Source organism: Mastigoproctus giganteus, chromosome 14, assembly GCF_048544385.1.
Source record: "Mastigoproctus giganteus isolate SK-2022 chromosome 14, ASM4854438v1, whole genome shotgun sequence".
Taxonomy (NCBI): domain Eukaryota; kingdom Metazoa; phylum Arthropoda; class Arachnida; order Uropygi; family Thelyphonidae; genus Mastigoproctus; species Mastigoproctus giganteus.
Genome location: NC_143588.1, coordinates 90178739 through 90322917, shown reverse-complemented (window position 1 = coordinate 90322917; position 144179 = coordinate 90178739). Strand labels below are relative to the sequence as shown.

The 144179-nt window shown below is 37.2% G+C and overlaps 3 protein-coding genes across 3 annotated transcripts in view; 1 reads left to right on the top strand and 2 right to left on the bottom strand.

Moving 5' to 3' along the window:
- Positions 1-49149, bottom strand: part of LOC150075339 (protein N-lysine methyltransferase METTL21D-like) — a 54056-nt gene extending 4907 nt beyond the window's left edge. Inside the window, exons 1-3 of the mRNA XM_090388453.1 lie at positions 48829-49149; positions 18511-18691; positions 17919-18032 (exon numbers count right to left, since the gene is read on the bottom strand). Coding sequence (XP_090244579.1) covers positions 17919-18032; positions 18511-18691; positions 48829-49079 — 546 coding nt within the window. The 5' untranslated portion in view covers positions 49080-49149. The remainder of the gene's footprint in view (positions 1-17918; positions 18033-18510; positions 18692-48828) is intronic.
- Positions 49150-52096: 2947 nt separating this feature from the next.
- LOC150075338 (transcriptional regulator ZNF706-like) lies at positions 52097-52540 on the top strand. Its single transcript, XM_090388646.1, has one exon. The coding sequence runs from the start codon at positions 52105-52107 to the stop codon at positions 52327-52329; it is 225 nt and encodes a 74-aa protein (XP_090244772.1). The 5' UTR covers positions 52097-52104; the 3' UTR covers positions 52330-52540.
- A 17589-nt stretch (positions 52541-70129) lies between these two features.
- LOC150075337 (uncharacterized) lies at positions 70130-143919 on the bottom strand. The gene is made up of 3 exons (XM_090388282.1): positions 143274-143919; positions 98765-99162; positions 70130-70935 (listed from the first exon to the last, which is right to left on the bottom strand). Exons 1-3 carry the CDS (start codon positions 143648-143650, stop codon positions 70322-70324), a joined length of 1389 nt encoding a protein of 462 aa, XP_090244408.1. The 5' UTR covers positions 143651-143919; the 3' UTR covers positions 70130-70321.
- Between the last annotated feature and the right edge of the window lie 260 nt (positions 143920-144179).

Genomic DNA, 144179 nt, shown 5'->3' with positions numbered 1-144179 from the left:
AAATTTGGTTCCGTGGGTTTGAAGTTGGACAGTAAATGGATGTTGGCTGGTGGCAGCACGTGTTCAGACTGTTTTGAAAGAGACAGCAGGAATTATAGAAGCCAATTCAGAAGAACAGTGCCCATGGAAGTATCTGTAGAAGAGGCATGCAGCAGAAACAGTACGTCTATGAGAAAGCGAGTGGAGAGACTCTGTTAGAGATGAATCATTAATTAACCTAACTGCCCTCTTCTGAATGGAATCAAGAAGCCTGAGAGAGGTTTTGGGGGCACCACCCCAGATGTGGGAACAATATTCCATGGCAGGGCGGATTTGCGATTTATACAGAGTGAACAGCCGTTTGGAAGAAAAGTAACACTGAGAGCGAAAGAGAAAACCAAGTTTTTTAGATGCAGAGGAAGCAATATTTGTAATGTGCTTGTGCCAAGAGAGATTAGAAGTCAGGGTAATCCCAAAAGAGATATATCATTTTGCCTAGAAATCGGAGTGTCACTAAAGATAAGAATAGGAGCAGAAGAATCCTTTTTGCGAGATATAAGACAAGACTGAGTTTTAGAAGGGTTGAAATCAACTAAGTTGTCTTTGCCCCACTAGAGAATTACCTGAAGATCGGCATTTAAGGAATTGGTAGCAGATTTTCGAGACGTTGAAGCTGATTGAGCTGGACAAGGATAGGATTTCCAGTCAATGGAAGAAGGTCATTAACATACAAGAGGAAAAGAGTGGGGGAAAGAACTGAACCTTGGGGGACACCGGCATTAGTGGAGAAGTTAGAAGACACAGAGCCATCTACCATCACCCTCAGTGAGCGATCAGAGAAAACTGAATAACCAATTACTAAAAACAGTTGGCAAACCATAACATGGAAGCTTGTTTAGAAGACCTTTATGCCAAACACGATCAAAAGCCTTGAGATGTCAAGAGCAACTACTTGTTTTCACCGAAACTTTCCATTGAATTAGTCCATAAATGGGTGACATAAGTCAGAATATCACCAGTGGATCGACACTGACGGAATCCATACTGGCGATCGTTGATCAGACGGAAGGTTTCTAGGTAGTTTAAGAGTTGGCGGTTAATTGATTTCTCCATTACTTTAGAAAGAGTAGAAGTAATTGCAATGGGACGATAACTGGATGGGAGGGATTTGCCACCCTTTTTAGGAACTGGCTGGATATGAGATAATTTCCAAGCAGAAGGAAAAACGCCTTTGGAATAAGAAAGTGAAAAAAGGCAGCAAAGCATAGGAGTAAGTTCAGGAGCACAGGTTTTGAGAACAAGTGGAGAAATACCATCAGGACCTGGAGCTTTCTTAGCATCAAGATTCGTCAAAATCCTTCTGACATCCTTTTGATGAAAGACCACAGGAGGCATTGAATGGAGCGTGTTGGGAATGGTAGGAGGTGTTTTACCAAGATCATTAATATATGAGTTGGAAGAAAAATGGGATGCTAGCAGGTCAGCTTTATCCTTAGCTGAAGTGACAACAGAACCGTCTGGTTTGGACAGAGGTGGGAGCAGAGATGGGCAAAAGTTGCGGCCAATAGTTTTGGCAATAGACCAGAATGCTCGGCTACCATTTGGGCAAGAAGCAAGTTTTCTACTCTTAGCCTGTTCAAACTGGACTGATTAATAACTGCTTTACAACTGTTGGACTGATTAATAACTGCTTTACAACTGTTGTTGTCTGGACTGATTAATAACTGCTTTACAACTGTTGCGAGCTTTGGTGTAGGCAGAAAATGAAACTGAAGAATTAGAAACAAGCCAATTACGATATGCAACATTCTTCTCTTGAACAGCCTTAGCACATTTATTGGAAAACCAAGGTTTAGATAAAGGACGAGATTTTAAAGTGAAGTGTGGGATAAAGGATTCCATTCCTGCAAGAATAATTTCACTGACACGATCTGAGCAAACGTTGACATCAGAAGTTTTGAAACAGTAATCCGACCAAGGAAAAGAAGTCTCGCAGGTCATCCCATTTTGCATTCTTGTAATGCCAAACAACACAAGGTTGGGAATAGCCATGAGATAAAGTTTCCATTGGAGAAGAGACAATCACCAAGTTGTGATCTGAAGTGCCTAAAGGACCTCTCACTTCGACCGTGTACTTAGAAGGGTTGTTTGTGAGAAAAAGATCAAGCGTATTGGCTGTATGATTAGGATTGTCCGGTATTCTTGTAGGTAAATGAACAATCTGTGCTAGGTCATTAGTAATTGCAAAAGCCTCAGCATCTCGACATGCTGGGTCGGTGTGACTAGAAAACGGAAGCCAGCTGGAGTTGTGAACATTAAAATCACCAAGGAAAATTACCTCACTGTTAGGAAAGTTGGACTGGAGAAAGTCAAGTTGCAAAGAGAGGAAGTCAAAGAGCTCCAAGTGATTAGTGGAGTTGGGAGAACGGTAGAGATAGCAGATGAATTTGACACAATGAGGTAGAGAAATTTTAAGCCAGAGAAGATCAAAGAGAGGAGATTCCAAATTGCCAAGTCTCTGACAGGAAATATCAGAATGGACATATGCACAAGTACCACCTTTGAGGCAAAAGGAATCATACAGCAAATAATTTGGGCATCTGAGATGAACAGTAGTTGAATCAACCGATAACTGTCAGAAAAAGTACATGGGGTTTGGCAGATTGCAAGTGGAAATGAACATCGTTGAGATTAGAATTGAGACCATGTATATTTGTGAAATGAATTACGAAGTGCTTGGGAGGTTTAGATCTTTTTGCAGATAAGCTTGCTCTATTAGTTTGACAATTCATGGTGTATTCAATAGTAAGAATAAGTGGGTGGGACATGCTGTATGAAGTAATGAAATTTTTGAATATGGCGTACAAGTGGTAAGAATATACACAGATCCTTGACATAACGTGGCCTCGACAATGCTCCCCGCATACACACTACTCAGACTCCCTCCAGTCACTATCTGGCAGAGTAGAGGTAGCAAGATTATACACTAGCTGATCCGGAAGCCTCCTAGAGAGTTACCAATAGGTTCGGTCCAGTGTACTAACTAGCGGCCGGCCTGCGAACACCGTTTTAGAGCTGTACCCAAATGTAATGTAAGTAATATTTGATCTCGCCACGACGTTCACCATAACCTCAAAAGTCATCAATCATACTGCATGATGGAAGAGATAGGGATGGGTTGACCGGAACTTAGATCTAGAGACTAAACATGGGTTCCACCACTTCAAGCCTCCAATAAGCAAAGTGGTGGTATTTCACCGGTTGATGAGAGTCATCTACCACCTAGTACTGCCTGGTAACATAGAGGGGCGGCGTTCCTCCATGTGGTGTGGGCGCCACACCTCGACCCCTGCTTACATTGGTTCACACCTGGTTGGTCACCCACCATGTACTTGTGCATGGAGGTTATACCCAGGATTACTAACAGTCCCACCATCGTGAAGGTGCAAGCAGAGGATTTGGCTGTCACAGACCGTCCGGACTTCGCCGAAATTGGGTCCACTTGACTTGAGTGTCACCCGAATATCAGTTCCATGAGCGTTTTAGACTCCCAGGTAGCAAGTACAGCTTGTCTGGCATATCTGTGACAACCTCAAGGACCAATATACCTGATATACAGTGAATAAAGCCAGACAAACACCACTGGGGAGTCACAAGACAGCCAATACTCGTGTTTTGTGAGAGATATGATAAACTGTCCTTAGGACTTAATAACAATTAGTTGCCTCATCCATATCAGGTACATGTATGAATAGACATCAAACATGCGCTTTCCAACAATTGAAGAGTTAACCTGTCTCGTCAAATGCTTAGATGCTTAACGGACCCCAAACAGTATTTTTAGTTGATACAATGCATAAAACCCTGTACTTTATTCACAATTTTCATTTTTGCAATACTCTTTCACAATGAAAACTTTCTGCTGTGTACTAGACCACCATAATGTTTGGGATTAAAATGGCAGTTCCAAAGTTGCCACTCTAGTCATTGGTCACTTGACTGATACAGAATATTGTTATGCATAACAATATGTATTAAATATTGTTATGTATGCAGTGTTGGCATTCGAGGTGAGCGGATGTGCTTAGTCAGGGCTCCTCAGTTAAGTGGTTTACTTTTGGATAGTGCTTTTAAATATTTGATTTATTTAGATATTGTTGGATTATTTTGTTATAGGTTTTCCTGTAACAGTTTGATTTTAATAATATTATAGATATAATTTTTTAAAGTTAACTTTCATTGATATTTATTTAATTTTATAATGGTAGTTACAAGATCTGCCTTAAACACGTCACAGGGTAGCGCGACTCACACAGAAATAGCCGATTTACGGGTGAGTCATGATTTAATCCATTGTGGAACCTGTGGAATGTTTTCCAAGGTCGACCTGGTGACTAATCCTACCTCACCTGGGGATTCTTTTCTTTGTGATCGATGTAAGGAGTGCACCGATCTTAAATTACAATTTGGTGCCCTGATGGAACAATTTGAGTCCCTGAAAAAAACAGGTGCTTGCCCTCGAAAATAATGCATCTGGGAGTTCGTCAGGGACTCAAGACTCCAGCAATCTACCAAGTGATGCACACCCGATTCGAGCCTCAAAACAGAAAAACAAAGTGCAAACTACTCTGGTTAAAAAGGACATTGTTTTATTAGGAGACTCCATTGTCAGGGAAACGGGGAATATTTTTTTGTAATAAGGATAGGTGGAGTAGAACCAGGGTATGTCTGCCGGGAGCAACTATTGATGATGTCACCAACAGACTGTCAGATTTTAAAGGGGGAAAAGAGAATATTATTATTCATGTGGGGACTAATGATATTAAACGTACACGATCTGACGATTTGTTGGAAAAATACAGGACCATGCTGAGGAAATGCCGCGAGATAGGCCATAATGTCTATGTGTCTGCAATTCTGCCCAGACACGATAGGAGGGATTATATGTTAAGAGCCTTGTGGATTAACTCAAGACTTGAAGGAATCTGCAAGGCTTTAGGGGGGAAATTTCTATCAACATGGCCCACACTTGTAGGTAGAAGGAATTTGTTTTGTAGAGACGGGATACACTTAAACAAAGGTGGTGCAAAAGTTTTTGCCAGTATTATTGAGGATACCTTAAAGGTTCAGGGAAACTGCTAGCTACAGGAGATGTGGGTAATACTGACACGCATTTATCTGATAATATTGGTCAAAGTAACTCTTGCACATACCTTAAGAGTTCTTATCTGCTACCCCAACTAGACGTATTATCTAGATGTTCTGGGGGCAGAAATGTTTCACGTGAGCGGGTAGCTAATATCAGAGAAGAGAGCCTAAAAAACTTCAAGGGTTGTGTTAGGGTTGTTAAATATACAATAACTGTAAATCTTAATTGTTTATACAGTAACGTTAGAAGTGTCGTCAATAAAATGAGCGAATTCAAACTGCTGGTTAAAACAAGTAACGCGGACATAATAGGGCTTACAGAGACGTGGTGCCACCCAGAAATTGGGGATGATGAGTTTAAGTACGGCTTGTATAATGTATTTAGGAAGGATAGGGTAGATAGAAGGGGTGGTGGGGTAATGCTTCTTATCAGAAGCAGCCTGAGTGCGACGATAGCTTTCCCGGATTCAGACATTTCACATGCTAGTATAGAGTCTGTATGGTGTGAGATAGTTGGAAACAAAGGTATAATGCGAGTAGGAGTAATCTATAGACCAGGTGATTGTGAAGATTATGACAAAAGCCTCTACATGCAAATGGAATGGGCAAGTAAGCATCAATGTCTTAACAAAATTTTTAAATCAACTAGATGACTGTTATTTGTATCAACATGTCAGTCTTTCTATACAGGGAAAGTACTAGAGAAAAGAATATCCTAGACCTCATCATCACACATGAATCAGATGACATAACAGGGCTGACAGTAGAGGAACCAGTAGCAGGAAGTGATCACGGAGTTCTACGGTGGATGATGACGAGAGAGGTAGCAGAAGTAAAAGGCAAAGGAATGGGTTTTAATTTCAGAAAAGGAAATTACGATGCCTTAAGGTACTACATGGCCTCTATTAACTGGGTAGATATCGTGCAGAAAATGAATACATTTGCACTGTGGTACGCTTTTAAAACATTAATCAGATGCCTTGAATGTGTATATACCATTAAAAAAATAAAGGTGGCATGGAAAGGTTACAGAGCAATAAAAAGTACTGAAGCCTATAACAGCTACAAGGTGATGTGTAATAGAGCCACAGAAAAGGTTCGACAGGCAAAGGCAGTTTATGAGAAATCACTAGCAAACAGAGCAAAGAGGGGGGATAAAGAATTCTTCACATATATAAATGCCAAGAAGAGCAGGACAAACCAGATTGGACCTTTACGTAAGGGAAAGGGGATAGTATTAAATACACCAGCTGCCGTTGCAGATGAACTCAACAGTTATTTTGCATCGATATTTACAAATGATAAACCTTTTGTGGCAATGGGAAATTGTGGGAGGGAAGTTAAAAAATATGTAATTAATGATATTGAAATTTCGCAAGATTATTTAATGAAAAAACTTTCGCGCCTACAGACCAGTAAGGCTCCCGGAGTTGATGGAATATACCCTATAATCTTAAGGGAGGCGGCAAGCGAGTGCATTGAACCATTGAGGCTAATTATGCGCGCATAACTAGACTCTGGGGCAATTCCCTTGGATTGGAAAAGTGCAAATGTACCTCCCATACATAAGGGTGGCTCTAAAAGTGAAGTTGGAAATTATCGACCTGTCAGTCTGACTTCAGTAGTAGGGAAAATCATGGAGGCAATGATCAGGGGTGGAATTCAGGATCATTTGGATCGAATTGAAATTCTCAAGGATACTCAGCATGGTTTTGTAAAGGGAAAATCATGTTTAACAAATCTGGTTCGCTATTTCGAAAGGGTCACTCACGAGCTGGATTTAGGGAATAATTTCGACACTGTTTATTTAGATTTCAGCAAAGCTTTTGACTCAGTCCCACATGAGCGGTTGCTTTATAAGCTGGAACAGGTTGGAATCACTGGAAAAATCCTTAGATGGATAGAAGGATGGCTTCAGGGCAGGAGGCAGAGGGTTGTGATAAATGGCTATTCCTCAGACTGGGTTGATGTTAGAAGTGGGGTTCCCCAAGGATCAGTATTAGGACCACTGTTGTTTTTAATTTTCATAAACGACATTGATGAAGGGATAGAGGGCGTTATGTCTAAATTTGCAGATGATGTTAAAATTTGTAGAGTAGTTAATGATCACTGTCAAGCTGAGCTTCTTCAGAGAGACCTAGATAGACTTCAGGAATGGTCAGAAAAATGGCAGCTATACTTTAATCCAACAAAGTGTAAGGTATTATACCTGGGAAACAGTAATCCCAAAATAACTTATTCACTTGGTGGAGTTCAACTAAACCCAGTACTGGAGGAAAGGGACTTGGGTGTTACGATACAGTCAGACATGAAATTCTCTGAGCATTGTAAACAGGTTGCAAGGAAGGCCCATGGTGTCCTATCGATTATCTATCGAACTTTTGCAAGTACAGATAGGGACGTGATAATCCCATTATATAAGGCTTATGTTAGACCACACTTGGAATACTGTGTTCAAGTATGGAGACCGCACCTAAAGAAAGACATCGAGCTTCTTGAAAGGGTGCAAAGATGGGTAACTCGCCTGGTGAGATTGGCAAAAGGGTGTCCTTATGAAGAAAGACTTCGAATATGTGGGTTGCAGAGTTTGGAAACTAGACACCTTAGAGGAGATTTGATTGAGTTGTTTAAGGCTCAGAGGCATCAGTAAAATGAATGAGGACGAAATTTTCAAGATTATAAATGATGCTAGAACTAGGGGACATAAATTCAAGTTACGGGGGGAAATGTTTAGATTGGACTGCAGGAAGTTTTATTTTAGCCAGTGAGTTATAAATTACTGGAATAAGTTGCCTTCGTGGGTGGTAGAGGCCGACAGTTTGGGGAAATTCAAAGATCATCTGGATAGTACCTTCGGGTAAGGGAAGCGCATAGGATGATAGGTTTAATTTCCTTTTTTTTTTATTAATTATTATTATTTATTATTTTTTTGTTTTTATCATTGTTTTGTTCGGATTTTTTTTTTTTTTTTTTTTTGGCTGGTGCAGCATAAGCCATAGGCTTTCTTGCACCATGCGGCCATTACTAATACTAATACTAATAATACTTTTATAAAAGTATAGCAAAAAATATACATTGGTTGTCTGAAAATCATTCATAATTGGTTTTCATTTCCACTTATATTAAAATTATTTGAATTAAGATTTTAGTAGAAAATTTTCAAAAGTGGCAGTTTCCTGAACCTTCATTACATGATCAAGAGTAAAGCAATAAAGAAAAATATTACAAGGCATCCCCAATGAAAAGTGCCATAGATGTTATTGAAGAGAAGTTATTGGGGGGGGGGGGGGAGTATCATCTAATGCTACTTTTTTTTTTAAAAAATTTATTGTTTTTATACTCTGATATGGCCCCAAGGTGGAGAGAGAAGTTTACAGCTTCATTGCAACTGGTTTTGGAAGCCAATATATAGCATCATAGCTAATAGTGGGTCGTACACTTTTTATGTAAGCATACAGGCTTAATCTTGCAATGTGCATATTTGCATCTACATAGGAATATCATATGGTAAATTTTGCTTAGTATCCATAAGGAAGTGCTCCCATACAGACATCGTAACTTATCTACCTTGGAAATAAATATGCTTGACATACAAGGTGCTACCCAAAAGTTCCCAAAATGTATTTATAAAATAAATTAGACTTACCTGGGTCTTATTTGCCGCTGTCACCTTCGAAGTAGTCACCCTAGAGAGTGTAAACACTGATCCCAGTGGTTCTCCCATGATTTGAATGTATCCTGAAAGTCCTTCTTCGTCACAGTGTTCAGCACTGCTTGTGATTCGGTTTGGATATCCTCTAAGCTGTCAAATATTCGACCCTTCAGTTTGATTTTCATTCTTGGGAAGAGGAAGAAGTCACAGGGCGCTAAGTCTGGCGAATAAGGGGGGGGGGATGATTGTCATGTTGTTTAATGCCAAAAACTGCACCACAGTGAGAGATGTGTGGGCCGGCGCTTTGTCATGATAAAGGACCCAGTTCTTTGTGCGCCACTTCTCTGAACATTTCCTCTTGAGGGCTTCCCTTAACCACCTCTTAACGATCTGGCCAGGAGGGATGAATTCCTTATGGATAATCCCGCCAATGTCCAAAAAACAGATTAGCATGGACTTCACATTGCTCCTCACTTGTCAAGCTTTCTCCGGTCAGGGCAAAGATGGGCTCTTCCACTGGGATGATTGTTGCTTGGTTTCTGGGTCATATCCATATACCCAACCCTTGTCACCAGTGACGACCGTAGAAAGGAAGTTTTGATCACTCCTGGCCTGTTCTTGAAGATCTCTGCTAACTCTTCCATGCGATGCTGCTTTTGGTCTTCACTCAGTAACCGTGGCATGAACTTGGCCGCAATCCTTCTCATGTTCAATTTGTCTGAAAAAATCCACTGACACGTGCCATACGATAGTCCTAAAATGCCATAGATGGTCTGCCTGTGGGGCCTTCACAGATTGCCACCCAAACTTTTGCAATATTTTCCGGGGTGGTGATCAATGATGAATGCCCAGAGTAACTGTCGTCGTCAACCGACATTTGACTGTTTCTAAAATGGTTAAACCAGTAGCAGGTCTGCGTCTGGCCTAAAGCATTGTCACAAAAAGCTTGTTTCAACTTCTTATGGGTTTCTGCTGCTGTATCGTTAAGAAGGAAACAAACTTGATGCAAGCACATTGCTCCTCACATCAACCACAAACTACGTGAAACACACCGTCAAAGAACTGTGCATAAATATTCAAGACTCTATCCAACCCGATGCCACGTGGCACACTGATTCACAAAGAATGCATGCAGTGTTACTTAGCATCACAAGTCCATACTAGACACAGTTCCTCAACATCAAATTTCGGTAGCACCTTGTATATACAGGGTGATTCACTACCAGTGCGACAAACTTGCAGGACGTGTAGGGGGCACAAAGATGAATTGGAATCACATAGCATTGCAGGGTCCGAAATGCTTTCGTCATGCGGTAGAGGACGTTGAACAGGAGGTCGCGTGAACAGCGATCCCGCTGGAAGTCAGCATTTGCGAACCAGTTCAGGAGGCAGTAGGATAGACGAGTATTCAAATGTTGAACTGGCCGACATGCACCTTGCGTATGGAGCTGCGGACTGTAACGGGCACGCCGCTCTGCACTTGTACCAGGAACGTTTCCCGCACAGGCATGCTCCTCGTCATACGATTTTCACACGTGTACACAGAAGGTTACGTGAGACTGGTTGTTTCACGAGAGGTACCATGAATCGAGAGAGAACGACGAGAACGCCAGACAATGAGGAGAATGTCCTACGTCTTGCAGAAGGCAATCCGAGTACGAGTACTCGAGCAATAGGCCAACGATTGGGTATTTCCCAATCCATTGTATGGAGGATACTGTCAACAAACCAAATGAGTTCATACCATCTGCAACGCGTCCAATCATTGGAGCCTGCGCATTATCCACTCTGGAGGACTTTTGCTACTTGGTTTCTTCAACAGAAACGGTTCGCAAATGCTGACTTCCAGCGGGATTGCTGTCCACGTGACCTCCCGTTCAACGTCCTCTACCGCATGACGAAGGCATTTCAGACCCTACAATGCTATGTGATTCCGATTTGTCTTTGTGCCCCCTACACCTCCTGCAAGTTTGTCGCACTGGTAGTGAATCACCCTGTATAAAAAAACTAGTTCCATCATGCTCATATAAATTTATCTTATTTAGATCCAACACAGCTGAGTGGTCAAGCATGAGAATGTAGCAGCAGCAGCACATGCATTTGAGTGGACTGTGGTTCAAATCTGAATTACTGCTAAAATATGATTTATTAACTATCGTATTCATTATCAAAATGATTAATTGTCAATTCTTCTTCCATAGTTGTCATGAACTCTCAACTTCACCTTTAGGTGAATGAAGGGTAAGAAGGGGCATCCAGACATTTACAAATACATCAACTGAAAACAACACAAGATCCTTATAAGACCTTGCACCCATATAAGTTCAATACAGTTCAAGAATTGTTGCCCTCTGATCCAGAAGTCCATCTGAATTTCACCCAACTGGGTATTGCCCAACTTAATTATGACTAACAATGGCCAGATTTCCTTTTTTTTATGGTCCAACACAGCCAACTTTAATCTTCATGGTGCTATTAATATGCATAACGTGTGAAGAAAAATTATGAGACAGGACAACTCGCATGCAATATTTGAAAAATCATTACATAGTAACTGTATGGCAGTGCTTCCCAAACTTTTTTTAGTCACAAAACACTTACAAAACACAAGTTTAGTGAGAGCCAAAGAACTGTTTGCTAATATTTTATTACATACGACGTACTGTGCATCAGGAGCATCTTTATTTCCAACACATGTAAAGCTGAAATTCAAATAACTGTCATCATACTTTTGTTTTGGTCTTTTATTAGTTGGTTCGTGTTTTTTTCCTTCAGATTTTTAGGGAACAAAAGGCTGTGATTGTTCATCCTCACTTTGAAGTGTGACAATATTGTGTTCATTTTCATCGATCACAGTTGCTTCTCATTTTAAAGTTCCTTATTTTCAACCACAAATGTTTCAACCATGGTCATATATTTTAATAATAATATTTTGAAATACTAATAATTATCAAAAAAATTTATACACGTGAGTTTAGTTATGATTCAAATTGAGGAAAGACAGATGTAGGATAGATGTGAGGAAATTTGCCTTTAGCCAGCGGGTGGCTGGTTGGTGGAACAGACTTCCATCCCTTGTCGTGGAGGTTGATAGCCTGAATAAGTTTAAGGCTCAGCTGGACAGGTATTTCAAACAAACAGAGGGGTGAAGTAGTTATTTTTTTTTTTTTTTTTTTTTTTTTGGCTGATGCTGCATAAGCTTGCTTTCTTGCATCAAATGCCTCTACTAATGCTAATGATATCCGTTCGCTTCCTCCTCTCCTTCAACCCGTATATTTCTCTATGCAAAGCCCGCCAAAATAAAGTGTTCCGCAGTCTATTTGATTAATAGTCTATGCCAGTATATTAATAACTGAAAAAAAAAATTATGTTATAAATTATAATGATACAAAAGTGGTGTATGCTACAAATAGGCAAAATTTCTGCTACTGCATTGAAATATCACCCTACAATCCTATAATACTGTACTAAAGGGGTAAATGCAGCCCAATTCTAGGGATTGAAAGCACACATGACAGTTGTTTAAATAGAAGTTTTACTTCCAAGCTGATGAGAAGTCATTAGCTTTGAATCAGTTGTCCAGGCAGTATCTCAGATATTTAGATGTATAGCAAATTCACCTGTTCAGGTGATCTATACAACTGAAAATGATATTAGCAATTTAGATAAGCTAATGGATAAAACTATTTGTTTAACAGAATTTGAACATAAACCCAAGAATGAACACCAAGTACTCGGCCTCAGTCTTTTGAGGCTCTTAAATGATCCCTATCCTCAATTTTCAATTGATTCTCATGATCGAAAATTAAATGTTAAAGCATACAAAGTTTATTTGAAAAGGAAGCATGTGTTTGGCAAAGTGAAGACAACAATGCTGGCAATCAATTTTTGGAATTAGTTAACTAGATTGTCACTGGGTGGTCTGACTTGAAAATCTTGCAGTTGACATTTAGCTGTTGCTTCATTTACTTCAAATTCTTATGCATACTTCAACAATGTAATACATTAGCTTCATCTAATTATTCCCAGTGTTTTCATGCCAAAGTATTTTAAACTTTGCATCTCTCAAACTGTTTAAAATATACAAAACACAGTATCATTACTTGGACCAGGATAATTGGTATACTCTCTGCAATATATCATGATGATCTGGTTTGAAGTAAACCAGGTCAACATGCTACAAGTGAACCAACTGGTTCACAACCTAGATGGAGCAAACTCCATAAACTGCATTAAAAGATTTGTGTGAAAATGGTGAAATATTTTTAATGACACGATAAAAATTTGGTGGGAAGTTTGTCTACTGTATGTAATCTGCTATATCATAGGTTATCTGGTGTATCAAAGGCCAAAGATGGGTCTTGATCATATTAAAAATAGTGTTTTTTTCAGTCACGTATGAGTATCACTTGGTTTGTTTGTTTGTTTTTTGTTATTTGGTTTTTAGGAGCATTAGCAACTAAGGCCATATTGCTCTGGGAATATGCAGTGGCCATTCCCTGACCTTTCCGCATCCTCCGTATTTGGTGGTGACGGGCTCGAACCCCGGTCTAATCAAGAAGCGTGTGAGTATCACTTGGTGCCCCAATACTTCATAACATGATGCAGATATTCACTGAGACCTGCACTGATGGAAAGCATCTTATCTCTGCCATTCTTTTAGAGTTGGATAAATTCTCATCACTGTTCTGAGATTAAAAACAAAAATAAAAAAAATTCCTATTTTATATATTATTTTGTTAATCCCAAAAAAATTATGAGAATTTATTTTACTCTAACAGAATGACAAAAATACAGATTCTTCATTAATGCAGGTCTCAATGGATATCAAAATTATATTATCAAAAATACTGGGATATACACTGAGTGATCATTGAATTATGACCATCCCTATGAAAACTGAATGGCGACCCATTGACCACATGAGGTATGAGAGTGCGGAGTTAGTCGACCTACGTAGCATAGATAAGGTGTCAGTGGTTCAGTGGGTAGTAAAATTCTGAGCGTGATGGGTAAAAGGAAGATTTATTGGACTTTGATAAAGGACAGATTGTGGGTGCTCGATGAGCTGGTGCCTCAATTTCCCAAACGGCTGAACTGGTGGGGTGTTTGAGAGCTACCATAGTTAAAGCGTACCAGGACTGGCATCAAAATGGTCAAACAACGACCAGACGGCAAAAGTGCAAAGGTCAGTGAAAGGGTGATGTTAGAGGTGAACACCAGGGCCAACGACTCATACATGCGCACTGTTGAAGCGTTGACTACCCAATACAACATGGGCCAACCTGCAACAATATTTGGCATGACCATGCATTGCATGCTCGCACGTATGGGCTATACCAGCAGACAACCCCCACGGCATCCTCTCCTAACCAAGGTTCATCTTCGTAAAAGACTCGCCTGGTGCAAAGAGCATGCAAGTTGGACGTTAGAAGACTGGAAGAAGGTGTGCTGGTTGGATGATCACACTATTTACTCCACACTGTGGATTGATCGTGTACGGATTTGGCGTCAACAACTTGAGGCTCTTGATCCGTCATGCATGGTATCAAAAGTGCAGGCCAGTGGCAGCAGTTGTATGGTGTGGAGCATGTTTCAATGGCAGGAACTTGGATCCCTGGTGCATGTGGAACAACACATCACTGGTCTCCACTATCATCAACTGCTGCCGACTGTGTACACCCTGCTATATTACACTTTTTCCTGAATGGCAATGGCTCGATGACAATGCATCAAGCCATTGGGCACTTGTTGTAGGAATGGTTTGAGGAACACAATTCTGACTTCCAATATATCAATTGGCTTCCGAAATCCCCGATATCAATCCCATAGAGCACTTGTGGGACACTATGGAAAGGCATATCTCAGGCATCTGGATACACCAATCACCTCCATACCTGCATTGCTAGCCGCATTACACACAGCTTGGTTGGCCATACTCCCGAACACTTCCGACATCTTGTTGAATCAATGCCGCGTCGGATTGCTGCTGTACTGAGGGCAAAAGGAAGACCTACAAAGTATTAGGTAGGTGGTCATAATTCAGTGATCACTCAGTGTATAAGTCATATTATATGAATTATAATTCATATAAGTAACTAAAAAACTTATATAAGTAATTAAAAAACACAGAGATATTCATATAAATGGCTAAAAACACAATTTTAATATAATGAACCCATCTTTTGCCTTTGGCACAGCAAATAGCCTATATGATAAACTTTCCAAATTTCTAGCAAGTTTCAGTAAAAATATTTCATGATTCCACACAACAAATCTTTTAACATAGCTTATGAAGTTTCACTTTCTCAAGACTGAACCATTCACTTAGCGTGGTAACGTTGTCTTCTTCAAACTCTGCCATCATGCTTTTTTAATAGGGAGCACTGTCCTAACAAAATGTGCCTATCCCTTCGCTGTAAAATTCTATCAGTGCAGGAAGTGAACACCCTGCCTAAAATATCATGGCTGAACAATGCATTCATTGTAGCACAAAATTTAGTGGTCCAATACTACAAATAGCATTCCTACACCCCCATTATAATCCACAGTTGGGAAATTCAATCAACACGAAAGCACATACCTGTCAACTTTTAGTAAATCGAAAAATGGAAAGACTAATTTAATTATTATTTATTTTTTTTTAAATATAGATTCGGCTTCAGGACTGTCTGAATGGCTTTCCAGACTTCTTCCAAAGTAATGGTAATTAATGCATGCCACAAACTGCAGAAGGAAAATTACACATAATCTAAGAAATGCAATAACTACCATTTTAAAGTTCTTTGCTTCATTTATATGTTATTGTTATCATTTTTTTTTTTCATTCTGTTTAATTCTGTTCTGTTACATAGTACAGACTAAAATAAAATACAAGTTTCAAAACCTGGCTGAAACTGACAAGCCAATTTCAATAATTAACGACCAAGTGCAGCCATATATATCACTTAATAATTTCAAAATAGCATTAGCATTAGTAGAGGCATTTGATGCAAGAAAGCAAGCTTATGCAGCATCAGCCAAAAAAATTAAAGTAAAATAAATAAATAAAAAATAACCACTTCCACTTCACCCCTCTGTTCGTTCGAAATACCTGTCCAGCCGAGCCTTAAACTTATTTAGGCTATCAACTTCCACGACAAGGGATGGAAGTCTGTTCCACCTACCAACCACCCGCTGGCTAAAGGCAAATTTCCGCACATCTATCCTACATCTGTCTTTCCTCAATTTGAATTTATGCCCTCTCAGGTGATTATTCTGAGCAAGAGGAAGAATCCCATCAGCATTGAGCATGCTCAAACCATTCAAGGCTTTGTACACCTCTATCAGATCACCTCGCTGGTGTCTAGTCTCCAGACACTGTAATTCGCAAAACTTTAGCCTTTCTTCGTAAGAGTACCCCTTTGTTCCATTCACTAATCTTGTTGCCCTTAACTCAATCTTATTTCACAAACTAATTCTTTATGCATATTACCCGGGAAGACAAACTGGGAAACTGCATTTTGGATGCTACCGAAATCATTAAGAATAGACCTGAAATTATAAGACATGCCATGGAATCATGGATTTATCACACTGATTGATGCACTCAACAAACTAGAGGTCACTTTGTACAGCTGCTTTACATGTTTTCCTTTTAGAGGGTTATTTCAGTTTCTTTTCATATTTTGTAATTTATGATTAATATTCTGTAAATAAAGACTTCTGAAACATATGTTTACATAGGAACTTTTTTCTTATTTTTAGCTGTAGAGTATGTTCCTAGATTTGTTTTCAACAAATTTGAAACACTGTAAACATAAAGGTACCATATTGTACAGCTACAGTCGCCACAGTGACTAGTCCTTTATGCATTTAGTTTCTCTACAATTGGTCTTTAAATAACTTCAAATGCATGACAAAAAAAAAAAAAAAAAAAAAAAAAACAATACAACACCAACCTTACAATTATATCCATTTTACAGATGTAGTCAAGTAGCTTTGCAAAACTCCAGGCTATTCAAATGTATTTCTTATTAAATCCTTGTCTGTTTGTACCCACAGTCCATGTTTTCTTTCAACAAGCCATATGTAGAGAAAATAGAAGGAAGTTTCATGAACTATGATAAATGACCTGAAGTACCTGAAATTTGATTGCATTAATGGTGTCATACATTTCCTGAAATATTAAACTATTAACATACTTTCCTATACTTTCTAATTCAAGCCCACTGAAATGTTTCACTAGCCCATTCAGATTAGATACCTTCTCCAACCATTCCCCAAATGATATCCTACATCATTTCATATGCTGATTATGTAAAAATTTGGTCACAGCTCTTTGGGAAGGCCAGCTGTAACAAAAATAATTAATGAAATGTAAATTTCTTGGATTCATTCAATCTGTGCATATCAAAGCATTTCTGCCTTTACTATCATGCTCACTCCTAACAAAATAACTTGTATGCAGTTATTTACCCATTAACATGTTTTACTTTCACCAATTTTTCAAGAAAGACAGGAAACCTTCCATTAGCAAATATTTGCTAATGGAAAGTTTTGGCAAAACTGCCTTGGACTTAGGACATCTTATTGCATACAACAGTTGCAATATAGAAGAACCATAATATACTAAAACTAAAAAAAAAAAAAATAAATAAATAAAAATAAATTATCTTCAAAATTATGCTTTAAAGAATTAAACTTCCTTTAATCAAAGACATGTAAACATAGTGACAAATGGGCCTGGAGTACTGGGGTCCATAGTTTAATGATTTTTCAAATAGATATTTACAGTATACCCAGTATAAAATAAAATATAAGTATAAATACAGTAGCTTTCGGAACACGCGTCCCTTTATCAACTGACAAATTTGAATACATTACAAGCAAAGTGTGGCACGTTACTCATGCGTCATTGTTGTAGCACGGACGTGTGCTGCCTTACGCCAGTGATCATCCATCAAAAAAACGGTTGTCTCTAGGATGGGATGTATACGCATGCCTTTCTGGCGATTTAATGCCTTAGGGTTGTTTATTATGTTTAGTGACTCTAGCCATAGGCGGTGGCGAAAGTGTCACGCGTGGTCCACTATCTCAAAGTCGCGCTTGGGGTCAAGATCGTGGTTGGTAGCCCAAAAATGTCTTGAAAGATATTTACCTCTTTATAGTAAATACAGTCAGAAACAAGTAACAAGTTAACCTTGGGAAAATTAACATGATCTTGTCCCCAACGTAATAATTTATACTTATATTTTATTTTATACTGGGTATACTGTAAATATCTATTTGAAAAATCATTAAACATGTAAACATACTTTCCTTATAATATCCTTCAAATATCTTTAAAAGTCAATATTTAAAAACTACATGACATAATTTGTTTCAAATTTTGGAAATTTCTATTTTATAACAGTATTCAAAACATATAAAAACTATTAAAAAAAAAAAATTTAATGACTTGTTCAAAATACATCATCAGTTTTTACAGATTAATGTTTTAAAATAATATACAAATAATCAGTGAAACTGATAGAATATTCAAAATTTCTTAATTATCATATGAAAGGGAAAGTTTCCCAAATGAAATTATGGAAAAACTAATATTGGTAACTGAAATCCTTTGCACATAAATAAAGAAAAAATGTATACAATGTATTCTCACTTTGTTTTCAGAAAATGTAATTTTTTTCCTAATTATATTTTTTTAAAATTATCATGCAACAGGGAATGATGACTTGAAAGATATTTACCTCTTTATAGTAAATACAGTCAGAAACAAGTAACAAGTTAACCTTGGGAAAATTAACATGATCTTGTCCCCAACGTAATGTTCTAGCTTCCATTGATCCACGAAGTATATGTTTGTTGGATCTGATGTTTAGTTCCAACAGTGGCACAAATGCTGGGAGATCAGTCAATATGACATCACCGCTAATTCATGAAAATGAGAATATGTCGGTTAGCATTGAGTTCTGTCATTATAAAACTTAATGCATTTGTCCTCTCTCTCTCAAACAAACAAATTCTTTTGCTTGCTCTAGATTAGTGTTTTCCTAAAGAGTTCTCCATAATTATGAATATTACAAATAAATGAAGTACACTTAAACCCTAGTCTTTTTTAGAAAGAAGGAAGCATATATTCCTACAAAGTCAAAATGGCTTCAAAATAAAGTAACTAAAACTCTGCATTTTCTTTAACTCTACCCCATCCCTTTTAGGGATGGAATGCAGTTTGGAAAACACTACACTAGAGACTAAAAAAATAAGTAAATATTTAACTCAAGTCAATTCACAAAAAAAAAAAAAAAAAAAAACACATAAAAGAAGGTACATTCAAATAAATAAAAACATAAAATAGTAAAAATAGCATAAAATCAAATAAGGATTTTTTTAATAATGCAATTACAGATAATTAGATTTTTTCAGTTCATTTTTCTACATATTTTACCAATTATAAAAATTCTGCACATTGTCCATATAAGTGTACTCTAAAGCAGTGTTTCCCAACCCTTTTCAAGTCATGACCCTCTTTTATAATAACCAAGTAACCTGCAACCCCCTCCACATTTGCATAAAAAGGCATTTTTAATAGGATAAAGAAAACACATTCAAAATAGATTTTTCAGAATATAATTCTAACCTAATAATTAATGCGATAGTTGTACTTGCATCTGGGCAACCAGCTTCAAAATTCGCTAATTGGCGAACTTAAGTTTGCACCAGTTTTCATTAGATGGCCCATCGCGGACGTTATTGAATTACATCATTGCAAACATGGCAGCGTCAGCAAAACATACGGGGTGATCTTCAACTGCAAATAAAGGTGAGAGCAACTCACCTTTATTCGACGGTCCGTATTCAAGTCTGTTATTCACACATCAAGACACTGATTAAAAATGAAATTTGATATTGAATTTTGCATCAAAGTGAATATTTTTTTCAGTTTACTATTTGTAACACAGAATTTTATTCTAATGATAACACTTCATTTGTATATTTTATTTTTATGGAGTGAATCAAGGTCCGCTGCGGCGGAAATTTAAAAAAATATTAAAGGCCCACCATAGCAAATAATTAAAATAATATAAAATGTTTAATATGTATGAACACGGAGGGCTTTTAATATTTTTTAAGTATCTGCGGTGGACCTTAAGTCACTTCCTTTCATTTATAAAAAAATCAGTGTTACAACCACTAGTCAAATATTGCACTGGAGCCATATGCTATATTGAAATAAATAAGTATTGAAAACCTTCATGGTAAGAGTTCCTATAAAAATAATTGCAACTAAAAATAAACGTGGCGACCTCCCAGAAAACACTTTGCAACCCCAAAGGGGTAACCCGGGCTTAAAAGATCATTTCAAGAAAGACCTAGGTTCATAAAATAACTTTTATATCAAACCCTTAAAAAAAAAAATTTCATCCTGTGGTCTGTCTGTCATCCAGACATTAAAACTACATAAATACTCAATAATGATAATTAAAAGTATATTCTATTATTCTGCAAATGACTAACTTTCCTCAAAAAATTGCTTTTACCTCCCTTGTGGGATCATACCTATTATGCCTTAATAGGTATGATCATACCTATAATGCCTTATTGAGCAGTTCAAAAAACTAAGAACCAGGGATAGGCAAGCAGGGCAGCTGCCTAGGATGTAGAACTTAGGTGTGGCTCATATTTACACAGGAGTCACAGGCAGGAGCTTATATACTAAGGAGCATTAAAGTATATACTAAGTATATACTTAGTATAAAGTATATAGTATAAAGTATATACTTATAAAGTATAAAGTATATACTTTATACTTTATAAGTATAAAGTATATACTTTATAGTATATACTTTATATAGTATAAAGTATATACTTATATACTAAGGAGCTTATATACTAAGGAGCATACTTTGGGGCATTAAAGTGCAAGATCACCCAAATCTGTTTATTTTTCTATTTATCTAATCATTTTTAGATGTAAAAGTCAGCTGCTGTGACTGTAAATTTTACTTAATGCACATAATAACTGGGAATAGTGCATATGTTTACTATTATTATTGTATTAGCATATCATATAGTGTTTCTACAGTAGTAGTGTAGTATTCAGGTATAGTGATTCAGTAATTTAAAAATTTTTAAGTGAAATTATGCCTCAAACTATAGCAGAAAAGCATATGCTCTACACCAGTGAGGTTGCCTGGGGGAGGAAGAGACTGCCAAAGGCATTTCTATAAATCAGGGCCTTGTTGTATGCACTGTGTATAGTATATATGCATACCTGACTGTAGCTGGATATAATACCACAAAAGATGCCTTTATGTATGTTAGATTCAGAAAGAGCAAGGAAATTAAACAGAAATTTAGTGCTTGTTAACCAAATTTGAATGTTTAAAGGGTCACTGCCCTTGAAGAAATTAAATCAGAGGGCTTAACTAACTAAATAAGTGTAGAACGAGAGTAGCCTGTGTGGACGCACATTTTTGCCACTCCTGGAACAGAGAAGTTTTTTCTGATTTATTTTCTGTTTTATTAGCTTAAATTGGCATATTAACTTATTTTCTAGAGTAGCTTAATATTCCTATTTAGTATTCCTATTCCTATGTAGGTATTACTTAGTATCGGAAAGGGTATCAAATCCACGTGTTTACCGTTCGTATTTGCCGCCATTGTTATGCGATACAAAATATCTCGAAATAGATAGCATAAGCTTAATATAGTATAGTACATAATATTGTCAATTAATCAGATAATTAATCTTGTTAAACTTCATTGTCAATTAAATTGTACTTTTAACTATACATATAACGACTTGGGTTACGTAACATTAATAATTAGCAAAAAATAAATAATTAATACTTAACTTAATACAGAAGTTATATAAAGGGATTTCGTAGATAACACTCGATACTGAAACATAAATATAGCGTTATAACTGTGTTGGGATATAAGTTTAGGGTTTTAATTTTGTACTGAAATTGAAGTTTTATTGAAATTAAATCAAAATCATGACTCAGACCAGAGCAGCAAAGCAAAAGGCTCAAGCTAATGGGAGTGCTGTGGCTCAGGGGAGAACTGGGGGAGGCAGTTGCCCTCTGAATCACAGCCTATTAAAATGCACTACTTGCTTGATGTTTGTGGAGCAGTCGGGTACGGGACATGATACTGCCATGGGGGATGTCTTTGTGTGTGTGCGATGCAAGGAGTGTAAGGAAATCAGGCGACAACTCAGCTTTGTTATAGGCCTATACGAAAGCTTGAAGGACAGGGTGGATTGCCCTTGAAGGATTAAAAGTGAGGGGCCCATCAAGCTCTCAGCTGCCCACACCAATGCCAGAGCTTACACTTGGTCATCACGCGACACAACGGCAGCCCCCAAGGCAGAATGCGCTGGTCCCAAAGGAACTAGTAGTTGTTGGTGACTCTATTGTCAGGGAAACGGGAAACATGCTTTGTAAAACGGATAGGTGGAACAGGACCAGGGTATGTCTGCCAGGGGCAAAGGTTGATGACGTTGTAGAGCGGATATCATCTTTTAAGAGCACAAAAGGTGATATAGTTGTACATGTTGGCACTAACGATATTAAGAGTAGGAGACCGGCGGAATTACTTAACAAGTACAGGTCACTGTTGAAAAAAAGCCGTGAATTAGGGTTGAATTTGAAAGTGTCTGCAATTCGGCCCAGACACGATAGGAGGGAGAATATGATGAGAGCCCTGTCGATCAATTCGGCCCTAGAAAGATTGTGCAAGGCTCAAGGGGTAGAATTTTTTTCAGCCTGGTCTGTACTTGTTAACAGGAGAGACTGCTTCTACAGGGATGGGATACACTTAAATAGAAAGGGTGCAAGAATGTTTGCTGATGCTATCGAGGCAGTGTTAGGTGGCTCGGAAAACTGCTAGATTGGGGGGGATACAAGGACTAATAGATTAACAGTAGCCACTGGCAGAGGTGAAAGTGATTCTTGCACTGCTTCTATTGGAATGAGCCACAGCCTGGAAAATAAGATGCAGGATATTTCAGAGACTGCTGGGAATCATTGGGGTACAAGTAAACACATGGGTTGTGTTAGGGTAGCTAAGAAAAAGAACAGGTGCATGTATACTTGCATGTACACCAATGCTAGGAGTTTAGTAAATAAATTTGATGAATTTGAGGTATTGCTCAAAACATCAAAGGTAGATATTGTGGGGATTTCAGAGACGTGGTGTCACACAGATATAAGGAATGCAGAACTGGAATTTGCAGAGTACAATGTCTACAGAAAGGATAGAAAGGGAGGAGGGGTTATGCTATTAGTTAAGAAATACATAAAATCCAAGGAAGTGAAGCCAGTCGACATTGCTGGACAGTGCAGTGTCGAATCAGTTTGGTGTGACATAAGCATTGGGAGATCAAAATTGAGAGTAGGAGTGTGCTATAGGCCTAATGACTCTGATGAGTATAATAATAAACTGTACAGAGAAATAGAGTGGGCCAGTAAATCAGAGAGTCTTATAATGGGAGATTTTAATTTCCCAGATATTGACTGGAATTTGGGGGCTGGGCACTCACACACTAGCAAGGCTTTTGTGGATTTATTGGATGATTGTTTTCTACATCAGCATGTTCGGGAGGCAACTAGAGGGAGTAATGCTTTTGATTTGATTATCAGTAGTGTTTCTTCATGCTTTAAGAATCTGCAAGTAAATGAACCACTAGGTGGTAGTGATCACAGTGTGCTGAAGTGGGATTTACTCAAAGAGGTAACTACCATTAGGGGTAAAGGGAAGGGTTATTGCTTTCGTAAAGGCGACTACGATGGACTGAGACAGTATTTAAATTCTATACAGTGGGACCAACTGATGATGTTACCAACAGCAAATTCAAAATGGGAAGCATTCAAAGAACTTATCTTGGAAGCTACTAGGCTTTACATACCAACTAAGAAATATTGTTCAAGGTTTAGGCCTAAGTGGATGTCAGATGAACTAATGAGACATATGGCAGAGAAGAAAAATGCATGGGATACATACAAATTAACACGTGACACAGAAGCCTATGATAGATACAAGTTGATCTGTAACCAAGTTACAAAGGAGGTTAGACAGGCGAAGGCAGATTACGAGAAATCTTTGGCAAGGGATGCAAAGAAAAACAGCAAAGAGTTCTTTACTTATGTAAACTCTAGAAGGAAGGGGATGAATCAGATTGGTCCACTTGATATCGATGGGTCAACTGCTAATGATCCTGCTCAGGTAGCTAACAAACTAAATGAATATTTTGCATCGACATTCACACATGAGGAGTTATTCAGCGAGGGGAATGCCAGAGGTGTATTGAACTCTGGCAGTAAGCTAGAGAATCTTGTAATAACTGAGAGTAAAGTGGAGGAGAAATTGTTGAAGATAAATACAAGAAAGGCACCTGGGGTGGATGGGATCTATCCAGTTATATTAAAGGAGGCAGCAAAGGAAGTAAGCAAACCCTTAGCCATAATTATGAGAGCTTCCTTGGACTCAGGGGAAGTATCCACAGACTGGAGATGTGCAAATGTGACTCCAATTCACAAAGGAGGATCAAAGGGCGACACAAGTAATTATAGACCTGTTAGTTCAACTTCTGTTCCAGGAAAATTAATGGAGGCACTGGTTAAAGAAGCACTGCAGGATCATCTAGACAAGACTTCAGTTATAGCTCAGACATAGCATGGTTTTGTTAAGGGGAAGTCTTGCCTGATCAATTTGATTGGATACTATGATGCAGTCACAAAAGAACTGGATGCAGGGAATAACTTTGATATTATATACTTGGATCTTAGAAAGGCTTTTGATACTGTTGCACATGGAAGACCGCTGCACAAATTGGAGCAGTGTGGCATTGGAGGCTAATTGCTGCTATGGATAAAGGGGTGGTTCAGGGGGAGAAGCCAGAGAGTGGTAATCAATGAGCACTGCTCATCGTGGACTAATGTTATTAGTGGAGTCCCTCAGGGTTCAGTATTGGGTCCATCATTGTTTTCTGTATTTATAAATGATATTGATGATGGTATATCAAGCTTAATGTCCAAGTTTGCAGACGATACGAAGGTTGGCAGGGTTGTCAAGGACATTACTGATACTATGCTACTGCAACAGGATCTGGAAAGGTTGAGCAGATGGGCTGAGAGGTGGCAAATAAAGTTTAACATTGACAAATGTAAAGTACTACATATGGGAAACAGCAACCCCAGAGCAACGTACCAACTCTGTGGTACTACACTGACAGTGGTAGAGAATGAAAGGGACCTGGGAGTGGTTGTGCAGGCAGATATGAAGTTTTCTGAGTAGTGCAGACGGGCTGCAGAGTAGCTCATGGTGTATTGTCGATGATATATAGGAATTTTTCTAGCAGGGATAAGGAGGTGATTATTCCCTTGTATAAGGCAATGGTCAGGCCACACCTAGAGTACTGTATACAGGTCTGGAGGCCTCATTTCAAGAAGGATATAGAGATGCTGGAACGAGTACAGAGAAGGGCAACAAGATTAGTGAATGGAACAAAGGGGTGCTCTTACGAAGAAAGGCTTAAGTTTTGCAAATTTCAGTGTCTGGAGACTAGGCACCAGCGAGGTGATCTGGTAGAGGTGTATAAAGCCTTGAATGGTTTGAGCATGCTCAATGCTGATGGGATTCTTCCTCTTGCTCAGAATAATCACCTGAGAGGGCATAAATTTAAATTGAGGAAAGATGGATGTAGGATAGACGTGAGGAAATTTGCCTTTAGCCAGCGGGTGGTTGGTTCGTGGAACAGACTTCCATCCCTTGTCGTGGAAGTTGATAGCCTAAATAAGTTTAAGGCTCAGCTGGACAGGTATTTCGAACGAACAGAGGGGTGAAGTGGAAGTGGTTATTTTTTATTTATTTATTTTTTTTTTTTTTGGCTGATGCTGCATAAGCTTGCTTTCTTGCATCAAATGCCCACCTTAACATTAAACCCTAACCTCAAACACCTGGCTGCACAGTGAGTTCACCATGGAGCACAATGTATGACTATTATCAGGGAAGAGGGGAATATTTTATGCAATAATGATAGATGGAATAGAACCAGGGTGTCTACCATGAGCAAAGGTTTGTGATACTGAAGAACAATTACCATCTTTTAAGGACAGAAATTAAGATATTTTATGTATGATGGTTGTTAATGATAAGCATAGGCATTCTGAGACAACAATTGTATTCATAATTTATTGTGCTGTAAACTTTTCTTACCCAATGGTCGTGTCAGAGTATAAACAAGATTTTTTTTTTTTTTTTTAAAGTCAGATGACATGTGATGCAAAACAGCAAACTTATATAGCATTAGCCAAAAAAAAAATTTTCACACATCCATTCACTCTAAACATTTGTCCAGTTGCACCTTGAATTTATTTAAGCTATAAACTTCCACAATAACAGATGGAAGTTTGTTCCAGCAATCAACTACTCACTGGATAAAGGCAAATTTCTACACATCTATTCTTTGCTCAATTTGAATTTATGCCCACTCCGGTTTGTAATCTGAGCAAGAAGAAGAAACCCATCAGAATTGGACCTGATCAACCCATTCAAGGCCTTATACACCTCAATCAGATCACCTCACAGGTGCCTAGTCTACAGACACTGCAATTTGCAGACTTAAGCCTTTCTTGGTAAAACCACTCCCTTCGTTCCCCTCACCAATCTTCATGCCCTTCTCTGAACTTGCTCAAGCAACTCTACATCCATCCTAAAATGAGGCTTGTTTGTTTGTTTGTTATTTGGTTTTTAGGAGCATTAGCAACTAAGGCCATATTGCTCCGGGGATATGCGGTGGTCATTCCCTGACCTTTCCGCATCCTCTGTATTTGGTGGTCACGGGCTCGAACCCCAGTCTGATCAAGAAGCATGTGCTATGCACTGCTGCTCCTGCCCACCTGGCTATGGAGGCACCCTAAAATGAGGCCTCCAAAGCTGTACGAGTACTCAAGGCGTGGCCTGACCATTGCCTTATACAAAGGGATAATCACCTTTTTTTCCCTATTAGCAAGATTTGTGTATATTATTGACAATACCCCATGACCTGCTCTGACAGCCTGTCTGCACTGCTCAGAAAGCTTCATATATGACTGAAAAATTATTCTCCTCCAAGGTCTTTTTCATTCTCCACTACCCTAACTGTAGTTCCAACAGCTGGTACATTTCTCCGGAGTTACTTCTACCTATATGCAGTACTAGGCATTTGTCAATGTTAAACTTCGGTTACCACTTCTCAACCCATCTACCCAACTTTTCTAGATTCTGTCGCAGTAGCACACTTCCATTACTATCATTAACAACCTGGCCAACCTTTGCATCATCTGCATAATTGGACATTAAGTCTGATATACCTTCATCAATATCATTGATAAATATAAAAAACAACAGTGGGCCCAACACCAGGGTTTGCCCTGGGGCAGTGGTGTCCAACCTTTTCCCATACGGGGGCCGTATTCAAAGTAAGATTTGTTTTGTGGGCAGCACAGAGTGTTACGAGAAAAAATCGTGTCACATTTTCTATATCTTGTTACTCGTAAAAGGAAGTTTCTATTTTCATATTACCATTTTTTTCTTTTCAAGCTATATATAAAAAAATGCAAATTCCCAGCACTTTTATGTGCAACAAATCTGTCAATGATTTATTTTTCAGATTTTATTAAAATTATAAAAATATGACTTATTTTTGTTTGTTTTTTTTAAATACTTTACTTTTGTTTCTGTTTGAAATGCTTCACTTTTGTTTAAAAAAAAAAAAAACTTTACTTTTGCTTTTAAATGTTCATTTTAGAAAATTTACAACCTGAAAAGGATCACTGCTTTTCAATATTAAGGTGAATAAATAAATATAATGATAAACCTAAAATTGAAATATTCGAAAATTTTATTAAGTACAATACAAAATAACATTTACTGGACAAAACTTAACATTTAATGAGCTGATTGAAAAACCCTTCAAAAACCCTTCCCTTTACTCCTGATGGTAGTTATATTATTATTATAATTAGCCATATGGTGCAAGGAAGCCTGAGGCTTTTGCTGCACCAGCCAAAAAAAAAAAAAAAAATTTCTGAGTTAACCCTGAGAGTTTTTTTTTTGGTTTTTTTTTTTTTTTTTTTTAGGAGCATTAGCAACTAAGGCCATATTGCTCCGGGGATATGCGGTGGTCATTCCCTGACCTTTCCGCATCCTCCGTATTTGGTGGTGACGGGCTCGAACCCCGGTCTAATCAAGAAGCGTGTGCTACGCACTGCTGCTCCTTCCCACCTGGCTACGGAGGCACCCTTAACCCTGAGAGAGAGAGAGTCAGAAATAGAAGGGAATCACCAAGAAAGAGAAGAACGATGATATCCAGCTCAGGACCCAGGGTGTACCAAGCCCATATTCACCAGATATGAGCCCCTGGGGGTAATCTTTAAGTAAATTCCACATCAGTACATTGTGTTCATTGCCACCTAGTGGTTCCTTTATCTGAAAGTTCTTAATGCACAAATAATAAGTACAAATTAATGCTGACGAGAAAGCTGCAAATCTGGGGTGAATTTTGAAAGTCTGGAATTTTGCCATGATAGGGAGTTTATGATGAGTTACCAATCTTACGCAAGACTCATAATGCAGATTTTCCTCATCGTGGCCAGTGCTTGTTAAAAGGAGAGACTGTTCTTAAGATATGGGATACACCTGAATAGAAGAGGTGTAAAGATATTTGGTGGTACTTCTGAGGAATTTGAGGCTACTGAGTTAGGTATATCAGGAAACTATCAGTTTGGGGTTGGGGGGATAGACAGACTATAAATTTAATGACAGCCATAAGCAGAGATGTAATTGATTCTTGTACTTCTTCATGCTCCTATTGTGACATGCAATAGCATGAAAAGTAGGATGTGGGATTACAAGACTGCTCAGGATCCACGGATCCACGCGGGGCTAGCGATTACATGGGCCTGTAAGAGGTACTAAAAGCACAAAAGGCACACATTTACAGCCACTCCACAACTTACGTAAGGGTTGCATTGCACAGAACTCTACATAAGTCGGAATTTCCCCCATGCTTGTGCAGCATTCGCAACTATGCTCACTGAATTGATTGAATCAAAAAAGAAATGTTCGACAAACATGTAAATAGCATCATCTATTGTATTTATTCAATTTTTTATCTCATGTGCAGGAAAAATTACAAAATCGTGCAATTTAAAAATTTTAAAATGATAAAATTACAAAAAAAAAGAGACAGGCATTATGTCAGTAAGTTTTAACTCTCGAGCATTGTTGCCAGAATCAACGTCTTCAGCTGATAAGTATGCTGCTGCAAAGGTTGAGGGCTGTGGAGATTTAGAAGGGGTCAGTCGCTCAACCTTACAAAAGAACATATTAATGGATGACTGGACAGTGGCTTTTTTTCTTTTCATCGTAGATTTCTTTGTAGCAAGCAAGCATATCATTCACCCCTCTGTTAACTTTTAAGAATTGTTCGCTGTCAGGATCCATCTTCTCAAACCTTGCCATTGCCAATGCAATTTCATGAAATGCCATTGCCATCTCTCTCTACTGATGAAGCGTCTTGGCTCATTTGGTTCATCTGGAGCTTCATCAGCATTTTCTTCTTTCACTACTGCTGCCTGCAAGTCAATAAGTTCTTTGTTAGATAATTCCTTCTCTTCTTCCTCTATTAACTCCTCATCTTTGTCATCAACCCCCAACTGAAGTAGCTCTGAAACCTTTACAACTTTATCTGTAACCTTGGTCCTTGAGGTTGTCACAGACATTTCTCAGATATGCCAGACAAGCTGTACTTGCTAGCTAGAAGTCTAAAACGCTGATGGAACTGATATTAAAGTGACACTCAAGTCAAGTGGACCCAATTTCGGCAAAGTCCGGATGGTCTGTGACAGCCAAATCCTCTTGGGTAATCCTGGGTACAACCCCCATGCGCAAGCACACTGTGGGTGACCACCCAGGTGTGAACCAATGTAAGCAGGGGTCGAGGTGTGGTGTCCACACCACATGGAGGAATGCCGCCCTCTGTGTTACCAGGCAATACTAGGTGGTAGATGACTCTCATCAAGCGGTGCAATACCAACACTTTGCTAATTGGAGGCTTGAAGTGGTGGAACCCATGTTTAGTCTCCAGAGCAAAGTTCCGGTCAGCCCTTCCCCATCTCTTCCTCATACAGTATGACTGATGACTTTTGAGGTTATGGTGGAAATTTGCCTTTAGCCAGCGGGTGGTTAATTGCTAGGACAAACTTCCAACTGTTGTTGTAGAAGTTGATAAGTTAAATAAATTTAAGCAGGAACTGGACAAACATTTAGAGGGAATGGTTGTGTGATTTTTTTTTTGGCTGGTGCTGCATAAGCTCACATGCTTGCTTTCTTGCATCATATGCCACTATTACTACTACCACATCATGGCGAGATCTAATCTTCTTACATTTTGAGGATACAGCTCTAAAACAGTGTTCGCAGGCCGGCTGCAAGTTAGTACACTGGACCAAACCTATTGGTAACTCTTTTGGAGGCTTCCGGATCAGCTAGTGTATAATCTTGCTACCTCTACTCTGCCAGACAGTGACTGGAGGGAGTCCGAGTAGTGTGTATGCGGAGGGCATTATCGAGGCCATGTTATGTCAAGGATCTGGGTATATTCTTACCATGTGTATGCTATATCCAAAAATTTCATTACTTCATACAGCACTTTTTCTTACCATTGAATACACCATGAATTGTCAAACTAATAGAGTAAGCTTATCTGTGAAAAGATCTAAACCTCCCAAAAACTTCCTAGTTCATTTCGCAAATATAAGTGGTCTCAATTCTAATCTCAACGATGTCCACTTCCATTTGCAGTCTGCCAAACCCCATGTACTTTTTCTGACAAAATCTCAGTTATCGGTTGATCCAACTACTGCTCATCTCACTTGCCCAAATTATTCGCTGTATGATTCTCAAAGGTGGTATTTTGTGCATATGTCCGTTCCGATATTCCCTGTCAGAGACTTGGTAATTTGGAATCCCCTCTTTTCAATCTTCTCTGGATTAAAATCTCTACTTCATTGTGTCAAATTCATCTGTTGTCTCTACTGTTCTCCCAACTCCACTAATAACTTGGAGCTCTTCAATTTCCTCTCTTTGCAACTTGACTTTCTCCAGTCCAACTTTCCTAACAGTGAGGTAATTTTCCTTGGTGATTTTAATGTTCACACCTCCAGCTGGCTTCCGTTTTCTAGTCACACGTTTTCTAGTCTCCCAACTCCACTAATCACTTGGAGCTCTTCAATTTCCTCTCTTTGCAACTTGACTTTCTCCAGTCCAACTTTCCTAACAGTGAGGTAATTTTCCTTGGTGATTTTAATGTTCACACCTCCAGCTGGCTTCCGTTTTCTAGTCATTAGTAATTGCAAAAGCCTCAGCATCTCAACCAGCTGGTTGAGATGCTGAGGCTTTTGCAATTACTAATGACCTTGCACAGATTGTTCATTTACCTACAAGAATACCAGACAATCCTAATCATACAGCCAACAACGCTTGATCTTTTTCTCACAAACAACCCTTCTAAGTACATGGTCGAAGTGAGTGGCACCTCAGATTACAACTTAGTGATTGTCTCTTCTCCAATGGAGCCTTTATCTCATGGCTATTCCCAACCTCCTGTTGTTTGGCATTAAAAGAATGCAAAATGGGATGACCTGTGAAATTTCTTTTCTTCTTTTCCTTCGTCGGACTACTGTTTCAAAACTTCTAATGTCAATGTTTGCACAGATTGTGTCAGTAAAATTATTCTATAAGAATGGAATCCTTTATCCCACACTCCACTTTAAAATTTCGTCCTTTATCTAAACCTTGGTTTTCCAATAAATGTGCTAAGGTCGTTTATTGCAAAACCAAGGAGAAGAACATTGCATATCGTAATTGGCTTGTTTCCAATTCTTCAGTTTCATATTCTGCCTACACCAAAGCTCGCAACAATTGTAAAGCAGTTATTAATCAGTCCAAACTAGATTGTGAACAGGATAAGAGTAGAAAACTTGCTTCTTGCCCTAATGGTAGCCGAGCATTCTGGTCTCTTGCCAAAGCTATTGGCCGCAACTTATGCCCATCTCTGCTCCCACCTGTCAAAACCAGATGGTTCTATTGTCGCTTCAGCCAAGGGCAAAGCTGACCTGCTAGCATCCCATTTTTCTTCCAACTCATGTATTAATGATGTTGATAAACCACCTCCCACCATTCCCAACATGCTCTATTCAATGCCTCCTGTGGTCTTCCGTCAAAAGGATGTCAGAAGGATTTTGACCAATCTTGATGCTAAGAAAGCTCCAGGTCCTGATGGTATTTCTCCACTTGTTCTCAAAACCTGTGCACCTGAATTTACTCCTGTTCTTTTCTGCCTTTTGTCACTTTCTTATTCCAAAGGTGTTTTTCCTTCTGCTTGGAAATTTGCTCATATCCAGCCAGTTCCTAAAAAGGGTGACAAATTGCTCCCATCCAATTATTATAGTCCCACTGCAATTACTTCTACTCTTCCTAAAGTAATGAAGAAATCAATTAACTGCCAACTCTTAAACTACCTCGAAACCTTCCATCTGACCAACGATCGCCAGTATGGATTCCGTCAGTGTCGATCCACTGGTGATATTCTGGCTTATGTTACCCATTTCTGGACAAATTCAATGGAAAAGTTCGGTGAAACACAAGCAGTTGCTCTTGATATCTTTAAGGCTTTTGATCGTATTTAGCATAAAGGTCTTCTAAAGAAGCTTCTATCTTATGGTTTCCCAACTGTTTTTTGTAATTGGTTATCCAGTTTTCTCTCTGATTGCTCACTGTCTTCAAACATCTCCACTAATGCTTGTGTCGCCCAAGGTTCAGTTCTTTCCCCCCACTCTTTTCCTCTTGTATATTAATGACTTTCTTCCATTGACTGGAAATCCTATCCATAGTTTTGCCGATGATAGCACATTGCATTCCACTTTCCATTTTGAGAAACCTTGCCCTGCTCAATCAGCTTCAACTTCTCGAATATCCGCTACCAATTCCTTAAATGCCGATCTCCAGGTAATTCTCTAGTGGGGCAAAGACAACTTAGCTGATTTCAATCCTTCTAAAACTCAGTCTTGTCTTATATCTCACAAAAAAGGATTCTTTTGCTCCTATGCTTATCTTTGGTGACACTCCAGTTTCTAGGCTAAATAATATCTCTCTTTTGGGGGATTACCCTGACTTCTAATCTCTCTTGGCACAAGCACATTACAAATATTGCTTCCTCTGCATCTAAAAAACTTGGTTTTCTCTTTCGCTCTCAGCATTACTTTTCTTCCAAACAGCTGTTCACTCTGTACAAATCTCAAATTCGCCCTACCATGGAATATTGTTCCCACATCTGGGGCGGTGCCCCCAAAACCTCTCTCAGGCTTCTAGATTCCATTCAGAAAAGGGCACTTAGGTTAATTAATGACTCCTCTCTAACAGAGTCTCTCCACTCGCTGTCTCATAGATGTACTGTTTCTGCTGCATGCCTTTTCTACAGATACGTCCATGGGCACTGTTCTTCTGAATTGGCTTCTATAATTCCCACTCTCTTTCAAAACAGTCCGAACACGTGCCGCCACTAGCCAACATCTATTTACCGTCCAACTTCAAACTCACAGAACCAACTTTTCATCTTCCTCGTTTATTCATTCAATTGCCGTTTTCTGGAACAACCTTCCTTCATACATATTTCCTGAAAATTACAGCCTACAGAAGTTGAATTCTAATGTCACACAAATACCTTCTTTCGTCTTCTCAACCTCCAACCCAAGAATGGGACCAAGTACTATAGGTTCTAATACCTCTCGTGTTTGGGGTTAGCATTAGCAAAGGCACATGATGCAAGAAAGCAAGCTTATATAGCATCAGCCAAAAAAAAAAAAAAAAAAAAAAAACCATTATTTCACCCATCCATTTGCTCCAAATGTTTGTCAAGTTCTGCCTTGAATCTATTTAAGCTATCAACTTCTAAAATGACAGATGGAAGTTTGTTTCAGCAATCAATCACCCGCTGGCTAAAGGCAAACTTCTGCACATCTATCCTACAACCAACCTTCCTCAATTTGAATTTATGCCCTCTCAGGCAATTATTCTGAGCAAGAGGAAGAATCCCATCCACATTAAGCATGCTCAAACCATTCAAGGCTTTATACACCTCAATCAGATCACCTCGCAGGTACCTAGTCTCCAGACACTGTAACTTGCAAAACTTAAGCCTTTCTTCATAAGAGCAACCCTTTGTTCCATTCACTAATCTTGTTGCCCTTCTCTGTACTCGTTCCATAAAAAATTTTCATAAAAAAAAATATATATATATATGATAAATGTATGATTTATGCAAGATATGATTCATATATGACACTATGACTGAGTCACCAGATGTGTTGCAACAAGTCAAAACTCACTGCTAAGTCACAATTTTCCAAACTTCAGTCCCCCATACTTTTTGATTACACCTTGTATGTATATATGTATGTACCCTATTTGGTAGATTTATTTTATTTATTTATTTATTTATTTATTTATATATAATATCTTATATAAGTTTTATATTATATGTGATATACTTCCATCATGCTTTGTGTTCCAATCCAAATTTACTGTTTTTATTGTTATTATGTAAAATAATTTTGCTATAAAAATTCTATCCAGTCACTAATTGGGACTCAAAAATGACAATGAATTGCCCTGTTAACCACATTCAAAATTTATAAGAAATTAAAACTGATTCTGGAATAACAAAACTGGTACAGACAAGCTATTCATTTTGATTGGCGTTATTTTGTCCATTTATGACCGGGGTTCGAGCCCGTGACCACCAAATAAGGAGGATGTGGAAAGGTCAGGAAATGACCACCGCATGTTCCCTGAGCAATATGGTCTTAGTTGCTAATGCTCCTAAAAACCAAAATAGTGACTGGATAGAATTTTCAAAGCTCCCTTGTTTATAACCAGCAGAGAAATGTCCATGTAAGATGAATGAGATTATTAAATTAGTTATTAGATTAATATGTACACAGGCATAAAACACTCTCGTATCCAACAGCCCTTACAACATTAGTTAGCAAAAAATGACGAACTCACCTAGAATGCAGCTGCATAATCTATTTAATCTCATGCTAAATTAGTCAGAATCTAATGTATAAATTTTCCTAAATTAAAGTGTGTTATACATGTGTATAATGGCTAATTGATTTTCAATAGCATTAATGTTAAATATTGTTAACTAATTTGATAAAATTATAAATTGCTGATAGGATTATCTTATTATTATATGTATGGGATACACACACATAACACATGTGTGCATATATGTGTGTAATATATGTAATATTGTATTAGTAAAGTGGCTGCCTCTATCCAAGTAACTAGACAAAGACAAATAACTTGAGGTTAGAAGATGAATACAATCAAAATAGGCACTTGAAGGATAGGGATGATTATTAAAAAGAAATTGTACTTAAGCCATAAATATTTCACTTTGAGCAGTTTCAAATTCTACAATTAGGTGCAACAGAATTCCCTTGTTACACAAAACAATTATGGTTTTGTGTAACAAGGGAATGAAGTACAGTCGCTTTTTTAGAAAACATACAGGAAGAATCCAGTATATGGTAGCAAAATAGTCTCAATTTTATTCAAAAAGTGATCCCAAATTTAAATAAAAAAGAAAAACACAAAAGAAAAGTTTTAAAAAGTTTGAAACAAAATACAGATATTGTTATTGTAATGGCTGATCAAGACACAAAACAGTAATCATGGATCAAGTGGATTACAATAATAAGGCTCTGGAATTACCCAGAAATAATAATACATAAAAAACTAACCAGTGAAATCGTTCTGGAATCCAAAGTAAATTCTTTGTTAATTGAATAGTTCAAAATAAGAAAATTGAGAAAAACTTACTGGAAATTACATGCTTCCAGATGCCGGTTAGCAGAGTTTTATGAATTAACAAAAGTGCATAAATCGAATAATCCTTTTTGTCCAATTATTCCCACATACAACTATCTAAATATATAGCTAATATTATTAAACCCTTGGTGGATAAATCCATCAGTTCAAGTGTGAAATTTATCTGAATCATTAGGGAATTAAACATTTATAAGGAATAAATATTAGTATTATTTGATGTGATGTCATTACATATTTACACGCATTATGTACTATGTAAAATCAGCATTGGAAAAAGACATTGGATTCCATGAAAGAACAAACTTAATATTACTGACATCTGTAAAGCCATAAACTTATGTCTTAACGCCACCTTTTTTGTCATTACTACTACTACCATGTATAAACATGTATGCAGGTTGACCATGGAGTCACCAGTTAGCATCCACTTGGCTAACTTAGTTACGGAAAAATTAAAGAAAGGAATAAGTGTTCAAAGTGAGGGGCATCCACATTCCTTCATTGAAACACCTCTTGATTTGCCATAATTTCCAGAAAACAAAAAGATTATCTTAAGTATCAGAACCAACTCTTCTTTATAAAATTTACTTTAAAAACAAAAGTGAGCAGCCCTATCACTTTTGGATATTACAATACGTAGGAATAATCGGACTATATATACCACTGTATATAGAAATGTGTGCCAGTTAACTGAAAGAGACTATTCTACCTGTCATGCACCAGCACACAAGGGTAGTACAGAGTGAGCTTTAATGACCAGAGCCTGGCTGCACTGCAGTAGAAGGGAGGATAAATAACAAGAAATTAATAAGACGTTCCAAAGTCTGAGTGTGTAGTTTCCCAGAATGAGTCTCTGACAGATGTGAAATTATGGCCAATCAAGAGGATGAATACAGACAACACCCTCCAAATGATACGTAGCTTCCATCCAATTCTATGCAAGGATGTATCAGAAAATTGCCAAGATCCTTAGAAGTATAATATCCAATGTAGACAGATACCTGGTAAAAAATTACAAGCGATTTTCTCTCCAATTAAATTCCCCACACGTAAAATGTTTACAAATGGAGTGCTTTATAAAATCATATGTTCTGAATGTGATGCAAGATCAAAAGATGTCTCAAAGATTAACTAGCCAACCACGAAGATGCTATTCATAATACGGACTTTGGTTCTACTATTGCTAACTATGTATGGCAACAGGTACACTATATAAACCCCCTAGAAGCAGGTATCATCAGATAGAGGACCACTCACCTTGACTACGGTCAAGGTGAGTGGTCCTCTAGGTACCTTAGATCACAACTTGGTGATGGTCTCTTCTTCAATGGAGCCTTTCTCTCATAGTCATTCCCAATCTCGTGTTATATAGCATTACAAGAATGCAAAATGGGATGATCTGTGAGATTTCTTTTCTTCTTTCCCTTGGTCGGATTACTGTTTCAAAACTTCTAATGTCAATGTTTTCTCAGGTTGTGTCAGGTACACCATATAAACATAAGGGATGGAATCCTTTATTCCACACTTCACCTTAAAATCTCATTCTTTATCTAAACCTTGGTTTTCAAATAAATATGCTAAGGCTGTTCATCAAGAGAAGAATGCTGAATATAGCAATTGGCAAGCAGTTATTAATCAGTCCAAACTAGATTTCGAACAAGCAAAGAATAGATAGAAAACTTGCTTCTTGTCCAAATGGTAGCCGAGCATTCTGGTCTCTTGCCAAAGCTATTGTCTGCAACTTTTGCCCATCTCTGCTCCCACCTCTGTCAAAACCAGATGGTTCTATTGCCACTTCAGTCAAGGGTAAAGCTGACCTGCTAGTATCCCATTTTTCTTCCAACTCGTGCATTAATAATTTTGGTAAATCACCTACCACCATTCCCAGCATGCTGCATTCAATGCCTCCTGTGGTCTTCCGTCAAAAGGATGTCAGAAGGATTTTGATGAATCTTGATGCCAAGAAAGCTCTTAGTCGTGATGGTATTTCTCCACTTGTTCTCAAAACCTGTGCTCCTGAATTTACTCCTATTCTGTGTCACCTTTTTTCACTTTCTTATTCCAAAGGTGTTTTTTCCTTCCTCTTGGAAATTTGCTCATATCCAGCCAGTTCCAAAAAAGGGTGACAAATCCCTCCCATCCAATTATTGTCCCATTGCAATTACTTCTACTCTTTCTAAAGTAATGAAGAAATCAATTAATCGCCAACTTTTCTAGAACCTTCCATCTGATCAACGATCACCAGTATGGATTCAGTCACTACCGATCCACTGGTGATATTCTGGCTTATATAAGCCATCTATGGACAAATTCAATGGAAAGGTTTGGCGAAACTCAAGCAGTTCTCTTGACATTTCAAAGGTTTTTGATCGTGTTTCACATAAAGGTCTTCTAAATAAGCTTCCATCTTAGTCTCCCAAATGTTTTTTTTATAACTGGGTATCCAATTTTCTCTCGCATCCAACATCACTCGCTTGGTGCGAGTGATGGTAGATGGCTCTCTGTCTTCTAACTTCTCAACTAATGCTGGTGTTTCCCCAAGGTTCAGTTCTTTCTCCCACTCTTTTCCTCTTGTATATTAATGACCTTCTTCCATTGACCAGAAATCTTATCCATAGTTTTGCTGATGATAGTACATTGCATTCCACCTTAATTTTGAGAAACCTTGCCTGCTCAAATAGTTTCAACCTCAAATATCCACTACCAATTCTTTAAATGCTGATCTCCAGGTAATTCTCCATTGGGGCAAAGATACTTAGTTGATTTGAATCCTTCTAAAACTCAGTCCTGTCTTATATCTTGTAAAAAAAAAATTCTTCCGATCCTATGGTTATCTTCAATGACCCTCCGATTTCTAGGCAAGATCATATCTCTCTATTGGGGATTACCCTGACTTCTAATCTCTCCTGGCATAAGCACATTATAAATATTGCTTCCTTTGCATCTAAAAAATTTGGTTTTCTCTTTTGCTCTCGGCATTACTTTTCTTCCAAACAGCTGTTCATTCTGTACAAAACACAAATCTGCCCTACCATGGAATATTGTTCCCACATCTGGGGTGATGCCCCCAAAACCTCTCTCAGGCTTCTAGATTCCATTCAAAAAAGGGCAATTAGGCTAATTAATGATTCATCTCTAACAGAGTCTCTCCACTCTCTGTCTCACAGATGCTCTGTTTCTTCTGCTGCATGCCTTTTCTAATTCCTGCTCTCTCTCTTTCAAAGCAATCGGAACACATGCCACAACCAGTCAACATCCTTTTACTATCCAACTTCAAACTCACAGAATGAACTTTTCTTCTTCCTCATTTATTCATTCAGCTTCCATTTTCTGGAACAACCTTCCTTCATCTGTATTTCCTGAAAATTACAATCTACAGAAGTTCAAGTCTTATGTCAACAAATATCATCTTTCACCTTCTCATCCTCCAACCCATGCATGGTACTAAGTACTAAATACCTCTCTTGTTTGGGGGTTTCATAAAAAAACAACAACAACAATGTTGGCTAGATGCTATGCACATCAAATGAGAGAAGCAGAGAGAAAATTAATTAACAGAGATAGCAGTACTTGCATTCATCTGACTTGAATCATTATTACTGTGACATGAAAACATTCAATGGAAAGAGGGGAGGTATAGCAACGAACAAATACATGAAGTGCTTGAATATTATAATAACCATCATGTGGCATTACACAGTTCACATGGCAACCACGTAACTCTGTACTGGTACTAGAGGAACACTATAATTATTTAAACACTTGCCAAACATGAAGCAAGAAGACAATGTTTAACTGATGAAAGCTTCCATGTATGCCTAGGTGGTAGATGACTCTTGTCAACCAGTGCAATACCACCACTTTGCTTATTGGAGGCTTGAAGTGGTGAAACCCATGTTTAGTCTCTAGAGCAAATCTTCCGGCATCCCCCCCCCCATACTTCTTCAACCCATGCGTGGTACTAAGTACTATAGGTTTTGATACTTTTAGTGTCTGGGGTTTTCATAAAAAAATATATATATATTTTGACACAGTGGATTTCAACCCTTAATTGTAAATATCACTTTTATTTTATTAATACAACTTTCATCATACAGGGTCTACAATTTTAATATTTATATTTTGTCATTTTGCACTTATATTAGTGAATAAATGTATTTCCACAGAGTGTGGTCAGCACCTAATACAATTAGAATGTTAAGTTATTTCAGTTGGTACCACCAAAAAAATTTCCTTAAGCACTACCGTTGCCTGCAAAATTAATAATTGCAAAAAAATATATTCAACAGTGGATTCATGCTTCATGTTTTTGCATATTTCTCTAACATGTAAAATCATGTTCTGTGTAAAAATCATATAGGAATAATTACCCCTTCCCCAAGATTCATTTGTGCATATTTATTTCATATCTTAAATAAATCACAAAAGCATATTCACTTGATGGAAGTTTAAATTCTTCATAGAAATGCACAAGAATTATCTTATTGACTGGAAACAAAGATGAATGCCTAGATCTCTGGAAAAATGCAGTCAACTAGTTAAAAAGATAGACTGTTGCCCAGATGTAATATGCATATATATAGATAGTATTCCTTTTAAAAGATGGATACATTCTCAGAAAGTATAACTTAGCCTGAAATTACTTAAATCAAACTATGAGGTGTGGCAATAACGTTCCCAGACCAGTGCAATAAAAAGAACACAAAGCAAAGGAGCTCAAAAATGGTTTTATTTTTATTCAAAGTAATCATCACCTGATTGAATGTAGTTATTACAACATTCTAAAAGTTTCTGAAGAGAGTCAGTGAAGGCATTTAAAGAGATTATATTCTGTTTGGCACTTACATTTTCTTTATGTCCTCAACATCTTGAAATCGATTCCACCTTTGGAAAGAGGAAGATGTCCGCTTGTGCTAGACTGGGAAAATAGGGTGGATGGTTGATCTGTGTAATATGTTTCTTTGTCTTCCCAACAAGCTAGATAATCTTGTAATAACTGAAAGTAAAGTGGAGGAGAAATTGTTGAATATAAACACAAGAAAGACACCTGGGGTGGATGGGATCTATCCAATTATATTAAAGGAGGCAGCAAAGGAAGTAAGCAAACCCTTAGCCATAATTATGAGAGCTTCCTTGGACTCAGGTGAGGTACCCATAGGTTGGAGATGTGCAAATGTGACCCCAATTCACAAAGGAGAATCAAAGGCTGACACAAGTAATTATAGACCTGTGAGTTTAACTTCTGTTCCAGGAAAATTAATGGAGGCACTAGTTAAAGAAGCACTGCAAGATCATCTAGACAAGACTTCAGTTATAGCTCGGACACAGCATGGTTTTGTTAAGGGAAAGTCTTGCCTGACCAATTTGATTGGATACTATGATACAATCACAAAAGAACTGGATGCAGGGAATAACTTTGATATTATATACTTGGATCTTAGAAAGGCTTTTGATACTGTTGCACATGGAAGACTACTGCACAAATTGGAGCAGTGTAGCATTGGAGGCAAATTGCTGCTATGGATAAAGGGGTGGTTGAGGGGAAGAAGACAGAGAGTGGTAATCAATGGACACTGCTCATCGTGGGCTAATGTTACTAGTGGAGTCCCACAGGGTTCAGTGTTGGGTCCATTATTGTTTTCTATATTTATAAATGATATTGATGATGGTATATCGAGCTTAATGTCCATGTTTGCAGATGATACAAAGGTTGGCAGGGTTGTTAATGACACTACTGACGCTATGCTGCTGCAACAGGATCAGGAAAGGTTGAGCAGATGGGCTGAGAGGTGGCAAATGAAGTTTAACATTGACAAATGTAAAGTACTACATATGGGAAACAGCAACCCCAGAGCAACGTATCAAATCTGTGGTACTACACTGACAGTGGTAGAGTATGAAAAGGACCTGGGGGTAATTGTGCAGGCAGATATGAAGTTCCCTGAACAGTGCAGATGGGCTGCAAGAGTAGCACATGGTGTCTTGTCAATGATATACAGGAATATTTTTTTTAGCAGAGATAAGGAGGTGATTATTCCCTTGTATGAGGCAATGGTCAGGCCACACCTTGAGTACTGTATACAGGTCTGGAGGCCTCATTTCAAGAAGGAGTAGAGCTGCTGGAACGAGTACAGAGAAGGGCAACAAGATTAGTGAATGGAACAAAGAGTTGCTCTTAAGAAGAAAGGCTTAATTTTTGCAAAAATTACAGTGTCTGGAGACTAGGCACCGGCGAGGTGATCTGATAGAGGTGTATAAAGCCTTAAATGGTTTGAGCATGCTCAATGCTGATGGGATTCTTCCTCTTGCTCAGAATAATCACCTGAGAGGGCATAAATTCAAATTGAGGAAAGACAGATGTAGGATAGATGTGCGGAAATTTGCCTTTAGCCAGCGGGTAGTTGGTCGGTGGAACAGACTTCCATCCCTTGTTGTAGAAGTTGATAGCCTATATAAATTTAAGGCTCAGCTGGACATGTATTTCGAAAGAATGGAGAGGTGAAGTGGAAGTGTTTTTTTTTTTTTTTTTTTTTTGGCTGATACTGCATAAGCTTGCTTTCTTGCATCATATGCCTCTACTAATGCTAAAGTGTAGAACGGGCAAAGGCATTTTTGTGCAACAAGTACCAAATACTTTTCTCTCAAAATTGTGACCCCACTGGGAAATGTGCTTCAACCGTCTTTGAAGCACCTGGACACAGAATGCAGCATTGATTCCCTTCCCCTTCAGGTACAAATTCCTTGTGAATCACTCCCTGTTTGTCAAAAAAACACGATCAGCATCATCTTGATCCTGGACTTCTTTGAAAATTTTTTTGCCCTCAGTGATGACTTTGAAATTCACTTCATGCTCTGACACTTCTCTGGGCTATACTGAAACACCCAACATTCATCTCCAGTGACAATACAGCCAAAGAAATTAGGATTCTTGAAAAGGCTGGATGACGTCTTTGCATGACGATGCTCTTCACTGCTTCTGCTCATCCTCATGGATGAGCAGAAGCAACAAACTTTGCACAGACCTTCCTTTTACCTAAATCTTCATTCAGAATTTGACAAATCATCTCCTTATTCATATCCAACTCATCAGCCATCATTCTGAGGGTCAAACAATGATCTGTTACCACAGTTTCCTGGAACTTTTGCAACTCTGTCCTCATTTTGAGAGGTTGGTGGATGTCCACTTGGGTCATGACAAACATCCTCACCTGTCCTTGAACCAATTATACCATTTGAACTCACTGGTACGACTTAACACTTTATCACCATAAACAGTTTTTAACATTTCTGTTGCAAATTTTCCCAGTTCAAAGCAAAATTTTATATTTGTTTTCGTTTCTCCATTGCAAAATCATGACATAGAATGTCAACACCATTAACAAAACTGGCAACCTGTAAGACTACTGGGCAATCTCTGTACCACCACCTGTTGAAGGAAGTTTGAACTACAACATAGTACTTCTGTTTTTTTGTTGTTTTCTGAACTCATCAACCATGTCTGTAACAGCATTAGTCCAAAAGCTTTAATGCTACACCTCATATTTTTCCATTGAAATAATTAGCAAAAACAGAGGATGTGAGATGCCACCCACTTATAATCTGAAATTCTGCCAATTCATGCCAAACATGTAACAAGAAAATTCCATGAAATCAAAGGACACTATCCTCATATTAACTTGGACAGGACTCGAAATTTTGTCACAGACCATTCTTTTTCTATACCATTACCTGTGCTAATGCTCACCTTGCCAACTGACTTTGGTATTAGAAGTGGCAAATGATGTAAAGAAACAAGCTTAAACAGTATCAAAAAAAAAAAAAATCCACCCAACTTATCTGTCCATTGCCTCTAATAATTTAGATGTCTTCCTTAAATTTATGTAATTTATGTACTCACTTCCACACTTTCACTCTCTGGCTGAGTCAATCCTTCAACCATCCTTTTCAATTTATGTTCCCTCATGTTTATTGTTTGAGAAAGAGTAAGAGTGCCATCAGCATTTAGTGTACTCAATCCATTTTAAAGCCTTAAACATTTCAATTAGGTCTTGCTGCACAAAAAAAAAAGTCCTTCACAGTAAGAGTATCTTTTGTGTCTGATTAATATTGTTGCTCTTCTCTACACCTGTTCCAACAAATCCACATCCTTCTTAAAATTAAGGTTTCCTGCATGCAGTACTCAAGATGTTGTCTAACCACTGCCTTATACAATAGGATAATCACCTCCTTGTCCTTGCTGGCAAAATTCTTGTATATCATTGACAGAATCCCATGAGCTGTCTTAGCAGCCTCTCTACACTACTCAGAGAACTTCATGCCAGCCTGTACAATTACTCTGTGTCTTTTTCATTCTCCACCAACTTGAGTGTGGTACCACCTAACTGGTAAATTATCCTTGGATTATTGCGGTCCATATATAGTACCTTTCATTTATCAATTTTAAACTTCAAATGCCACTTTTCTTTTCACTTTAACAGTGAATATGCATTTGGCAGCAAAACATAACTCAAATGTTAACAGCTGGACCCTGCATATTAGCTATATGCCTAGGTGTATTACCCATGTGATGAGCAGTTTTGTGGTCCCAACTTTTCTTCATACAGTAATCCTTAATGAAACAATATGAAGTTTTCCAATCCAGGTTCTCAAATAAAAAGTATAAAAAATCATAAAAAAATTATAATTTGCAATTCACAAGATTAAATTTCAAGATAAGAGATGCCAGAAGGAAGTTTATTTATTATATAACACCAATAGGGATGGTCAACTTGTACTTGTGAAAGAAAAACTGAAAATCAGTGACCAACCCTGAACTATGGCAAAGCAACATAGTCTAAAAAGTTTAATGTTATTGTTGGGACTTTGCCCTTTCTTTAACCTATCAATCTATATAATATTCAAAAATTAATTCAGTTAAAAATGCTTAAAATTTAAGAAACTGTGTTACTCTCGTGTTTGTAGTCAAGAATATGAAACTGCATTTCCACATATTCATTCATTCATTTTGTTCAGTATTTGGGCATATCTTATTTACTTTTGTGAACTATGATTGTTGTGTTTAATTTATTTTCCTAATCTGTTGTGTTATTTGTTAATTATGACATTTATTTCTATTGTTTAACTCACTCACTGATGAAGCAAGATAAAAATGTGTGCACTTGTTCAGTGTTATTAGTTAAGTCATGAATTTGATGATGGGTTGTTTCTCTGTGTGCATGGTTGATTATAATACATTGCACTGTTAATATGTAGATGACAGTGCTTTTTTTCCTACATAATTATTTATCCCAATGTGATACACTCCAAAGACCACAACAAATTAGCCCAAATAAATATTTTCCTTCATTTCAAAATGAAGGAAACAACACAGTCTCTTAAGACTGTGTTGTGTGTTATCATCTGCTTATAACAATACTGTTGCTGAAGAATTCTGAAACATTTCTAAATTTCTTGAAAATAAAAAGAATTATGGTGAACATTCTGTACACATTTTTTTTTTTTTTTGGTTATTTTATTTTTTTTTTTTTAGGAGCATTAGCAACTAAGGCCATATTGCTCCAGGGATATGCAGTGGTCATTCCCTGACCTTTCCGCATCCTCTGTATTTGGTTGCCGTGGGCTCGAACCCCTGTCTAATCAAGAAGTGTGTGCTACGCACTTCCACTCCTGCCCACCTGGCTATGGAGGTGCCTTCTGTACACATGATTGATTACATAAACATATACAGGGTGATTCACCAGTGCGACAAACTTGCAGGAGGTGTAGGGGGCACAAAGACGAATCGGAATCACATAGCATTGCAGGGTCCGAAATGCCTTCGTCATGCAGTAGAGGACGCTGAACAGGAGGTCGTGTGAACAGCGATCCCGCTGGAAGTCAGCATTTGCGAACCGGTTCCCGAGGCAGTAGGATGGACAAGTATTCAAACGTTGAACTGGCCGACATGCACCTCGCGTATGGAGCTGCGGACTGTAACGGGCGCGCCGCTCTGCACTTGTACCAAGAATGTTTCCCGCACAGGCGTGCTCCTCATCATATGATTTTAATTGTATGATGAGAAGGTTACGTGAGACTGGTTGTTTCACGAGAGGTACCATGAATCGAGAGCGAACGACGAGGACGCCAAACAATGAGATGTCCTACGTCTTGCAGAAGGCAATCCGAGTACGAGTACTCGAGCGATAGGCCAACGATTGGGTATTTCCCAATCCACTGTATGGAGGATACTGTCAACAAAAACCAAATGAGTTCATATCCATTCTAGGAGAATCTACATCCTCCCTAAAGTGAGGCCGCCAGACCTGCCTAACCATGGCCTCATACAAAAGGATAATCACCACCTATACCTGCTAGAAAAGTTTCTATATATCATTTCGTGTCTGTTCAGAATTTCGTGTCTGATTGCACAATTACCCCCAAGGTCTTTTTCATTATCCACTACCGAGTGTAGCACCACACAGTTGATGTCACTCTGGGGTTACTGACTCATGTGCAGTATCTTGCGGCACCTCCGTAGCCAAGTGGGCAGGAGAAGCAGTGTGTAACACATGCGTCTTGATTAGACTGGAGTTCGAGCCCGTGACCACCAAATACGGAAGATGCGGAAAGGTCAGGGAATGACCATCGCATATCCCCGAAGAAATATGGCCTTAGTTGCTAATGCTCCTTAAAAAAAAAACAGCAGTACCTTGCATTTGTTAATGTTAAACCTCAATTGCTATTTCTCAGCCCATCAACCCCATTTTTCTAGATCTTGTTGCAGTAGCTCACCCTGATGACTGTCGTTAACCACCCTGCAAACATAATCTAAAGATAATACTTAATATCAAATTTCATGTGCACATAATGAATTTGTTGTATTCAACGTCACACGTAAACAGACTAAAATCATTTTCTAAGATACTATAACATTAAAATTATTTCAAATATATACTTATATATATGCACAATTAGACTAGACAAAGACAGTAGCAAATTTAAAATTGAGAAAGGAGTTCGACAAGGAGACAATATCTTTGAAGTTATTTACTGCTGCCCTTGAGGAAGCTTTCAGAAGATTAGACTGGTCGCAGAAAGGTATCAACTTGAATGGAAAGTACCTAAACCATTTATGATTTGCAGATGATATTGTGATCATAAACCACAATTCCGAAGAATTAGAGGAAAACCTTATTCAGTTATGCAGTTAGTAAGGATTTCGTTCTAATGATGAATATGGCTAAAACAAAAGCAATGATGAACAAGTATGCCACAGAAAGGGATATAATTGTTGAAGGAGTAGAAATTGAAAAGGTGGATTCATATTTTTTTTTTTTTTTTTTTTTTGGTAGTTGTTGGCGCATCGGCCTCTGTGGCCATATTGCACCTCCCAAGGTTTTTTTGCAGTACTTTGATCCAAGCCCGAGGCGGGAATCGAACCCGCGACCTTTGGGTTGCCGGGCAGGTATTTTACCCACTCGGCTAGCCCGGTCGGCCATGGATTCATATATTTATCTTGGACAAGTCATTAGCTGTAACAATGATAAATGGCTAGAAGTGAAGAGAATAATAAATTTCAAATGTATATCATCACGGCTGGATTTAAAATTGTTATGGCCCTAAGCTATAACATATATTAGGCCCTTCTCTCTTACAGTTAACATGTGAAAATATTAAGAAAGGAATTTTTAAGATGGACAAAGGCCCCTTGTAATGTGAGGCCTTAGGCTGTAGCTTGTTTAGCTTATAAATAAATCCAGCCCAGGATATCATTCAGGAAATATAGTCACATACTGAGGAACAATATCCCAATTTGAACCAAGGTATACTCGCCACCATGATTTATGGAAGTGAAACTTAGGGAATTCACCAAAAGAATGGAAGAGAAGCTGAAAAGTATACAGCGAAGAATGGAACAAATTATATTAGGAATCAGACTTTCAGATAAGAAGAGAAACACATGGATTAGGCAGCAAATACAAGTAAAGGACATTCTTATCAAAACTAAAGAACTGAAATGGACTTGGGCAGGACATATAGCTCGAAGACATGATGACAGATGGACTAAGAAAATAACAGAATGGTACCCAAGAGGAGCTAAAAGAAAACCTGGAAGACAACAACGGAGATGGATAGATCAAATTCAGGAGTTCAAGGGTAGTAAATGGATGGCCACTGCACAAAACAGAAGGTACTGGAAAGCTGCTGGAGAGGATGAAGAGCCGTCGTGCCTGTAAGCAATTCAAAGGATGGCGTTGGAATCAATAAATAATTTAATAATAATAATATGGTAAGTTTCACATAAATTATCCATAATCCTATATAGTTATATTGTATTACTGAAAATTAAATTATATTTGTTATAAGCAGAAACACTCCTATAAGATATTAAAATCAAGTCAAAGTCGCAAATCGGAGGTTCTAAGATAATCTCACGCCATCTGCACAATTTGTTAACATTATTACTGGCACTCTACAACTATTTACAGTAAATTAATTGCTTAGATCATACTTTTTAAAACACATTAAGCATAATGTTCAGTTAATTTACAAGTTAGTGCATTTGCATCATTTCTGTACTTAGCCAACTGCATAAGTAGTTATAAATTGGCATCAATAAGTATATCTCATATTGTGAATACCTTCACAACGAGTTGGCATGGTATTGCACTACCTCGAATAAGTAACGTTTCACAATTGGAGAAGACTTGTTACTTATTCTCAGCGGATACCATACGGCACCGTTTCGGAGCTTATTGGGTCCTCGTCAGTGTATCGGCAGGTACCGTGGTGTTACCTATCCCTTGTTACTTATTCCCAGCAACACTGAGAATAAGTAACAATAGTCTTCTCCTATGGTGAAGCGTTACTTATTCGAGGTAGTGCAATACCATGGCAACTCGTTGTGAAGGTATTCACAATATGAGATATACTTAATGATGCCAATTTATAACAATTTTTAACTACTTATGCAGTTGGCTATGTACAGAAATGATGCAAATGACTAACTTGTACATTAGTTAAAACTATTTACGTAACCTGAGGCTTTAGCCCTAAACTATACCGTAAGCATAATGTTTAGGTAACTCAATCTATCTGTTAATGTGGCACAAATAATAAGTTATTAAATAAAGTTAACAAACCCAATGCAAGCAGCTGTAAGTCCAACAACACCGGTCCCTGATCCAATATCTATAACTTGTTTCCCTCGTAATATTGTATGTTCCGGTGAATTCCTATTGATTTTGTCTAAATACTTGGCTAATACAAGTCCAGCATCCCATACAACGCAGCCTACATCGCCTTCATCACACTGGTTAATTTTAAGAGTTACATCTCTACTTTCTAATTCTATTTCTCTTACAAACGTTGCTGAAACATCTGCATCATCCATTACTGCACAAAACGTAAGCCTCGATTACAATATACGCTGCTGACACATGCTACAAACCGAAATGTTGAAAGCGAAGGCGTCGTTCATCAGTTTCAATTAAACAAACAAATATTCACATAACTTCCCATAAAAAAAAAAAAAAACATTATCTATTAGAATCGACTGACATCTCCCAAAATTAATGCATCAATATTTAAAATTTTATATTCTATAACAGAAACCTATAACTAAATAAAAACCTAACTGTTTTTGTCAGAAGAGTCAATCGAACCGCTGGAAAGCTGCCTTAAGTGCCATCAATACCAAGATAGCTCTAAACTGAACATCAGGGTTTCAGTCCCATCACAGGGACTCGATAAAAACGAACCCTAAGAAAAGTCCTTAGTGTGTCACTAGAAACGGGAATGAGGGTCGTAAGGAGTACTAATCCCAGATTATCATACCAACTGTTTGGCACCACATTCAGGGTAGTAGAGAATGAAAAATTCCTTGGAGAGGTGGGGTAATTGTGCAATCAGATATAAAGGTCTCTGAGCAATGCAGACCCGGATAGCTCATGCGATTTCGTGAATGATACAGATGAACTTTTAGCAGGGATACGGAAGTGGTTATCTTATTGTACATACAACTAGTGGTCAGGCTGTATGTTGTGTACTGCATACAGATTTGGAGGTCTCGTTTTAGGAAGGATGTAGATTGCTGGAACTGATGCAGAAAAGGGTAGCGAGATTGATGAACGGAACAAAATGGTGCTCTTACCAAGAAAGGGTAAAATCTGCAAATTGCAGAATAAGTACTTGTGACGTGGTTGATTGAGATGTTTAAGGCTTTGAATGGATTGAGCAGGCTCGATGTTGGTGGCATTTTTCCTCTTGATCAATCTACACACTTAAGGAGGCATAAATTCAAATTCAGAAAGGTTGATTGCAAGTAGATGTGTGGAAATTTGCCTTCAGCCAGTGGGTGGTTGATTGTCAGAACACTCTGCTGCTGTTGTGGAAGGTGGGTAGTTTGAATAAATTCAAGGAAGAACTGGACAAATTATTAGAGGGGATGGACAGTTGATGTGAGAAAGTTTTATTTTGAATGATGCTTCATAAGCTTACTTTCTTGCATCATTTGTTGTTGTAAGTTTTTAGCAGCATCAGCAACGAAAGCCGTATTGATCCGTTTATATTGTCTGTAAATTGCCTGTGTTTTGTGGTCGATTTTCTGTTTTGATAGACAAAAAACACGAGTTTCCGGGAGAAAAGCCATGCTACTCTCGCTTGCGACTGACTAACTCCCCAGGGGCACACATCTGGTGAGTATGGGCTTGGCGCACCCAGGGTCCTGAGCTGGGTATCATTATTCTTCTCTTTCTTGATAATTATAAAAAAATCAAACTTGACAGTAGTCAGTGTTCATCAGACAAATATACCTCCACGAGAAAGTGTTTCTTATAATAAACAAACACACACTACATCAGTTAGTATAGATAGAGAAAGTAAGATTAATGTTTTTTGTTGTTTTATTTTTATGAAATAAAATTTACCTTGGCGGGATTTGCATATACAGTGGATTCCGGTTATTTGGGCCACCAGTTAATCGGGGCAGCCGTTTATTTGGGACAGATCTTAAAGCACAGAATCCAATCGAGAAAATAGCCGGGTTTTACTTCGCTTAATTGGGACAACATGTCGTATAACTGGGGCAGGAGACTAGACTTGAGATTACCTATGATTGTCTCTGACCATATCACGTGGTTCGGTCAGATTTCTGGAGGTCACAACCATAAAACAATAAAAACGATTAGTAGTCCCTTGTTTATTGGGCTTTTTTGTCAGTGCAATCTATTATAAACGGATAGTAAACTCGAGCTTATTGAATTTGCAATGATAATACCGATAGCTGGAATTCTGTGGGTTTTCATGTTATGATGAAATGTTTCCCCTTCCATAAAATCTTCAATCATATATATAAAACAAATTTTCAGAATCTTCTCTTCATTCCTATTTTTTTAAGTTTCCTAACTTGTTACTCCTTTCTCACTTACGAGTATTGTGTTAGTTGCGATTTGTGTGTGTGCCATGTTCTTTGTTATTGATTGCGTATCTTTTTTAGTGTTTTAAATTTTAGCCCCCACAAATGTTAGTGAACAGAAATATCAACTAGTTAGTATGTACAATTACAGTACATATTAATTAAGCTATGCACGTAGGCGTAAATCTATTTTTATTTTGCTAATCTGTGGAAAATTTTCTCGTATATTCTGATATTCTGAACTGGAATATTCCGATTTTCACATATGATTTAATTTTTTAATTGGTAAGATAATAAAGGGTAAATTTGTGCTTGATATATTTTTACTTTTATGGCCTGCAGATAATATTCCTCCTCTTTTTGCTAATTAGAATTGCTGTTTAATAGAATTAAAATTCAATTCACAAACTAGATCACAGTGATCGGCACTTACTACATATCATATAGTGAACGTTACTTTACTATGGCGAGTCTATCATAATATGATTTGATCATACAGAAAATCAATCGTAAAGCGGGGGTCCAGTGTATTTTTAACTATTTACATGAAACTTCACATAATTGGGGCAGCCGCTTAATCGGGCCAAAATGCACTAGTCCCGATGTGTCCCAAATAACCTGAATCGACTGTATTTAAGATTTTTGAAAAGCTCAAGTTTACTTTATATTTGCTTATTTAAATACTGTACAGGTTAATGAAAAATAAGAAATAAAATCTCGGTTACATACTTGCAAACTTTTATAAATGCTCATTTCTCAGGTGTACGTTGTGATGTATGTATATGTTGAGGTAGACCTACAAAACAAAATTTGTGACTGAAACACTTAAGTTCCATAAAAGTGTAGTGGGTTTGGCACTTGTACCTTACTTAGAGAAGTCCATGGTTAATCCCATGGACTTCTCTAAGTTGCGCTTTTGATCAACTTGTTTTTTTTTTTCATTTGGTTGTAAATTGTCGTGTTTTTATTAAGGTACTGTGAAACATGTCTTTAGCTTTGAAGGATGGCAAGAGGTCAGCAGAAGATCCAGTCTCAGCAGCGAAAGCTGAAAAAGCAGCAAGAAAGCAAAAAAGCTGCTGGACATGACCAAAAGGCTGCAGCACAGAAAGCTTTGATTCATACTTGTGGTGTTTGTAAGGCCCAGATGCCAGATCCAAAGACTTACAAACAACACTTTGAAAATAAACATCCAAAAACACCACTTCCTGATGAACTTAAAGATGTTTGATGACCTAGCAGCTAGCAAGATGTGGCTGGCATGCTTGGAATCTTTGCACAGCTTACCACATAAACATGTAGATCAATTGCTGTTTGTACAATATGGGATTTAAAATGTCTTTCATGTATTTACCATTATTTCTATACAGTATCTAAATGTCATCTGTAATGGCCAGATCTCTTTTGATCTTGGATATTTTTCATAAACATTTGTAAGATAACAGATGAAGTGAGATTTGTTATCTGTTCTACTTTAATGGGTCCTTGACCTAAAGGTAAGAATGAGAACAGGTTTTATTGCAGTTGATGACCTCTGTCCTTATTTCTAAGGTTACCTGATGAACCTACTCAGTGGCTGTATGCCAGTTACTGCAATAAAGGTTTTTATGGATGCATGGAGCAGTGTTGGAAGCATTTTTATCTTGTGCACATTATGCACATTTGAGCATTACCTTATGATTAGATGGAATCTGTCAAGAGTCAGTATGCTGAAAATATCTCTGGACTCAGGAGAGTAACTGCTAATTGTCATACACATGATGGACCATAACACATTTCTTGTGCTGAAAGACTTTGAATCACCAATTTGAACTAGCTAGAATACCTTTTCTGTAATGTATACATCACAAAAGAAAACTTCTGTTAGTTCCATTAAGAATTTTCGTAGTTGTTATTACCAGATAGCAGGAAATGGCATATGTTACATGTGGGGGGGAACCGACTCTCTGTCTCCTCCCCTCTCCCCCCTATTTTCTTCCTCCTGGTGGGGCAAGGCCTGCCCCACTGATCTTCCCAGGGGTAACCTTCCCTATTGACCCCCTACTATGACTTTCACCCCTCAGTCTTCAGTCTCCCACCTACTCTGTTTAAATCAACAGGGAATGTCCCACACAACCAAAATTTAAATCATCCAAATTAATGTGCAAACTCTCACGGCCTCTTAACCCTAACAGCGTCTTATCCCTTTTCTTTTCTTTTTTTTTTCTTACAAATAGGTCCTAGCTACTGAGATCTCAGGAAACTAGGTGGCAGGACCTGCCAGAGTACGTATCTAAAAATAACTAATGTACCTGGTCTGCCTTCACAGGGCTTATTGTGGGCAACGTTGGGCCTCAGCAGGGGTCCAGCGGCTAAATGGCGAGATGAGCAATGATACATAACACTACACTCCACAATATCCATACACTTTTAAATCTCTGGCCTTTACAGCATACTGTAATACACGACAATGTATACTAAGCGGAAACGGGGAAACCCTGGCCGTTACACCCTAAACACACTTTACATTTAGCATTCGCCGTCGGCGATGCTCAACAGTGAGGAGAGGGTATCTGTTGGGTCGTTTATTCTGGAACCCCCATGCATCTAAGTGTGCGGTGCATCATCATTTGTGACACTGTTTTTGCATTCCTCATATTGTATTGCGATGTCAGTTGTCGCACAGTAACCTGTTGTTGACCTCGTACAACGCGCTACACCCTTCGCTCACCGCAAACATCTACCTTGTTTAATCCTTTACAATTCTAACGGTGGGAGGGTATTTGACCCGTTCAACATCATTCTTTGTACACCTTAACTACAGTGGGCCGTACGCAACCGACAAAGCGTGCTGCTTCCTACATGGAAGCACCCGATGCACGAGTTCCACAATCATGTCCTTTGAAACTCCATGATATCTTTCTTACACCCCCATAGTTGCTAGTTTATCAATTTGACTTGCACGATCGGTTTAAAATTACCACTGCTCTAGCGTACGAAACTGTTCGGATTTTTATATTGCGAGCTATGCGGCATAGTCCTTTATGGATGGGATGGTTATAATTCAGTGATCACTGAGTGTATAATAGAAGAAAAAAATGGAACTGGGAGCCTACTGTTTCTCCAAAAATTCTGATATACAGTAGTCCTTTTTGTCCCTCGTCCATCGCACAGTGAATACAATTACTTTCATCCCAATACCGGCTGAAAGAGGTTAGATCAGAATCTCATTAATTACGCGAGGAATTTTTTGGGCTTTTTTTTCACAACGTCGCTGAGTTAGTAGGTTCCAATAAGGGTTGTATGATTAGTTTTCTTGGAAACCAGGGCTTTCCGCTGAACAGACAGGCAAATCGACTACAGAATACAATTTACAGAAATAATGTAGTAACTTCTTATAGCCTTAGTTGATTTGAAGCTTAACGCTTGCCTAACCTTCATGATCGATATTTCATTATTATGGGATGAATAAACTAATTTCCTGGAAGAAAAACCATCAAATCTTCTCTTGTGACCAACTAACTTGGTTATGGTTTGAAAAATGCCCATGTAGGTCCTCCCATCTTGAGGGAGTTAATTGTCAATGTCTGCCAGCAAATGGAATTGAATCCAAAGAGGGCTCAGAATCAAACGAAGCGCACCGGAACGCTGTTCCATTCGCCATATGCACCGGTAATGCTACACACATACCTGTCTGAGCGGGTAACACAGTGGTATCGTCACCCCGTGGAAAAGGCCCGGGTTCGAATCCCGTCGATGACGTGAGGATATTTAATGGGCTCTTTTCACTCCATTCACTCCATGGCGGAGTTAGTCGATCTTACACGTAGATAGCAAGGTTTTTTCCCACAAAAACTGGGGTTTTTCGTCAAGACACAGCAGACCGTCCTCCCTACACCGGGTGTAAAAGCCCCGGGTTCGAATCCCATCGATGACGCCAGGAACTTTAATGGGCTTTTTTCACTTCGTGGCTGAGTTAGTCGGTCTCAGGCGTAGATAGCAAGGTTTTTTCTCTAGAAACTGGGGTTTCTCGTCCAGCAAACAGACAAATCGACTATAGAACACACGCAATTAAGAGACATAAGACACAGCAGGGCAGATGAATTTAATTATTCGGCTGGCCTAGATATAATAGTTTGGTTTTTTTTTTTTGGATATGCTCTGACCCAATTATTCGGGTGGCCTAAATATAATAGTTTGGTCTTACACACATACTTGATTATTAAAATTAAGACATTTTGTTAGTGAGCGTTCCTTTTCATAAAATTATTCATTTCGGCTTCTGTATCCATTTGTTTTCCACATGGTACAAAGGAACAAAGCCGCCGTAGCGGAGTGGTCAGGCGCGCGGGTGCATAAATACATGTACCTTGAGTTACCGGGGGTTCAAGCCCGTGACTGCTGAATACGGTGCTGTTTCTTGTATTCTGTCTATTTTGTGAACTCCTCTGACCGTTTAGTCGTCCGGAGTATAAACAGAAAATTTAATTATTATTAACAATAGCGCCATCCACTGCGCTATTTGGAAGGTGCAGAGCGTGCAGTAAACACTGCTCCACGACTACCAGGCATCTTTTGGAGCGTATGAAACCTGCTTGGTAGTACCATGTTATTGTTTGCACTGAATCTGGATTCATGTCATTGGTCATATTATCTATTTAATGATTGAACTTAAAAAGTTACCCAGCTGTTATCATTATCAGTTGACCAGTACACTGATGAGCCAAAACATTATGACCAGCGAGTCGTATGCAAATCGAAGCAACTGCAGGTGAACTACTGCGCGTGCGCGGTTCAGTACACGGTAAAAAAAAAACACCTGATACTGAGCTCCGTTAATTAGTGTTACTCTTGTTCTTCAGATGAGAAAGGCAGCAGACTTAAGCAAGTTTGACAATGGCCAAATTGTAATGGCCACAGACGACTGGGTCAGAGCGTATCCAAAAAAAAAAAAAAAAAAAAAACCAAACTATTATATCTAGGCCAGCGGAATAATTAAATTCATCTGCCCTGCTGTGTCTTATGTCTCTTAATTGCGTGTGTTCTATGGTCGATTTGTCTGTTTGTTGGACGAGAAACCCCAGTTTCTAGAGAAAAAAACCTTGCTATCTACGCCTGAGACCGACCAACTGAGCCACGAAGTGAAAAAAGCCCATTAAAGTTCCTGGCGTCATCGATGGGATTCGAACCCGGGGCTTTTACACCCAGTGTAGGGAGGACGGTGACGATACCACTGTGCTACATGCGCAGACCGATCAGAGCATATCTGAATCGGCACGGCTGGTGGGATGCAGATGGGTCAGATGGGAACAACTGCAAATGGAGCCCTATCCGTCCTTCAGGAATGGACCAGAAAGCACCACTTGCAAATCTCTCCAACCAAGGCTCAATCCATTCTCCTCAAAGGATATATAACACCTGCAAGGTCTGCAAAAATTAAAATTAATTTAGTTCCATGACCATAAAACTAGTCATGGAACTAAAGCAACTGGGAATAATTCTCAACAGTAAACTATCTTTCCTACCACATCTGAACTACATCCAAACAAAGATGAAGAAATACACAGCAATGGTGGCGAGGATCGTCCGCCGGGACTGGGGCCTAAAGAGGTGCACTCTCGCCCTCCTCTACAAAACAGTCTTCATTCCAGCAGCTACATACGCCTCAGTTGTGTGGTTTAAGAAGTCGACAAAAAGCAGGAAACTCAACATTATTCACCGACCAGTTCTTCTCACCATGACGCGGGCCTGTAAAACCGTCTCCACCCACGCCCTGCAGGTGATCACGGCGGCCTTGCCTCTTGACTTGGAGGTGATACGCACTGGCATGCTGTACCAGCTTGAACGACGAAAGAGCATGACATACAGGGACCACATCACAGACCCCGCTTGGAATCGATCTGCAGAAAAGAAATGACTGCAAAACTGCCTCCAATCCATATAGCAACAATGTTGGATGGAGTACACAAAAGGGGCGATAACTCGCAAGTTCATTCCAGACGTACAAACAATGTGTCCAAAATCGCCCTCGTGGTTCTCCCCGGACTCTATTGCACTTACTTATTAACAGAACACGGTGCCATACGCAGCATACAATCCATGCCATACAATCCATTTTGTGCATCACAGGAGACCTGGAACCAACTGATGTATGACTGCTGACTCTATGGGGACCTCCGGGGTCTATTCATCACCGAGCTACAGCTTATCCCTAAAGACAGAGAGCACCACATCCTAGAGAGTGACATCACATACAAAGCATTCTCCAAATATGCCAAAGTCTCTTCACAAGAAGACTGACTTGCTGCAACTACCAAACCCACCTGAATAGACAGCAACCCACTGCCATGAAAACTACAGTGCAACAAATCCAAACAGCAATGGCTTGTTGCCTGGACAGAGGCATCTGACCACAGTAGGATAGGATGATGCCCTCACGAAAATTAGAGCAAACCAGATTAAGACATACCCCTCCCTGGATGTGGTTCAAAATTGGAGGCGACTGACCGCAGAACGCAACGAAGCGTGGAGTGAACTCCATTTCCCCGACAAGTCATCATGGAATGTGACTAACTGAAACGCGACTACTGAATGACCAACAGATCCGGCCAGTAAACTCCACTTCCGGGACAATAGTGATGAAAACGCGACAAACACTGGACCTGACTACAACTTGCAAGAACTTCACTCAAGACAACATGGACGGGACCTGAGTCTCATGAGCGAGAACTGCCTGATCGGACCTCTTCGGAGGCTAGACGGATACGACCGGACCTGACTGCAGCTCTGCTGCAAAACGCCTTATTGACGATCTAAATCGAGCTCTCTGTCTCGATTTACTTTATAACCTCCGCCACTGTGGGGGGAAGACGTTCTCCGTCTCCTCCCCTCCCTGCCACCCCTCCTTTCCTCTGGTGGGGCAGGCCCACTGACCACCATGGTCGTCTTCTCTATCGTCCGCATTCTTCTATCTTTTCTCCCCAGTCTCCCTCCTTTACTCCACCAATGCACCTTTCCTCTGGTGGGGCAGGCCCACTGACCACCATGGTCGTCTTCTCTATCGTCCGCATTCTTCTATCTTTTCTCCCCAGTCTCCCTCCTTTACTCTACCAATGCACTAGAGTACACCACACACATCAAAATTGAACCGCACAACGCCTTTTGGATAGAAAATTCTAGCATTTTTCCCCTTTTTATTTTATTTAATTATTTTTTATTTATTTATTTTATTTTTTATTAATATTATTATTTTTTTAAGGTCCTAGCCACCGAAATCTCAGGAAACTAGGTGGCAGGATCTGCCAGAGTAAATAATATTTAAACCACCGGGTACTTGGTCTGCCTCCACGGGGCAGAATGTGAACAACGTTGGATCCCATTGGGGGCCCAGCGGCTAAATGATCAGAGGAACAACGGGACACGACACTACCATACTCTTTTAAACCTCTGGCACTGACAGTGTCCTGTTTCACATCCACAATGTATACTACGCAGAGATGTGGGGGAAACCCCTGGTGCCGTTTGACACTAAACACACTCTGCACTCTATCTAAACATCATTGCTGACCAGGTACACCCTTTCGTGGCAACGTTTTTCCCCTCTGGCGGTGCCGTCTTTCAGCAGGATAATGCGCCATGCCACACCGCCCGGATTGTTCGAGACTGGTTCGCAGAACATGAGGAAGACTTCCAAGCATTGGCCTGGCCTCTAAATTCTCCAGACATCAATCCCATCGAGCATCTGTATTGGAACAGCAACTCCGATCTGCAGCGTCTCAACCACGAACCTTACAGGAGTTAAAGGATCTGTGGTACCTTATACCACAAGACACATTTAGAAATCTTGTAGCGTCCATGCCTCGCCGGGTACGAGCTGTTTTGGCTGCACGTGGTGGACCAACATCATATTAGGTAGGTGGTCATAATGTTTTGACTCATCGGTATATAGTGGCCAAAAAAAAAAAAAAAAAAAAAACACTGGCCATTAATTAAATGAATTGTGAATACAATTACCTTCATCCCAATACCGGGTGAAAGAGGCTTAGGTTCATTCATAATACTTGCAAAAACATTTGTTAGCTCCGTTTCTTGTTTATTGCATCTGAAATTCGCAATTTCAAGAAAAAAATATATATATTAAATTAAAATAGATACAGCGAAACATGCTATCATGCCTCTTTCCCACCTGAATTTGGGGGCTCTCACCTCAACTTTGGTAACTCGAGCCAATATATGAACCATATAAGAGAAAGCAGAAGTAGTAATGCTGCAATATGCAATCAAGAAATCATACTGACGACAAGCCACCTGCACGCGGAACAGACACCGAAAACATTGTGAACGTGCCAGACGACATTCCGTCTCACTTTCGCTGCCAGCAGACGGACTGTCGAGCTGTGCAGTAAACAGATAGCGCAGTTGCACCATACATACCAAAACACGAAACATGACGATTATTTTCAACACCTGACACTCAACCAAACGTCATTTGTAAAGGGTGATTAAGCTAATCACTGAGGTATGAAAAACGTTTCAACCTTTCTTTCTTCTAAAGCAGTCTTCTACATTAAGAATGATAGAAGGGTTTTTTCAGTAGCAAAATTACAAATTCTGTCCCCTCCCACATTTTTTTTTATTTGTTTATTTAGTTTTATTTTGGATTTTTTTTTCTTAAATAAGAATAATCCAGTGGCAGGAGTGAGTGAATTTCCAATATTAAAAATAACAAATAACAAGTATTCTTCTAAAATATTTAAAATAACACAATATTTTGCGATTATAGTTTCAATTCCATTAAATTCTATTAATTTCCGAAACGGTGAGAGAAAGAGAGAGAGAGAGACGTTTCTAGTGCATTACATAGCACTAGAAACGCCCCCAGGAGCTCACATCTGGTGAGTATGGGCTTGGTACACCCAGGGTCCCGAGCTGGATATCGCCATTCTTCTCTTTCTTGGTGATTCCCTTCTACTTCTCTCTCTCTCTCTCTGGGGTAATTCAGATTTTTTTTCTTTTTTTTTGGCAGGTGTAGCATAAGCCTCAGGCTTCCTTGCACCGTATGGCTGATGATAATAATAATAATATTTTTAAAAAAAGTCGTTTTTTTTTTTAACTTTTTAATATTTCCTCACCAGATGTCGCAATTTTGAAAAGGCTGAAGTTTTATAGCATCTTGATCCTATTAGAAACCCAGTTCATATAGAAGTCTATGAGAGCAGTCAACAAAAAAAAAAAAAGAATTTTGCAGCATGTTTCTATAACATGTACTAAAACGTCAATATACATCTCAGTGTGCTTTATTATTATTTTTTAAACAGTAAAGATAGTGTGCATATAAAAAAAAAAAAAAAAAAAATTCCTTGAGAAGTTTGGTGGCATAACAAAAAACAATTTTTATTTTTATAGGCCGGCCTATTCATATTAAATAAATAATTTTTACATTATCTAGGCATATTATTAATAATTTTATTAATCTTTTATTGGTTGTTTGTGCTAATTATCGTTCTTTATCAAATGACGCTGCTAATCACTAAGAATATATATATATATATATACTGTATATTTTTAACAAATATATATGTACACACACACACACACAGTATAAATATAATGATAGTATTATATTTATATGAAAAAATGAAAAAAAACATTGAGCTGTGTATATTATTACTATTATTACTATATATGTCATTATATACAGCTCAATGGGAAAAAATTACCACCTCGAGAGTTCAGTTTAATATGATTAAATAAATTATTAATATATTATAATTAATTAAATACAAATATAATGTAATGTCTGTAGAAATATGTAATGTCTTTTTTATAGGTTTGGCCATGGATAGTATGCCAGTTATTTTGGAGAATGGGAATAAATATGATCATTAATTCTTGGGGCGTATTGCATAAAGAAAGAACGAAAAAGGGTTTAAAAAAATAATAAAAGAGAAAGAAACGTTTGCTCATCACTGGGACAGATAAATAAACAAAAAAAAAAAAAAAAAAAAAAAATTCTGAATCAGTGAGCTACTGCCATCTATCGGATAGTAATGGAAACTTTACTGTAATTGTGCCAATAATCACAAACTTTTTACTTTCCAATACAGTGAGTTTTTAACCACTGACATTCGATTTACTAACTCATATCTTGATCTTACAAATTGGCTGCGATATCATAAAAACATCAGTTTTTAAAGAAAACTGGATAAGAATTAAATATTTTTAGATTTTATGTAATGCATTTAGCTTATTTAACAATTTAACATATACTGAAAATGCAATTAAATATAGTACACTATTTGAAGTACTTATACTTTTGGTGAAATGTATAAGTAATATATTGTCAATATATTGTAATTGTTAATATATTTTAAAATGTATTTGATAATATATTATCAAACTGCGTGATTAAAAACAAATTACCATCAGTATCTCCTGGTATCACTTTTATGTTAATATTTAGATAAATTCCAAATAGTATGGTTAATTTATTCACCGGGAATTTTCAATCCTTTCCGAACCAGGTGGGGTTTAGCACTATGCATTTGGCACTAGTTGGGGCTCCACAGGAAATGTTTCCTTGCGAAGATGCCTGTAGGGAAGCGGAATCCATCTACTGACTTTGTACCTCTGGCCCCCTAACAGCTTAAATCCATACCTATTTTTTAATTACAACATAATAACAGCTTAAATCCATACCTATAAGTAATTTCATGTTTCCAGTGATAAAAAGGCAGCATTTTGAAAATTTTATTGCAGATGTATAATATGCGCAGAGTTTCCATTAGTTCGGTCACAGTGCAAGCTGACTTGCGGAAGAGTACGGAGGTGAAGGAGGGTAACCAATTGTAAGCGTGAGGTACAGTTACTTCTTCAGTTCTTGATTTCTATTTAAATTATATTTCTATTAAATTATTTCTCATACATAACCCGAAAGTCACCGTGCTAAACTGCAGTCCTACAGCGATTATATACGATGAGAAAATCGCTTCCGTTTTATGCACTTGCGCTTTACGAAGTACACTGCCCTACTCAGGTCCGTGCAAAGGTTCTTTGGGGCCAGGATGCAAAAGGGGTTAAGAGGCTTTGCTTATTTATGTTGAGACTTTGATGGCTCCCTCTATCGGGGCCCTCTAGATTGGGAGTCCTGGTGCGGCGCATCCAGTACATCCCCATTTGCACGGCACTGGCCCTACCATTAATATCCGGACACCTCTCCGTTGATAGCTGGTCACGTCCTATCCAAGAAACATCTGTTTGACAACAATAAATCGTAGGCCTACGAGGAGATTGTAGTAGGATTGGAAATGAAATTGATTGATGAATTGGGACAGTAGTAGGAATGAAGTAAATTATAATAGGGTGCTGCAGAAAGAATCGCTTTGTACGTGACATTTCAACGGCAGTGAAGATCCCTAGCTTGACGATTGGTGATGTGATCTGCAAAAGGAAGCGGACTGGTGCTGAAACCGTCGCGAAACGACTGGAAAAACCTCCAAAACTGACGGAACGTGACAAGAGAGCCCTGTAAAGAATCGTTCGCTCTGAACGCACGTCAACATTGTCGCAGCACACACACACACACAGGCCTTCAGTTAGCCGTTGGGATCCGTGTCAGTACTGGTACAGTTCGTAGAACGTTGCATGAAATGGGGATACCATGGTCGTTCAGCTGTCTGCAAACTTCTAATCACTGACTAATGCCAAACACCATCTAGCTTGTGTGAGGCCCGCCGTTCTTAGACTGTAGATCAATGGGAAGCTGTGCCTTGAAGTGAGAAATTATGGTAGGTAGTCTATCAGATGGACGATCGTGCCTGGGTGTTGCAGATGACTACAGAGCTATTTGATGGACTATGTTCTTCCAACGATGACGTTTGACGCAGGAAACGTGATGGCATGGGGCTGTTTTTCATTGTTTGGCTTGGAACCATTGATTATTTTGAACGACTTCTGAATCAGAGTCTGCAATTCAGAAGTCGCAATTCATGAAGTGAGGCCGCGCATCGACTCAAGAATCATTATTATGATTATTAATCAGTATGTTGCTTGTATGATGACTAATAATGGTACCCTGGCAAGGTAAAAGCAGAATTAAGCTAAGGAGTAGCTCTCTCTTATCCTACTTAAGATTTTTTAGGCTCGTTTACACATATTTGCTAAGCGCCTACTGTCTTCACTATGTCCGTCCGCCTCTAGCAACTCGACTCCAACGGACGGATTTTCTTGAAATTTTGTTTCATATAGAAAGACCTGTCGAGCATCCCAAATTTTATTAAGATCGAACAAATACAAATCCGACAATTAGTATTTCTTTTTTCCATACAGTTTGTATAGAAAAAATAAATTAAAAAAAAAAAAGTATGTGTAATTTTAATGCAGTATTGTTAGTTAGCTTTAGACAGTCTATGCATGCTTTGCGAGTACTGTTATGCAAGACTTGTGAAGAGATACATATTTACAGAGAGAAAAAACAGACTTAAAAGAATATGGGAGAACAGTAATAAATATTATACAGTTGTAATAATGGCTAAGGTTAGAGAACGTAAACTTAGCTTTATTAATGATCTATAAAGTAATTGATAGTATTATCAATTACTAAGATATCAATCAATTAATTGATTGATATCTTAGTAATTGATAAAGAGATAACTATATTTACTTTTCATTTCTATTAATCATAGAAAACGAAAAAAAAAAAACATTAACTAACATTAATTAAATATTTTTTTTCTCGTCTTTTCTGTCATGTATTTGAATTTTTATGGTTGCTGTTTGGTATAAATGATTTTTTTAGTTCGTAGCCGTTTGGGAAGGACAGCGATCGTACCAACTGTGCTACACACGAGGGCGCCGAATCTGGTTGTCTATTTCTGAACAAGACTGGGTAGTATATTTGATGAATTCAGCCTTCATACATTTTTTTTTATTTTTAAATTAAAATGATGAAGATCATAAATGCTATTAAAATTATGAAATATAAACAGAAATATAAGAAGGATAAAAAAAAAAAAACGATAGTACAACAACAGAAAATGAGCCTGCAGTATCTGAGGAGAAACACGAAGTGGGAGGGGGTTGACGTGTTGTCGTGTGTCGACAGGAATACACTGTTCAGCTGCACCCAGTTTTACCTAATGTGCAATATCAGTTAGAATGTAACCTATCAACATAAAGGTGTTTAAATAAATTTGCATTTTTAAATAAAATATTCATTTGACTAGATTAAGCAAACATTGTAGTTGATTCCTACATTAAGCAACATTTGTAATTGATTCCTATATTAAGCAATGAAGCACGTTTTATATAAAAAAAAAAAAGTATTGTGTATGACGAAAGTAGAAATGATTCCGACCAACCAATCAAAATACGTAGATCGATTTAGATGCTCAATATAATTTTAATTTAATTATTTCAACCAATCGTGTGTGTGTTGCGACTTGACATCAACGATGAGTATTGTGTGCTATTATTTTATTACTTTATTTTATTTTTTATTCATTTATTATTATTATTATTTTTTTTTTTTTGCTGAGTCATTTGGTGGTATATAATTTACATAATACAGTGTTGCAGCAGAGGATTTAAGTAACCAAAATGTTTGGTGTATACTTTTCTGTATGCTATTTGTTTGATATTTCATCTAACTATTATTTTATGCAATAAAATAAAAACAAAAAACTTTATTTTATTTATAGTCACTTTATTTTTAATTTACACAAAGTTAGAGATTCAAAATTATAAAATAGAATATGTTATTTGGCATTATTGAAATTATAGAACCTGATGAGAGGAATTAAAATTATATGAACTGTCTCGATCTTTCATAGGTTTTTTCTGTGGCCAGCAGGATTTCAACTAGTTAATGCAAACCTAGGAATGGACCTGACCGTTAGAACGGTTATATCACAGCTAAGTATAAATTTAAAAATGCACCATTTTATTCTGATGTTCATTATTACGAAATTTTCTCATTTGAATGGCCCTAGTAATAGTTTTACTCTTCAGTGAAAAAGTGACTTTGCTTTCACAACGAGTTGCCTCGATATTGCACTAATTTCAAACAAATAGCTAATCTGCCATTTATTTAAAAGATGAGACACTGCTATGACAGCCTACTTCCAGACTTGCTGATCCCTCATCAGACAGTAAGTGGTCTCTTTTAATTGGACTTTAAATATTTGTAATTGATTCCTATATAAAATAGAATATGTATTATTCTATTCCTATATGAAAATAGAAGTTTTATAAATAAATAAATTTTCTGTTTATCCTCCGGGATGACCACACGGTCAGAGGAGTTCACAAGATAGAGATAATACAAGAAACAGCACCGTATTTAGCAGTCAAGGATTTGAACCCCGATCACTTATTGATATAATTGATCTATTAAAATATTTTAGTTGGACCTCAGTGACCCGTCTTCCTTATGGTTAAAGAAATGAGTATCCCTGCAGATACTTGATATTTCTTGTAATACAGGAGGTCCTCGTTCTTCGTCGTTATAAGTTTGGTTTGTAACGTTCCTAGAATCGCGACGAACAACAGGACCGGTCAACCTACGCGGCATGCATATGACATAATGCACGAAAGATACGTTTCAAAGGGGGGGGGGGGAAGTGCGTAAAAAGCACAGTCGTTCTTTGATATCACATTAAAAGTAATAAATATGTAATAAAGTGCAATTGGCGACTCAACCCCCTCCCACTTCGTGTTTCTCCTCAGATACTGCAGGCTCATTTTCTGTTGTTGCACTATCGTTTTTTTTTTTTTATCCTTCTTATATTTTGGTTTATATTTCATAATTTTAATTATTTGTATAATTTATTACATTAATAACTCTACATTGTATTAATATAACCCAAATAATATTTACATTAATTTCATTAATAATAATGTGTTAAAATATCTCAAGGCATTTTTAGCTTTTTTTAAAGTTATTGTTGAAAATATTAAATAATTAAAACAAAATCAGATTGCCATAATATAATATAAATTTATATTTATAAGAAATTTCTCAATAAACACACAAAGAATAACTTATTTAACTGCAATATAATCCGATGTGAGCGATCAAAGATAGTAGTGTGCACGTGATAGACAACGTAACTTCCGGTTCATGCAATAAAATTGCAACTGTCGCTCGATAACTTTAATAATTGTGCTAATACAAATAACTATTCAATTAATATAAATAAATATACCAGTTTAAGTTACAAAGACCCAAGGAAGCGACACTTTTTTTTTATTCCTTTAATTTTAATTTAATAGTCTGTAATATGCTAGACTTCAATATTAACCATACAATGGAAGGAAGCCCCCAAGGTTTTTTGCTGCTCTTCCAAAAAATAAAATAAAATAAATAAATAATAATAAAAAATAAATATATATAAAAAAGGAAAAGAAAACAAACAACTTATATGTGCTTTCTCCCTCGTTCAGGTAATTGTCCCTGCGTTAGAAACTTCGTGCATTTATGTGCTGAATATTAAATAAATAAACTGATTTCCGAGATACGTTTTGGCAGTGTGTGAAAATTTCTAGGAACTCCTTAATCGTGTTACTTGAGAGGATATTGTAGTAAACCCACTTGGACATTTATTACGAATTATATTTTAAAAACCTACTTGAAAGTCATGAGTGGGTTTTTGTTTGTCTCTTTGTTTTAATGAGTTCATTAATCCGTATAACTTCAAAATACATTGCAAGTGGATATATAAATGTAGTGAACTCATCGCGTTATACCTTAGGATGCAAGTACACTTGTGCACTGGAACTATCAAGTTATTCCAATGTACGCTACCAGATAATACGACTGGTATTTGTTATTTGTAAGTAAGCTTCCTATGTTAATTTTATTTTCTCATAATTCCTCGTTATTTTGCGTTAAGCCAAAAAATAAATAATAGTTATATTCCAAATATTTGCGATAATCATTTGGACACATTTAAAAATTAGATTTCGTTGATATAAACAGAAGGAAGGCTATTTATTGGCATAACCGTTGGTTTATGCGTTTCTCTTTAAGACTTTTGCATTCTTGAGGATTTGAGCGTGTTAGTGCTGAATTACCAAGTGGGTGTATTAAGAAACACTAGATCTCAATGCCCGCAAAAAAAAAAAAAAAAACTTAAATTTTAAACAACTGTGGTACAAACTTTTCGAATTATTCGAGTAATTAGAACTGCGCTTTGGCTGCAGTTCGAATTATTCGAATGTTGCATGTCTACAGCCAAGAGAACTGCCAAAAGGTGAAAATGATAAGTGGGGCTTGTCAGAATGGCACGTACGTGGACTTGGTGGGAGAATAACTAGGAACGGTACCGTTTCCAAGATCCTAATTTTGGAAACAATAATCACAGCCGCGGATTTTATGGATGTTTTCCAATCTATAAGATATAGACACACTGTAGTGTATTTCGCATTTCAGTGATTCAAAGGTCAAACTTCAAAAGTCCACCACAATTACGCTTCCTCTTCTTGTAAGGCATAAAATAAAACAACAACAATAATAAAAGCAAATATTGAAAACATCCACTTCAGATAAATTTCAATAGTACGTGGTTGCCACATATAATTTCAGTAAAGAAATCCTACGGCTTGAAGTCTTGCTAGTTTCTGTTTTCCTCGACATCTTCTGCTAGGCTAGTAAGGAAGGTTTGATGTAAGCTGATTTCGCACATGTTCATTTGCCTAACAGAACACCCCTGATCTTTATCCTTACCAAGAACCTTTATGATGTACAGTTAATGTTCGCTTCCTCTTTATACTTCATTCACACAACTTGGTGTGACCTCTAATCCTTTGAAGCGCATTTCTGAGGGTCATTCTCAGCCTCGTGTTTCTGTCAGTATAACAGTGTCAAATGAGACGATCTGCTTTACTTCTCTTTATTTACTTTTTCTTGTTTGGTTCGGTCTAAAATGTTCTCAAGTGTAACACAGTTGGTATGATCCCCATCCTCCCCACACCGGGTGAAAAAGACCTGTATTTGAATCTCGTCAATAATAGAGGAATTTTTTTACACCATTTTCAAAATGTTGCTGAGTTAGTCGGCCTCACGCGAGGGGAGAATGGTCTTTACTCGAGTTTTTCATCCACCGAACAGCAAATCGACTACAATACACGCAATATTTACCGACATGTTATATACAGTAAAATATGGCCTAAGTTGTTAATGCGCCTAAAACCTACAATAATCAACTGTTTCAAATCTCATCTCATTTGTTCCAGTGATGTCGCCGAAACAATTTATCTGGAAATGAAGTTCTTCATTCCTTATATCTTAAATTCGTTCTTTATCTAAACCATGGTTTTTCTGACAAATTTCTTATGGCTGTTTGGTAGAAGGATAAAGCTCATCGCAACTGGGTTGCATTCAATTTCCCAGCTCCATTTAATACATTCTATAAACTCAGAAATAATTGCAAACACTTTGTTAATAAATGCAAACTCCTTCTGATAAGTGCACCAGGAAACTGCCACATTAGAACCACCCAAGAACTAACTTATATGCCCATTTGTATATGTCCATAAATTGTCTGTGTTCTCTGGCCAATTTGACTGGACGAAAAAGCTTTTTTCTGGACGAAAAAGCTTTCTATCTACGCCTGAGACCGACTAACTCAGCCAAGGAGTGAAAAAAGACCATAAAAGTTCCTCGCGTCATTGACATGATGCGAAACCGAGCCTTTCTCACTCGGTGTGGGGAAGACGGTGATTATAACCACTGTGCTGCCTGCCACGAGTAGATGGTTTGTTTATTTTCCTAATGACTTTTGTGCTTTCTTGTTTCTTGCTAAAGCCCTTTCTTGTTTCTTACTACAACTGTCGTCTAAAGACCAAGCTGAACAGCCAGAATTTTAATTCCACCCTCCCGCTCTTCCACTGATGAAATAAATAAATTATTCAATGGCAATTTTGCTCTCTGCATGGAAATTGCCCATATCTAGTAGCACACTATTAAAAAAGGAGGCCAATTTCTGATACCCAATTTGTCTTGGCATACTTAGTTAAACTACTGCAAAATAAATAGAGAAATCTATTAACTGCCGCAACTCACACTATCTCGGAACCTCTCGAAAATCTGAATAATAACGTCAGTATGGATTCCGTAAAAGTCCATGTACAGAGGGTTTTCTTGGCGTATGTTATCAATCTTTTTGAGAAATTCCATGGAAAAGAGAAGAGATTCAAGTGTTTGCTCTAAATATTTCGAAGATATGTAATCAGGTTTCACCCGAAGTCGTACTCTGCAAACTCTGGGCCTTAGCCAAGTGGTCAAACGCGAGGGTACAACAGTACACGCGTTTGACCACTGGAGAAATTTTTATGATTTTTTTTTCACAACGTGAGTTAGTCAGTCTTAGGTGAAGGTTGTGTTTTTTTTTCCCGGAAACTCGGATTTTTCATTCAGCAAATCGATTTCAGAACACATGCAATTTACTGACATATTACATATAACGGCCTCCGTAGCCGAGTGGGCAGAAGCGGGAGTGCAGTAGCACACGCTCTTTGAGTAGACCGGGGTTCAAGCCCCTGACTGCTGAATACGGTCGATCTGCCAACCCGCACTGGACCAGCGTGGCAGATTATGGTCCATTTCCCTCAGCATGAATTGTTGAGGAGGCTTCCACCCTGTAGTGGGTTGATAATGGCTGCACTTTACTTTTTTACATACGGCGCAATATGCCTAAAGTTGCTGATTCGCCTAAAACTCTACAAGAACATAACGCAACAGCCGCTTCCATCTCATATTTAGTTTTCTAAATCGCTGGTGGTATGACTCGCATGCTTGAATATCATTCCGAAAATAAGAATCTGAAAATTCATTCATTCGCTCTGTATGTACGAGTGTATTGATAGATGCTTTCATTCGTATATTATTAAACTATTATAAAAAATGAATTTCATAACCAAACATGAAAGTTCAGAAAACGATTAAAGTGAAAAAAACAAAAAAAAAAAAAAAAAAGAAGTGTCCACTCTTTATTTTTTTTATTTCAAACATATGTACATAAAACAAGGAAACATGTTAGCCAGAAAAAGACTTCTTGAAACAAAAAAAAAATTGAGACATCACTTGGGAAACACAAAATACCATTCTAAACTCCTTTTCCTAATAATACAAGTCTCTGTAGTTCCTCACCTGTGCACACCTACAAACTTTGTAGGACACACTACAAGGTTGCCGTCTGTGATGTCTCGCGTACTGGGTATACTTCTTTTCTCGCAGCACACGCCCCTTATTTAGGCTGAAGGAAATGTCCCAGAGAATGGCCGGGATTGTAGGCACAAGAACTAGTGCCGTCTCCCGGACCTCGCGGTTCGCCACCGAACATAGCCTGTTCCTGAGTAGGAACGACGTGGCTGAAAACGGGGCAACTCTGGACGCTGATTAGGCCGGAAGGGGGTGGAAAAGCTTTGGTACAGTGGCCGAAAGTGTCGGCTTCCATGAAACCTGACGAAGCAGCCCGACGTCCGTGAAAATCGGGAGCATAGTTATGGTTACGATAGAGCTCGAGAGACGATCCGCTAGTCCTGTCGCCGTCTTTGCCGCTTCCCATGAGAGCGTCTCCAGATAAAGGGTGGTCGTCACGGGCGATACATCCCATCCGGAGGCGGTCCTGAGTGAACTGTTCCGTGAAGCGATTCCAAGCTGTAGACGACGGGGATGGAGACCCCGACAGGCTGTGGTGTTGAAGATGTGGATACTGAGGGCCCGCTTGGAGGCTGAAATGAACGTACGGATCAGCGGTTACAGGAGCGTGAGCAGTTGTTTCCATGCCTCCAAACTTACATGGACCTGCACGTGAGCTTGAAGCGGTCGCAGCTGTGGCAAAGCCAGTAGATTCATGACCTAGACGAAGAGATAAAAAAAATTAATAAACATCAACATGTCTGCATTCCCACAGCATATATTGGTACGTAACCAGTGTTGCTCTGTGCCCTTTTTTCCTTTTATTTGAAATATTTCAAGCAAATTTTTCGGTGATTGAACATTACAGTCAATCTGATTTTGAGTAATCAGTAATTTAACCCCAGGGGCTCACATCTGGTGATTATGGGCTTGGCACACCCTGGTGGATATCATCTTTTTTCTCTTAGCTAATAATAATAATAAAATGAAGATTCATAATATAACGATACAAAGAAATAGATTTTAAAATATAAACATCGAAGTAAAATTAAAATATCATCTTAAGAAAGGCAGAGTGCTCCAATTACGTGCATGCCGGCTGTTTATTTTTTAAATTTTGACGTCATTATTCATCATATTTATGTTTTTTGAAAGTGAAAATACATTAGGGGTCCTGTATTTTCCTAAAACCTGAAAATACATGTAATCTTTCATCGTCATGTTTTAAAAAGCCACTAAAAGTTCCCCGCGTCATTGCCGAAATTCGAACTGTGAATTTTTTCGCGATAGAGAGAGGCCTGTTGGTTATAACCACCGTGCTGCCCTCGAAACTTTCAACTTGCCCAAAGAACTTGATAGAACTTGCCCAAAACCTTCCATATGCACCCTTCAGATTACGATAACTTAAAATTATTTCTATATTTCCCGGATGGCAAGCCTTAGAGAAATAAGGTAATGTTCATATTATCACATAAAAATAATTGCAGGTGGATGCCATGAGAACTTTTGCTCACACTAATGAGAGCAAAAGTTGTCATATCAGGCATCACGATTTCATTATTCGTTATCGTGTGTGTGTGTGTGTTTCTTCCGGTTTGGATTACTCCGCAGAAAGAATGTCAGTCTACACGGTGCGAGAGACAACTCATCTATTCATTCGTTGTATGATGATGCGCCTTCGTGGGTAGTACAATGGTATAATCACCCTCCTCCTCCTCCTCCTCCCACATCGGGTGAGAGAGACCTCAGTTCGAATCCCATCAGTGACGCGAGGAATTTTTATGAGCCTTTTTCACAACGTGGCTGAGTTAGTCGGTCTTCTCAGGCAAAGGCAGCATTGTTTTTATATCCGGAAATTTGGGTTTTTCATCCAAACAGTAAACCGACCACAGAACACACGCAATTTACAGAGAAAATATATACGGCGCAATATGGCCTTAGTCGCTGATGCACCTGAAACCCTAAAACAACCAGCATGATATTACAGTAATAATACTCCAGTTGACTAATACCAATGGACAATCGGACCTGACACTGACGGACTCGAACCAACGTGACATTGACCTCATCACAGACCTGGACACCTACCAGGACCAGATGTTAGCCAACTGACGATGACATGAGGCGGCTTGCCGCTGGCACACCTCATGGGCGATCTACTCCGCGCTCCCTTGCATGGTGCCTTTACTTCTGTTCCCTGGCGTTTGGGGAGAGGACGGTTCTCTGTCCCCTCCCTGCTACCCCCTCTTTCATCCTGCTGGGGCCTGAGCCAGCCGCACTGACCATATTGAAGTCGCCTTCTCTATGGCCCCTATACTTCTACCTTTCACCCCCCAGTCTTCAGTCTCCCTCCCCTACTCTACCTATACACTAGCATACGCCCCACACAAGTTGCAAAGTTTATTACGTCCAAATTACATTGTTTATAATCCTTTTGGCTTTTCCAATCTTAGCACTCATCCCCCCACGAATTTTTTTTTTTTTTTTTTTACATAGGAAACTAGGTGGCAGGGCCTGCCAGAATAAAATATAGAGCTACTGGGTACCTGGTCTGCCTCCACGAGGCCAAGTGTGGGCAACGGTGGGTCCCAATAGGGCCCAACGGCTAAATGGTCAGAAGAACTACGGCACATAACAGTACACATATACATAGCCCACACACTTTTAAATCTTGGCCTTAACAGTGAACTGTGACACACAACAATGTATAAAACGCGGAAATAGGGGAAATCCCTGGTGCTGTTAGACACGAAAACATTTTACACTTTACATGTTCATCGAGAATGCAAACAAGACATGGTTGAAGACTGGCCCTGGAAGGCCTCGAACTTCCTCAGGAGATGTGAATGTACCAGCTATTTTTTTATCTAAATGCATAAATTGGATAAAATAACAGACTTTTCCAACATATCAGCTCATATTGATCTATTCGAATTAGGGCTTGCATAAAACCGAGAAATTTCAAAACCGAGTTTAACCGAAGTTTACTCATAAAACCGGTTTTAAAACCGATTTTCTCAGACTTAGAGAAAATAATTAAAAGCTTATAACACAGGTATTTATTTTATCTTGGGTAGATTTTACAAATCATAATCAAATCTTTTAAACAAAATCTATCACCTCATAAAGTAAAAAAAAAATAAAAATAAATTAAAATGCTCCAAAAAAGTAACTAGCTTGAGATTAAACAAAATTACAAATTGTATTCCAATCCTTTGAATAAAAACTATCTTTTCGTATAGAACAAAAAAATAATAAGCCCTATAATAATAAATAAATAAAAATAATGTGAAAAAAACAGCTTAAAGTATTTGTAAAATACTTTACAAATAGTAAAGTATTTAAAAATAAATACTTTACTATTTATTGCTCACCTTTTTTCTGAAAATGATCCTTAAAAAAAACAGTATATTAATCATTTTTCCTGATAGACTTGACCTTATTTTTGTGTTAAAGAGACCAGTGATCGAAAACACGCTCTCAGATTGGACACTTGTTGGTTTAATGGTCAGCAGTGCTCTATAAACTTTCTCCAGCTTTTCACTTCTACTGCTAGTTGCCTTCAAAATTTTAAATTCTTTGCTGATTTCCAATTCACTCGGATATTTTGAAGGCTCTTCAGTTAATCTCTTTATTACACTATCATACTCTCGCATGAGTGTATCTCCAACATCGGAACTAGACGAGTCTATTTTCTTCTAAAAGAACTCATTCAACGCTAAGACTCCTTCGGAATGTTTTGCAAATAATCTCTGATAAATCTCTTCAGCATGCTTTTTTCAAAACTTGCTTACTTGGAAAATCAAAAGTTCTTGAACCTGAATCTTCTTTCCTAAACTTTTTGGGGTTGTGTACATAGCTCAGCAAAGCCACAGTTGGGCAATTTCGTCTTGCATTGTAACGCTGCAAAAGGCTTTGGTGAAACTTTAAAGCAAATGGGTTTTCTGCTGTATCAAGCTTAGCCAGCAGAAATTCTATTGAAGACTCTGCTTTAAGTAAGTCTGTATCTTCTGAGGTTATAGCTTTCAGAATCATTTCAACTGGTCGCAAAGTTTCACGTAGCAATTCAAGTGTTTTCCAGTCATCGTCAGACACAGCTTCAGTTGACAGTACTGTACATAGAGCATTTGGAATGCAATTTTTCAATTTCAAAAATCTCTCAATCATATAGAATGTGCTATCCCATCTAGTCTTGCAATCTAATATAAGTTTATATTCTTTCTTATTAAATTTTGCTTTAACAAAATTTTGTAATATGTCATTTTTGGTAGGCGATTTTCGAAAAAGCTTGCAACTTTTTCCGACTTTGTTAATAGTTTGTGCAATATTGGCCATTGGATTGAATAAATAAATGAGCTCATCGGTAAAGTCGGTTTGATAAAGCATGCCTTGCTGTCTTTCTTCAACTTCTTCACCATCACTACTTTCTTCATTATTTTCATTTTCTTCATTGTCTTTGGGAGACTCAGAGACTGTGGCACCACAATTGATTGCTTTTTCATAAAGTACATCTATAACTGACAGATGTATACAATGGGCTATACATTGTTGATGATTAGGCGTAATTTACTTGCCAAACTTAATCATCATTGCTGCTCCATCGGTGGTGCAGGCAACAATATCCTCATCCAAATTCAAACCAAATTCCTTCAAGTGTCCATTCACAATTTGCTCAGTTCTTCTGCTATCAAGTGAACCATTAATCTCAATAAGACCTAACGACCAATGATTGTCTTTTGAATGCACATTTATATTCATATACCTTTTATTTTGTATAGACGTATATTCGTCTAGAGTCAATGAATACCGTGCACCCAAAACCAATGAATTTTTGAAATGCTGAATGAGTTCTTCTTTCTTAGTTTTATAATAATTCAGAACCATATTTTTAATGCCATTCACTGAGACTGGTGGTAATTTATCATATTTATTTCTCTGAAGGTGAAGGCTTGATTGTATAAACTCACTCTTGGCAATTGAATTAAAAGAAAATCCATCTAAAGCAACTAATTTTGAAATCTCTTCTTCCATAGATTTTTTAACGATAAAGTTTTTTTAATGTTCTTACCATTTTTACGGGAGGTTCACTGTTATCTTGTTTAATGTCAATCTGATGCATTTTCTTTAAATGCAACATCAAAGATGATGTAGATCCTCCAGACGACTTCATTATCTTCTAACATTTCGAACATTGTGCTTCATCTTTGCTTTTTCGAGCAAAATAATTCCATACATTTGATTTCATCTTAGACATATTAAGAGTAATAAATATTAATTAGTAGGAATTTATATCACCGACAATTTTAAATAAAAATATTGAAGATAACACAATACTATGAGTCACTCCCGCAAGCACTGAATGAAGGTCTAAACGAGGCCAGTTTCAAAATTTTCACGAGAGAAATTTTTTTTTATTTATTTACTCGCAATTTTTTTTTCCCCAATTAAATCTATTGTATTTTCAAAATTACATAAAAGCTAAATTTGGTGAAGCTGCTTTTTGGAGAACATTTGATCGCAAATTTAATAGGAATAAAGAAGAAAAAAAACTTTCTACGATTGAAATTTGATGCAATATTCAGCGAATCTGTTTCTAGTGGGTAACCATCAATAAGGCGCGTTCCATAACTTGCCTGGCGAACAAGATAGATGGAACGGAGAAATGTTGAGCATTTTCTTTTACGCTATCGGTCCGACTCAGTCGTAAATGAGTACACTTGCATCGTGCCATGATACAGGTGGGAAGATAAAAGGTACCGCTCCTAGATTTGGGCCACTTGCCCATGAGATTCGTACCTAAACATAAAATAAAATAAAAAACATGTTTAAAACATAAAGCAATTGAACGATCCAGACAAACGAACAAACAAAAGAAAATGTGCGTAACAAAAAACTATTCGAGGGCTAACTAAAAAAATATTCGAATCCGGTTTTAGAAGCTCGGTTTCGGTTTTAACAACTCAATATGAAAACCGGGTTTAACCGGTTTATAAAACCGGTTTGCAAGCCCTAATTCGAATGTCTTTCTAGTATCATAAGTCCTTTAGTTAGTTACGGTATACAAAAAAAAAGAAAAAAAAAAGCATAAATTAGCCCACTCTAGACGTTGCAGCTGATGTGCTTTTAAACCTAAATAACAACACATAGAGTCATCTTTCAAGGTGTATTGCAAAGTTGACAGATGTTATCGTATCTAAACAATGTTTTTGATTCACCAAGATGGTGCGCCCTCTCATTTCTCCTATGTGGTCAGAGAATGGTTGAACGAGAACATCAGATGCAATTAAAGTATGCATGCACACCAAAGCATCAAATTTCTTTTAATGAATAAAATCGAAGTTCGTTACTTATGAAAACAGACCCACTGTATAGAGGACTATACAATAAACAATTGAAAAGTTAACATCACAACAATTGCAAAGACTTGAGAGCGTAATTCTTAACTTAGAAGGAAGAATATACATGCGTAGAAGATTACAAGGAATACAGTTCGTTTGAATATCTAATTTAATACATATACAAGTATTAAAATGAAAATAAAATGTTTAATGGTATTGGATTTTTTAACACACACATCCTGTATTTACAATTTTATTATTATTGTTGGTGTGATTTATGTTAAGGTAACTAAGATCGTGAGGATAAGTACATTAGTCAGTAAATTGCATGTATTCTATGAGTAGTTTGGCTGTTTCACGGAACGAAAAACGCAATTTTCCTGAATGTATTTGCATCCTAGAAACTTGGCCTCGGTTCGAGTCCCGTCTGTGCTAACATCGCTGTTAGCACAGACGGGATATGAATACAACTGAATTTTAGCTTCTGCTAAAATTCAGTTGTATTCATATCAAGTTTCCCAAATAGAGTTACAAATGTGTTATTAAACTGCAAACTGGGACTTTAGTAGTCCGGAGCATCGATCAAGTTGTGAATCTTCAGACACATAAACCATTAATCAAATGATTATAAGGCAAATGAGACACCTGATGATTACCTTATAACCATTGGATTGGATTCGAATCAACTGAAATAATCATAGATCATTTGAATACTTTCATAATTTTTTTTTCTCTCTACAGTTGCATTCAGAAAAATGGAAGAAGCATCTCTATTAACAACATCCCGAAATACAGCAGAAATTTAAATGCATATTTAAGAAGTGCTTTCTCGAACTCTGTCATGAAAGACAACGGTCAAAGGTCCGATTCCATATTTTTGATTGACTCAAATAATATAGGTTTCTTTTATTCAGCAATAAAGTGATATAGATGAAATCACCTTCTGATGCCTTACTCAATATACAGGCTACGCGTAGATTTGATGTAATATTAACTTCTGTTCCTTAAAGAAGCATTGCAGGATCATCTAGACTTCAGCTATATATAGCTCGGACACAGCATGGTTTTGTTAAGGGGAAGTCTTGTCTGACCAATTTGATTGGATACTATGATGTAGTCACAAAGGAACTGGATGCAAAGAATAATTTTGATATCATATATTTGGATCTTAGAAAGGCTTTTGATACTGTTGCACATGGAAGACTGCTGCACAAATTGGAGCAGTGTGACATTGGAGGCAAATTGTTGCTATGGGTAAAGGGATGGTTGGGTGGGAGGAGACAGAGAGTGGTAATCAATGGACACTGCTCTTTGTGGACTAATGTTATTAGTAGAGTTCCCCAGGGTTCAGTATATATCTCTCTCTATACATTAAAAAAGTTTTCCTCCTGGTGATATTTATTCGAGCCAATGGGAGAAGAGGGATGCGGATGATGTGGTACAAGTGGGTGGAGCAATTACGTCATTACAAATGCGCAGGTAAATAATTACATAGGTCATGTCCTGATTAGATTTCGATCAGTGCGTTATAATGTTAGTATATTAGTATAATTACGAGAGGGGTGTAGAAGATTTGACTTACTCTGTCTTACCTCTACATTTTACGCGGGACAAAACGGGAAATAAATGGCGTCGACGTAAAAATGTGTGTAAAGTGGTCGCTCGGTTGAATAGCGTCTCACCGCAAGATATAGAGAGGTTTAATTTGAAATTATTGTTACGCGACGCGAAACGTCTAAGGTGTTTCGAAGACGTGAGAACTGTGAACAGAGTAATGTACGAGACTTTTCAAGAAGCCGCTCGAGCGGCAGGTGTAAGCAAATCGGTCGATCATGTGAAGGAAACTCTTTCCGAAGCGTCTTCAGTAATGACGCCGAGCAGGTTAAGACATTTTTTTGTATATTTGATATTGGTTGTGGGTTGGCGAGCCAAACGAGCAGGGGCGGAGCCCCCTAGTTATTATTATTATTAGCCATATGGTGCAAGGAAGCCTGAGGCTTATGCTGCACCAGCCAAAAAAAAATTTCTGAGAGAGAGAGAGAGAGAGAGAGAGAGAGAGAGAGAGAGAGAGAGAGAGAGAGAGAGAGAGAGAGAGTCAGAAGTAGAAGGGAATCACCAAGGAAGAAATATATATATTTGTTATTTTTGGTTTTTAGGAGCATTAGCAACTAAGTTCATATTGCTCCGGGATATGCGGTGGTCATTCCTTGACCTTTCGGCATCCTCCGTATTGGGCGGTGACGGGCTCGAATCACGGTCTAATCAAGAAGCGTGTGCTACGCACTGCTGCACCTTCCCACCTGGCTACGGAGGCGCCCCAAGGAAGAGAAGAATGATGATATCCAGCTGAGGACCCTGAGTATGCCAAGCCCATGGTCATCAGATGTGAGCCCCTGGGGGTAGGGATGGAATGCATTTAAAAACCAATCAGCAAACCATTGCGCACTGCTTCTCAGAAATTCAAGATTCTTTCTGGTTGCAAAAATGAGTGTTCACTCTGCAGAAGCGCCATTATCGAATAGTAAAAAAAAAAAAAATCGCTTGGAAGCATTTTATTGTATGGAGGAATTTAGATCTAATAGAGCTGTAGGTTTATGAAGAGCGTTTTTATTTACGTTTCTTGCTTTTCAAAGCCCACTCTTGACGATTGGAAATGATGAAAGAAAAGATGCATTTAGATTGTCACCTCCGGGTGACAATCTAAATTCCTTTTACACAACGTGGCTGTTAGTCGGTCTCAGGTGAGGGTAGGTAGCATGGTTTTTTTCTCCAGGAAACTTGGGTTTTTCATCCAGCAAACAGAAACTCGACCTCATAGCACACGGAATTTACAGACAATATGCACGGACCAATATGGCTTTAGTCGCTGATGCTCCTAAAACCCTGCTACATCAACTTGCATATAGTTATCTACTAAATTAACACTGTTGTTATTTGTTTTTTTAGGAGCATTAGCAGCTAAGGCCATATTGCTCCTGGGATATGCGGTGGTCATTCCCTGACCTTTCCACATCCTCCGTATTTGGTGGTCACGGGCTCGAACCCCAGTCTAATCAAGAAGCATGTGCAACGCACTGCTGCTCCTGCCCACCTGGCTACGGAGGCGCCCTAAATTAACACAGTTCAACGTTAAATCAGTCTCTATTGGCGAAAACTGAAAGTTGTTAGGCTGAAGATTTCATGCCTTAGCATGTAAAAAAACAAAACAAAAACCCAGTCAAAGGAGTGACCTGGTGTCTCCAAGAAGGAATAAACTTATATTAATAATAAATTCTTCCTCCATACAATAAAACTCTCTTCAAAGTGATATATTTTTCACTCTTTGATAGTGGCGCTTCTGCAAAGCGTATACTTATTTTCTCAACCAGAAAGAACTTTGAATTTCCGAAAATTAGTATAATAGTTTGCAGATGGCACTTTCAAAGTCCCCTTAAGGGTCCAACGGCGAAAAGGTCAGAACACCGGTACTATACACCACAATATCCACACACTTTTAAATCTCTGGCCTTTACAGCGTACAGTAGCACACGACAATATATATATTTCGCGGAGATGGGGGACACCCCTGGTGCCGTTAGACCCTAAATACACTTTAAACTCTACTTTACTTTCAAAGGCATTCCTTCTATATTCTACCAAATATGCACCATACATTGTATAAGGCAGAGTTCGACAAAAGACAATCTCATAGTATGCTCCGGTTGACCACGATGTATAGAAATAAAAATATAATCTTTTAAGAAAACACCAATACCCGAAATCTAATTAATTACTTGCCTGATTTAGTTTTCAAGTTTGTATACTGAATGAGGTTTTATGATAAAAAAGTATAATAATTCTAGCCAGTGTATTTTTTAAAAATAGAAATAAAATGAAAAACGCATGGATAAATTAGAGATGGAGAAGTTTGTGTAGTAGCCGAAGTTGTTTACGTATAATCTATGGCTACAAGAATCAAGAATATAGTGGAGATTTATGATGAATGATAATCTTTGAATATTTACGTGGAATCACCCATAGTTTACAACTGCAGGAAGGAAACTTAAAAGTAAATGTGGCAGATTATTTTAAAAATTTTAATCAAATTTTCATCAAAAAATAAAAATTAAAAAGTAAAAAAACAACAGACGACCTCCTTTTTTATTTAATATCAACGGCCTTTTATCTTTCAGTTTATTAGGACAAACAGCAACTGTCAAGTTTACCATAGTTTTACTTACATACTGTTTGCTTATGTATTTCAAGGTTTAAAAAAAAGTATATGTAGCTATAAATGAGTAGTAACTTAACACGTAAACTCACAACTGTAACTGATTTTTAACGTATATTTTGTAACTGTTCATTACTTGTATTGTTTCTCACATTTATTCTTAAACAAATTCATGAAATATTTACGTCCTTGAGGGCGCTGCAACTCCACAAATTCAATACAGTATTACGTCTGTTTGTTTGCAGGCTGAGGAACATGCATAATTCAATATGTTTGATTCTGATTCGGGGATGCTGAAGAAACATGAATAATGCAATATACCATGGATCTCATTCTAGTTTATATTGGGACTTTCATTAGGTGTGGAATCCACCGAGTAAATGTGAAATAAGACAGCGAACATGCGACATGCTAGGGAGGAACTTGCTTTCCGAAATACGGCAGATTGACTTCCCTGATAAGGAATGATTGCAGAAAAAAAAAATAAAAAAAGGCAAGTAGCGAGCATGCCAACTAATGATGCCAACGGCTTGTGTATCTCCATAGATCACTCGATGATGTCTGATGTGTTGGCGGCTGATTCCTACCTTATATAGCACCGAGACGAATTCCCATCCATCATTAGAGTATCAGGAGATATGCAACGACCACCCACCGACAAAGAACTAATTAGTCAGGGGGATGGGGGATGCTGTGAGAAGAGAAACACAAGGAAATATTACTTTACATATGATGTATGAGGTGAGCAATTAACAGGTTGGGAACCTGTACTTAGGGATTGATATTAGTAAAGCAGAGAAGTGACAGAAGACTCAACTTAAATCTCTTATAAAATATTTTCGAAAAAAACCTTACTAGCAAAACCGTCGTATAAAAATAAAATCGTTTAAATAAATACATGTATCTTGTCAAATGTACAGAAATACTATCACTTTGTAAATACTGTAAATATAAGATACAGTACAGAATTTTATCAATGCGGGCAATGATAATTTTACTACTAATTATAAGCCATCTTGGAAAGCACGAAAAGTTACCTGAAAAAGTTTACCATCATCCCATAAAGAGGAAACATTGTCAGAGGAAAAAGTTTACCATCATCCCATAAAGAGGGAAAAAACTCATCCCATAAAGAGGAAACATTGTTTCCTCTTTGTGGGATGAGTTAGGATTCCTTATGATAAAGATCCAATTTCCAGGAGAAAAAATAATGCAATGTTACCCCAGCCTCAAAAACTCGGCCATAATATAAAAAGAGTTCATAGAAGTTCCTCCGATTGCGAATTAGTGATGGGCATAATCGATAATTTTCCATTATCGAATGGAAATGATTTTCCATTATCGAATGGAAATGATTTTCCATAATCGAATAAATTATTCAAATGATATGAGTATAATCGAAATAATAGATTATGACCTCTCTATTGCGACGGATAGCGTTCTTCAATTTCGGTACTGCTTATCTACTGGGTTTCAGAACCCAGCGATAGCAGCGACACTAGCCAGTTACGGTTTCGCGTGCGCGAGACAGAGAGATTAAATTTAATAAATAAATATATCTTTATTCATTAGTAGCAATATTAATGAAAGTTAGATTGATGACTGATGCATGGATTAAAACATAATAATTAGAAAAAAAAGTTATATATAGTAAAAAAAATTACAAAAAACATACATTAATCAGTAAAATACACTATTTGCCCCTCATCGGTAAGTTGGGTTCCGCTTGATGCACAATATCACAGCACTGGCTGGATTGTGGTCAGTCATTGCAGTGTGAGAGTTTATTGTTCCACACTGCTTCAAAGCCTTTACGATGTGAACTGTTCACTGATTATTCGCCTTCTGTAGATCTTATCATCTATAAACTTCCAGCAATCGGCTTCTGGATGCCGAACGTTATGCAGCATTTTCATTATAGGCACCTGTCGAGCTTTCTAAGCCTTCGTGCGATAACCCCCGAGTTATCGGAACAAAAACAAAGCGACCTTTGCCCGACCAAACGTTTACCATGTTCCCAGGCATGGTAAACATTAGCCTAGTCTTCTTAGAAGGAATGTGTCAAACTTCGGAAGTTGATTCCTTTAGTAACTTTAAACACACATAAAATGTTCATATCAACATGGGTCCAACTCAGGAAGGGTGAGGAGATTCGGTCATTTTACGATTCGGCCGCTAGTAACTACAGCTCCATCCCAATCTCTTCTGGACACACTGTCACCGTAATGAAATTCGCCATCCTCTGTTTCGGGATGGTCCCTTGTTTCACTTTTTTTTTTTTTTTTTAGCATTAGTAGAGGCATTTGATGCAAGAAAGCAAGCTTATGCAGCATCAGCCAAAAAAAAAAAAAAAAAAAAAAACCCACTTCCACGTCACCCCTCTGTTCGTTCAAAATACCTGTCCAGCTGAGCCTTAAACTTATTTAGGCTATCAACCTCCACCACAAGGGATGGCAGTCTGTTCCACCAACCAACCACCCGCTGGCTAAAGGCAAATTTCCGCACGTCTATCCTACATCTGTCTTTCCTCAATTTGAATTTATGCCCTCTCAGGTGATTTTTCTGAGCTAGAGGAAGAATCCCATCAGCATTGAGCATGCTTAAACCATTCAAGGCTTTATACACCTCTATCAGGTGTATTCCTACGATATCACCGTTAGTTGATCAAGGAACTCAAGCTCACTCACTTTGTTTACAAACACAAGCTTTACTAAACTGTACAGGTTAAAGATTGTATTTTTTTACTTTTTACTGTCCTAATACATCCCTTATATTCATTTAACTGAGTCGTTCTCTGTGATGTGTAACCGCTGGAGATTGTTGTGTTTAATTCACAGGGTAGTTCCGTGTATACGAAGTATCCGACAAGTACTCTCGAGGAGGGTGCAGGTGTAACTTGCATAGATACTTTAATGAGTCTTACTAGAGACTTCCCTTTGCTCTTCCTCCAGCCCAATTAGCAATTTCCTCCAAGTCCTTAAAGAGTTCTCTACATCTACGACATCATCATAGACCCTTGCACCTCTTCTGTTCAAGTGAATTCCATTCTTACAAAACAAATCCATTCTGCTAACTAGTGCAGGCCAAGGTGAGGCCATCGTGGGTAGCACAGTTGGTATAATCACTGTTCTTCCCGGGTGGAGATGACGCGAGGAATTTTTATGGGCCATTTTCAAAAATATCGCTGAGTTAATTGGTCTCAGGCAAAGGGAGCATAGTTTTTTCTCCCTGAAATCCGGGTTTTTCATTCAGCAAACAGCAAATCGACCACAGAACATACGCCATTTACGGACATATTATATATGGTGCAATATGGCTAAGTTGCTGAAGAACCTAAAATAATATAACAAATAGCCAAGCTGAGAAAAACTTTCCTTCGTAATCTTTGCAGAGTTCCTGGAGTCTCAAGTTAATCCACAAGGGTTACCTTATGTAATCCCTCCCATCATATCTAGACAGAACTGCAGACACAATAACATTTTAACCTATATCGCGACATTTTTTCAGCATGACCTTGTATTTCTTGACGAATTCGTCATGAAATATAACGTCGCTTTCTTTTCAACTCATTAGTTCCTATAGGTATAACCCTACGTCCTTTATCGACATCCTTTATTGACATTATCAATTTTAGCACCATGTAGACTTACCCCACTTCTGTTTCATCTCTCTCGATTACAGAACACAATTCCAAATTTCCTAACAATTGGATCATTCATTAAAATCACCTCACTTGGAATCGGAGTACTCTCTATCTGATGATCCATTCCTGATGGCCGGCTTTCGGGAGGCGTCTCTTGGCTTAGTACTGAACAGTTGAATAACTGCCGAAATCCCAAGATTTGTTACTTTCCAGTGCACCCACTACCTTCTCGGATTTTTAGCCACTATCTTCTGTCACTCCATTAGTAATCGAAGTTAAAACTTGACTAACTAATGGACGAGGCAGTTTCACAGTCATCTAGTGACAATTCGGCATACATGAACAGTTTGTACAAGGAAACAGACCGTAACCCACAGGGGAACCACCAATGGCAATTTTCCCAATAGACACGCTATCCTGAGATATATTATGCTTGCTGTTTCTAGTTAAAACAATATCTGGACAATAAAATTTGATTGAAATCACAAACTATCATAATACTATCAATGAAATACTATTTGTAACACTTAAATACTCTTAATGTAGTGTCTTACAATATATCATATGATATCCTGATATCATTACAAAAGTTTTAGATTTTTCTATATAAATCGAATTCATTCGCTACTGATTAGCGAATGAATTAACATTAACTACCCTGATTTAACCGCTTTAATTACTACTAAAGTACTACTAAACTCCAATCTATAAAACAGCTATAATATTATTTACAGTACTGTTTATATTCTTCAGTTAAATAAATTATTTATAATTGCAGGTAGAAATGCTTACCCACGGACTAGATTTTGGTCCCAAAAATCACTGATAGCAACAGCTGAAATTCAAGCAAGTATATCTTTCGAAATACCCGCTTGATTTTAGATAAACCCAGATATGTAATTAGAGAGATAAAAAGGTTTAGTGGTGAAATAAAATTTAGATCACAAATAAATGAAAAACCACAAAAATTCAGCAAAAACTTATTAGCTTCGATGGAACTGAAAAGACTTTCGACCGATTGCAATCTCTTTTAATCGGACCATACGTGTGCAACAATCTTCTCGGTGGGGACGCATGTTAATTTTTTAAAAAGTAGGCTGCCAGGCCTTTTGGAGGATGTTCCTTCATTGACGCGACGACAACATGTGTATTTTCATCATGATGGGGCTCCACCACATTTTTAAGACAGGTTTCTGATTATCTGAACCGTCGTTATCAAAGCCGTTGGAATGGTCGAGGGGGGGGGGCACTGACCAAGATCTAGCCTTTCTTTCTTAACCATTTAGACAATTGTATCTGGGGTCACATGAAATCGTTAGCGCACGCACAAAAGTCAAATGATGGGAGAGTGCACTACGTCAGAGAATTTTAGAGAAATTTGGACGCTGCAATGCAGACTACATTCGAAATGACCAACCAGCATAGAAAGAACAACGCATGGAAATGTGTATTCAAGTATAAAACAAAACATTTTGAGCAACTATTATAAGTGCTTTATTGATATTTATGTTCATTTCTAAAAAAACTGATTTTTAAATTTAAAATGAGTGGTAGGTAATTTTAAAACATTTTATGTTTCTAATTCTAAAATAAACGTTTTAATGCTGTCATCAGTTTTTACTTACAAGTTCTATATCTCTATACTGGTTCGAAAGCTGATCCATATTGACATGACCTTTTTTCGCTTAAAAGCACTGACGGAATCAACCCCTGATTCTTCTTGGTATATTTTGTATTACAGCATTAAGAAATAAATGATAAGTAGAACGTTATAAGTCAATCACCATGTGCTGTCGTAGGTAACACAGTTGGTAAATTTGTCATCCTCCCACCGTGTGAAAAGACCTGAGTTCGAATCCCATCGATTGTTTGAGGCAATTTTAAGGGCCTTTTTTTTTCACAAAATTAGTCAGTCTCAGGAGAGGACAGCATGGTTTTTTGTTTGTTTGTTTTTTTTTTTTTATCTCGGACACTCGGGTTTTTCATCAAGCAAATCGACAACAGAACACATGCAATTTACAGCCGCAATATACAAATGTACACGCTGCAACATTGGCTAAGTCACTTATGTGCCTAAAACCCAACAAGAACAAGCAGTAAATCGACTTTTCCAGAATTTGTCAAATATCTTAATGATTACTTTTAATCATTCCGTATTTTAAGTGATTTTATCTTTTTGAGTCTCTCTCTCTCTGTTGGATGGTTGACCAAGCCCGTAAACCTCCTATGGGTGCGATTACTCATGTTCACTGAAATCATCAGTAATGAGTAAATTTTTCTGTTCTAGTAATATTCGCCACTACCGAGATTCCATTGGATTAAACGAGTACTCCGATAACTTAATAGAAACTGATGTGCACGGGACACTAATCGCCTTAGATGAAAGTTTTGATCTTAATGCAATGGCTCTGACACTCTAACTCAAAATACTAAGGTAACTTAATCATAATTGACTATTTCTAAATTGTTCTCTGTCATTTAGTTTTATGTTCTTTCTTGTTCTTGGTGCAAGTATACCTCATTTAACAGCAGTATTAAGTTCCTTGAAAACAAGTTTTAAGTGAAATATCTTTAAATTAACGATGAGGTTTCCATATATTCCTACATTGTAATGATAGATGCTAATCTTGATTGAAACAGATTTAAGTATTAAATTTTAAATATAATGGTTGTTATAATTTTAATATGGTAATGATGAAAGAAGTTGACTACCTACTTTGCATAAACAACATAATAACAACAGTCTAGTTATTATTATTATTATTATTAGCTATATGGTGCAAGGAAGCTTGAGGCTTATGCTGCACCAGCCAAAAAAAATTTCTGAATTACCCCGAGAGAGAGAAAATAAAAGGGAATCACCAAGAAAGAGAAGAATGATGATATCCAGCTCAGGACCCTGGGTGTGCCAAGCCCATACTCACCAGATGTGAGTCCATATAACAGCAAAAAATAAGCGAAGACTAAAACTTCATGAATTGTTAGTTTATTTCATGTGGAACTGTTCCAACCAAGTCTTTAACTGTGTGTGTGTGGGGGGGGGAGAAAACATAGAATAAATAAAAAAATAATAAAATAAACCATTTTTGTTGTTTATTTTATTCAATCACAGATGGTGAAGTTTCCTTTGTTATAGGTGCACGCGTTTGAATTTTTAAACAATGAATCTATTGACACCTGTGTACTCTTCTTCTCTGTACAGGTAGCTGGTACAGGTACAGGTAGACAGTCTGCAAGAGTAGCTCATGGTGTCTGGTCAATGATATACAGGAATTTTTCTAGCAGGGATAAGGAAGTGATTATCCCATTGTATAAAGCAACGGTCAGGCCACACCTTGAGTACCGTATACAGGTCTGAAGGCCTCATTATAGGATGTAGAGATGCTAGAACGAGTACAAAGAAGGGCAACGAGATTGGCGAATGGAACAAAGAGTTGCTCTTACGAAGAAAGGCTAAAGTTTTGCAAATTACAGTGTCTGGAGACTATGCACCTGCGAGGTGATCTGATTGAGGTGTATAAGGCCTTGAATGGCTTGAGCAAGCTCAATGCTAATGGGATTCTTCCTCTTGCCCAGATTAATTGTCTGGTGGTTGAATGCTGGAACAAACTTCCATCTGTCGTTGTAGAAGTTGACTTAAATAAATTCAAGGTAAAACTAAATAAGCATTTAGAGTGAATGGATAGATGAAATGGGAAGGGGATTTTTTTTGGCTGATGCCGTATAAGCTTGCTTTCTTGCATCATATGCCTCTACTGATGCCAACGCTAATGCTAAAGCATTAACTCCCAATTAAATTATATTTTTTGACACATCTTTATTATTTTCGTATAACTGTTATCACTAAATACTGTCATTTTAATGGACAGCCGATGAATTACGGGTAAAATGTTTTCCAACGTATCAGCCAATGAAATCGATCCAAAAGCACATATTTAAGGTAAATTATTTAAATACATAAATAAGAAACTAATATATTAAATAGAATACGAACATTTCGGTAATTGCGATTATTTAATAGAAAACAATAAAAATAACCAAATTTTTAAAGCACAAGCGGGAAAAATTTCATCAAAATAATATTAAACTACGTTGAATTATTTGTTTCTTATGATATAGGCCGAGCGGGCGAATGGCAACTGTTACAGAGAATAGTTTACAAAAAAAAAAAAAAAAAGAAAAGAAAAGAAAGAAGTTTTTTTCCTGTGGTCCCGAAGTCACCTACACATAACGATTTCCAGCGACGGATGCGTTTGTTTATAAGAATAACAATTTAACCCAATTTTGAAATAAGAAATAATAATCAGTAATTATATAATTATAATCAGGAAAGTAATAAACAAACGATACATTTATTTGTAGGATAACTTTTCCGTGTAATTTAGGTAACTTACTTGAAAAAAAAAAAAAAATACTGAAGTGATATTCGTGTAAACAGAATTATTAATCGTGTGATCAACTTGTCATGCGCATAACAAATTAATCTCAGAACCCGGCCTACTGCCTGGTAAAAGTAGTTATTACTTTATATGAAAGTATTCTACTTAAAGCTTGTAATCGTAATACTAATTCGTAACATTTACCAATACACATTTTAAAATATCATTGAATATAATGAACTTTTAAAAAATATTTTATTGCCAAATTAAAGATATTAGTAATTTTATATATAACTTATTTTAAACTGCTTTCAATACATTTAGATCTACTTCCTTTATCGAAATAGTGAGCGCCGAATTTCATAATTTGGAAACATAAAATGATTATTCGATCACTTAATTTCGTAATATTAATCTATTAGTTCCCATTAATATCGTAAACCCACATAAAGATCTTTCAAATGATATATGATTAGGTTAAAATTAAATTAATTAAATCGCTTTAACTCTAAAATTGAAATCAGACTAACGGAGGACAATATATAATTTAAAATACAGTATTATGTTATGAAAATTAAATCATAACACGTGTGTACGTTTGTGTTCCTGACTGCTGAAGTGTCCAGATGGCTGAATGTGACACGCAGTGGTGGACCAGTTTCAACACAAGCAAATTCTCTCTCTCGAATGCCTGTCCAAGGCAGTCCTGTCAAATAATATGACCGTTACCTGACCCTGACTGCGAAGTGCCATGAAGAATTTACAGCATGGCAACTTCTTCTTGCTCGATGTACAAAAGGGCTTGTATCTAGGCATACCGTCTATAAAAGGAGTCACAAAAAGAAGTCTGTTTCCCCTTGACCCTTGACCACTTACACAAAATAGCCCGTTTGAATTCGTCCCGACATCATGTGGACTGGACCAAGGAGAAATTAGACGTGGCACTCTTCGCCATTGAGTCGAAATACTCGTACAGTCTTCAATCAGATTTTCGATCCACAGTTTCGTCTAGAAGGAACAAAGAACTAGATTTCATTCTGCTAGCATCACGTTTGGAAGTTGTGGCTTAATGCTATGGCTGGATTTACTGTTAATGAACTCTGAAGAGAGTTCATTAACATATCGAGATGAGAAACTTGATCCCGATGTTGGCCCTCTGAAAGTATTGGTTCGTCAGGAGAGCGTCGTGAAGACATGCATTATCGTCCAATAAAAGAAATTCATAGTTAGCTGGGACGACCATATAAGGTCAGAGGAATTCACAAAATACAGGGTGCAAGAACACCGCTGTATTTAGTATGGGTGTGAATCACTGTCACTGAAATGCATGCATCTCTATACCCTTTCGTTCACCACTCGGATACGACGGCTTTCTTAAGAGGAATAATATATAGAATAGCCAACCGAATCCAGAGTTTAATTTAATAGAGCACACCTGGGATGCTCTAATCAAGAAATCACAGCTCCTTCCCAGAAACCACACCCAGCATGCATCAGTCTGTATCCAAGAATGATAATTTATAGCTTTAGCACTAATTAGCAGACCCGTTCTTAGCAGGAAGAGTCGCTGTCGTGCTTGCATTTCTAAAACGCAGATCACATATTCTCTTAGAGTATATTTTCATGGATTACCGACGCTCATGAACTAATTTTCATAACTCTTTCTTTCAGATGGTAATTTGTCCGGTCTTTATGCATTATTAAATGAAAAAAAGGAACACCAGTAATGCTAAACGCCCACGAACTGATGATATGTTGAATAAATACAGGACCATACTGAAAGAATGCAGCGAGTTAGGTCGGAATTTTTGTATATGTTTGCAGTTCTGCATAGACAGAATAGGAGGGACTACATAGCCTTGTGGATTAGCTTTAGAGTTGAGGGACTCTGCAAGGTTTTTGGGGATATTTTTTTTTTTACCAGCGTGACCCGCACTTGTGGGTAGAAAGTATCTATTTTTCAGATACGGAATATATTTGAACGAAGGTGGTGCAAGGGTTTCTGACATTATCATTGAGGACACCTTAAGGGTTCAGGGAAGCTGCTATTTAGGGTAGATAAGGGTATTAAAAATTGAAAATCAGAGTAATATAGATACGCGTTTATCCGTTGATGTGAGTCAAAGTAACTCTTGCACACATTTCAAGAGTTATTTTACTTGTCGCAACAGACGATATTTATAAGATGAGCCGAGAGCAGCGATGCTTCAAACGAATGTGAAGCTAATGTTAGGGAAACAAGTTAAATAATTACAAGTGATGCGCCAATGTAATAAATATTACATTTTAATGTAAGGGCAAGGAAGATAGAAAGGGTGGAGGGTTGTGTTTCTTGTCAAAAGCAGTTTGAACGCAGCAAAAGCTTTCCTAGATTCACAACTTGTGCATATTAAAATAGTACCTGTGTGGTGTGAAGTGATTGGATGCAAAGGTAAAATGAGAGTGGGGTATGCTATCTACCAGAAGATTGTAGAGTGTGACAAGACCCTCTACATGCAGATGGAATAGATTAGCAACTGTGAATGTCTTCTTATGGATGGTTTAATTTGCCTCTTATTGATTGTTACATTAATTCATTACAAGTACGGAACATTTTAAAGCAAAAGTTCAAAGAAGCTAGAATGCATATCTGTTGATTCTTTGAATTTTTTTCATTAATATATTCTAGTGTGTGTATGTATATGAGTGCATTAAGAAAATCTAACTCGTGGAAGATGCAGAGATGGCCTAACAGAGCTAGCCAGTCTAATTGGTCAGTTAATTCTGACATGGGAAAGTTATAGAGCGACGAAAAGTATTGATACCAATAAGAGCCACTATTTGATTTGTAATAGTATCACAGAAAATATTAGGCTGGCTGAGTATGAGGAATCAGTGTCTAAAATAGCAAAGGGCGGGGATAAAGAGTTTTTTGTGTATGCTAATATATCGAAGAAGAAAAACAATTAGATAAGACTCATATGTAATAGGAAAAATCTTCTTAGATAACCCAGATCACGTTGCTGATGCACCGAATAGGTATTTCGTATTGATCCTTACAGGCGAAAGACCTTAAATAGTGAGAAGAAACTGAAATTATATTGAAATTATAGAAAAATTCTTTATTAGAAGAAGTTTCAAGTCTTTCTGTTATGTTTTCACAGACAGACTCGAAAGCTATGATGTTTTCAGTCTTCACTTTCTATGATGACTTTTAAACATTATGATGGATTCATTGCACTCGGGAGATATTCCTCTGGGTTGGAGAAGTGCTAATGTATCACCAGTATTTAAAGACGGTTCTAAAAGTTCACCGCTCCGTCTGACATCACTAGCAGTGAAATCACAGAGACAATGATAAAGAATGCAGTACAGATTAGACAATATTTAGACATATATGGAATTCTGAACAATACACAACACAGTTTTGTTAAGGGAAAACAATGTTTGACTAGCCTGGTTAGCTTTTTTATACAGTTACTCGTCAATGTAGGAAATAATTTCATGTTGTTTATTTGGATTTTAGTAAAGTATTTTACTGTTGTTGTTGTTGTTGTAGGATTTTAGGAGTATAAGCGACTAAAGCCGTATTGCTCCGTGTATATTGCGTGTGTTCTCAGGTCGATTTTCTGTTTACTGCACAAAAAACACGACTTTCCGGGAATAAAAAACGATGCTACCTTCGCCTGAGACCGACTAACTCAGCCATGTTGTGAAAAAGACCCATTAAAATTCCCCACGTCATCGATGGGATTCGAACTCATATCTTTTCCAGGCGGTTTGGGGAGGACGGCGATTCTACCAGCTGTGCTACCTACGAGGCCGCATTTTACTCCATCACTGATGAGAGGTTACTGTATCAGCTGGACACATTGAGATCACGGGCTAGATTCTAAGATGGATAGAAGAGTAGCAGCAGTGCAGGAGGTAGGAGGTTTGATAAATTAATTTTCAGATTGGTGTAACATTTGAAGTGGAATCCCCCAAGGATGCCACTTCTGAGACTACTATTGCTATTGATTTTCATACATAACATCGATGAAGGGCGTGATGTCAAATTTTTCAGATGTGAAGGCTGGAGAGTGGTTAACGATTAATGTCAATCAGCGCTCCTTCAGGATGACTTAGATAGGTTTCAGGGATGGTCAAAAAATTGGCAGCTGTGTTTTTATGCAGCAAAATGCAAGAATAAGGGGAATAGCAATCCTAAAATTATACACTTGACAGGGTCGAATTAAAAGCCGTGGAGAAAGAAAGCTATTTGAGAATTACGATATGGTCAGATATGAAGTTCTCCGAGCAATGTAGATAGACCACAAAGAAGGACCATGGTACCATATTGATGGTTTATCGAACATTTACTTGTAGAGATAGGAAGATCATAACTCTACTGTATGAGGAAAATGTAAAACAGAGCTTTGCAACCGGCCACCTTTTGCGTAGCGTGGCCGGTGGCCACGCTACGCAAAAAATGATGCTCTGACACTACGCATACGCAAAAGAAAATGGGAAGTTAAACCGGAAGATTTTTTGCAATTTAACGCTGACAAAACTACCTTTTTGTATGGACAGTCCTTTTAATTTTTAAGAAAGAAGCTTAAAATTGAGGAAAATTTGTCTAAAACGAATATTACTATTGTTTGTTGCAGTGGAAAGTGTAAAATTGAAGTTACTAGTCAGAAAAGCAGTGAGAAAGAATGTTCTACATTTCATAATATGTTAATTGAACAGGAATATATTGTGAAAATGAAGGTCCTTACAGGACCCGCAATGGTGATAAAAGACCTAGGTTCGATTTCTTTCAATGACATAAGGAATTTTTATCAGAGTTTTTCACAACGAGGCCAAGTGAGTTGGTCACAGAGGAATGTTGTATGGTTTTATCTCCTGAAAACTCAAGTTTACACTTAACGTGTAAGAAAGGATCTGAAACTGTAAGAAAAGCGATACCGTCAAAGACTTACTGATAAATCTAAAAGAACATAATAAAGAAGATACTAGCCATCATAAAGTTGAAAAAGCACATTATAAAGAAGATAACAAGAAAATTAAGACCAAGATAAATTACCGAAATGAAGCGAGCTTTTAAAAGCTCTCCGAAGAATACTCACAACTTATGGTTTAAACCACAAGTAGGGCAGACGCAATGTACATAAGAAATTGAAAATCTACAAGAATTAAATATGGCAGTATGGGGAATATTAAAAAAATAAGTTGCTAATGAAGTACGAATACTGAAAAAATGTTACATAAACTTTCTACATATGGTGACTTCTTATTTCATAGGGAATCTTCTGAGGTCACAAGTTCCATAGAATAGGGCGGACCAGTTCCGCTTGCTTCTAATGATTTCGACGACTCTTTGCCCGCACATATATTCTGGGAAATATAACTGATGTGAGGACACGCTACACACATGCGTATAACCTGTGCCTGAGTTTACCAAGAAAGTAGTTCGTCGAGTGCATAAAAATCCGCATAGTGATTTCACTATTTTCATTAATTTTACAGATGCATTTATTTGAAAATTTTCTTCATCCTGGACATATATTTATCAGTGGGGAAAATGAATGCGTGAAGAATGGAAATGTTTCCCGTTTCACCTCCCTCACTTCTTTTAAATCAATATTCAGTTATTTTTTAATTGTAAAAATTTCATATTTGAACAGACATATTTAGGTGTGAATCTTTTTCAAATTACTGATTTTGTTACCTGTCACATTCAGACACGTTTCTCTAAGGATATTTTTACCATATTGGGTTTCTGCCAAGTCGGATAACGGATAGTCATTATTCTTCTACGCTAAACTTGACGAACATACTATAAATTCTTCTACAACGTGATGTCATAACCCCCTATTTTCCATTATTTTCCAATAGAATTTCGGTGCTATCTCAGAGCTAATAATTCCCTGAACTTATTTCGAATATATATCTAGGATTTCCATTTATACAAAAGGGAAAAAAAGCTTTGTAAACAGAAACAGCTTCATCAAATAAATTAATGACATCTGTAGCCTTAGGGTTAATTTTAAAATCGCCACAGAATTGCACTGGTTTGAACAGCAGCCAGTTTGAAACGGATTCAAACATAAGTGCGAGCAGGTCCAACAGTTTTAAAGTGTAATTTTAATACCTGAATAAAATTAAAATGTGACTACACGTCTTTAATATTTTTAGAATTATTTAGAGCATAATTAGTTTTAGATTGTTACTAAAACTAATTATGCTCTGTTACACCGTCATGAAAACAGCCCGGTTTGCGATGACTGCAGGAATGAATTTTGCATTTTCCAGTTGGTGTCGATAGCGAGCTGTATAATGTTTTTCATCACCAAAATCGCGAGTTTTTATCCCTAAAAACAAGACAAGGACCTAACACACTGGGCTACTGAAATTTCTTGCGTGGAAATATTTCTTGGTTAATCTTACATACGCCATTAAAAATATGGAACAGCTTTCTCTTTAAAGATTGCAAAAAGATACAGTTGCTTATGATTTTCAAGTCGCAAGAAGATACATCTTCTGTAGCATTCTACTCTTGAAGTTCCTTCTGTTAAGTTAGGATTCAAACGTTTTAGTAGCTTGCTGTCTTGGACGTAAAAGAGGACCTTTGTTTTTAAGGCTGTTTGACAGCGTATTCGGCAACATTCCAAAATCAGCTGCTAAATATGTTTTGTTTGCACCACAATGCATGTGTCTTTGATAAGTCCCTGAACATCAAAGTTTTGCAGTTCCTTTTCTTGCTCATGTCTAGGGTAAAAAAAAAAACTGATTAATACTTTTATAAGGACCTGTTATATTTTTAACAGTTTTTTTAAGCTTCATATGATGCCAACTGTGTGTAATTGTTAGTCTCAGCTAGCGAGAGCCTGTTGTTATAATCCCCTATAATAGCAAGTACATTTTGGTTACATATTGCAATCCCCTTACCCTTTTGATAAATCGTATGAATGATGTTATTTTATTACACTTATCAATTGAGTTAAATAGAAAAGCTTGAAATATTGCTCTGTCTTACAATGGCAGAGGAAACTAGCTAAAGATTATTCGGATTCTGAAGAGCTTTTGGGTAACCAATGGCTCTTTTTTGCTAAAGGTTCGGATGACTCAGAGCTGGCTGCAGGCTGAGGGAAGTTGACGGTAAGGAAAATCATGGCTTCCTGGCAATTTTGATTCATTGTTAAAATATTTTAAATGATGTCAAATACCATCAGACTGAGGTAGCTAGTCACCGGGTCTCGTACGGACGGCAGCTGGTTCAGTGGACGCTGTGTTTCCTTAAATTCAAATCCATTAAAGCAAGGTTTGTTGTATATGGGAAAATTTGATATCCTTCAGAATTCGAGAGTGTAAGTCTGGTATATCAGAGTTGTCAAATGCGGGAGTGCAGTTGCAGGTGCGTTTGATTTGACCGTACTTAAAGTCTATTTGACTGCTAAATACGGTTAATGATTGTATTTTTGTTGAAATTATTAGTTGTAAACCCTTCCGGTCTATGTGGTCATGCTGAAGTGTAAACTTTTTTCTTTTTTTTTTTTGTAATGCAGTCTACCGTTAGATAACAGCCCTGACCGAACTTGATGGATGCTCTAGAAAGTGAGCGAAATCGTACAGATTCTTGTGCTCCAAATCGTTGTTGAAGGAAGCTCAGTAATTTTTTTTTGTGTGTGATATCGGTTAAGCCATGTTGTACCACAGTGTGGCCTCATCGGTGTATCTATGACTATCGTATAGTCCAGGGGTGAGAACCTCCGGCCCGCATTCGTTTTCAAAATATATACTGTATATATTTTGGAATTAATGGAATTGCTGAAGTAAATTTCGAAAATACTCTTCACATTACAACGACAAATATCGATCCGGACATCGATTTACTGATAAAAATAAACAGCATCAAATCTCTCATAAATTTGCAATATTTTATTATAAAAATAAAATATTGCAATTTTTGTTATTGGAATTGTATTTGTATTTTGTTACTGGAATTGTATTATTTTGTTACTATAATTGTATTTTTGTAGTTTTATCTTGAATTTGTACCACTTTGCTTATTTGAGGCTTGAAGTGGTGAAACCCATGTTTAGTCTCTAGAGCAAAGTTTCCGGCACCCCCCCTTCCCCCACACTTCTCCTTCAACCCATGCACAGTACTAAGTACTATAGGTTTTGATACCTTTCGTGCTTGGGGTTTTCATAAAAAAAAAAAAGAAATGTATAAATATTACAATAAAATACATAAAACTGTTTATGACATTTTTTTCATTATAACCATTTTAATAATCCTAAAAATCGTGGAAATCTATAAAAAAAAAAAATTGGCCCGCTTGTATCTCACGGACATTTTCTTTGGCCCGCCATTCATAAAGGTTGCCCACCCCTGGTATAGTCCATAATTTCATACTGTTTGTCCTTTCAGTTCCTATCTCAAAAAATATGAATATTTCATCTATAGAACAAATACATCTACAATCCAAATCAAAGTTCTAAATAAACTTCTAGATCCGTTTCAATCTCGATGATGGCCACTCTCATCTTGTTTGTCCTAATTGCTCACTCTAAATTCCTTCCCCTTTGAAAGTAGTACTCGTGTATATGTCCATTCTGCCGACCGGGCTAGCCAGGTGGGTAAAGTGCCTGCCTGGCAACCCAAAGGTTGCGGGTTCAAATCCCGGCTTGGGTCACAGTAAAATGCAAAAACTTTGGGAGATGCATTATAGCTATAGAAGCTGATGCGCTAACAAGAAAAAAAAAAAAAATGTCCACTCCGATATTCCTTGTTAGAGACTTGCTAATCCGGAAGCTTCTCATTTTGACCTTTGGCTTTAAATCGCTTGAACTCATTCTGTCAAATTCATCTGCTGTCGCTATTGTTCTGTTAACCAACTTGAGACTTTTTAACTTTCTTTCTTTTTTCTTCGATTCTTGACTTTTTCTCGCCTCACTTTCCTAACAGTAAAGTTAACTTTTCTACGTAGATGACTTCCTTTTTCGTAGTTACTCAACTAGCAGAGATACAGAAGCATCTATTATCACTTAAGGACTGAAATTAAATGTTTCACTACCTGCTAGAATATCAGATCATTCTAATCATTTACCTTATTAGATGAGTAGTTAATATACTTTCTTCAACAAACTCAAGTATATAGGCATAGATGTAGAATACATTTTTAAATAAACAAAATTTCTGTCACAAGCAAAGCTACCACCAATCTATCAGTCTTAAGAATTTTACTTAAAACGACAAATTATAACGGTGTAATAGTTTTTAAAAAATGCAAACTTTTATTAACACCTTGTCCTATCCGTTATGATGCTTTATAAGCCCGGAAGAATGCATAATCAGAACATTTCTTTTATATTAGTTTTCAGATAGCCAAGTAGCAATGCTTTGTATCCAATAGTATGTTTTTCTTTACCGGAGATCTTAAACCAGGTGCTGTACCTAGTTACTACTTTTATATTCTGATCTCACTTGATTAGAACTTTCTTTCAGCCCTTCAAATTAAGGTATTCGACTCGCTAGCACTTCTGCAATCTATCCAGAGATGTGACACATTTCTTTTGAATTGTTACCAATATAATACACGCCACCTTAGAAACTGCAATCTTTTCATATAAAATATAAGTTTAAATTAATGTTCAAAAGCTAAACTTAGTGACACAATGCAAGCAAATACAAAGCTACTTAATCCATAAAATGTTTCTTTTTTTATTATAAGTGAATAAACTGATAAATTTTAATAACACGTTTATTCATTTAAAATTAAGCGGCAATGCGTAATTGGTTTTAAAATATACTACAAATAATAAATACAAAACTTGAATTCGAAACGAAATCAAGCGCTTGGGTAACCGTGAAAACTGCCGTTGTCATGGTTACCGCGCAATGAATTACTGTTTGTCAATCGTGTCGTTGCTGGATTTCGAATTTTTGCTTGTAATACCGATACGCAGCCGTGTTTAAATTGGCAACCAATATTCTCAGCCGACATCCTTACCTCTCGCCACAGCTGTCACGTTCAGTTCCGCACTCTGAATTCCATGATGATCCTCCCTGGTGTGTGTCGAGAAGCGTGGACCGTGATGCGGTGTCGTCGGTGGGGTTGGAGGGCTCTGCGGATGTGTCGCTACGGACCTGGTGTTGTAAAACGCGCCGAACTGCTTAACGTCAGTGTCGGACGCGTCTCCAGACGTGCCGCCAATGTCGCTGGAAACTCCTCCTTTGTTCGAAAGGCTTGCGGTTTCCGAAGGGACGTTGGTCGCTATGAATGACGATGTCTTTGGAGGTTTCCGTCTGCGTGGCTGGTACTTGTAGTCTGGGTAATCTTTCTTGTGTTTGCACCGTAAGCGTTCCGCTTCTTCTATGAAAGGCTTCTTTTCTTCGTCAGCAAGCACCCTGCGAATAAAGAACACAGTAAGAACGGCTTCAAGTTAGTGTTACAGCAGTTAGTTCTTGCCAAAGACGTGCAATTACTTATCAAAGAACACTAGGACTAATTAATTCTGTTGTAACAATGCCCAAAGTGTAGTTAATGTCTGCTTCGTAATGTTTACTGTGATGAGGAACGGAGCCACTTGAGACAGGAGCTAGGAAACCGATTATTATTTATTCATTAAATTAATTATATTTTTCCCAACATGGCATTTATGTGCTGGGAGACATGGCATTTATGTGCTGGGAGAAGATTACTGCAAACCATACAACAAAACACGTATAATATAACATTGCAGAGACATTTGAATAGAAAAATAACCATAATACTCGCCACAAATATTTCACTGGAAATATCATGGTAGATCTTCCAGTTAATGTTTGAAAACATCGGATACAAATAATCGAAAAACATGCACTGTGGTATCAGTAATTAAACAGAGTTGCTGTAAATTTTCAAATTAAAGTCCTTGCAGCTAGCGATTAAATAGCGTTTCTGGTAACTTCTCTTACACGACGTGAAAAGCTGGATCCGATTCGCATCTTCAGTCGAAGTCGAGAAATATTTCTTTCGTTAGGATGAGAGACTTTTTGTGGACTTTTTCACACCGTGGCCGAGTTAGTCGGCCTAGAGCAATAACTGCATTGTATTTTCCTAGAGAACACTCCGGTTTTCCATATCCCAAAGTACGCAAGCCAATTATCGATTGCATGCAATTAAAATGCTCAATGCCGACCCTTTAAGGCGTTCGTTGCTCAGCGAATATTCTAAATACAAAGCTATGTACAATTCTTGATTAGACAATGACCACTTCACATCAGGCAAGGGGCTGCAACTTCGATTTAGCCTACAATGATTATAATCCCTAACTTATGTTGTTGTTTTAGGGTTTTAAGCGCATCAGCAACTTAGACCATATTGCGCCGTATATGATATGCCTGTAAATTGCGTGTGTTCTTTAGTCGATTTGCTGTTTGCTTTACGAAAAACCTGAGTTTCCGGGAGAAAAGCCATGCTACCCTTGCCTGAGACCGACTAACTGAGCCACGTTGTGAAAAATACCCATAAAAATTCCTCGCGTCATTGACAGAATTCGAACTCAGGTCTTTTCCACCCGGTGTGGGGAGGACGGTGATTCTACTAACTGTGCTACCCACGAGGGCTCACCATCATATCACATCGGCTGAAAAAGGCCCGAGTTCGAATTACGTTAATGATGCGAAGAATTTTTATAGTTTTTTTTTTTTTTCACTCAGTGGCTGAATCAATTGGTCCGAGGCGTGGATAGCAAGGTTCCCCTCCCTGGCCCCCAGGAAACTCGGATTTTTCGTCCAGGCAAATCGACCAGAAGCACGCATAATTTATGGACATAACACACATGGACAGATGAAACTGTTCTTGGGCGGGCCTGATATGATAGTTTTTATGTACTAAAACAATTATTTTGTTTATTAAGCTGGAGTGAAAAAGAGCATCTATTTGTGTACATCTACCTGTCTACTTGTGGACATCTACCGTACCATCTTGGGAGATTTTAGCTTCAAACTTTCCGAAAATATTTCTTAATTTCGAATAATTTATTAATATCGAAAGGCAATGGAATCATTCGAAAAAACCAAGTTTCGGGGGGGGGAAGCATAACTATCCAACTCTCTAAAGATCAACTAACGCTTTCACGGTGTGAGAAAAGTCAATAAACGTTCTTTCCCTCTCAATGTACGGGACTCGGACCCAAACCTTTTCCTCACGGTATTGATGGCAAGTCTAATCAGGATTTTAGTAGCGAGGATACTATGAGAGGTTGGTTAGTGAAGGTAAGTCGGTTTATCCAAGTGGATAAAGCAACGTTGAGCGAAAATCTTAGGGCAGAGAGAGAGAGAGAGAGAAATAGATTCGTCTGGCCATTGACGGAATTCGAACTAGGCTAGCGGACTACTGTCTGTATATATAACCAACGAATACAATTACAGATTATATTATTAACCTGGCTTGAATCCACTGCGATCTTTTTCCAAAACCAAGCTGTATTTTAAGATTTCATTACTAAGACAATGACAAACAGCTAGGGGAGGGAAACAGGGCCCATTGATAGAGAACAAATACTCTTTGTAGTAGGTGGCATCCATCCAGCTAAGAACGTCTTCAGTCAAAATGCCCTGCAATACCATCAGAAAAAATAGTGGTGGGACTGTAAACAGCGTATTTAGTGTATTTATTTGTCAAAATATAGTTACACATTTTATAAACTGTTTACTCTTAAGCTAAGGATGTTTTTGTTTAGTATACAGTGACAACAAAACTTGATTTAAAGTGCTAAAGATTAATGAATTTACACAGAATTTGGAAGGCATTTTATGAATTTATGGAGAATCTCCAGGTCGTTGTCCTCTTAGTAGATTACGGTTTACAGGGAATATGGAATAAATTGAAACTTTTTTCGATGAATTTTACGAAATGTTCTTTTAATTTAACTACCCATAAGCATCTGTCTAGCCAATTATGAAACGGAACAGTATCCCTAACTTACGACTGTGATGGGTTATTGCAATAATGTTTTTGCGATAAAGATCATATGTTAATCATTATATATTGACAATACACATGATAAATTAAGAATTTTTCATCCCTACTGAAACGTTTTAGTGTAGGGCTCTACAGAGCGCTAATGATTGCTGTGCTGCATCCATCAAAGAAGTTTATTTATTTATTTGTTTTATTTATTCAATTGATTTCTAGTTACAATCGCCCCTTGTACAGCATGCTTGCAAGCAAGAGGGGTTAAAATGTTAAGCATGTTACGAAACCAATTAGCTATAAGTTACAAAACATTGAGAGTTATTTTAAATTGATTTCAACAAAACTACAGTTCACAGAGATGTATGCTGTAAGATGTAAAATCTTACAAATATGTTATTTTAAAGAAAAGTGATATTAGTTTAAAGTAAAACTTATAATAAAGCAATATGGGGGAGCGGAACATTACAAGTCAAGAATATTACTAAGATCACTGGCAAGGATTTAATTAGACAACGTTTATGAAGGTCAGCGTTAAGCTTGACAAAGGCTAATGGCAAGGAAGGGGTGTACTTCGGTTCCCAGCGCACAGGAGCATCCAAAACAATGGAAACTGGTTGCAACTGTTATTAGTAGAAGGTGTTAACTCTGGAAAACAATGGCGCGAAGGACCATGCTACTGTCGGGACATTTCTTTAATCAGTGACACCTGAAGACACCTGGACAGTAAAATACGGAACAATGCTGGGAATTAGATGGAAGTCTGGCTCTGGCTGTCGGTGATGGCAAGTTTTTAGATCGTGGGAAATTAGTCTGCTACAGTGTAAATTTAAATAAATTTTCTGTTTATACTCCGGGACGACCAAACGGTCAGAGGAGTTCACAAGGTAGACAGATTACAAGAAACAGCACCGTATTCAGTAGTCACGGGCTTGAACCCCGGTCACTCAAGGCACGTGTACTTATGCACCCGCGCGCCTGACCACTAGACTACGGCAACTATAAGCGGCTGACTTCAAAGGTACTGACAGCCTGAGAAAGTTTGCAGACTTCTTAAAATGAGAAGTTGGATCGAGCAACAAGGAATCAGCTTGAGAAAATTAAAATTAGCGAATAAGAAGGGAGAGAAAGTTGATAAAATGAGTAAGATTGGTTAAACTAAAAACTAGGGCGTATTTGACATATGTAGACGGTACAGAAATTGAGATGAACAAAAAGTGAGTGAACAGGAGAAAACGGGAGAGAAACCACAGTTGAGTTTATGTGGGTTTTATGAAAATGGGTTAGTGGGATTCTAAGTTGAGTTTTGTTGGTGATAGGGAAAATGAAATAGTCAGCGGACACAGCAGTCGAGATTTTCGTCGAGATAAGTAAAATGAGTTAGTAACATGGACAGTTGAGGGTTCTGTTGTAGTAGGAAATATGTAAAAGTTAACAGTCGAGTGTTTGGGCGTGGTGGGAAAAGAGAAGGGTAGCGCCCTGGGGAAGTTTTCTTCTTGAAAAAGTTCTTAATAGGTGGAGCGGAAAAACGAGGGTAGCACCCTATGAGTTTTTCCTTGTGATAAGTTTTAATAAGGTGGAGAGGAGTAGGAGTTAGTGTGAGATGCCCTATGAGTTTTCCTTGTGATAAGTTTTAATAAAGTGGAGAGGAGAAGGAGTTAGTGTGAGATGCCCTATGAGTTTTCCTTGTGATAGGTTTTAATAAGGTGGAGAAAGAACGACAGTCCCAGTGCAGCAAAGAGTTCCTAAAAAAATCATCTGTAGCAAATTCAGGTGTAGCTGATGAAAGAGATCCCCAGAAGGTACTCTGAGAGCCAGGAAAGCTTGGAACCGCCCCGGAAAGCAAAGGAAAGAAAAAGGATAATAGTAAGTACTGTATGTGAAACAGTATAGTGATTAATTAATGAAAAACAGGATAGCACTAGAAGTAAATTGATTGATAAATTATCTCTTAAGTAAATTATATATACTAACAGAGTTTAATTAATTCAAAAAGGTTATTGTAAAATGCAAGAGAAACGAAAGATAAGTAATAGATTAAATTGTTGTTCAAATGATTATAATATGTTAGAAGGATAATAAAGTTTATAGTGAGCATCTTGGAATGTTCTAAAGATAGATAATTGAATATAGTAAATTTTATATGAGAATATTTGAATGTTTTAAGGACAGATAATTGAATCCTATGAAAAACCTTGATTATGTTTTAAGGATAGGTAATTGAATATAGTGTTTGTATTAATGAAGAATTGTTGGTCCAACTGAAAGACTAATAACAAATAGAGACTTGAGGAAAATTATGATTGGTCTTTAGTTATTGTAACAGAATGGCGAGAACACAGAGTATAATGATGAAAATAGCATATTGATGGTTAATATAAGAATAATATATGCAAGGTATCCTTGACTTAACCTTGTATGCATATTACATGTTTTTTTATTCAATTGTATATTTTGTTGTATATATATATATATATATGTAAATAAACTATGTTATGTTATATATTAATGTGTGTGTTGTTTGTCATTCCTGAACACTCAGCCTTTCCGAAGGGAATTATAATTAATTGAGAAGTTCCCTCGAATCTGGAATTCTCCTAGGAAGTAAAGTCAGATGCGTAAGTGGGGGAAATAAGAATAAAGTGGGCAAACACATAATAGGGAACAAAACGAAATAAAAATAAGAACAATAAATAAATAAATAAATACTAAATATATAAACAATCATCTTTAAATTCCACCCCCCCCCCCACAAGGCGCAACTTGCAAACCCATGAATAGCAGATTCACATTCATAGAAGCCAAATGAAATGGGATGAAAGCCCCCATGGTTAACACAGTGGGGATAATCGCCATACTCCCCACACCATCCTCAGCCGAGTTCGAATCTTGTCAATGATACAAAGAATTTTAATGAGTATTTTTATGGGTAACGTGATTGAGTTAGTTGGCCTCAGGCGAGGGTAGCATTGTTTTTCTCCTGGAAACTAGGGTTTTCGTCCAGAAAACAGTAACTCGACTACAAGAACACACACATACACAGTTTACAGACATATTATATACGGCTCAATATGGCTTAAGTTGCTGTTGCGCCTAAAAACCTTAAAACAACAACTGGAATGACATTAGAAAATTATCATCGATAAATTTATATTCTGCTACTGAACCTGACGAAACATAACATGTGGCGTGCCATCTTCAAGTCTTTAATCAACTTATCACATTCAAGTTTCTAAGAAACAGTTGAATTGCAATACATCGTGTTGCTGAACATATTTTTTCTTTCAGTCTCATTTTTAAGGAAAGTCATTTTCCTGGTTGGTTCTTATTTTAAACGCAGATGATATAAGAGAAATTAATGTGCCTTGTTAGCTCGTATTGTTCTGTTTGTACACTGCTCGACAAAATTAACAGAAGACGTGTGTAACTCGTGCAGCTTGCGATAAGTGGACAAAATTTGGTATGGTGGAGTACCAAAGAATAACGATGAAATGAGGAGACACCGAGAAACTTCGGACAAGTATAGGGAACATTTATAGAGGTTGTATCAGAATTACCAAAAAGGTCACATTACAGAAGTATATATAAGATGTTGAAAAATATGGTCATGTTACCAGTGGGGTGTATCATCCCCTCCAACGACTAAACAGGACTGACAGCGGTGAACTATGTTCGATATAAGGGTGTCTATAGGATTCTGTGCGACAAATCCCTTTCTTCCTCCAACTTAGCTCACCAAGTGGCTGAGGAGTTGGCTGTCGGCGTGCAATGCGACGCCCAAGGGAATCTCACGTTTGTTCAATCGGATCTAAATCTGCTGATCGTGCTGGCCAGTTGTTGGATATCTTCAGTGTCAAGATATTCTTCCACCACTTGAGCTCTATGTGCAGTGGCGTTGTCGTGCGTGATAAAAAAATCTGGGCCAACCACACCCCTAAAAAAGTCGCACATAGGGTTCGAGGATCTGCTTTCGGTACCTCTGCGCAGTTGCGGTATCCCTATTAAAAACATGAAGTGGGGTGCTGCCGTTGATCATTATGCAGCCACACAGGAGAACACCGCCTCCACTGTGTGTCCTTTTTCTTTGATGTTGGAGGGATGGCACCGCATTTCTCGCTGTCTCTAGATGAAATAACATCTAGAATCAGTTTGTAGGCTAAACGGGACTCATCAGAGAACAGAACTGTTACCCCATTTGTCAGTGCTCCAAGGCACATGTTCATAGCACCAGTTTGGACGAGCTCTGAGGTGGTTTTGGTTTAATAGGATCCAAACCACTGGCTTCCTTGCGTAGAATCTACTTGAATGGAACCTTTTTTAACACAGTCCGGTTGAAAATGTTTTCGCCTAGCCGCAGCGACCTCAGGAGACAGTTGATAGCAGGGATATCGTACGGTTCCGTCTTGCAGTTAGAACCAGATAGCGGTCTGTTCTGGTTAACGTAGCCCTCGGGCAACCTTGGTCAGCTCTTCTTGTAATGGTTCCTATCTCCTGAATTATGTATAACTGACAGCGGGGTTGCCATTGGTTGACTGGGACCGCTTTAACTAATAAATATCAATGTCCAGACGACACTGCGTGACATATTAAGTCAATGTGCCACCTCCGCCTGCGACTGCCCAGCTTCAAGTCGTACAACGGCCCGCCATTTCAAAGGTTCATCTAAACGACGATGACTTGCCTTCCCGAGTACTGGAGATGTGGCTAAAACACACAAAAAACGGGAATGAAGTAATGTGATCGCGACCTGTATTTTTTTAGGCATGAACAATTTTCATAATGTGCCGCTCTGTAAGGTGATAAATCGATTTTTATTGGATACTCGGAATTTTCATGAAGGATGTTTATTATATCAAATATTCGCCTTCGGCGACACTGTTAACTATAAAAAAAAATTAACTAACTAATTAACTAAAATATAGACATGTTCACTTTTTTTAATGTACTTGTCACAGTTCTACAAAGGTTATGTTCAGCAATATCATGAATGAAGTTCTCAATGTTTTGCTTCAGTCTTATTTCGTACATACTTGTTTAGATGTTTATTGCTGGGTATTATAAAAATAATTTCGATGCAAACAATGTTCCTAAATATACACACGGTCTTATGAAAAAAACAGAAAAAGAAAAAAAAAAAAAAAACAGGCTAAGCATCGCACTAATAAATGCCGAGACCTCAATGCTGCTTCTCAATGTAGCTACTTTCTGCCATATGACTAAAGATTCACTCTATTTCCATATTTATCTCGATACACGAGTATTGACCAATGGGTTGAGCGATAAATAGATAAATATGGATACTCTACTATATACTAAAGCATATAAAAAGTCAACATATGTACCATATAAAAAGCCAAATTATATACTACATTATAATGCCAGACTACCGTAATAACTATGCTAGTGGTCTATGATCACAGATCGCTAAAAAGAAACCAACAAAGGATTTATATTAAAAAGCAAGTAAAATAGTTCCTTGAAGAACACGCTGGTGAGGGAGACTATTTAACTGTTACAAATATATATATATGGTGCACAAAAATATATAGACTCTATTATAACAGAAGAAAAGTTCAGCCTTAATTACCAAATGCTGTTTTTTTTAGTACCGATATTTTTAACGAATTTATAGGATTCTCTTATAAAAAACAAATAAGCCCGTATTGTCTCAAACTCGTAAGATGAACAGAACATGAATGAAACCTTTAAGTATTGTTTCCTCCACTTTTAATGTGAATTATTCTCGTTTATTTTAGAAAATGCTTATTCCGTACCATAGTGTTTAGCCTAACAAAGTCAGAAACAATTATGAAACCATGTTAAAATCGATAAAGGCAGCGACGTCAATTTAATTTTTAAACCGAAGTACACAATGGTTAATCTTGAAAAATCTGTCTAATCGATTTCTTGCCAAGTAATTGCAACTACTTGGCAAGAAATAATCATAACGGATTGAAAATTATATTTAATGCAATTCTGGATTGGAAAGATTGCTTCGAGTTTCCGATTCAGCCGTGGATATTAGAGGCATCCTGTTGTCCATCCTAAATGGAGTTCTACACGGGCGCCTCCTGATGCTCACTAGAACTTGTATAAGCTTTTCACCATCACTATCGGTGTACCATAAGGAAAGATGGTCTTTGCCACCTTCTTTGGCACATCTCTGGAATCCTTCTTATCCACCAACTTAACCCTACTGTCCTGTGCTGATGATCTGAAACTACTCATTTGCTTTCGAAAACCTTCTGAAGTTCATATGATTGCCGAAGAGACTGACCAACTGATGATGACGGAAGCTTACCTGAAGTCCATTCTATTAAAACTCCAACGGACTTCATTAAAAAACATTACTGTATAACAGTTATTTAAAAAAATACTTTTATAACAATTTCCAAACCTCACCGAAATGAACCCCACTGTTGAAGTACCTTATTAGAAAATATTTTAAATGATTATAATCAATTCAAATATTTATTTTAAAAGCCTTAAGAAAAGGGATTTCTCTATGGTTGTTCCACAGTATAGAATCCACTGTACTGTCACCGAGGGCATGTTTCTAAAATCTTTCAAATGATATTTTTTAATTCTTGAAAGCAAAGTTACACTCAGTATTTTTAATAAAATGTGTATATAAGTGAAATACATATGTCACAGATTATATTTATTTTAGAGATTTACAGTTCAAAACAATCACTCTGTTAATACATATCCATATCCATTCTAAATTATTTTTATCGAGATTTTTTATAATTTATTTCCTCTTCTTTTAGGTGGTTGTATTTCAGATTTTAAATCGGAAATAAATTAAATAATTTCAGTTTTCTGCTAAATGGAAATATCAATAAAAATGTATTAATATTTATTATTTTGGACTGTTTATTATATATATAAATTTGCTACAATTACTAAAATTTATGTTATTTTATATGTATCTTTATTACTGTTATAATACGAAATTATTCTAGATCTAAGTTAAATAATTTACTTTGCGCCCTCTTGTGTTCATGATCACCAAACGACAATTGAGAAGATTGACCTGTATGTGTCTCGCTTCTAGTTAAATGAGTGAAGAGAAAAAAATGAGATAATTCATATTCAGTGTACGGTTTATTTAGGTATACATATTTAGTGCACAGTTTATGCAGGCATTCGTTATGTTACGGGAATTGTATTGCGAAGTGGTTGAAATAAAGGTGAGTCTTGTTTTAATTAGCCCTAAGACAATCGGCCATAATGCGCTCTTTGTAAAGTGTAGTCTCTAAACTTGCATGTCTGAAATTTAATCTGTTACTTAAAACGCAGTAAAGCGTAGCAGTTTTATTTGATTCCGAATACTTAGTTTGTTCTTATTTTGCGGTGTGAAAAAGCGCATGTTCCCGATGTAAAATAAGTATATCTTTGTAATATTTTTAAATAAATATATATTTGAAGTTATGAGAAATAGTAACCTAGTTGCTTTTAGTAAACTGAAGGATTACTCATGTAAATCTGTATTATAGTGATCTCTGAATTAAATCTACAACTGTTACAGAGATTATGATCAAGAAATTTATTAATATGATTAAAAGCTAATTATATTCATAAATTTCTTGCATATGAAGACTACTGCATACAACGTCTGAAGGCAACCGTGCATAGTATATTCCTACATATACGTATATGTAATTTGACTTAATTGTGCTGTATATATGTTGTTCGAACTTTCAAAAATAAATAACAGTAAATAACCAAGGTTTAGGTAAAATTATATGGCACTTTTTAATGAATCGTATTATACATAATTACCGAACGGCGGCAAAATTACCATACTTCCAGGTTCGCCACCACGCGAGGACCTCGATGGGTTAGGGAATCCGATAGCTGGTTATATGGTTGTTAAAGAACAAGCATATAACACATGGGGATCGTTTAACAATCTTGCCGGGGATGGGGGGAGAAATATAGTTCCGTCTCTGTTACCGGAGCATTCCTTAAATGTTCGTTTAAAAAAAATTCAACTTCGAATCCCGTTATTGACACGAACAATATTTTCTAGGTATTAAAATTTTAAAGTTGATTATTTGGGCTTAAGTAAAGTTTGCGTTTTCCTTCAAGTAAAGAGCGAGGGGGTGGAGCTGTACCAGAATTAATGTGGAATATTTTAGCTTGGTCTTATGTACTGTACTTGCTGTCCTCATGGGCGCTAACTGTGGTCAGTTAAGAGTCCATGTGAAATTTGCTAAATGTTCCTTGTGGCCAACTCGACAATATAACTAAAGGTTCTACAGTATTTTATTTATTAAAAGAAGTGCTTAACTGTTACTTCCTTTAACCAGATAATGGCTACCTCTGAGAGCTGTGGTGTGTACGATGAATCCATAAAAAGATAAAAAATAATAATAATTACTTTCTGACAACAGCCATTTTTGCATTGTTCAGTTTTTATGGTAACCTCCCCTCTCCAACATGAATGGTGATGTGATTGAATGGTTAACGCTAGAGTACAGTAGTTGATGCGTTTGGGTTGACCATGTTCAAGTCCAGGTGACTTCTTAATACGTTAATGTTCTTTTGTGTTTTATCTGACAAAACCCCTCAGATCCTATGTCTCAGTTTGCCCTGGAATATAAAGAGATTTTTTAAAAATTATTTGGTACCTTTTATGGGTTGAGAAGCTAAAGGTGCTATAAAATGTAAACGTTAGAAGGCAAACAAAACGGAGTGAGTAGCGTCTGAGAGCGTGTAACAGCTTTTAACAGCATAAGGCAACGTTATATACAGTTGACGGACTTTGAAAGGGGTAGAATCATTAGGTTTTCAACAGCTTGGGGTGAACGAAGCATATCGCCATTCATGATACCTGAACGGTTAGATGCGATTGGCAGCAGTGGTATAGGAAGGTATTCGGACACATCGCCCAGGGCTCTGGTAGCATCAAAAAGAACGTTAAAACGGAAGGATCGAAAGATTTGCCGCATCCGTCAGAATTCCAATATCGTAACGCGTCCCAGTCTGTACCTGGGTTGGGAAGCATGATTAGCAGACGACTGAAAAAGGTGGAAGCTGCATTCTCGTCACGTCTTTTGCCTCTTATGCCATCCCATCATCGTGAGCATCTGCAATGGTGCAGGGAGAGAGAGAGAGAGAGAGAGAGAGATGCTTGGGGGAAAAATGGGATGTCACCTTTATTGACAAATAACGTTTCTGTTTGGGATTCAGTGACGGTCATATGGACGTCTGGAGGCACTTCGGGGACAAAAGAAATCCAGCCTACATGAGGGAACAGCCAACACCCGGAAACATCCTATGAAAAGCCATCAAGTACAATAGCCGTTCATGGCACTTTGATGGAAAGTCATTATATTGATATCATTCTAAGACCAGTGCTTCTTCATCGTATACGCTCTTTTTCAGCAAACTGCTCGCCCCCGTACCATTGTCATATCTTGTTAATGCCTACGTGTCTTCCTTGTCTTGTTGTTTATAGATTTGTCTCCCATCGAACACATTTGTGATATAACGGGACTTCACTGTCTTTGCCTCTTAGTCTCCTTGCCACTGTTGCCCAGCTTATAGCACAAGTGCAAGAAGCATGGCCCAGGGTGACATTCGCCATCTTCTCGTCTTCCTACCGGGAGTTTAAACGGGAGTGTACAGTACGTGCATGAGCGTGTTTGAGTTTGCTGTGGTTCAAGCGCATGTAGACATGTATAGTATCTTATGTAAGGCACGAGGAGGCAGGTCACAACTGAGCTCGAACCGAGCAAACCTCGAATGTCAAGTACTGAATGTCCAAACCATTCAAAAAATATGTATTTAACAATCATATGGGCTTGAACCATGTTATTGCTAAATAGGGTGCTGTTTTTTTTTTTCTGTTCTTTTTATCTTGTAAACTCTTCTGATGTGTTGCCATTCTGGAGTATCGCTGTTCATGAAAGCATATTGATGTTCATCGCATTTTCATAAGTAAATACTGTTGAATTGACAGACGAAGTCAATCATTTCTTATGTACATTGATAAATGTCACTCCACTTATTTTGAGCTCAAATCATTCACTCCTAGGTGGGCCAATTTCAGTGACGAGCAGTTAAAACCATCATGTCTCTTCATGTTCAGCAACATATCAAATTAGAAAAACAATGTTCTAGTGATAACGTTTGGCCAGATTTACTAAACAAGAAATTTACCAATCCAACTAACAACGAAGTCGAGGTTTAATTTCATAAACGGGCATATTGTGAAATTAAATACATAAGTCTTATATACATTAATCTTGTATATACATAAATCTGAACAGAATGGGTGCGTTGTCAGTACCATCTGAACTGATCAACCAGAAATGCCCATGAAAGATACCTTGTACGAGAGAAATGGCACATTGGATAAGTTTACATTTCGATTACGGTTTGATTATAAGCTGGAAGCAGGATACAACATTCTTATATTACACGATTCAATTTTCAAAATTAAACAAATTTTTATGCCGCTACGTATAATAATAGTAAATATAAAACGGGCTTGTTTTCTGCTGTTTTGCTAAACAGCCAACGTAACTTGTGATAACAGTTACTGGATCCATGATCACCTTCGCAACACTGACTAATCTCTGATAAATACATGTTTGGACCTTCATAGATTTCAACTTTCGTTTATTATCTAGTTATTCTGTATATTAGAATGAGTTTAGTTTATTATGAAGTTATTCTGGATATCTCTGGATAACTAGTTATCTAGTTATGCGTGTCAGACTAAATTCTGACTTTTATTATAATGCAAAGAAAGCATAATTAGTTTATATTTTACTATACAATATAAATATGGATCAATTCGAATTCATCAGAGTTGAGTTGGATTGTGTTTAGAACAGTGGTCATGACCATATTATATTAAAAACAATAATTCTCTAAGTTTGTTATAACCAGTATAAGGATCGCAGAATAGTTAGCAATTTTGGTTTAATTCAAACAGTGGGTCTCCAGTAGGAGGTTTAAAACATTGGTTGTGTCTGTAAATTGCGTATATTGTATAGTCGGATCGCGTGTTTTGCGAAATGAAAAATGCAAACCATGCAACCCTCTCCCGATTAATTCGGCCACGGTATGAAGAAGAGAAAACGAAATTTCCATTTGAATAGTTAAAAAAAAGTAAAATTAACCGTTACTTTTGTTTTCCTTATATTTTGTTGCAAGAGCTATTGACTGGTTGCTCACAGACGGGTCCTCGCGAGTAACACATTGGATGTAATCACTCCTCGCTACACCGGTCGGAAAAGGCCTAGATTCTAATCCCATCGATGACACCAGGAATTTTATGGGCCTTTTTCACATCGTGGATTTCTTGGGCAAATCGCCCAAAATAATACTTCCCACAGCCTCAGTTTTTTTTTTACGCTTAACACACGCATGGCTGATGGAGGGAATAGGGCTTTCGGTGTGCATAACGTGCAAGTCGGTCGTGTGGACATACACGCTCATACAGATATAATACACGATAAAGACCACCATCTGAACTGACACACTATGACCAAATTGTTCAGTGTACCAAAAAAAAAAACCCCAACCACTCGAGCTTGTTTCATCTTTTAAATTTCTTCCTGACTTTAGGCGTCATTATGCATTCTATGCTAAATCGAATAGTGAACTCAGTAAGCTTTTAATCCTTAAAACGAGCAAGTTTCTTACAGATGGCATGTGAGATGCGCTATTTATTGATGATTACGATTAAAGAAATTTTAATAAAACTTATAAGAAGTTTGTGAATTTAAAAACATACAATAAAATGGGATTTTTATTTTGAGAAGAAAAAGGACTTCTTATAAAATTGCATTTTGTTTCAATTCAGACATTGCTACTAAAAATAACAAGTTCTATATAACATCGAAAAAAAAAAAAAAAAAAAATATATATATATATATATATATATCAGATCTTCCAGCTATTGCGTTGATTTAACACGAAAAACTAAATTATGATTTTCTAGGGTTTGCAATCCATAGAATTGTTAGCATTAGTTTTCTATTAGAGTTTGGGATTTTTTTTTTTTTTTTATAGAAAGGGTTATAAAAATGAAAAAAAAAATCCTCATTCTTGACAATTTAACTGGTTAGAAATATCATTTAAGGTTGACAGAGATAGTAGTTACCCAAGTTAGAGCACAAATTTTATCAATTAAGCTAAAAAACCGATCGACTGATAGATCGTACTAGAGAAAGTTCTGTTAATTGTGAATTCAAAACATATTACAGAATGCTAACTGGCATTGATAGTTTTTAAAGAGAGGAAATGCGTTTGGACTAGTCAGGAAAAGAACAGCAAAAAAAAAAAAAAAAAAAAAAAACCTAAATGATTCTCTAGTACCTGGGATTCAGCCAAACCTGAAAATAGACAGAAAGATGGAGGCGATGTAGTCCAATGTTTCACGGCGAAGATGCTTAGTGGAGTTTGCTCAGCGATTTAGAACGGGCGAAATGGTGTTTCGTGGTCGAGAGAAGCTGGAAGATCCAGCGTCCTGACATCCCCGATGGCAGTAGTAATATGGCCACTCTCCCAGGATGTGAGCCAAGTTGCGTGATTCACGGCAGCGCTTGCCAGCGTTGCATAAAACCTACTTACTCACAACCCAAGTTCAGATGTCATCACACTATCTCACTCCTTTGGCAGACTGCTATAAATACCACGTCATCAGCCCCGGGGTAATGGGAGAATTCTTCAGCTAGTTCGACCTAAGTAAAACGTGAAAAATGAGATTTGACACGTGAAATTTGAGCAGAAAAAAAGAGATGCCCATGCATTTCGCATTGATCATTCCCATCATCAACATGCTTGTACCTAAAACAGCCCCAATTTTTTTCTGGCTGTTGCCGATGAACTCTGCTACACTAAAGCGGTGTCTGTGATGTTTAATTTATTTTAACCTCCTTGTATGTCATGTTTTGCTTAAAATCTGATTAATACTCACGGTTGGTAAGTTTTAAAGAAGCAAATTTGGGTTAATTATAGCTTATCTGGCAAATATGAGACTGCTTTCCGAAATATTTCGTTATGCAAATCTCCTCGTATCAGAGAATAAATTTTCATCTACGAGGAAGGAACTACTCTTTAAACGTCTAGTGAATTCAGTTCTATGCAAATAGTCCGGAAATTTTATTATTCTGAAAATTTGCAGGAAATAATAAAAAAGATTTATATTTTTACATTTCACTGCATGAAGATAACTAATAAAAGTAGCAATCAAACTGCTGGAGATAAAAATCTGCAGGTTTTCACATTATATTTATTTATTTAAATATGTTATTTAATGTAGTATCACATCGATAGATGCTATGACCAGAAGCAAAGAATCGTGACATAAATGATTCCTTGGCGCGTTGATATTTGTATATCGTATAAACTGTTCAATAGAAAGTAAATAGCAAAGCGCCATCGGTTTGGAGAATCTAGACACAGCAGGTATCTTAGTTTCTACAAACAACTTGCGTCACCTTTTACGGAGAAAAATCGAATAGTCTGTTTTAAGGATCAGATTACGTCGCAGTGCGCTGCTATACATACTCCCAAGCATGTTTTAAAAAAGCAGAAACAGAAATGATGCGGTCTGCGTGTTGTTTAGAGGATATTAAACTTATACATCCCTTCATTAAGCTGAAACATTCGAGATTTCAAAATTAAGTGTGTTAAGGTAAATAGTATGGCTGAAAATTGCAGCTGGGAGAAGTAATGTAAATTGGCAGCAGGCCAATTCAATCAATGCGTAAGACTGGAATGAAAAGAATAAATAAATAAGCGTCACTTAAGTTGAACAGCTTATCAAAATGTTTTTCATTGTTCGGTACATGTATATTTTAAATAAATAAATACACTCGAGAGTTTAAAATACAGAGATTTTAAAAAAATGCGCATACTTGTGAAATATTAAATGAAATAATTGTATCTATAATGAAATTTCCATGTGTAAATTTTCTTTGAAAATGTAACAAGCTATATTAAAATTGAATTCGTTTGCATTCAGAATTGCTTAAAAGCAATACAGTATTTCATATTACTGTATATTGAAAGACTGACTGATCAAAATCAATTATATCCAATCTGCTTATATCTGTGACGGTTTCAGTAGTCGAAGAGGTTTTGGACTTTCCTCAAAGCAATTTGAGAAGTTTAACGTTTTCTTATACTGTATTAAGAATGAAAGGTAGAACACTACTCTGCGTGAACTGGAAATAATTTATTCATCGGCAGTAGCTGTTTTATGACATCGTCATCATCAGCCATTTTCATTCCACTGCAGGATGAAGGCCTCTCCAGCAACTTTCCAGTTCCTTCTGTTTGTGCAATAGCCATCCATTTACAACCCACGAACTTGTGAATTTCATCTGTCCATCTCCGTTGTTGTCTTCCGGGTTTTTTTTTTTTTAGCTCCTCTTAGGTACCATTCTGTTAATTTCTTAGTCCATCTGTCATCATGTCTTCGAGCTATGTGTCCAGTACAAGACCATTTCATTTCTTTAGTTTTGATAAGAATGGCGTTTATTTGTGTTTGCTACCTAATCCATGTGTTTCTCTTCTTATCCAACAGTCTAATTCCTAATTTAATTCGTTCCAATTCTTCGCTGTGTGGTTTTCAGCTTCTCTTCCATTCTTTTGGTGAGTGTCCAAGTTTCACTTCCATAACATATGGGAATATTTTATGACATATAAAGTAGTATTCTACCTTTCGTTCTTAGAATATCACTCCAACTGAGCATATTATATTACATTTAACATTTTTCCTCCTCTGCTTGTTCATTGTGCACAGTAGTAGCAATAAGGAGCTGCAACTTTATCAAGCATGAACTGGATGCCCAGTGCGGGCGTTTTTGGTTGTATGCTTTATGCGCACATTAAGCAGTGTTTTCATTTATTGGATCAGTAGTAGTAGTAGTAATGGTGGCATGTGATGCAAGAAAGAAAGCAAGTGTATGAGCTTATGCAGCATCAGCCAAAAAAAAAATCACACCATTCCCTCCAAATGCCTATCCAGTTCCTCCTTAAATTTATTTAACCTATCAACTTCCACAACGACAGATGGAAGTTTGTTCCAGCAATTAACCACCCGCTGGCTAAAGGCAAATTTCCGCACATCTATTCTACATCTGTCTTTTCGTAATTTGAATTTATGCCCTTAATCTGAATATATTTAGGTTCGTAATCTGAACAAGTGGAAAGATTCCATCAGAATTCAGCGTGCTCAACCCATTCAAGGCCTTATACACCTCAATCAGATCACCGCGCAGGTGCCTAGTCTCCAGCCACTGCAGTTTGCAGAACTTAAGCCTCTCTTCGTAAGAGGATCCCTTCATTCCTCTCAATAATCTTGTTGCCCTTCTCTGTACACGTTTAAGCAAATCTACATCCTTCCTAAAATGAGGCCTCCAGACCTGTACGCAGTACTCAAGGCGTGGCCTGAACATTGCCTTATACAGAGGGACAATCACCTCCTTTTCCCTGCTAACAAAATTCCTATATATCATTGACAAAACCCCATGACCTGCCCTGGCAGCCTGTTTGCATTACTCAGAAAACTTCATATCTGACTACACAATTACTCCCAGGTCTTTTTCATTTTCTACCACCTTAAGTGTAGTACCACACAGTTGGTACGTTTCTCTGGGGTTACTTCTACCCATACGCAGTACTTTGCATTTTTCAAGGTTAAACTGCAGTTGCCACTTCTTAGCCCATCTGCTCAAATTATCTAGATCCTGTTGCAGTAGCAGACTGCCATTACTGTCATTAACAACCCTGCCAACCTTTGTATCATCTGCAAACTTCGACACTAAGCCTGATACACCTTCATCAATATCATTGATAAATATACAAAACAACAGAGGACCCAACACCTAACCCTGTGGGACTCCACCAATAACATTAGTCCACGAAGAGCAGCGCCCATTAATTACCACCCTCTGTCTTCTCCCACTCAGCCATCCTTTTATCCATTGTAGAAACTTACCCTTAATACCATTCTGCTCCAATTTGTACAATAGTCTTCCATGCGCAACAGTGTCAAAAGCTTTCATGAAATCAAAGAGTATGATATCAAAATTATTTTTTGCATCTAGTTCCTTTGTATCCACATCATAGTATCCAATCAAATTTGTCAGACAAGACTTTCCCTTAACAAAACCATGCTGTGTTTGAATTATTGCTGCAGTCTTGTCTAGATGATTCTGCAATGCATCTTTAACCTGTAACTCAATTAGTTTCCCCGGAACAAAAGTTAAACTAAGTGGTCTGTAATTATTCGTGTCACCTTTAGATCACCCTTTGTGAATTGGGGATACATTTGCACATCTCCAGTCCGTGGGGACCTCCCCTGAGTCCAAGGATGCTCTCATAATTATGACTAAGGGTGTGCTTAGTTGCTTTGCCGCCTCCTTTAATATAACTGGATAGATCCCATCCACCCCAGGCGCCTTTCTTATGTTTAACTTCAACAATTTCTCCTCCACTTTGCTCTCAGTTAATACAAAATCATTAAGCACCCTGCTACAATTTGAAGTGTTTTTGCCAAAGTGTGTTGACATAAACGACGTTAAGCAAAGACAGGCATACACAATCTTTGGATATAAGTCAGTATCCGTTATAACCGCCTATATGCTCAGCTTGTCACGTGCTTTATTGAACTGGTAAAATTAAGTTTTTATCTTAGTAAAGTGGGTAAAATCCATAACAAGAATATGTCTTACTAATAAATCGACGTTATAGTAAAAGCAGAAGCAGTGGCACATTAATATTAATATTGTTAAGTCCCCTTAATACTATTAATAAATATTACACCATGCCTTTCTGAAAGTTATAAATAACGCATTTATAAAATTATAATGAATTTTGCAAAATATATAACATCCTGTATACAGCAGGCCCCCGTTATAACGCGGTTTGCTTTACGCTGATTCGCTATAACGCTGTTCTTATATTATAACCCGTATCTGACTATAATGCTGTCACAGTTCACTATAACGCTCTTTTACAGATTACATTTTTGACATATTTAACGAAATCGTTTCATTTGATGGAGTCGATAGCTTGAAAATGAATAGCAAAACAGCATTAAAACGTTTCCCACGCCGACTTGAGGAATTTTCCCACACTCAGTGAAATTTTCTCGCACGCTAATTTAATTGCAGTACAGTGACTTGTTACGTAGTTCCGAGATCAAAATTTTAAAAAATGATCAAATATATTGCTTGTAATATTTGGGTTATATGCATTTATCCGAAGTCTAGTCATCACTCAGTACAGTATTAGACATCGTGCGTAACGAAAAGTTTACTTGAACATTGTATCATAATTAATTCAACCAACGCGAGTTATATTTTCGAAGAGCTAATAATGACCGACAGGAATGAAAAAGCAACAACGTCTGGGCGCAGTACGAAGAAGTACGAAATGTAAGAAAAAGACTGAATTTGAAAATTAAATTAGACGTTTTGAAGCCAATCGATTCCGGTCAACTACAAGCGGATGTGTGCCATAATTTAGAACTTGCAAGTTTAACTGTAAGAACAATTATAAAAAATTAATTTTATCACCGGCAAAGATAGCTGTTCCACTGCAAGCAACTAGGACTAGGTCGGCTATTAGGATTGAAATGGAAAGACTAATTTTATCGAAGATAATATTCCAATGCAGAAGTCAGTTAAGTTAAATATTTAAAAAAAGAGAGAGAGAGAGAGAGAGAGAGATTAGCCAATATGATGATCTGAAGAAAACTCGCCTAAAAAAAAAAAAAAAATGTGGAACCATTTAAACTGGTAAGGGCTGGTAGAATAGATTTAAAATCCAGCGAGAAGCCGCTAGTGCAGATCAAGGAGCCGAAACTTTCAAAAAAGAACTTGTTAAAATTATTGAAGAGGGGTACTATGTGTTAGTACCCCTCCAGCAATATGAAAGCACGACGAAACAAATGGCCCTCAGTCCCCAGCAGCTTTCACTCTCCCTCTTACGGCAGCGAGAGGATTAGAGTGGAAGCAGAGGGTGCTAAGAATCTCTGGGTACGACCAGGCTGCCATGCACGGAAACTGAACTTGGCCTGTTATAACGTAAGAACACTCATCGGTGAAGACAGGATATTAGAGCTGGAAAAGGAATTAGAAAATGTGAATTGGAATATCATCGGTTTGGCTGAAACAAGAAGAAGAAATGAATCACTTATAAGTTTATCAAGTGGAAATCTGCTGTACACCAATGGAAACAGTGAAAGGAGTGAAGGTGGAATTGGGTTTCTGGTCCATAAAGATTTTAAAAACAACATTTTGGAATTCAAAAGTACATCACCAAGAGTGTCAAGAATAATACTAAAGATTTCTAAGAGATACAAGCTAAAGATTATAATGATTTATGCACCAACATCGAGCCATGATGATGAAGAGGTTGAAGAAATGTACACTGAAATTGAGAGTCTTCTAGATGAGCAGAAAACCCACTACACTATTATTATGGGAGACTTCAATGCTAAGGTTGGAAAAAGACAAAACAGCACAGAAAGGAGAACTATAGGAAATTTTGGAATTGGTGAAAGAAATGAAAGAGGTGAAAGACTTGTGGAATTTGCAGAATCTCAAGGACTGTCAGTAATGAACACTTTTTTCAAGAAAAGGGTGAACAGAAAGTGGACATGGAAGAGTCCAAATGGATTAACTACTAATGAAATCGACTTCATCCTCACTAATAGAAGATATACTGTGAATGATGTTACCGTCCTAAATAAGGTAAATGTTGGAAGTGATCACAGAATGGTAAGATGTACACTTGATATAGATGTAGGAAAGGAAAGGAAAAAACTGACTCGAGTAAACAATACAAAGGTCTTTGAGATAACAGAAGAGGAGAAAAAGCAGTATGTACTGGAACTTAAGAACAAGTATGAGCTTCTGCAGACTGCTGAGGACCAAGATATCGACGAGGAATATTACAACTTTTTGAAAGTGATAAAGCCCAAGAAACCTATAGGGAAAAAGAAATCCAAAGAAGAAAAAATTAGTCAAGAAACACTTGTCATGATGAACCGAAGACGACAAATGAAGAGCAAGAAAAACACTGACAGGGAGAAAATTGAGTATACTGAGTTATGCAAAGCCATTAGAAAGAGACTCAGAGAGGACATAAGAAGATTTAACACAAGAAAAGTAGAACAAGCATTAAGGGAAAACAAAGGATTTAAATCAGCAGCCATGAGCAGTAATACAGAAAGACAAATGATACTGAAACTGAAGAATAGCGATGGTGTACTTATAAACAGCAGAGAAGGCATAATTCAAATAGCAGAAGACTACTATAGAGAATTATACAAGGAGCAGGGGAATGATGCCAGCAGTGGGGAAGATGGATTGCAAAGTAGCAACACATACGACATACCCAATATTCTTCCTGATGAGGTAGAACATGCATTGAAGAAAATGAAGAATCAGAAAGCCCCGGGGGAAGATGAAGTTACTGTAGAGTTGTTAAAATTGGGAGGAAGAGACATAACACAAAAACTGGCAAGGCTCTTCACAAAGTGCATTAGAAAAGGTGTGACGCCTAAGCAGTGGAATAATGCAATCATAGTTTTGCTGCATAAGAAAGGAGATAAATCAGAAATTGGAAATTATAGACCAATTAGCTTGTTATCCCACATCTACAAGTTGTTCACAAGGGTCATTACTAACAGATTAGAAAGAATACTGGATGAGAATCAACCGAAAGAGCAAGCTGGCTTTAGGACAGGATTCTCAACTATGGATCACCTTCATGTAATATCACAGCTAATGGAGAAAGCAAATGAATATAAAACACCATTATGCCTGGCATTTGTGGATTATGAAAAGGCATTTGACTCCATACAGCATAAGGCAATGTTTCGGGCACTGGAAAGACAAGGCATTGATACCCCATATATTACGATTTTGAAGAAAATATACGAGAGTGCTACCTCCTTTATTAGACTAGACAAAGACAGTAGGAAATTTAAAATTGAGAAAGGAGTTCGACAAGGAGACACAATATCTCCTAAGCTGTTTACTGCTGCACTTGAGGAAGCTTTCAGAAGATTAGACTGGTCGCAGAAAGGAGTCAATGTGAACGGAGAGTACCTAAACCATTTGCGATTTGCAGATGACATTGTGGTCATAAGCCATGATCCCAAAGAATTAGAGGAAAATCTTAATCAGTTATGCACAGCTAGTAAGGATTTTGGACTAAAGATGAATATGGCTAAAACAAAAGTAATGATGAACAAGTATGCCACAGAAAGAGACATAATGATTGAAGGAGCAGTAATTGAAAAGGTGGAGTCATATACTTATCTGGGACAAGTTATTAGCTGTAATAATGATAAATGGCTGGAAGTCAAGAGAAGAATAAATTTTGGATGGATAGCATTCAGGAAATATAGTCACATACTGAAGAGCAATATCCCAGTTTGTCTGAAACGTAAAATAATGGACCAATGTATACTCCCCACCATGACTTATGGAAGTGAAACTTGGGCACTCACCAAAAGAATGGAAGAGAAGCTGAGAACCACACAGCGAAGAATGGAACGAATCATATTGGGAATAAGACTGTTAGATAAGAAGAGAAACACATGGATTAGGCAACAAACTCAAGTAAAGGACATTCTTATCAAAACTAAAGAACTAAAATGGTCTTGGGCAGGACACATAGCTCGAAGACACGATGACAGATGGACTAAGAAAATAACAGAATGGTATCCAAGAGGAACTAGAAGAAAACCTGGAAGACAAAGGCGGAGATGGATAGATGAAATTCACGAGTTTGTGGGTAGTAAATGGATGGCCAGTGCTCAAAACAGAAGCAACTGGAAAGTTGCTGGAGAGGCCTTCATCCTGCAGTGGATTGAAAATGGCTGATGATGATGATGATGACTATGTGTTATACTTCTCAACAAGTTTTTAACATAGTGAAGCGGGACTTTTGTGGAAACGAATGCCTAAAAGAAGTTTCATATTGAAAGAACAAAAAATATGCCAAATTTCAAAGCGGCGAAGGATCAGTTGACTTTATTGTTGGGTGGTAACGCTGCTGGCCATTTAAAATTAATACCCCTTTTAGTTTATTTGGAAGAGGGCCAAAGTTCAACTCAAAATCCACACATTTTTCATGATTAAATTCATCCATTAAATTAAATCAATTAAATTCATTATTTTAATTGGAATTTTAAGTTTACTTTTGATAAGCAAGTAGTTACCACATAATTATACGTATGTAATAAAGAATATTTTATATGTGCAAATATTTGAATATTAAATATTTTGACCGACATTTGTGCATCTTTTCATTACCGTTTATTGTTGATTAGGAAATATCCTATGGCACCGACCGCAGCTCACAAATACATATGTTACCTTATGGGAAAGCGGCGCTCGCTTAGCGCGGATTCACTTAGCGCTCTGTTTTTCCGGAACGAATGATAAGCGTTAAGCGGGGGTCACCTGTAATTGTAAGATTAATTTTTACTATTGAAACTACATATCAGTATTAGCTACGAATATTTCTTTTAGCAGATACAAATTCTCTAAAACTTTTAGAAAAGTAGGTTTACTCCACGGCGGCAGCACGTTCTTTTGAGCTGTCATGTAGAAATCTCAGAGAATGTACAGCCGTGAAATATATATACAGTATTATGTCACGCAATTGAAGAGCTATACTGTATTAGTGGCATTATCCTATTAGTCGAATGCTACGTGCAATCGGATAGCAGGTTAGTAAAATGGCCTTCTTTAGTTTTTTTCTTTTTTTTTTTAAACTTAATTTTGTGCAGTTGTTTTCAATAAAATGCACTTTATATTGAGGGCACATGGTTTCTGAATCCAATTACTTTCTTTTTTATTTCTCAAATGCATATTATATTAAAATTCATTGAAGGAATTAATTTTAAGTAAAAGTAAATGTGCAGAAAATCTTTTACTAAAAACAGTCATAATAGAATAATTTATAATGATTTTTATAAATACGTTTGAAGAATGAAAGTTACTTTATTAATTTTAATTATTAAAATAAATAGTAAATTTAAGCAAAACGTAGATTTATTCACACTTAGTTTCTTATTTGAAAAATCTGTAGTGCTTATTTAAGGTTGTAGTGCGTACTTTTTTCGCTATTCTCCATTGTTTGATTTACTTGCGCAGTGTGCTGCTACATCTTAGATCCGTAATTCTTTATTTTGATTAGATAATACAATAGATCTGATCCCTATAATCTCCACGGGACGGTGGTCGCCAGTATTAAGCCAAAATGTTAACTCTTACTGCCGCATTGGTCCATTGGATAATGTATTTTCCTAAGAAATAAAGGTCACTGTTTCAAATGCTGCCTCCGGTATGGGTTGCCCTTGTCCAATATTTTTTACTATGAGGTATATATGATTTCAGCAATCAAATCGCCTTAAAAATTAAAATTACTACTACTAAAGTACTATACTGTAGACTAGTACTGAATGTCTCGCAAAATTAATGATTTTATACGCTGAAAATAGGTGGTAACAATGACATGTAGTCTAGGTAATATGTAAAACAGAAAGAAAAATTGGTGTTTGGACATTATTAATGGAACATGTAATAACTTTGGCACCTGGAGAAACCTTTTTTTTTTTTTTTTTTTTTTTTTTCAGCCTCTTTTCCCTCTTCTCTTATACTGTCCATTCCCTCGAGGCAAAATTCAAAAAAATAATGGATTTTTGAGATTTTACTGAAATTTTTAGTTAGGGGCATGCGAGGGTAGAATTACACTGTTACAATCGTTTAGCAACTGGCATAAAAATAATTATTACGCGCTATTAGTAATATAAGAGCGTATCTCACTCAAATATTCCAAAATAAGAAAATATCAAAATCATTATCCTTTTCAGAGCCAACTCTAAATAAATAAATATTTTTTTTCTTAGGGTCAACAGTACTTTTTGTGTTAGAATTCTAGAATCATGCAGAATGATAGGTATAAAGTTAGTAAACAAAAATTGGAAAATATATCAGTGGTGAATCTTAACTGATCCGAATTCTTTTTTTTGTTTTTGTCTTTGGCAAGCAGTTCATCTATGGTAATAACGTCTGTTTTTTTTTTTTCTCCTTTTGTCAACTGACGAAGCTTCAGGAAAAAGAACTATTACAAATACTGTACTTATACAAGTGAGAGAGAGAAAGAGAGTTTATTGTAATAGCTGAAACCTGAACTGCGCACACTAGCAAAAGTTTTGATACTTTTAAATGTTCATTGCTTGCTACTTAGAAAGGAATCGTGTTCAACTAATTTGCCGTCGCTGGAAATAGTTGCTCGAAATCCAAACAACTCTCTTTTTAATGGCTGCTGGACCCTCCCTGCATTTTGAAAATTAAGTAGCTATACTGTAGTGAGGTCAGAAGCAAATCACCGCTCTAGCTTTTCCCGACTGTGATGACAGGCGTGCGAAATGTGAACTGGCGGCACGTCATTTAGCCAGAATGAGTGCGTCATTTTGACACATTTCCACCCGATCTCCACTGCCAGTAATGTTTCTATGCAACCTTTTAAGATTGATTACCAACGGGATAATCCATAATTTGGCTACTTACTTACTGACTTATTCACTACTAGTTATGTTCTTGCTCCAGTGATGGCATTTCTCAGTGTGCCTTAGCTTGGCGGAATCGTCTTAAAGGAATAATGAAAGGGATTGGATGCTACTAATAGCTTCAATAACGTACCTAGGATCGGGGTTACTTTTTTTTTATTAATATTTTATTCGGACTACTGATTACTCCTAGACTTTTTATACCCATAACGAGAGTTATGTTCATGATAATTAAGCTGCTATTATCTAAAAATACTATTGGGGTCATAAGTAAGCCTGTATATTATTATTAATTAATTAGGCCAATTTTCAGAACCTTCGGCCCTCGTGGGTTACACAGATGGTATAATCACTGTCCACCCCACACCGGATGGAAAAGACTTGAGTTCAAATCCAGTTAATGACGCGAGGAAACTTTATGGTCCTTTTTCACAACTTGGCTGAATTAGTCGGTATCTGGAGAGGGTTTCATGGTTTTCCAACCTGAAAATCAGATTATTTGTCCACCAGAGAGGCAAATTGACCACAGTGAGTACATGCAGTTTACAAACGCAGTATGGTGTAAGTCTCTGATCCTCCTAAAACCTCACAACAGAACGTTTGTTTATTTTTCTCCCTTGTTCGGATGTTCGTAATTTGTTCTGAGGAAACTAAAGTATATTATATCTGTTTATTGAATGTATTCTTTAGCCGGTTTGCTTCTTTGCTGGATGAAAAAATAAAAGTTTCCTGAGAAACCATGAAGATTCTCCCAAGACCGACTAATTCTGCCATGGTAATTGTTCTTCAGCGTGTTGGTTTCTGATAGTTATGTTGACATACTGTTTTTATTGAAAACGTTTCATACCATTCATGTGTTGTCCTATATTGTTTATATTCAAAGCTGATACTGTTGCCATTTACTGTATTAGTAATTTAATAATTACTAATACAGTAATTTAATAATTACTAACACAGTAAATTCTCGATTTTAAGTACCAAAAATGCCTTCCTTACCAAAGGTTGGATTCCCTACCAAAAATGTTTCGAAAACATTGCTTCATGTTATAATTACCATTCAGTTCTATTGGATTGTGCTAAAAAATCGTTGCCTTCTCATCAGAATAATTATGCAACGATTATTCTACAAATTCAGCATATCCTTTTGCAATCCCACCAATTTCAGTTTGTCCCCTTAAAATTTCGAAATATGCGGCTATTATTCGAAAACCACTGAGAAGGAGAACAACATCTCATTTAGAGTGGACTACGAAACAATGTGATGGGACACGTTTAAGGAATTGTGTGTTCACGAAACAACGGTCCTTTTTTTTTCTCCATTCCACTTTTCTTTTTCTGATGGCTGCGTGACAGCATTCTGTCTCCACATCTGCTAGCCAGATCACCGTTGACAACACGGTGTATTTCGGAATTCTGCCGTATTAAGAACGGTCTGCAACAATAGTTGGCTTAGTAGCAGGTTTACAGCAAGAATGCATGCAGAGTAGACATTCGAAAAAGAGAAAGTCTGTTTTCACCAGCCTGGAAAGATCAGCCAGTAGACAAGTGGGTGATGTCAAAAAAAAAAAAAAATCCAGCCTTACCATTCAACTTCAACTGAGACCTGAGACACTGCACTTAAAAAGTCCTCTACGTCTTACCTCTAATAAGCGGAGCGTCTTCGTTTTCTGAGCAAACAAATAACGTAGTTTTGAATAACCATTCCATGAACAAATATAATCGTACAGGAAAAATTATATATATATATATATAGATAGATTTAATTAAACCATTTCTATAAATAAACAAAGTTTTAAATATATTCAAGAATACCCAATGTATTCCTTTTTAAACTTCGGCGCTACCCTACGACAGAGGAGTTAATATCAAGTATTTTCGCAATGAATCCAATCATTAACTGTATTTAGCAGTCATGCCAGCTTGAACTACGGTTCAAGGCTCAAAGCGCCTTTTCTAGAATACTGTTTGTGTATATATTACCCTATTTCGTGGATTCAAGCATGTGGTGTGAGTAATTCTGTACTGCGCTTTGACTACTCAGCAACGTCAGGTTGGTTGGAATTATGACTGTTAACCATGTTGTTCGTAACAGAACTGTTATTGTAACTATCTGAATTACAATTAATTTAATATTATAATTTCTTTATTCAGTTAAATTATGCATTTTTGAAAAAAAATGTAGTTTTTATTTTATTAACAGATAATATGTATAATATATATCAATAATAATACAACACAACACAAGTACAATTTTATTACTCTTCCAATATACCGAGAGGTAGTCAAAAAGTTCTGAGAAAAGGGTATATAAAATGTATTAATAAATTATAGAATATGTTATTTTGATACCTTTATGTCCAGAATGAATATCCAGAAAATCAAGCATCATTTAGTAATCACATTTTTGACCAAAGAGGGCAGAAATGCTAACGAACTCCATGAAACGATTACTATAGTTTTGGGGAAAGTATCTCTCCAGTTATGCTACTGTTGTTGGATTGTCTGCAGAGTTGAAAAGAGGAGAAGTCAGTTGAGAATGATGCAAGGTCTGGTCGGCCATCTGAAACAGTTGCCATCATTGAAAAAAAAATTTAGAAAAGAAAAGAATTAAAAGTGTCTGAACTTGAAAGAGTACTTAATTTCCCTTGGAAGAATTTTAACAATAACATGAGTATTTAGGAATGTCCAAAAGGGCAAGATTGGTTTCCAAACACTTTCCGTTCATGACAGATATCAGAGGATGATAATAATAATAAACTTCTTTATTGCTGCTAAGTACGGCACATGTACTAGAAACAACAGTTCTCATCAAGGCGACATGGCCAGGAGTTTTACATTATATATGTGATTAAATTGGTAAAAATTACAGTTACATGGGAAATTATGAGTTACACAAAATTAAATATGGGTCATTAAAAGAGAATTTAAAATAAATTTTTGCTAATTCAAATAGATTTTTATTTCGTTTAGTTACTGGCTACATTTTTACGATTCTGAATTCATGAATGTGGATTTGAACAATCAAACCATCCCTCTCGTAGAGTCCCCAAATGACTACTGTTTGTTCAGAAACACGTCTCATTTTTGTGGAACTCATTTTAAAGATGATAAATATTTAAAATATCAGCTGTGAAAGCTTCGTTTGATGACCAACTTGAAAGATTGAAGGATTTTTGAAGTAATAAACTCTTTGCAGATTAAATTCAATAAGTGTATTGAACTTTTCTTATGCCTTTTATATTCCATTCTCAGAACTCTTTCACCGCCCTCGTGCTTAAGATTATTAAATTACTACGTAAGATTAAGTACTTTTCCTAAAACAATAAAGACTAGGAAAAAAGGAATACAAACGCTTGTGATTCCTTAAATAGAAGGTTATAATTTCAACTAATAAATAAACAAATAACAATGCAATTTTCTTATCTTGTCTTTATTAAAAAATCAAAGATTTTCGTGCTAATTTAAATTGTGACAGAATAATCTGGTCTGATTTGAAAGTCCAAATTTAGAACCATTTTTTTTTTTTATAATAAGAAAATTATATCTCCCACCATATTTGCTTAGTGGTTTAGGGTTCTTTGTAGAAAGAGTATTTGGGGTTGCGTAAGTTGTAGACAAAATCTGACTAACATATTAATCTCTCTAATCAGTGATATATTTGTTTTTAACAAATGTCTCGTTTTTAGCTTTTGATTTAGTCAATTTAAACTCTGACGATATGGCTTAAGCCCATATATTTAGAGCATAATTTAGTACGGATTCTATAAGAGCAAAATAAATTGCTATCTTTAGTTAGTAATACAGTAGTTCATAAAATAATGTTTCTGATATGCTTATAACAGTTAGTAAAAAAGTGTGTCCGATTTCATAAAAAATAAAGAAAGAAATGCAATCTACCAATTAAATAGTTAATGGGTTTATGCCAAGACAATGCTTGATCAATCCATAATCCTAAGTATTTGTGATGTGATTCTACTTCTGCTAATTCACACAATGAGTTTTTTTTTTCTTTTTATTTGAATGAAGAAAAGCATGGGAATGAAAGCTGATTAGACGAGTAACTTGGGTAATCGATAATTTTTTTTCTATTAATAATTTTTTTTTGCATACTGCTAATTTCTTATTGCGTGCCCACCTCTGCAAGTTTACCAAATCAGCTTGAAAATTAGTTATTATGTGAGTACGATTTATATCCATTGTGTTCAACATGAGATCACCAGAATGTATTTTAATGAAACTTTTTTTTACAGAGAATATGTCATTTAAATAATTATTAAATAATGGTCCTGACTGTAACCCCTGAGTCGCACCACTTTTAAACTTATGTTTCCTTCAATTGGTTCCATCGGTATTCAGTCAATAACTTCCCACTCAATTATGAAGGACGGGCATACACGGCTTGGGTTTTGTAAGGGTTTTGGGCTGCTTACTCTTGAAGATAGAAGGAAGTTTCTGGATATAAGCGTGTTTAACAAATTTATTACAGGCAAATTAGATGCTACAGATCTATTAAGCCACATTAATTTCAGTTGTCCAGCTAGACCATTCAGGTCTCACAAATTATTCGCTGCAGCAGCATGTTCGCGAGGCAACCAGGGGGGATTACACTCTTGATGTGGTTATCAGCAGTGATTATTCGTGCATTAAATATTTGCAAATAAAGGAACCACTAGGTGGCAGTGATCACAATGTACTGATGTGGGATTTACTTAAAAGATATAATTACCATCAGGGGTAAAGAGAAGGGTTTTTGCTTTCGTAAAGGTGACTACAGTGGTCTCAGAAAGTTTTTAAATTCTGTAGTGGGACCAACTGATGATGTTAACAACAGCAAATTCTAAGTGGGAAGCATTCAAGGAATGAATCATGGAAGGTACTAGGCTTTTCATACCGATTAAAAAATATTGTTCAAAGTTTAGTCCTAAATGGATGTCAAATGAACTAATGCGACTCGTGGCAAAGAAGAAAAATGCATGGAATGCATATAAATTATCAGGCGAAACAGAAGCCTATGACACATATAATCTAGTCTGCAATTAAGTCACAAAGGAGATTAGGCAAGCGAAAGCAGATTACGAGAAATTTTTGCCAAAGGATGCTAAGAAAAACAACAAGGACTTCTGTACTTATATAAACTCTAAAAGAAAGGGGGTGAATCAGATTGGTCCACTTGATATCGATGGTTTGACTGTTGATGATCCTGCTCAGATAGCTGGTAATCTGAATGAGTATTTTACATCTATATTCACACAAGAGGAGTTATTAAGGGAGAAAAATGCCAGACTGTTTGCACATTAAGCACCCTGTTACAGTTTGTTTATCAAACTGTAACAGGGTGCTTAATGATTTTGTAATAACTGAGAGCAAAGTGGAGGAGAAATTGTTGAAGTTAAACATAGGAAAGCCACCTGAAGTGGATGGGATCTATCCAGTTATATTAAAGGAGGTGGCAAAGGAACTAAGCAAACCCTTAGTCATAATTATGAGAGCATCCTTGGACTCAGGGGAGGTCACCACGGACTGGAGATGTGCAAATGTATCCCCAATTCACAAAGGGTGATCTAAAGGTGACACGAATAATTACAGACCACTTAGTTTAACTTTTGTTCCGGGGAAACTAATTGAGTTACAGGTTAAAGATGCATTGCAGAATCATCTAGACAAGACTGCAGCAATAATTCAAACACAGCATGGTTTTGTTAAGGGAAAGTCTTGTCTGACAAATTTGATTGGATACTATGATGTGGATACAAAGGAATTAGATGCAAAATATAATTTTGATATCATACACTTTGATTTCATGAAAGCTTTTGACACTGTTGCGCATGGAAGATTACTGTACAAATTGGAGCAGTATGGTATTAAGGGTAAGTTGCTACAATGGATAAAAGTGTGGTTGAGTGGAAGAAGACAGAGAGTGGTAATCAATGGACGCTGCTCTTCGTGGACTAATTTTATTAGTTGAGCCCCACAGGGTTCGCTGTTGGACCCACTGTTGTTTTGTATATTTATCAATGATGTTGATGAAGGTATATCAGGCTTAGTGTCGAAGTTTGCAGATAATACAAAGGTTGACAGAGTTGTTAATGACCATAATGACAGTGTGCTGCGGCAACAGTATCTAGAAAATTTGGACAGATGGGCTGAGAAGTGGCAACTGAAGTTTAACCTTGATAAATGCAAAGTACTGCATATGGGTAGAAGTAACCCCAGAGAAACGTGCCAACTGTGTGGTACAGTACTACACTTAGGGTGGTAGAAAATGAAAAACACCTGGGAGTGATTGTGCAGTCAGATATGAAGTTTTCTGAGCAATGCAGACAGGCTGTCAGGGCAGATCATGGGGTGTTGTCAATGATATTGTTGTTGTTGTTGTTGTTATTTGGTTTTTAGGAGCATTAGCAACTAAGGCCATATTGCTCCGGGGATATGCGGTGGTCATTCCCTGACCTTTCCGCATCGTCCGTATTTGTTGGTCACAGGCTCGAACCCCAGTCTAACCAAGAAGAGTGTGCTACGCACTACTGGTTCTCTCCCACCGGGCTACGGAGGCGCGTTGTCAATGATATACAGGAATTTTGCTAGCAGGGAAAAGGATGTGATTGTTCCCTTGTATAAGGCAATGGTCATGCCACGCCTTGAGTACTGCGTACAGGTTTGGAGGCCTCATTTTAGGAAGGATGCAGAGTTGTTTGAGCATGTACAGAGAAGGGCAACAAAATTGGTGAGGGGAACGGAGGGGTCCCCTTGCCAAGAAAGGTTTATGTTCTGTAAATTGCAGCGGCTGGAGACTAGGCACCTGTGAGGTGATCTGATTGAGGTGTATAAGGCCTTGAATAGGATGAGCTCGCTGAATTCTGACGGGATTCTTCCGCTTGCTCAGATTACGAACCTGAGAGGGGTATAAATTCAAATTGAGGAAAGACAGTTGCAGAATAGTTGTGCGGAAATTTGCCTTTAGCCAGCGGGTGGTAAATTACGGGAACAAATTTATATCTGTCGTTGTGGAAGTTGATAGCTTAAATAAATTCAAGGAGGAACTGGACAAACGTTTTGAAGGTATGGTCATGTGAAATTGGTTTTTTTTTTTTTTTTTTGGTTGATGTTACATAAGTCATACGCTTGCTTTTTTGTATCACATGCCTTTATTATTATTACTACTACAAGAATGGGCAAAACAAACCACTTGGACCAGGACCATTATTACTTTTACAGAATCTCCTAGAAGACCTAGATGATTAATAATGCCAACATTAATATCTTTTTGTAATAATAACCAGATCAAAAAACTGTTTTTACTTCAGCATTTAGAACATTAACCCCAGTTTATCAGATTCACAATCCTTATGTGATACCGTAAAAATTTCATAAAGTGGTCTCCCTCCAGCTATTTCCTATTGAAGTTTATAAGGCTCGGAGAGCGATTAGTAAAATGCATGAAGGTGGAATTTTCACTGTTACGAAGAATTCCAGAACTAGCGGTCATAAATTCAAATGACAGGGATTGAGGTTTAGATTAGATTGTAGGAAGTTTCCTTTTAGCCAGCGAGTCGATTGCTGGAACAGCTTGTGGGTTGGGGTCTCTAGTACTGCCTGGTGTTCGTACTTGTAGTATGATACACTTTCTTCGATCAACTGGTATTTCCTTGCTAGCTTCTGATGTATTATCCTGGCTACCTGGTCGTGTCTATGAGTGTACTCAGTCTGGGTGATCACCTTGCATCCCGCGGTGATGTGTCGTATCTTTTCTGAGTCAGGTGGCATCGTCGACATGTGTCATCGGACACTCCGGGCTCATTATTGCATTATTATTATTTCTCCCTGATTGTGGGGGTTCCATCTCGTGACGGGTATTGCTACCAAGTACACAATGTGGTTGTTATGTCTGATGTTACTGTTGGTCGAGGAACTCTATGACTATCCTACAGGTGTTCAGGATTGCGACTTTCTGGAGTTCATTATTATTATTGTTGTTGTGTATTTATACATTTATCTTTTGTAGAAGTAGAGGTGTCCTTTAACATGTTGATTTAATATAATTATATATATATTTATTGTTATTTAACTAATAATAATAATAATAACAACATACTCCTTCGGGGTCGTAGATTGGACTAACGCCGAGCTGGAGGATATCATGAGAAAGACAAGGACAATGATGACCAAGAGCTGCCAACATCACCCGAAGTCAGCCGTGGAGAGACTGACAATAGCTCGGAAAGAGGGAGGAAAGGACCTGATAGAGCTCATCGAGCAACAGAAAACAGCGATGGTTAACCTGAAGTGTTACTTCAAGAAACACACAGCAGCACTCTACCAGACCATAAGTAAGATAGACAAGCGGTATACCCCACTCAACCTAAGCTAGGAGTCTCCTCCCACCCAGACGGCACCAACGAAGCTAGAAAGATGGGCAAAGAAGGCGCTCCATGGCAGACACTACAATGACCTCCATCAAGATCGTATAGATAAAATTGCTTCCAATGCATGGCTCACGAGCGGGACGCTCTTCCCCGAGACTGAGGGATTCATGCTCGCCATCCAAGACCAGGTAATCAACACTAGAAACTATAGAAAATACATCGCCAAGGAGTCCGGAGTGTCAGATGATACATGTCGACGATGCCACCTACCCTCATACACGATCCAGCACATCACTGCGGGATGCAAGGTGATCACCCAGACTGAGTACACTCGTAGATACGACCAGGTAGCCAGGATAATACATCAGAAGCTAGCGAGGAAATACCAGTTGATCAAAGGAAGTGTACCGTACTACAAGTACGAACCCCATGCAGTACTAGACATCCCAACCCACAAGCTGTACTCGGACCGCGCCATAATAACGGATAAGACAATCCCGCACAACAGACCTGCGGACAGGAAGGAAAAGGCTACCTATCTGATTGACATAGCACTGCTATGTCAATCAGATAGGTAACGAAACGTAATAAAGAAACGTAAATTTCAATGTATTATCACAACTTTTTCACCGAAGTTTTAGGGCTTGCGTGCCCTCCGGCTGTAAAAAAATACGTATAAATAAATCGGCATTGAAGAATTTTTTCAGAAAGAACTGAAATTAATAACAGGAAGAATTCTTAAAGATCTCTTCAGTCGGGAATTTAGTTAGCCGATCTCAGGCGAAGGCATCGGGTCGCTCTATCATGAATAATTCTGATTTTGCAGCCTGGGCTACATGCAAATCGGCCTGTGAACACTCGCGGGTACATACATAATAGAGTAGGCCAATATGATCTAAGATGTTAATGCACCATGAAACCATGATCTAAGATGTTAATACACCATGATAGCCACAATCGAAATTTTGTTGCATTGCAGGAAAAATATTATAAATTAATATTTATATTAATATTCAATAATTACTAAGCATTTAGGCTTTAAAATAAAGTTTATTCGTGTTGTTAACTTTGAGTTTAAAATATTCGGTATAAAATTATCTGTTTAATTGTTTATACTTTTATGGTCTTCCTAACCATTGCATTAGAATCACGAGAGCGATGTGACAAAAATATTTGCAAATATGATGAACACACGGATGAAGAGGTGGAGGAGTAGGAAGAGAAACCGATAAGGGACAAAACATAAATGGTATTAAACAAATCGAAGATGAAAAACAGAAAAAAAACCCCCAATAAACAGGTAACATGGGGAAGACAAGAAAAGCAAAATATAAGAGGGCAAAAAAAAGAAAAATTGATGGCCTAAATTGGTTGATCAGCCAACCAATTGAAGTGCCATCTAGGCAGATTTAACACAGAAGATTAATAGTGTTCTGTGTTAAATCTGCTTATTATTATTATTTTTTTTTGTGTTACATCTGCCTAGTCTTCTGTGTTAAATCTGCCATGGCCTCTGTGTTAAATTTACTTAAAATTCTTATATTTCATTTCTCTGTTTTCTCTAGTTAACTTCAATATTTTCATTGATTCCTGCGAAAGATTCTGTACACTATGAAAAAATACCTTATAGAGATCCACCAGTAATAAAAAAACACGAAATAATATTTTATTTATTTATTTTAATAATTTGAAATTTAAAAATATATAAAATTCAAAATTTACAAATTTCACTCCTGGTTTAGCATGCATCATAGTCTAGTGGTGGTAGGGGGAAGAGTACGTAAACAAATTCTTATTGAACAGACTCACTATTTAAAATTCAAAGGGCCATAAGATAACAAAGTTATGATATATGAGCGTTGAACAATGATTTCAGCCTGTTTGCAACTGCAGTCGAGTGTAAAAATCTTTGAAGATGATTCTAATTCTGTACATTTTGTCTTCGCATTGCAGCTCACTATTAATTTCATTGTTGTGGAAGAATTTGAGAGCATTCCACATGAACATATGCTGTAAGCTTGAAAGGCAAAAGCCTCAGGCTTCCTTGCACTATATGGCTAATAATAATAATAATAAAGGCGATCAAATCCTTCACGGACTGGGGCAGCTGATAATTGTTAGTCATATTTTTAACCATTGCTTACTGACCTCAGGCGTGATTTCTATAGGATAATTTGCTTTAGCACTGGAGAATTTCTCTTGCACATTGCTATTTCATTACTCAAAATCAAATAAATAATGAAAATTCTTAACAGCTAGTTTTTTTTTTTTTATTTAACGTGCAGTACTGAAGTTTTAGAAGGATTGGGTTTATTATTACAGGTTTATTAGGTATCAGAAAATAACACACTTTAAATTCCATACCATGTTTTAAGATTTATGATTTTTTCTGATACCTAATAAACCTGTAATAATAAACCCAATCCTTCTAAAATAATGCTAGTTAAAAGTAACTACAAAAAATTATGCAGTTTCCTTCAAATATTATTTGATACAAACTAATGATTTTTATTTTCATTTTTACATTGGTCATAATATCAACTATTACAATATTTGTTCAGACGATGATATATGAGTGTGTAATAGCCAGTTGTACAGTGCTCCCTCTGGAGGACTAAAAATGTAGGAAAAGTAAACGAATAATCTTTTGCTAAGTGATTTTTTTTTTTTTTTTTACCTAACTGCTAATTATGACGGGCAGCAATCATTCGCGACACGCGCAAAGAGAAGCCATCTAGAGAAAAAAGGCACATTTCTAGAGCGACGGTGATTCGTCTAAAAGCACGACATATTTATACACTACACCCATACAGTTAAGATAAAAATAATTATGAAAAGTAAGTGTAACAAGAAAACCTTTCAGAAAGATTGAGAAGGCTGTTTAAATATCTGGAACAGTCCATTCACAAAGTTGTTGTAGGGTTAAAAGTGGGCATGTAGCCAGGATAAGGAAAAACGATGTACTTCTCAGTCTATGAATGTGCCTCTAAAAAAATGATAAATGCTTTGTATATTTTAATCCAGATTCTTCTATTTATTTATTGCTCATTCCATGCAATTAAAATGTCTGTAGAAATTTTTCCGTTAACAGTCGACATTTAAGAGAGGTATTTTGAACTATTTTTATACTAAAACATTCAGAATGGTAATTAGGTAAATTCTGGTGCATAGGGTTAGATTTATTAAATGAAAAATCATTAAAAAACGTCGTCATTTTTATGTAAATTTGTGTTTCCTGTTACAGGAACATCTACAAAGTGATCATTTGATTAAATGAGCAGAAATTACAAAGGACCCCTTACCAAGGTTTTTTTATACCAGTTAAAAGTATCTCTCAGAACTAACTATGTGTTATGTTAATAACAGATGTGCCACAAGCAAAATAAGATTCTCGCAGATTGTATTTTGCCACTAGTTTTGCAAAGAATTAATGTCCCTATTATTCCAGAATAATAAAAGCATTTCCGGTATTTCAAGCACATTTGAGGTTAGATATTTCAAACCAGGCTCATGCATAAATATAATTAAAAAAAAAAACAAACAAAAAACGGAATCTTAATTAAAAAACACTGTCGTTTATAATGATTTTTATAAAAAATATTTGATTTTAAGTTTATTTTCTTAAATTTACTATTACTTTATTCATTTTAACAGTTATCAAATGCAGATTTATTCTGATAACCATTTCTTATTTATTTTACATTGTCCATATAAATGTTTTTTATGTCGTTAAATACCAACTCCGATTTGTTCATGTGTTCCTATTTAAAAATGTTTTCATACTAAAATGTTTTCAGAATGTTCTAGATGTTTTGATAATTCTTATGAGAATATTGAATATTTTACAAAATCTTCAGTATATTGCAAACACTCAACAGTCGTAACAATTTTTAGAAGAAAAGATTTTTAGGTTTTTAGAATTTTCAGGAGTCTTTTCATAATATTTAGACGGGTTTAGAAACTTAAACTGGGACATTTCACTTTACAGTTTACAGTAAACCGACATGTTCCAGGACGTTATAAGTCCTAAATACATTTTTTTTTCAGTGTCATGGAACATTATTGAACATTCTAGGGAATTCATTGAAACGTTTAAAATTATCTAGCATTGTCAACATTGCCAAGAAGAATGTTTAATTTACAATTAAGGGACAAAAGACCAAGGGGGGGAGACCAAGAATGAGGTGGCAGGGCATGATAAAGACCGATGTCATTAAGCGAAGAGGAAACTGGAGTGAAATCAACGCCAGAGAGAAGTACACGGACAGGGCATGGTGGCGAGGTTTCATACGTCGACCCGTGGAATAGTGGAACGTGACAGATGATGATGATGTCAACATCTCGAACGACCAGGTATTGAATCAGCAGGTACGATATTCGCTCACCGTTTGAAATTTGAAAGTTCAACTTTTGAAGGAATTGTGATTAGGACTCATGAAGTGAGTTGGATTTTTTATTGTGCATTAGCACTACCGCTGTTTTTGTGAAGTCGTTTTGAATTGCATACGAGCGTGTGAAATTATTTTATATTAGTACGTATATTAGCCGTGTAGTGGAAGGAAGCCCAAGCCTAAAGCTGCCCCGAACAAAATTAAATAAAGAAATAAAATAAAATAAATAAATAATACAATAATATAATAAATAAATAGCCTGTATGATTTCACCCTCACGTAGGTACCTATCGAGATGACATTTGAATTTTTCCAAATACAGTAAACCCCCGCTATTCGCGGGGGTTACGTTCCTGAGAAATGTCGCGAATACCGAAAACGCGAATACTGAGTTATGGCTCCCATAGTAATAAAGGGGTTCCGTTCCAAAGTATGAAATATATAAGAAAAACTAGTCTAAAATTTTGTCTATGTATGTGTTATATGTACCTTCATAATATGACTATGTACATAGACAGTAGTGAAATGCAAGCATATGGCATCGAAATGAAAATAAGAAACAATTTAATATTAAATGTAATATTTATTAGAAATTTCAAACAAATCTTTCAAACCTTTGCTGGCTAAAAAACTTATCCCGCCAGAGCTATCACCAGTTTGGCTAAAGTGTTGATAAAGGAGTTTTGCCTTTTCACGAATGACGAGTGAACTTAACGGAATTTTATTTTGAGTTCGGTCTTCTATCCACAGATTTAAAGCCTTTTCCATATTTCCTAATTTAACATCACGAGTTACAGAGCAAATTTTTGAAGCAATTAACGCGTTTTCACGGACACTACGGTGGATTTCTTCTTCCGATTTTTTGATTGATCGTAACGTTGACTCATTGATTTTATAATGTTTTGCCACTGAGGAGACACTTTAACTATTAGAAATTTTGTCTAATAACTCAATTTTATTCGCTAATGTCATCACCTTCTTTGATATTTTCACATTTCTCTTGTTATTCGTAGCCATATTTTTGTACGGGTTAGAAAGAACTTGTCCACAATAAAGTCACTTTCGTCCGTTAACACACTCGAAAAAGTCTGTTTTACACTGCAAAACGGTAGATTTATCACTTTTGTAAGCATATCAATTTATAAATTGATATTTATAAATTTATAAATTGATAAATTTATTTCATTTATAAGCATATAAATTAAAAGCAAACGACAAAAACTTCCATTACAAGCGCATAACATACTGAACAAGGATTAGCGAGAAACATCCACGCTCGCGATTTTGTCACCCCTCTCCCCCCACCCACTGAGCGCTGTTTTGACCGGGAAAGATAATTGTAGCCACGCCCATGTTTTTTATGGCGGATAATATTCACGGCGCTTTAAAATTCACATTTTTTTAGGTTTCATTTTGTATTAAATCAGCGATCGCGAATACGCGAAACCGCGAATACAGATACCGCGAATAGCGGGGGTTTACTGTACTGTAACTTCCTACAAACCAGTCTAAATCACTTCCCCCGTAATCCTCTGTAATTTAAATTTATGGCCACAAGTTTTGGAATCATTTATAACAGGGAAAATTTCGCCTTCCATCATTTTACTGTCCCCTCTCAAAGCCTTATAGACCTCAATCAGGTTCTCTCTAAGATGCCTAGTTTCTAAACTCTGTAGCCCACATATTGGAAGTCTTCTCTTATGGACGCCCTTTTTCCAGTCTTGTCAAGTGCACTGCTGGTCTTTGGATTCTTTTAAGAAGCTTGTTTTTTTTAGGTGCAGTGTCATACAGTATTCAGATCTCGTCTTAGAATTGCCTTATACAGTAGGATTAAATCATCGATATGATACGCGGCATTCTTTCCCCCCCCCATCCCTGGGAGCTGAATGGCGATCATGAAGTTCTCTTCACGAAGAGACCTTTATTTTTGCCAGTACTGTAATCCAAATCGCTTTCTTCCTCTATCCTTTCCAGTTCAACCCCCACCAAGCGTATGAATTATTTTGGGGTTGCTGTTCTCCAAGTAAGTTAAGACCTTGCATTTTACTATATTTAAACAAATGGCACTTTTCTGACCATTCCTGAAGCCTATCTAAGTTATCCTGAAGAAGCGCTGCTAGGCCGTGATGATTACTACTCTCCCGATCTTAACATCATCTACAAATTTGACATCACTCTCTGTACTGTTCATCGAGGATCGTTTAAGACAACAATGGACCGATTCTTGGAGGATCTCACTTCTAATTTTTGATCAATTGGAAGGGACCGATTCTTGGGGATCCCAATTCTAACTTTTGATCAATCGGAAGGGTAACTATTAATCCTAATCCTCTATCACCTGCCCTGCAGCCACTGTGTGATCCCTCTAAGGATCTTCCCAAATGTTCCAGCTTATACAGGAACCTCTCCTTCGGACTGAGTTAAATACTTTACTAAAGTTCAGATGTACTTTTTACATCCTGTTCATGAGTGCCTCCGTGAAACTAGCTAACTATTTGGTTAAATGTGATTTTACCTTTACTAAACTCAGGCTGACTATTGAAGTCAGACTGACCTGTGGTAAAGAAAAGGGGATTCCAGTGATTACCTCTGACCTAAGTTGCTTATAAAATAAATAAATAATTTTCTGATTATACTCTGGGACGACCAAATGGTCAGAAGAGTTCAAAAGATAGATAGAATACAAGAAACATCACCGTATTCAGCAGTCACAGGCTTGAACCCCGGTCATTCAAGGCACGTGTACTTATGTACCCGCGCGCCTGACCACTAGTAGAATCAGCACGAAAATCAGTCCAATCCACTTAGCGATCTGTTGATCACAGCCTTCCTTGCTGCCACAAAAAAATTTAAGGATAAAATACCCTTATCAACAAGTTAATTTTACAAAACTGTAGAAAGTTTACAACATTTTATTCCAATAATCATACTAAAAAGGAGTGGAGATGATTATTGGTAATTAATATATTTAATAATATAATTATAATTTATTATTGTTATTAGTTTATCCTTTATATTATTATTATTATTATTACTTTATCGTTTATATTATTATTATTATTACTTTATCGTTTATATTATTATTATTATTACTTTATCCTTTATATTTTCTTCTTATTATTATTATCAGTTTATTGTCAACTGCTTTCTTAACGAAACAGACTCTTGGGATAATTGGAAACTTCCTCCACCATGAATAATCTGACTAAATATGCAACCTATCCAAATGAAAATTAGTGTGAGGACTCTCGATTTAAAACAATGTCAGAGTTATGAAAACATGGACAAGGTACTATTAAACATTTAAGTTGCAGTAGGCTAAAACCCATAGACCAAACATTACACTGATTGCTTTTTAAAAATACTACTGTATTTTTACTGTAGCATGGTGATACGTGGAAAATACAATAATATGCTAGATTCCGACTTGTGGCAAAAAAAAAAGTGTCCTTTCTTGAAAGACTCAAATGACGTGTTTTACTAAAATTTAATCTAATAGTTTTAACAGTTGTAGCAGGGTTTTAAATCAGATGTTCCCCAAATATGGCAACTGTTGCATATTTATCTTCGGCTTCTACATGTACTCAAGATGACGATACAATATATTGTATCTAAATCTCAGTTGGGATTTAATTGTTTGGTTTATATTTGTCTCTGTATCTTTTTGAATTTTAGATATGGATTAAATTACATATAAAAAGGCCGCCGTAACCTAGTGGTCAGGCGCGTGTGTGTATAAGTGCACGTGCCTTGAGTGACCGGGGTTCAAGCCCTTGACTGCTGAATACGGTGCTGTTTCTTGTATTCTGTCTAACTTGTGAATTCCTCTGGTCGTCCCGGAGTATAAACAGAAAATTTATTTATATGCTTTATTTCTTTTAAAAATCATCTAGTCATTCAAAATATGTTGATTATGGGAGTTCTATCACATGTGAAACGCACTACGGATCTGAAAAGTTTAGAAAACAGTAGGGCTTTCAATATTTGAAATAAGTAGTGCGCGCCAATTTGATAAAAAAAAAAAAATAAATAAATAAAATAAATAAGAGTTCACTATTAAAGAAAGGAACTTTCTGTAGGATCTGTCGCCCAGGTTATAATGCAGTCATAAGAGTTAGCGTGATGGTTCACTACAAATAAATAGCACTTCTCAGAAGAAAGAAGTATAAATGTTATATATGATATTACCTTATAAATAAACAGCAATTCTCATAAGAGAATTTATAAATGTAATACTGTGCCATGATAACTTGTTGATAACATTGCAGCATGAATCTTTTTCATGGTAATTTTTTTTTTTTTTCCACTGCTGTAAATGGGCAAAATTTATAGCTAAGCTCTCAGCATTCAATGAAATGACATCATAAAAAGAAAGAAAAGAAAAACGAAAAGGAAAAGGGCTGCAGGAAGCCGTAAAAAACTTTTATTTTGTTTTTAGCTGTAGGTTCAAAAAATTTAAAAGGATGACAAATATGATTTAGTGATATTTTAAGTGATGGTGATAAGCATAGCAAACCCGAATAATATAGGAAAGTGGGTTCTTGTTCTTCGTTTTGCACTAAAGGAACTAAGGTCACGGACATAAATTGTATGTATCTGTAAATTGTGTATTCTATGGTCGATTTGCATTTTTGCTGGATGAAAAACCCGATTTCTAGGAGTTAAAAAAAAAAAAAAAAAAAACAGACCTCGCCCGAAACCGCCTAATTCAGTTACGGTGTTAAAAAATGCCAATAAAAGTTTCTCCTGTCTAGACGGTAATCCAACCAAAGTTTTTTCAACACGCCGTGGAATGACGACGTGTAGTCACTGTGCTAACGCGAAAGTCGGATGAATGAGTATAGCTTGAATAATTTTCACGTCATTCGCTTATGGTTATTTAAAAGATTTTTAATACCTCATGAAACTTTAATTGATGCCTAGAAATACGAGTTAACAAAATACTGCAGACCAGTGGCCTTCATTGTGTTCCGAGAACCTGGAGTTCTACAAATAGGTTTCAGAATTTCTGAAAATGTCTCGTAAATACGTTTATTGTTATTATTATTTTTATTTAACAAGTATATTACTGTTATGAAGATATCATGGATCCACCGAAAATTTGATTTTGCAAGGATTCCGCTGAGTCTGCCCTTGATGATTATATCCGTTATTCCAGCTGCGAATAAAACAGAATTTTCATGGCATAAAAAAGAAAAAAAAAAAAAACATATCTAACTTCCAAACATGCCACCTACCTCCACAATTTCCCAAGGGTTTTACTGAGCTCAGCATTGTGCAGGTGGGGATACTGGTCAGCCAGCTTTCTTCGAGCTGCCTGGGCCCACACCATAAAGGCATTCATTGGACGCTTAACGTGCGGCTTCCGTTTATCTGCGCCGCTCTGACGGCTGCTTTTAGCCACCAGTGACCAGTCGTAACTCTGAAGAACCTTTGATACAGCAGCCTGAATTCGGGGATTAGAGTCCATGGCATCTGCCACCAAGCTGTCACCTTCCGGAGACATTCCTTCACCTGAGGGCGAGGCACTAGAGGAAGCATCATCGCCGTCACAACTATCTTCATATTCCTGTGAGCTGGGGCAGTCCAGTTCTACCCTGTTTCTTTCATTCATTGTCGGAATACGTGTAGGATCGTCACTTTCACTTTGACGAAGTCTTTATCCTCTCCGCACCTGAGGTGATGTCGCTGTTGAGGTAGACCATCTTAAGTCTAGGTTAAATCCTCTTGAAAACTCCAAGGTTTAGTAAACAACCATGCTTCTAAAGTTTCAGTATGGAATACAAGTCGCCGCAACCTCCGTATCCTTTCTAGCTAACACCGCCTTGCAAGCAACGATAACCTTGTAATTACCTCCTCTCAGACAACCGGCGACACTATCTGTAGCGGGAATTTTCTGCTCCGTCAGTCGACATTAACCTCCCCACTAATAGGAGTGAGCCGACCTTATAGGATTGGTGGAAAGTACCGATTACTCCGCCCCTTAAATGCAGAGAGGCAAGTAGAACAACGATACACGCCTACCTCATCAGTTGTACACACGCACGTGCGAAGACGCCGACACACGAAGTTGAAGATTTTGCCACTTCCGACGTATGCAGTGTTTGTCGGAACGAGCAGACGAACACTTCAGTTATGAACTT

Excerpts from the sequence above, each read along its gene's own strand:
- LOC150075338 (XM_090388646.1), top strand. The coding sequence starts at position 52,105 with ATGGCAAGAGGTCAGCAGAAGATCCAGTCTCAGCAGCGAAAGCTGAAA.
- LOC150075337 (XM_090388282.1), bottom strand. The coding sequence starts at position 143,650 with ATGAATGAAAGAAACAGGGTAGAACTGGACTGCCCCAGCTCACAGGAA. Across the intron at positions 99,163-143,273 it reads ACCCTTGGGAAATTGTGGAG|GGTGCTTGCTGACGAAGAAA; the intron begins GTAGGTGGCATG and ends CTTTATTCGCAG. Across the intron at positions 70,936-98,764 it reads CGTGACAGCTGTGGCGAGAG|GTCATGAATCTACTGGCTTT; the intron begins GTAAGGATGTCG and ends CTCTTCGTCTAG.